Source organism: Haemorhous mexicanus, chromosome 2 (assembly GCF_027477595.1).
Source record: "Haemorhous mexicanus isolate bHaeMex1 chromosome 2, bHaeMex1.pri, whole genome shotgun sequence".
Classification (NCBI taxonomy): domain Eukaryota; kingdom Metazoa; phylum Chordata; class Aves; order Passeriformes; family Fringillidae; genus Haemorhous; species Haemorhous mexicanus.
In genome coordinates, this window is record NC_082342.1 from 30,010,165 (window position 1) to 30,117,191 (window position 107,027).

At 43.9% G+C, this 107,027-nt stretch overlaps 4 protein-coding genes across 5 annotated transcripts; 2 read left to right on the forward strand and 2 right to left on the reverse strand.

Annotated features, from left to right (window-relative positions):
- Positions 1-623: 623 nt before the first annotated feature.
- On the forward strand, positions 624-2,981 carry NDUFB4 (NADH:ubiquinone oxidoreductase subunit B4). Its single transcript, XM_059838092.1, has 3 exons — positions 624-864; positions 1,110-1,256; positions 2,820-2,981. Exons 1-3 carry the CDS (start codon positions 664-666, stop codon positions 2,883-2,885), a joined length of 414 nt encoding a protein of 137 aa, XP_059694075.1. The 5' UTR covers positions 624-663; the 3' UTR covers positions 2,886-2,981.
- Positions 2,982-6,334: 3,353 nt separating this feature from the next.
- Positions 6,335-30,186, reverse strand: HGD (homogentisate 1,2-dioxygenase). Its single transcript, XM_059838095.1, has 14 exons — positions 30,025-30,186; positions 24,714-24,785; positions 21,802-21,890; positions 20,000-20,105; positions 17,829-17,888; positions 17,264-17,355; positions 16,638-16,672; positions 15,440-15,519; positions 15,218-15,317; positions 12,782-12,906; positions 12,098-12,202; positions 10,828-10,954; positions 7,315-7,496; positions 6,335-6,720 (listed from the first exon to the last, which is right to left on the reverse strand). Exons 1-14 carry the CDS (start codon positions 30,037-30,039, stop codon positions 6,589-6,591), a joined length of 1,320 nt encoding a protein of 439 aa, XP_059694078.1. The 5' UTR covers positions 30,040-30,186; the 3' UTR covers positions 6,335-6,588.
- A 7,552-nt stretch (positions 30,187-37,738) lies between these two features.
- On the reverse strand, positions 37,739-49,022 carry RABL3 (RAB, member of RAS oncogene family like 3). The gene is made up of 8 exons (XM_059838096.1): positions 48,916-49,022; positions 48,643-48,734; positions 46,913-47,042; positions 43,967-44,081; positions 42,697-42,847; positions 41,993-42,064; positions 41,142-41,180; positions 37,739-38,551 (listed from the first exon to the last, which is right to left on the reverse strand). Exons 1-8 carry the CDS (start codon positions 48,959-48,961, stop codon positions 38,486-38,488), a joined length of 711 nt encoding a protein of 236 aa, XP_059694079.1. The 5' UTR covers positions 48,962-49,022; the 3' UTR covers positions 37,739-38,485.
- Positions 49,023-49,179: 157 nt separating this feature from the next.
- Positions 49,180-99,414, forward strand: GTF2E1 (general transcription factor IIE subunit 1). Of its 2 annotated transcripts, none has more exons than XM_059838093.1 (5): positions 49,180-49,310; positions 57,138-57,615; positions 89,598-89,799; positions 94,480-94,727; positions 97,662-99,414. In XM_059838093.1, exons 2-5 carry the CDS (start codon positions 57,168-57,170, stop codon positions 98,090-98,092), a joined length of 1,329 nt encoding a protein of 442 aa, XP_059694076.1. In that variant the 5' UTR covers positions 49,180-49,310; positions 57,138-57,167; the 3' UTR covers positions 98,093-99,414. The 2 variants fall into 2 exon arrangements, with proteins under 2 accessions (XP_059694076.1, XP_059694077.1); XM_059838094.1 differs by lacking the exon at positions 49,180-49,310 and adding an exon at positions 49,352-49,845.
- The last annotated feature ends 7,613 nt before the right edge of the window (positions 99,415-107,027 follow it).

Sequence of the window (107,027 nt, forward strand, 5' to 3'; positions counted from 1 at the left end):
TCCTGGGCTGCATCCAAAGGAGAAAGGAGAGAATTCTGCCTCTGTGTTTTGTGAGACCCCACCTGGAACACTGCATCCAGCTCTGGGACCCCAGCAAAGAAAGGACACGGACCTGTAGGAGCGAGTCCAGAGGAGGCCAACAAGATGATCACAGGGATGGAGCACCTCTCCCACGAGGAAAGGCTGAGAGAATTGGGTTTGTTCAGCCTGAGAAAGAAAAGGTTTTGAGGTGATCTAATTGTGGCCTTCCACTACGTGGAAGGGAACTCACAGTAAAGATGGGGAAAGATTATTTACAAGAGAATGCAGTGACAGGAGTAGGGGGAATGGGTTCGAATAGAAAGAGTAGGTTTAGGTTAGATATTACAGAAAAAATCCTCTACCCTGAGCGTGGTAAGGCACTGGCACAGGTTCCCCAGAGAAGCTGTGGATGCCCCATCCATTGGAGGATTCAAGGCCAGGCTGGATGGGGCTCTGATGAACCCGGTCTTGTGGACGTTGTCCCTGCCCACGGCAGCGGTGTCGGAAGCGGATGAACTCTGCCATCCCCGCAGCCCAAACCATGCCGCGGCCCCGGCTCTGTGAGGGGCGGTGGCTGCTCCCGCAGCGGAGGGCGGGGCAGGGCCGGCACCGCCCCCACGCCGGCAGGGCCGGCTCTCCAAGATGGCGTCGGCACCGCCTCCATCGGCGGCCCAGCTGTACAGGCCGAACCGCTACGTCTCGCTGCCCGCCGAGCTCGACCCCGCCACCTACGACACATCGCAGGAGAAGCTCCGCGCCGAGGCCGAGCGCCTGGCGATCCGCTCCCGGCTCAAGCGGCAGTACCTGCTGCAGCTCAACGACCCCAGCGCGCCCGCCGTCATCGTGAGTGGGGACGGAGCGGGCCGAGGGGCAGCGGGGGAAGCGCGGGGCTCGCCGGCCTCACCCGGCGGCGTCCCGGAGCGGGGCCCGCGCCTGCGGCCGTGCTGGGGCCAGGGCCGTGCCGGCGGGACGCTGCCGCCCTCCCCGTGACCTTGGTGCCCTTCCCGGTGTGCCTCGGCCTCAGTCCCCGGGTGGAGGGGCCGCTGCGGAGCTCCGCGGGCCTCATCGCTGTTGTCTTTGCCCCCCAGGAAAACCCCGCCTTGATCCGCTGGGCCTATGCGAGGACGCAGAACGTCTACCCTACTTTCCGCCCGACACCCAAGACGTCCTTTCTAGGAGCTGTTTATGGGTTAGGCCCCCTCCTCTTCTGGATCTTTGTCTTAAAAGCTGACAGGGTAAGTCGGCCGAGAACGCTGAACGTCAGCGAACACCACAAACACCAGCTTGTAAAATGTACATCTGCTTGGAGTCTCAGTCTGTGGGATCCTCATGCACCTAAGAATGATAGATACCATTGAAGTAGTGAGGGAAGGAAGGCTGTAGTGAGCCTCCTGCTGTCTCAAAGCCTGTTACTGGTTGCAGAGTCTTGTTTTTCTGAGAGCCCTTTATTGTGCCCTTGGGGCTATGGCCAGTCACAGTTTGCCTGATCCGGCTAATTTGCAGTCACAAAGCTCTCTGTAGCACTCAGTGAAAATTAATCCTAAGTTACTCTTATTTTCAGCAGTTGACATGCATTAACTATAGCTTTCGAACTCAGAATACACAGGAAGATGATGGATGACAGACTTAGCAATAGCTCTGTGTAGTTGCTTGACCATTTCTCTAGTTTAGTGAAGCAAATCGGGAGGAGTAATTATGCCAATTGCAGTGTCTGATCTCAGCTGGACACTCTAATAATTTGGAAGGTTTATCTTGCTTCCATTCTAACTCCTGAACTATGAGTGTCAGAATCTAAGGAATGGTAGATCATTATGAAAAAACTCAGCTATATACATACATAAAAAATGCTAAGAGGCAGACAGGGGCTGTTTTTAGTAGAGAATTTGTGGCTGGTGTAAACCACTTTTATTTCCCTCTTTTGCACAGAAGTAGCATTTTAGATCAAATCATAAACCACAAAGCACTAACATAAATTAACAGAATGTTTGTAGGGAGTGTTTGCCTGAGCGAATTGAAAATTCAGGTTTAGGAAACATGCTGAGCATCTTGATATAAATGTTCTTGAGACTTCAGTACTTCTGCAGTATTTTGCCTTGCTGAAGTCCAGGATAATTCACTTTCCTTTATTGTGGTTCCTTTAGTGATGTTTGGTGATTCTTCTTGTTTTCCTGGTAGTACGTAAGGCACAGTAGTCATAGTCTTTTCTCTGAGGAATGTTTGCTGTGTGTCTGGGAAGGCAAGAAATAAATTACCAGGTTTTAAGTAAATCTTCTGGTTTTATCCAGCAGAAGGAATCTGACCATTATCCTCAGTGCCTGTGTACTGTAATGGTACCTGTCAGAAAGGTACATGACTGCAGAGTGAGGTACAAACGGGTAGGAAGTGAGCACAAGTGCTTTTAGGCAAGTTACTAAGAAGTTTCTCCATAATTAGGTCTCTGAGCTGGGTTATTCAGCCAGAAGGAGGAGATAGAAACTAAGGTACGAATGCTGAGACACAACTAGTTTGGTGAAAAATGCTTTACAGGAATTAGTCTCTGCTGCTCCTGTGAGAGTACCTAGATGTGAGGTCAATCTGAGCAGGTCTTTAGTAGGTGGAGCTAAGTGCCTTGTTAACTTTTACTTTTAAACAGCTTGTGCTCAAAGAATTGTTTAGGGTGGAAAAGACCCTTAAAATCCTATATGGTGCTGCCTTCATGTAGTCCGTGCTGAAATACTAGAACTGGTGTTCTGTTATCCCAGGCTGATTGGAAGTCTTTCTGTGGTAGGATGGTGATAAATGTTCTCTCTCTTCCACAGGATCGTAAAGAGAAGCGTATCCAGGAAGGTAAACACAAGCCATCGCCGCTCAGTGTATTCCTCTAAGTCCCTGGAATTGCAGTGATGTTTTTGGGATAGAAATAAAATAAGCTGCATTATGTGATGACATTTCTCTGTCACAAGAATAAATCTTAATTGCTTTTTGGTTGTCTTGCATCTTTAAAAATCATGGGAAGTGCAAAAATGTAGGATCTTCATGTCTAAACCATATGGATACAGAGAGGGTGTCTGGAACTCAGCCACTGTGCTCCTATGATGTACATACAGAGGATCTTTTTAAACTATGGAAGTTGCTGTTGTCCAGGAAGGTTGAAGTTTGAAATTAGTAGCAGGCTAAAATGCTAAGCAAGACCAAAGCAGTTTCCTAAAGGAACTACTGCTTGCCTTCCAGATGTTTCTTTTTGGTGTCACTTTGGCTGTGTGGTTTGCCCTTACTGGATAATAGGCAAGTTGTATGATACATTTTTAAGAACTTAGGAGTCTGCCTGACTGCTCTCAATAAGTTGAGTTAATTTTTCTTTTCCCTAATGAACTGCAATCCTAAACCATGTCTTTGTTTATTGCAATAAACTTCTGGTTTTTATTAGTACCAGATATGGAAATAGTGAGCTCACTGTTGTCATGCTGTATGTAACCAGAATTTCCACTAATTCTGTGGCTCCTGTGAATGGGAGACAAGAGGTGTATGATAAGGATTTTTACTTTGACACTGACTATCTTGTAGTACGGGAGAATTCATCCCTGTAAGAGGGCTATGTTCCAAAAAAAAAAAATCCACCACCAAGTATAACTGAATCTTATGCCTGCAAAGACGCCTTTTCTGTTTATTCGTATAAGAACACAAGCTTTTCCTGCCCAGATCAACTGGTACAGAGGACTCTGGAATTGTTACTGCCCATGTACTGAGGTATGAGTGCAAAGAAAAGATTTTTTGATGCATACTTGAATTTTTACATGGCCTGTAGGTGCCATCATGTTCCAAACAACCCTCATTCTTCAGAGACTATGTCACTGGTTTCTTTGCAGGCACTGAAGTTCATGCCAGAAGCTCAGTCTGATACAAAAGTTGTAAACTTCCCTTTGCCTGCTGGGAAAGCAGCCAGTGTGAAGTCAGCAAAACCAGGTCTACTGCATCCTTTCTTTTCCTGCATGATGAAGATGTAAATGTGCCATTTGCAGTCACTCACCAGCAGAGTGAGTTGATGAGCTTTTCCACATAATCACTAAGTGGCTGAGGTTGGAAGGAACCTCTGGAGCTCATCTGGGTCCTACCCTCTGCTCCAGTAGGGCCATCTAAAGTGGGTTGTCCAGGACCACGTATGTACAGGTAGCTTTTGAGTATCTCTAGAGATGAAGACTCCGTAACTTCCCTGAGCAACCTGTGCTCATGCTCAGTCACCCTCACAATAAAATCACTGTCGCTGTGTGAGTTCTTTTTGATGGTGGGTTTGTTGCTTGGGTTTTTGTTTGTTTGTTTGTTTTTTGTTTGGTTTTTGTGGGTTTGTTTGTTTTTTGTTGTTGTTGTTGTTGTTGTTGTTGTTGTTTTTGAGGTTTTTTTTCCTTGTTTTTTTAAAGTGTTTCCTATTGCAGCTCTTCTTGTGTGGGCCATGAAGCATTCAGGCTGTGTGGAACTTGGCACTAATGCTGTGTACAGAAACTGGACTAGTCAGTGCTAGGTTTTGCAATCCCATATGTGCTCCCAGCACCCCTTTTGCACCAGTTTCTGCAGCTTGTTCTGCTAGTTTAACTAAAGTAAACCCATATTATTCTCTGCAGAATAGCTCCTAAAAGACTGTCACAAATGATGTTACAAGATAAGGCTGTGGACCAGTGCAGAGAGGCATCAGTGCATGGAGAGAGTGGTATTTAGGGAAAGAAATAATTGCTTGTCTGAGCATGCTAAATTAGCTATTCTTGCTGCCACAAACTAATTTGATCTCCCAGGACCCATTTCCTCAGCTAATTGGAACTTGAGTTGCCACACATGTAAATTCTCCCTTGCAGCTGTATTTGTTTCAGGCCAGCTGAGCAAATGCTTCAGGATGGGTTGTGGATGAGCACAGCGCCTCTGGTCTTTCAGGGCAACATTGGATTGATGCTCGTGGCACCTGCCACAGCGCTTTCCTTTCTAGCCCTGAGTCTCTGATGCTACATCCTTGCAGATTTGAGCGTGGTGCTTGGGGAAAGGCTGCCCTACTTTTATCTCTCATTATTTCCAGAACTCTCCAAGCTGTTTTCTTGCTAGGAATGAGATACCATGCTGCTGGAGGTGGGGTTGATGTTTGGGGCAGTGGTGCTGGGTGCAGTGAGGAAGGAAAGAGAAGTTTCCATTCAGATATCTAGGGTGGAGGTAGGAAAGTGAATGTGCCTTGTGGAATTTCACCCTTGCCTGATGTGTTACCACCCATACATGCTTTGGAGATGTGTCTGTACGAGAGAAATTCAAGCCTCTAGGTCACTGGATGATAATTAAGGTCCCAAACAGAAAACAAGCTCTTCCTCTCTGCCTGTGAAACATTTAGACCATATTTATTCCTGGATCAGTCTGATTAAATCAGCTTCTCTGGCAAATTGATTCTCCCAAATGTCCTTTCCTGAATTGGCTATTTTAGAGTAAATGTCTCCATGTAGATTTTATAATACTTTGCTCAAAGCTGATGCCTTTTTTTCCCCCAAGGACCTGGTGCAGATCCAAAGCTGATGATGGATGTAACTGACTGATAACTGTGTGTCTCAGGTCTACATTTCCTTCTCTTTGGGAAAATTGCTTCTCTGGGGAAGTAAGAAACATAAATCTGGTGGCACCAAGTTTAGAAACTTCCACGTGGGTATGTGCTAAAGTACAGGCCTGAAGTGTGGGGTGCCTGCCTGTCCTCATGGTTCCCACTCTACTTGGGGCTTTGCTTGCTCCCTCCACCCTGTGGAATTCACCAGCTGGGGGTGAGGCTTGCATACTCCAATCAGTGTTGAGGTCCCCCATGGTGTCTGCAGTTGAGCTTTTTTCCAGGTACCTTCCCAGGAACAAATGCTTGGGCTGGCCAGAAAAGCCCTTTCACATTTGCTATGCTGCAGATTAGCACAGAACTAGGGAGAGAATTTGTCAAGTGCTGACAAACAAGTTGATACTGCAGGATGGCCAGAGTGTGGAATAGAAGCTTTCCCTCACTTAACAGTGAAGTGCTTTGGGTTCTCCAACCTTTATCATTTGTGATCTACTTTTCAGACAGCCAAGTCTTTCCTTGGCAGCTCTCCATGGATGAGCAGGTTGAAGTAGCTTGCTCTGATCATGGGCTTAGGCCTGGTAGAGCCTTCAGCTGTTTATAAAGCTCTTCCCATACAGATAGCATACAATGCTTTGTCAGTCCCTAGCTTCTCCCTGGGAAAGACACACTGGGTTGTATTTTCAGGAGGCCCTGTGAATGGGAGCTAGCTGGCACCTCGTGTCCACACAAGGTGCAGCTTTCACACCAGCTCCATGTGGTGAGAGCCACACAACTATTTCAGTTTCAACATGTCACCAGGAAAGCTTTAATTGGATACTTGAAAGTTAGGAGTAATGATGGGTTTTACTGCATTTCCCATATTACTTAGGGATGATAATTTTTGTGGCTGGTGGAAGTGCTGTTCTGTGCTGGAGCATTCTGCACCGCCCAAGTTGACTGTGCCATCACATGTAGGTATGCTGGATTTCCATGAATGCCTTTCCATGAGTGCCTTCACTCATGTTGCATGCAGAAAGCACTTCCCTTTACTTGTATGTAGGGCTGAAATGGCTTTTCAGAGGTTCCCAGCACTTGTAGTAGTTTTTATCTAGGCGATTTGAGGTCTGGAGGCCCCATTTTGTGACAGCAAGGCTGAGGGAGGATTCAAACATGAAGGCCTGTTGGGAAGAGGAAAGGTAGGTTAGGGTAAAAGGAAAAATTTAAATCCAGGCAAGGTATCTGCTCTACCACAAACAGGATTTGTATACATGGTCCAGCATTTCCATGTTCTGCCTGCAGCCTGACCAACTTGGGGAGAATGCTCTTCAGATCTGGAAATACAATGCTGGAATTAGTCAGGTCTCAGGAGTGATTTTGGACTCCCTGCCTGCCTAGGAAAACCAGGTTGTTCCAAAAGCTCTAGTTCAAGGTCTGTTGATGTTTCTCATTAGATTTTAGGGGGTAGAGACAGGAGGACAGTCACGGTGTTTGCTTCTTTGTCCATAGGCTAAGACAAAAATGAAATTCTCAGCTTCCTGCTCAAGCAGCAGTACATGTGGGCAGATGATCAAAGCTGCCTGGCACTGGATTTCTCCAGGGGAGCTCCTGGGAGCTGAGCAGTGCTCACTGGTAAGGGGGCTGAATGCTGCAGCAGTTGGGTCCAAGTACTTTTCCAGCTTGCCCGCAAGAAGCGACAGTACTAGGCTTTAGTTTTAAAGTGGGCACTATGCCATGCTCTACTCCAGCTCTTAGGAGCTCCCTTGGCGCCTTACCATGGTCCCATCTGCGACCCGCTCTGGCTCCAGCTTGGCTTTGCTCGCCTTCTCGAAGCAGTCAGCATCTGGCCCATGAGGGGTCATCATGCTGTGCAAGCTGCCACCTCCCGGCTGGAAACCTTCCTCCTTTGCTTCATAGTGGCCTTTGATGAGCCCCATGAACTCACTCATACAGTTCCCTGCAGGAGGCAAAGAGAAGAGGCTGCAAAGAACGGTGGTTGGGAGGGATCACAGACTGTGAAACCCATGAGCTAAGCTGGGCCAAGCAGAGGTGGAGTGGAAGTTTCTAGACAGGGTATCATGCTAGGGGACATCAGGGATCCTACAGGCAATGCTTGTAAAGTTGTACTACCATGTACTACCTGGATTCAGAAACAGAGCTCCCTGATGAAAAAAGTTCATTAGAAATTACCTTAATGAAGGGGGTTCCACCAATCCCTAAATGACATTGTTAGACCTGTGCTTTTCCTGCCATCTCGAGCTGTGTTAGTAATACACCTGCATAAGGGCTGCATGGTGTAACCTGATTTTACAGACTTGGATTAGGGATTGTGAAGCATTGGAAAGGAAGTTCTGTATAATCATCCCTGTGTTACAGACACAATATACCTGATCAACAGTCTTATGAGAGAGTTTGCTCTGCTGTCCCAGGTTATAAGCAGGAAATTATTTTCATAATCCTCTTCTACCACCTCTAGTGCAGTCAGGCGCTTCACTACCTTATGCTTTTAATTCATGCATTATCTGCCTATTTCCCTACATCCACTGTATGCCCAAAGACAAGGAGCCAAATTCTGTCCTTTCCTGAGGAAGAATACTTCCAGTAGACCCCTCTGAAACCACTAGAGTAACATACCACTAACTTAGGCAAGGATGGTCATATCTAATTGTTCAGTACTTACTGAGTTATGTTCCCAGTAAGGAAAATACTTTAAAACCTGTCATCCAAGCTTTCAGCTTTCCCACACCTGATGTGACTAAACAATATGGCAACTTTCTGCTGAGCAATTAGTTTTTGCAAAATCAGGACATGCTTCCCTAGCTATTTTATATATAGCCCTTTTTAACCACTAGTTCAATCTTTGTTAAGTACAATCCAGGGTCTGAAATGTTTAACAGCAAAACTAATTTAGCTCAAAGCAGGGTTGGCCTATATATGTATGCAAACATTCATTAATTTTCATTCCAAGTTGTCAATGTCTCATGTAGGACTGGATAGTTACAAGATTTTCATTGAACCTGCTCATGTACTGCACTTGACTCATTTAAATTGCAGTACAGATCCTGAGAGCTGAATAGCCAATTTTGTCTGCAACAGAAATTTTAATATCTCTTAGGAAGACTGGACAGGTAAGTAGGAAACCAGCCTGGAACTTAGGAGATGAGCAGAGTTTGGTCTCTTTCGCTTGCAAATTTAATATGTAAACCCAAACAACTTAGATGTGTCTCCCTTCCCTGTTAGTTAAATAGCGTTGTCTACAAGCAGGATGTTGTGAAGTTAAAATCTCTTAGTGGCCAGTAGGTATTAAGGACCCAGCATCATGAGAATCATGTAAACACTCTCTCAGACAGAATTTACATATGCCCATGGTATAAAAAGTGTATCAGAGATTTTCAGTCTAAGTTCAGAAGTACTTAGGAGTAATTCACAGCCTCTAAGGATGTAAATGCAGCCAGGAGAAGTCAGTATTCACAAGCTGTACAACCCCCTTAGTATGTGAAATTGTTACGGTGTCTAAGAGGAATACTTTTGAAACACCATTGCTATACTTGGAGCAAAGTTAATGAAATATAACTCTTGAGTGCATCAAAATTCTCTGAACACAGCCTTTCCACTGCACCTGAGGAGAGGAGGCAACCAAGGATTTCTGGCAAGCAAAATAAGCCTCTGGTGAAATACTTGGAGAGAAGGGAGTTCAGCTGAACTGAACTTTTTGGAATCAATATGTTACTTCTACCCCAGAGTTGTTCAGTCCTGCTATACCTCTCTTAATGCAACAACATTCTCGTCACAGCACTAATTGGAGAGGGAATTAACACGTGCAGTGTCTTGATAGTTGACTATCACAATGTCTGCCTTACTCACTCAAGCTCTTCCTCTCCATGGCTGGGGTAGAGCAGACAACCAACCTACTCATCATGAATTTACTGCTCCAGCTTGTGGCTGAGGTGCTGTGATCAAGTGAGTAGCTCTGGCAGCCACGGCTGTCCTCATGGGTGCTCTTAGATCATCACAACATAGACAAGAGAAGGAGAGCTCCTTCTGTCTTTTAGCACAGATGAAGAAAGGTTGAACAACTTCATATTTGTTATGGCTCACAATGCATCCCTGTAAAATTAGCACAGCTCTGTAGATGAGCATCAACTTCATTGTAGTTAACCAGCAGTGTGGCTCACCTCCTAGGGTCTAGAAAAAGTGTCTTGGCTCTATCCCAGCCAGTCAGGAGATGTGTTTTCCTGTCACCCTCATTATTGCAAATGAAAGCAGAATGACAGGGCCAGACTTTGCCTGTGGGATTTACTCAGATGACTGCAGAGCTGCCTGCTATGTTTGTAAGTGCCACTAATTCTGCTGGCCTCCAAGGTTTTTGGAAATAATTTAAGTGGCAGAAGGAACTGGCTGTTAAACTGTGATTAGTAAGTGTGCAGAAATCCTCTCAGCACTTCAAAGTTACCACAGCAAGGTCACTTGATATCTTCTGGGATGGAGCCTGTTAGCTGTTGATGTAAGGGGTGCTGGATGGCCATGCTTTCCCCCTCAATCTCACAGAGCAGGGTGTCTCATCCTCTCCCTGGAAGGGCAGTCCCATGTCAGGAACTGGATTTCTAGCATCCATTCAATGCAACATGTTGCCATGCTCTGCCAAAACAAAGCCAAAAAATTGCCAAAAAGAAACCAGGTCTGTGGATGGCAACAAAATCAAAAAAATATCAATCAGCTCCCTGCCTGAGAAGCCAATTCCTCATCGCTGGCTTCTTAAATGTGAGTTAATACCTCCATCACTGTGCAGGTGGCAAAGAAGGGCTGTGGAGAGCCAATTCCTTCCTTTGCTGTAACTCTGATCTCACCATACAAGTGCCAGCTCTACAGCCCTCTGGGCTTCTCGCTGCCTGTAATATGATATTTCCCTTTCTCCTGTTCTTTATCTATGTACTCTAATGAGATATTAAGTGATTCATGGCTGGGTGGCAGGACAATATCTGACTCATTTGTACAATGCCAAGTTCAATATGCACCCAGGCTCTCTGGGAGCCCCTCGAGTACAGCTACATACACCTATGCAGAAACAATGGCCCATCACCTCTGAGATTTTGTGAGATGCTTTAAATAGGAACACCTTTGGATTTGTCCATTTTCCAGGGAGGACTGACTGACTCCAAGAAGCTGACTAACTAAGCCAAGGACAACAAACCAGACTGCTGCTTCCCTGTGCATGCTCTCAAACAAATGAGCCTTGTTTCTTTCCTGCAGCCCTGGGCTCAGGCACAGCCAAGGCAGTGCAGACGTACGGTGGTAGTACGGGGGACGGAAGGTGTTGTTAGCCACCCCCCAGCGCGGGGGGAATATGACAAAGTCAGCCAGTGCCACTCCAGCACGGGTCGTCTTGGCTGTCAGGACAGTGAAGATGGAAGGATCCTGGAAAAAAGCAAAGCAAAAAAGCATGAAATGGAGCAGAGCTCAGGGCTGTCTGCTCAGGTCACCCGAGTGGTAAAGATGACTGATACAGCCTCTCCCTGGCCTAAACACTTTTGTCACCCGCACCTGATAGTGTGGATGAGATGTGGGACCCTGGGGGACAGCGCTCAATTCCATGCTGTACAGGGGGGACAAGAAATAGGTCTGGATGGTTCTTCCTTTGAGCAGCTTTGACAATCCTTCACATCCTGGCCCTCATAGCTGGCAGCATAGATGAGGAGGGTGGACAACACTGCAAGATGAGGTACTGCAATTCCAGGAGCAGTCTCCAACGCTCCTACCACAAAACCACACCTTTTCCTTAGCCAGTTGCGGAGGACAGGAACATCCCACTAGAGGCATTTAGCCTCATGGCCCTGTTAGTTTACAAATGGAGAAGAAATTGCAGAGAAATTGTGGCTTCTTGAAATCTCTCGTCCAGTAAAATGGTTTTCTGGGCTTTGATTCCAAACCCATCCTTCTCCTGGCAGATTTTTCTGGAGTTTTAAACAATACTTTCTGTTGGTTTTCTCACTAGAAATGCTCCAGTCTCCCTTGCACACCCACTTGCATTGCTGTGGGCATCTCTCCCACTGGACTGGTTTCTTTTTTAGATGAGTTGCTTACATTAGTTTTGGCCTTAGTTATTTTCCATAAAATCTAGAAATTATTGCAATAAAAGCTGCCAGCTCTTCAAAATGAAATTCAGTGCTGGACTCAGAGGAACCAGAGGAAGGAGCCTGTCCAATAGCAAGAAATAAATCAAGGCAAGAATTTGAAGCAACAGTGTTTTTGCTGAGTTGCACAGTGTATGTTGGCATCAGTATTCATTCCTCCTCCAGGGCCCAGAAATTCTATGCTAAGCTGCACAGAGCTGTTTAAGAAGCTGGTCAACCTCCAGTGATGTCTTTGTACCACAAAAGAGGATGTCTTCTCCTATGAAATCTTGGCTTGGACCCAGGGAAAGTGGCACAAAAGATTTCACACTGCTTCTTAGAGCACAACATATTTTTTAAGAGGTGCAGACCCCTGGAGCTCAGGGTGGGTTTGGACGGTATGGTAGCCACAAAATTTAGCTTTGCCTTGCCCAGTTCCAGAACTTACCGCGTGGTCAAAAGCAACAGCATTAATGACCATGAACTTTTCCAGGTGATATTTGTACGGCGTGTAGTTCCCATGCCAAGCTACAACATTGTAGGGGGAGTGATCCTAGCAAAGCAAAGAGACAGAGGATTACCACATACAACCTTCCCACATGCTGCACATGTGCAGGATGCTGCTCTTTCCCAAGTGAAAAGTGGGTTTAGTACTGATTAGAGGTACACTGGCAGCTCCTTAAGCACAGCCCAGTGTTGTGAGGATGAGGTTTTCCTCAGCATTTTTTCTTGGTGAACCTCAGCCTTCCCTCTGGGGTTTGGTCTCTAAGAGCTGTTGAATGCTCAGGCAGTGTTTGGGCAAGGCCAGCTGCAACACCAGCTCTCTGGTAAGGAAACTCTGGATTTTCACAGTAGCACCAGCTCCTCATTTCTACGTTGTCACTGTAAACTTATAGAGGCAAAGACCACTGTTGAATTTTTGGACAACCAAGTGTTCACAAACATTTTTTCCCAGACTGAGGATCCTCAGCTGGAAAAATGAGTGACCCAAGAAGACAAGGGCTCAGTTCTGCTCCACATAAGTGAGCAGGACTTTGTGAGATGACATCCTTCCTACTGAGCTGCATATCCCAGGCCATGCACTGGCAGTCACTGCAGTTCAGTGTTACCTGTTCTCCCAGGGCATCCTCACCTGCTGGGCTGCAAACAGCTTGCCCTGATACTTGCTGATCACTGTGTAGCCCCCTGGCACTTGGCGGTCCTCGTACCACGCCACGGGCACCAAGAAGTCACGTGGGTTGGCCAGGCCATTGGCTCCTGGGAAAGAAGGAGAGGTGACAAAGATCTTTGGGCAATCTGCTAGGGAAGTGAGGGGCTGGTGCAATTTCCTGGCTTTGTGGGTGCCCTTCTGTGTTATGAGTGACCCAACTGCTTCTTGGCCCACCATGGAACCTGGAATAGTCATGTACTTCTCGTGCTTCTATGAGTAGGTGATTGTAATTCATCCTAGCATTCCAGTCCACGCTCCCTTTGTGACTCAGGGAGGTCCCACCAGTTGCCTTCTGAACGAGATTAGTACATCATCCTCAATAAAAGGCATGTAACAACCAGGAATTAAGTGAAAAATGGAGGATGAATTGCTCCCTGTTCCTGGATATCCTGCTGACAGGATGCTTAGCCATGCAGAAGTTACAAGGCATGTCACGAGGGGGCCAAATACGTTTCTGAATGCTAACAAAGAGAGCAATGAAATTGTGATACCTACAGACTCAGGGAATACCGAGGGGTTGCTTAATGTGAAGAGTGCATTTTCAAAGTGCAAAGCACCATATGGGGGCTGGAGCATTCTTCTCCTTGTTAGTATTATTGTTACAAAGTGGTTTTGAATTTCTTGGATAAAAATGCAGACATTACTACCCGCTGCTAAGGTTTAACAGTCACTGCTTTTCTCCAGCTGTCACTTTTTTCAAGTGAAAAGTGAAGTTAAAATAAAGTAAGACTGAAATACAAAGGATCTTGGTCTCTGAGGAGAAGGCGGATAGATGGTGAGAAGAGGAGCTCTTATAATTACCACCTCCTGAAAAGGTTTACAGGCAAGTGCAGTCTTTTTCTTTTCTCCAGAAAGTAAGCCTTATAATAGATTCCTGCCTTCTGGAGACAAAAAACAAACCCAAAAAAACCCAAAAAACCCAAACCAAAATCCCAAAGAAAGTCTAACTGTGTCTGAAAAACTAGCTAATGGGAAAACTTATTACAAACAGGCTGGGCAACCATATCAATAATCAAGTGGAGCAGGCACAGATAAGTGGGGGATGGCAGAAAGCTGCAGCTGACTAAAAGGCAAGCTGCTGAAAAAATGCTGTAGGCTCCATGTGGAAAATGGTGTGCCCAGGATGTCACACAGAAGAGATGCTCAAGTGGGGTTCCACTGAATGCTGCAGATTGGGTTGGTTCTCCACTGAAAGAAGGACCAGCTTCACTTTCACCATGGCCATGAGTTACAAATGCCCCTGAATGCAGATGTGGCACACCAAGATTGTTACTGATTGATAATACCAGTTAATTTGCTTGAAGCATGGCTAGTCCTCTAAGTCATGATGAGAGCTAAAAATATCTAGTGGGGAAAAAAACCCAATCCAACCTAAAACAGAACAACCAACTCCAAAACACCAGTCTGAAAGTGGAGAACTGTTGGCACTGGTTTTGTAGTTATTTTAGCTGTTACAAGGGGAGCTTCACTTCCCTTCCCTGGGACAATCGTAGTAAAAGCAACCAGGAAGTGTTTTTCTCAGCAAGATAGATTTGGAGGCAAGTACCCAAGGGATAAGGAAGGTGACATAACCTGAGCTGAGCACTGCCAGAAAGCTGGGCAGCAGGCCTTCAGATGCTGTGTCCCCTAGCAATGTCTTTGTCATGGCAGCAAGAGGCTGTGCCTTCATGATCTGTGACTCTTCAAAGAGCAGGAGGCATCAGGCACAGAGGATCTGTGAATTCTGAGAGCTAGACCTGAACTCAGTGAAAGCAGATCCTCTCCAGATCCACATGGAGATGTGAATGTCTCACTGGTCCAAGTCCTGTGCTGCTCATTTTATTGGTTTCTAATTCTCCAGAGGAAGCAGTTTCTGGCACTAAAGCACCCTAGAGCTCCAAGGTTCCTCTGTTAACAGAAGCAGGGGGGGAAAAAATCCACTTGATTAAATCTAAAATGGGCCTTCAGGAATATCTCATTTTCAGTTGCCCCTGAAATCTGTCCTTCCTTTTATCAGGAAAATTCTCTCCTATCACTCCAGTTTATGCCATTTCTGTAAGTATAAGGCATCAGTGGTGATGGCCTCTTGGGTTTCTTTTGGTAGGAACAGCTTCAGAGCCAGCAGATGCGGACACGCTGACCAGAACTGAAAAGAAAACAGTAGAAAAGAGGGTGGGGATAAATGGTCCCTTCAGTGCCAGGGGAATCTCTGGACAACAAGTGTGTCACATGTTTTTGGGCTCTTCTGGGAAATCACAGTGCTGGAATGAAAAGCATCATTGTGAAGGAGCATGTGCATGGGAGGATGTGATGGATTTGGGCTTGTAATTCATGCCTGTCCCTATGGAATTCACTGTAGGTGTAACAGGAGGTCATTACCAATGGGTCCCAGGTCAGGCAGCTCGAAGTGTGCCCCATACACCTCCAGGATGTAGCCTCTGCTCTCCCCAAACACCTCCACGCTGAAACGCATTCCTTGCTGGAAAATAAAGAAAGATACTAAGATCCTCCCAGGACTTTGCTGACAAACCATGAGCAGCTGAGCGCAGAATTGGCTTGCTCCAACCTCTGCGCCACAGGCAAGGTGCATTCAGCCCTTACCTGGATGACAGAGATTTCATTGGGCTCCACTAGCATCTTCCCAAACTCAGTTGTGATGAGCAGTTTTCCTTGCTGGGGCACTGTGGAAACAAAATGCAGGCAGAGGAGCCGAAGTAGTGTAGTGATTGCCACCTTCTCTCTCCCTGTCAGAACACCCAGGCTCCAAGGAAGAGCAATGGGTCCTTCTTGGCACAGCTACACAGGGACTCTGGGCTCGCACGCAGACTCTTGCAGCAGAGAGCCTTGCACTGGAGTGAAGCTTCCTGACCAGCTCCATCCTCCCCATGTCACAGAAGGTACTTGCGTGAGCCAAAACTTCATGGCCCTTGGTGTAAGGTTTGCACCACAGTCCAAATAAATGGGATTTGATACATTTGGGTCCATACCTCTCTGTCTCACAAGCTTCATGCGAAACAGTGCATGTACCCATCTTTGTCAGGACTGTGGCAGTGTGAGATGTCTGGGAATAACTGCTTCCTGAGGGTAGAAGCAATACTCTGCTAACATCTGCATTGTTTTCCTTGACTGCTCTGGCACAGGAGAGCTCACATTTTGACTTGAAAAACTAGCAGATTTACAAAACCTGCCCTGGCACTTTTACTTCAGAGTAGTGAGGGAGGTGAGTGAGAACAATTTAATAGCTATTTGATGGAACAAATGTTCCTGCTGGTGTCCCGAAGGCATTCCTGTTCCTTACTCAAGAAAGATACAAGCAAATATCTGCCTTCTGATACCACTCAGAATATTTTTCAGCATGTGTGGACTTTATGTGTCAACCTCCACCCTCACTGTGGTAGTCTGGTTGCCTGAGGCTGGCACAGCATGGGAGCTAAGCTGCTGTGCCGAATAATATTGGGCTAAAGCAACAAAGGCATCTAACTGTAAGCTGTTCTGAAATCCTGAGGTTTATGGTTTCCAGAAAACCTCTGCCTGTGGCGTGTCTAATACCAGTCTGGGGAGCACTGGGAAGTGATCCCTGAGCACCATGGTGAGGAAGCTGGGTCACTGCTCAAAAATTGAGGTCTGGCACAGGAGCAGAGCCGGTGCTAGAAAACCAAATCTGCATGGCATAGGGTGAAGCCAACCCTCTCCTCCAAATCTTGGCTGTAGAGCCTCAGGCTCTGGAAGAACAAAGAGGCAGGCAGGTGGTAGCCCAGGTAGAACCACCTGGAGGAAAAAAGCCAAAGCATCAACTCACCAATCAGGAAGTCGCCATCGGAATTATAAAGGCATCTAAAGACAAAGGGAAAGAGTAAGGTTAAGGTGCTATAAGCCCCATGCATTTGTGCACACCACAGCCACAGCAGGGGAGTTTTGCTCTGGGAGTCTGACATGGCAGAGTTTCACAAATTCACAGAATATTCTGACTTGGAAGGGACCCACAAGGATCATCAAGTCCAGCTCTTAAGTAAATGGCCCAGCCTGGAAGCAGGATGTTCTCTGACCTCTGCCAAGTCCCTGCCTTTGTACTCATGGGCACATCAGCTGTTGTAAGCTGGGGAGTGGGGCTCATTTCCCCCCTGAGCCGCTGCAGGGAGCAGCAGTGCCTGCTGCATCTGTGTTGAATTCTGAGGAGCAGCTAGAGGACCTAAATCCAAGACACCTCCTCTTGCTGCACCCCCATGTCCAGCTGCCTACTTCTCTTGGTGGTTCCTCAGGCACTTCTCACAGGTGTTTGACCACAGAGCACAACCTGCTGTGGACATGGAGAACATGTTTGCCTGTGCACACAGGAACACAGGACATAGAGGGACGCTGGGACTCCAGGTGGTGGCAGACAGACAGCCTGGAGCAGCCTGAGCCCCCAGCACAGCAGGCACTGACCTGTCAGTCATGGAAGTGTTGCAGACAAAAATATGGACGGCGATGCCATTGCGTCCTCGGGGCTCTCCGGCGCCACACAAGGTGTGCAGTCCCTACAGGCACACCCGAAGCACCAGGAGTGAGCAGAAGGCAGGGGAGCAGGGGCAGCCCTCTTTCCTCCCCTCACCCCACCCTCTTGCTGGGTCTCACCTCCTCTCTCACTTCCCACACTGCTACCAGCCTTTCTCTGCATGGCCCTTTGTCAAATGCGTTGGATTCTTTTTAATATAATAAGGGTTTCTTAAAATCCATGTAAGTTGGTGTTTTCCAGCCAAGGGTCTGGGAAAAACTGAGGGTTGGGCCTTTTTTCTTTCTTTAAGAGTTCCTTGAAAGTTGGAAAAGAAAATCAAGCTCACTGCCAGTTGCTTGAAATCTGCAATCCTCTCCCCTCCCATAGATGCTCTGCAAGCCCAGTGGTTTCGAAACTGCCAATATTACCCCAGTTCCGAGCATCTTGTGTGCCCTACCACCCGCTGAGGGGAAACAGAGATGGAGGATGCCCAGAAGCCCTGGTTCCCCAACTTACGCTCACAAAGTCCACCTTGTTCTGAGGGGCTTTGGGAATCTCAAAAGGTTTCCATCGCAGCTAGATTGCAGCAAACAAAAAACAAGAAGGAGGTGCCAGTGATCAGAACACAAATGGTGGTAATTCAAAAGAAAGTAGACCCCTGTCCTCCCCTCTGCTTCTCCTTGCTGAGGTAGCTCTCTCTTTCCTCCCCTTGTTGCCTTGCTCATCTGGTTTACAAGTGGTTTTGTTGTTGCTGTGGGTTATTTTTTTTAATTAAAAAAAATAATTTTGGGGGCTTTTAAAATTTTTAATCATCATTTCGTAAAGTAGTGCCAAGATCAAAAAAATCCTATTTAAAATCTGTCTATTAATAACAACACTTTAGAGAGCAAAGAAATTAGGATAAGCCAGCTTTCCATGGTCAAATTGTTATGGTCCTGTGCTCCATGCTAAATTATTCAGTCCTTCTGTGACCCAAACATGACATTTTTGTTTGCTCCACCTAATTTTCCCCACATCCAAAGCAGAAATAGCTCTGCCTGCATGAGCAGGAGCCATGAGCGGCACTAATTACTTCTTGCAAAGCCTATCGAGGTCCTCAGGCAGAAAGTACCAGAGGAGTCCAAAATATTTGTGGATTTGAATCCACCTGCATCCTCTCACAAGTTCCATAATTTATGTTTGTCAGGAGCTTTTTTGTTTGTTCTGTTGGTTTGGTTTGGTTTGTTTGTTTGTTTACTGTGACATTTGCTATTGGTATTTGTTTTTTCCTTGCCTCTCAATCATAGCTTCCCTTTGTAATCCCTGTTCCAGTCTGGAGAGCTTTCTTCTGTTTCAGCATTTCCTGCTCAGATGCCACCCCATATTTTTTCATCACGTTTGACTCCTTTTCAGTTTTGTCATCTTTTATAATTCTGCCATTGTCCTTGGGTAATTTTAAAGTGTCATTTTTCCCATTGACTTCAATAGGCTTTGCATAAGGCGTCTCCATATGGCCATCTTTTTAGATGGAGGAGGATTGCTGAAGCTCCTAAAGTACCTGGGTGAAACACAAAGCATTGCAGGGAAGAGTAGGCGTTGTCCAGCAAACTGAACCTTGTCTCTGGCTTTGCTTCAGAGAGGATAATAAGGAAAGCAGTAAGGTGGCTCCCACTTACTGCCAGGAAATAACTCTTCTGGGTTTGGTGAAAGTAGCAAGAGAGGGAGTGGGCAGGAGCTTGCTGCTGTTTCCTCAGTAAAAAAAAGTACTACACGTAAATGGCTTCAAATGCTTGAGAGCTGGGCATCTTGGAATTACTGTAATCATAAATACTCATAAAGGCAGATGTAGGGTGCAAAAGGACATCAAGGATGGATGAGGTGATAACAGAAGTCATTGGAGCTTTATCTGGGAAGGAGCACCAAAGGAATGTAAATATGAGCCTGTCACTGCTCCTTGGTCAATGGCTGGAAAACATATTCCAGCAGATACGGGAAATTATTTAGACAAATGGTGAGGCTGCCGGGAGGCTGGAAATTAGCTAATCATGATGCATCAAAGGGCAAAACCTGAGAGAAGTGAAAACCAATGACCATGAGACGATGTTGAGAGGAGAAGGGCAACAGATTAGCAAAACCAAATGTTCTGGGGCTGGCAGGGAAGAAATCATGATTAAAGACAATGGCAAGGCTGTAACAGAGGAAGACAAATGCCATCTCTCTGTGTGACTCTCCAGAATGAAGTGAGATTTCCCACGAGGGCTGCAGAGAAATGGGCTGGCAGCCAGCAGCCTCTCCAAAAGCACAGGGAAGGACAGGATGGATGGCAGAGACATGCAGCTGCTCTGCTGGCTGAGCTGGGGCATGAGAATTTCATGGGGGACACTGAAGGAGAAGAGAGAGCAGATTAAAAGGTGGCCAGCAGGAGCCACCAGGGGAGATGCCAGGTAGCACAGATCCAACCTGTGGCACTGTAGCCATGCTGGGAAGGATCTGTCAAGATGGGAAGCAGCAAGCATGGAGGGCTGTCCTTCCTTGGGTGACCATGGTGAGGAACAATGGACAGGTGGCAGACAATACCCTGCTTCTGAATTGGTCAGACCCCCAGGAACCTATGGCTCCCTTCAGATCTCTTGCAACTTTGCACTTCTGGTTAGTTTGACATTTGACTGTCCTCCTGGCAGGACCAGGGCTCCTTCCAGCATGGTTACCTGGTTGGGGTCAGGCTCAATTTCATCCCAGTCATGTGTCAAGTGGCCCTCCTCGAGAGGTTTGAAGGGTTTGTGGCAGACTGAAGGTAGGATTCGATACAGCCAGCTACAAACAAGGAAAACACCTGGATTAGCCTGGGGAAGAGGTTAGACCCTCGGGGTAGCTGCTGGCTGATTAAGCTCCTAGAATAACATTTACATGGGTGGCAACTGGAACAAGAGGTTTATTAAATATGAAATTAGTAATATTAAGATTACATAGCAAACAACAGCTCACAGCCAGAGGTTTCCAGAGAGATGGCTTTTATTATGGGCTCTAAATACAAACATGTCCAGCTTTTTATAGGTAAATGTCTATGTGTATTTATGTGTAATTTCTTATATCTACATTCCCACATATGCATATAAAAAAATAAAGATACAGCTTTTTCTGTAGCTGAAACACAGCAATCTCACAGTTGGAAAAAGATGCTTGTTTAAAACAGCTACAAAGCAGCTCAGACAAGACAGGGATGAGCAGTGTCCAATGGAAAGAACAGAGGAGCCCTCTGGAGACAGCCTGTATCTGAATTTGGATGGATTACAAAAAGTAGCATCCTTTGCTTGGTTGGCCATGCCCATGCAGCAAAGGCCAGAGTTTTATGTGATGTTTCCTGCTGCTCTAGGATGTCCCCTGTGCCTCTGTCACTGCCTGGAACCGTCACTCTCCTTCCGTGCTGCCTGCAGGGGCTGTGGGCCCTGCTAGCACTGCCACTCCAGCATCCACACACCCTGCCTGCTGCAGCCGAGCCCAAAGCTGGGCTTTCAGTCAGGTGAGAGAGCAGAGGTGATCAGAAAAGCCTGAGCTAGGCAGGGCAGCCAATGCTTTTGATGTGTCAACAGGGGTGGTTGCAGTTTGGGCAAGTGGGAGAGGGGAGGAGGGAGCTCTCCCTTGAGAGCTTGAAAAATTCCATCAAGGACAACTTCGTGCAGCAAACAATGATTCATCCCTTTCCCACGCACACTGAGAGCTGGCACCAGCCTGGAGAGCAGAGGCATCTCAGATGATGCATTTGCCTTTCCTTTGAACAAGCAGCAAAAGGGACAGAAGAGCCACAGTGGGAGAAGCAAAAAGAGAAACCCATCTTCTGCAATCTGCTTATGGCTGGAGCATGACAACCAGGACAGAGCTCTGGGAAGCTTGCTGCTGGCTGGAACAAGCTGTTCCCAGCACTGCTGAGGTGTTAAAGATCACGCTGGGTGCCTGGCACTTTTCTGAGGCCCTGGGCAGCCCCAAAATGGGAACAGACTGAGCTAGCAGCTCACTGGCCCCGACCAGTGTGCAGGAACATCCCTTAGGAGGAAAGAATCTTTCTCAGAGGCTTGGCTTTGACACTGTGCATCATCAATTGCTTACCAGTGCCAGTGCCAGGGGTCATCTTTCCATAGAAGCAGCATAAACCTGAATGGTTTATGTGTGCTCTGTGAAGCAACCCCGAGGTTGTTTCACAGAGCACACATAAACCATTCAGGACTCCGTGGTCCCTGTGAACATCCCCCTCCTTCCTAATCTTGCTCAGAAAACCACTTTGTTTCCCGCCCCAACCACTCCTTTCTCGCATTTTTTTAACCCACTTGCCCCACCAAAGCCTTTTCTCTCCTCACCCGTGGTCTTCTGTCCTTGTCCCTTTCCCAGCGCACAGCAGAGGTTTTTTACCTTTCTAGGCTTGCAGAAAGCAGTGCTGGCACTGAGGCAGCCTCTCCACCGCTCCCCAGAGCTCAGCCCAAGCGCCACATCCCCCCCAGGGCCGGGGTCACGGTACCTTCTCCTGTTGGTGGCGCGGGGGCAGGTGAAGGCAGAGCCCGAGAGCTGCTCGGCGTACAGACCGTACGGGCACACCTGGGGGTTGTTCTGCGGGGGGACAAGGAAAAACAAGGAGTGAGAGGCAGCGGCGTGGAACGTGGCTCTGAAGCCTCCAGCAGAGCACTGAGCTGGGCACCCAGCGCCCTGATGCTGTAGGGTGCCGTGCTCTCCTGTGGCTGTGCTTCGGCTCCAGTACTTGTGTGCTCTCGCTCCTCTGAGGCACCAGCCAGACCCCAAACACCATTCCCACACGCCACAAAAGTGCCCTAGGGAGTCAGCTGCAAGGGGCAGTGCTGCACAGGGTCAGACACAGGAGTATCCGGGAAAAGGAAATAATTCCCAGTGAATACAGACTGAAAAGCACACTGGTATTGAGCACAAACTTTTCTCAGACCAAGTGTTCAGAGGGGTTACCCCAGAACATCTTGTCTGGCTGCCTTTCCAAAAGGCTAATTAAGACACAGAAGCTGAATGCACTGAATTCTCCCTGCTCCTGCCCTCTGCCTATGGAATCAGTGCCCAGAGCCGGCGTTTTGGTGTCCTACTGCTTCCTCCTGACAGTGCTGCTTGCTGCCCAAAAGCATCAGTGACCTGTGTAGGAGCCTTTGCTTTCCTGCAGGGTTTCTGCACAGTGAGAGTCCTCCTTTGGAGTACAAAGGGGGCATTTCCCCCTTTGCAGAGCTGTGGGTACAACTGGCGCAGGTTTTACCGACCCTTATGAGTTCATAACTGGAGGACAGATTCCGCCTTTTCAGAGAACAGAAACTAAGCATTTTGATCTAAGTAGGCCACCATCTATTTGTTGATTTCAGCAAGAAGCAAAGACATCCAAGAACTGCAGGAAACACCCCAGTGGGACAGTCATACACCATTTGCTATCCCATCTCCCTCCTGCAAGGTCTACTATAGCATCCTGTATCCTGCTGCTGAGCAGAGCAGCCATCCATACAGTATCAAACCCTGCCCTGAGAGGTGGGCAGAGGGAGAGCTAAAGCTCTCTGAGTGCGTGTATCTTCCAGCCCTCCAGCTCCATCTTGTCAGTATGGGTATGCAGTGAAGTGGGGGGATCAATAACCCTTGGAATTTTTAACTTAGCCAGCACTACTGCAGATGCCAGTCTTATAAATACTGCATCGGAGAAAGGATCCACTCCTGGGACTGAAAATCTTTTTTGTCTAACTTGTTTTCAGATTTTTCTATTAACTCTTTGGATACAGAGTCCACACTCTGTCCAGATGAGAGCACCTCAGCCAGGAGCTGGAGGGGTCTGCTCTGCAAAGTGGTGCTGCCATGGAAATCCTCAAAGAGCACATCCACCACATTCCACTGCCTTTTTAGACCAGCAGCCACTATTATTGATCTTCCAGTTTTAAGTGCCTCTATCTTATCTTTTTTCTAGCCAGCCTCAGTAACAAGACATTGCACCAGCCAAACTACCAGCCTGAACCAGCACAGCAGTTTGTCTTTCTTGTGAGCACACCGTGGGCTGCCATGCAGACCTAGGGGACATTTGCGTTTAACATGTCCCTGTGTTGTGTGCTAGTGCCCTCGCTGCCACACAACATGCTAAATATCAGAACTGGGGAAATCCAGGAAACTCAGGAAAAGCAAAAGTTGAAAAAGTCTCCGTTTGACCTTAATTCTACTGGTATCTCTGCATAGATGGGGAAGGGGAGCACCCAGGGATGTAACTGGCTTAGCACCAAGTCGTAGAATCCTAGAATGGTTTGGATTGGAAGGGACCCTAAACCAACCTGCCGCGGACAGGGTCACTTCCCACTAGACCAGGTTGTTTAAAGCCCCATCCAACCTGATCTAGAACATTTCCAGGGATGGGCTATCCACAGCTTCTCTGGGCAACCTGTGCCAGTGTTGCACCATTCTCGTAGCAAAGAATTTCTTCCTAATATCTAATCTAAGCCTGCCTTCTTTTGGGTTAAAGCCATTCTCCCTTGTCCTCTCCACTACATGCCCTTGTGAAGAGTCCCCCTGCAGATCCCTTGTAGCCCCATTTAGGTACTGGAAGGTGCTATAAAATCTCCCAGGAGCCTTCTCTTCTCCAGGCTGAACAGCCCCAACCCTCTAAGCGTGTCTTCATCGCAGATGTGCTGCCATCCAAGGCCCAAGATTACAGGAGATCCAAGGGAAGCCACAGGCAGCCTCAGAGTGTGCGCTGGTGTAAAGGAGACCAGCACAAAAGGAGGTGATGGAGGCTTAATTCTTCAGGGTCTCATTTGTGCCTTTGGACGCCAAGAGGATAGCATCACATGGGTTGCAATTCCTTCCCTTTAAACAGAATGACCCCATATCATTTATTGTCATCAAACATGTTCAGAAGTTACTTTTAGAAATGAATCTGTCAGTTTATTACTGCAGGTATTCATGTCCTCTCCCTACAAAGAAGCTTCTCCCCTGCCAAAGACTTGTGTGTCAGCTTCATAGAACCCCATTCCTACAGAAGTTGTGAAATCTGCCTCTCCTGAGCAGAGCATATCTCTCTGCCTATCTTCAAACTTCCGCTCTGGTTTAATCTGGAGCTGGTGGCTTCCTTCTCAGTGTGGCTGAGCCACTCGTATTCTTTGCCTATAGGAAAAAAATCCCTGTTGCTGAGCAGAGGTAATTTAGGCAGGTCTTAACACCCAAGGTGAAACTTGGAAGCTCACAAATAACTTTAAAATAGAAAGTATTAATGGAAATCTTTATTTCTGACTTCTGCCAGCATCTTATTATTCCAGTCTTGTATAAAGAAGGCTCCTGGAGATTTTCATGGTGACAGAGAGAAAGGAAACATGTTAAGATGAAAAGAAGCCAAAGGATTAGATATTCACTCAAGAGTGCATTTTGATAAAGCACTTAAGGAACCCCCAGTACCTGTCCCTCCGGTAAAGCTCCTGGACAGCGTGGATCCTCAGAAACATGTTCATTTCCAAATCCTGACATGTACTGTAAAATAAACCACACAGCTCATCACTGTTTTGAAAACACAACCAAAACCTCTCCAAACAACCCACCCATTGCTTTCCCATGCCTTTTTCCAGGCTCTTAGTATGCATTAAGACTTTCTCAAGTGATCTGCTTGCAGGTTGCCACAGACCATTTTCACGGCTCCTGGATTGGCTTCACTGGCTAACCGTGTGCTGGGCTGGGAAGCACAGACAGGAATTGCTCTCCTAAGGCTGCATGTCTATTTTGACTGCATTCTGCTCCATCGAGGTACTTGAGAAATAACCCAAATATCACATATACTATCAGACTCAAGGACAACAGGGTGATGGATAGGAAGAACTGTGCACCAACATTATGGATGTGTGCTAGCACCATTCACATTCAATCTGGCTTTGCTTCAAGCATGTCTGTTCCACAATCTCCAGACTGCCTTGCAAATTTGTTCACTGGGTCCTCAGATTCTTAGGGAATGAAACTGGGAATCATTTGGTTGGCATGCCTTGTGATAAATCCCCATGCTCAAAGAAAAGGTCAGGATGTAGATGGGATGAGGGATGAAGGGAAACACAGCCAAGTTAATCTGTGTCACTGATCTGCCCTAAATAAGCGTTGCCCTGTTGGGCATAAACTGTCCACCATGGTAGTAGGCAAGAATTAACTCACTGGGTGATTGTCTGGGTCTCTAGAGCAGTGAATTCCCAAGAGACCCACAGATGGAACAGACCTACACATCCTCCCATACCTGCCTACAGCTGTCATGGTCTGAGCATGGCTAAAAGCCACAGGACAGAGTGCATGCAGATCCCAGCTTTGCATCACGGGGAAAAGCCCTGCAGCAAGCCTGAGACACATAAGGGAAGCAGGAATAACAGAGACCTTGGCTTTGCACTGTCAGAAAAGTAAATACAGCCCCTTCAGATGCTATAGGAAGCCACAAAGCAGCTCTGTTGAACTCTGTGTGAACGCAGAGGTGTTTCTTGGCAGCAACCGGCGGTTCAGCCCCGTGGCCTGGGAGGGAGTTAAATATTAATGCTGCCCTCTAACAACTGCAAGAGTAGTGGGGCTGCTCATCAGCCTCCAAACAGCAGTGCCAGGATGGCAAAGCCCAGGAGCCCTAAGGCTTGGCTGTCACACATCCTGGCTGTCACCAGCACTGAGCAGCCCTGGCAGGCACAGGGCCCATCCTCAGCATGTACAACCCCCTGGGAGGCACAGGTCTGAGATTAAAATGGACAGATGCCCTCATAACCTGGTTATAGAAGCCCCTATACCTGGTTTATTTTGTATATAGTATTACAGCACCTGGATTATTCCCCCAGGGGTGCTCAACCTTGGGCAATTTGCAGCCCCCTTATAATTTTCCCAGTGTAGCAGACACTCAGAGAGCAAGCCTGAAACCTCCTGAGAAATCATGTGTTTTCCTCAGGCTCCTTTCAGCGACCTGTAAGAGAAGACCATTCCCAGGGGGCACAGGCTGGCTGGAAGCCCTGCTCAGCCTGAACCTGAAAACATCCTGGTTTCCCTCGTTCAGGGAGGATGTTTCTCTCGTCTTGTAAATGAATATACATCGCTAGGAGCTGCTCTCCGCTGGCTTCTGCAAGAAGCATATTGATATGCAAAGCAGTAGGTCACCTAAGCAGCCTTGGCAAATGTATTGTATTGGAACATTCCCCCCCCCCCCCCCCCCCCCCCCCGCCCCGTTTTTCTTCCCCCCTCCCTTCTTTTAAACGGAAATGCAGCAATATCTGATGGGACTGCAGCAGTTCCAGAATTAACTGAGACTTCCACACTGCATCCTCCTTTACCGGTAACACAGAGCTTGTCCGAGCTTTTGCCTTCGGGGCAGCCCTGGTGAAAAGGGGAGAAAAGAGGGAAGAGGACGAAGAGGGAACAAGCTGATTTTCTGGAAGCATAGCCAGCAAGATTCGACAGGCTCTGCTGAATGCTGATGGAGGGCTGTGAGGGGACAGCCAGCGGCTCTTCGGAGGGTTCGTGTGCCTGGCAAGGGTCGTGTGCTCCCCGGCAGCCCCGTGCCACACTGCTGGGGTGAGGGGGAAAGGAGGCACTGAGATTTTGCTGTGACAAATCCATCCCGTGTCCTTCAGGCTAAAAAGCTGGAGACCTGCACATCTGAACTGCCCATCCACACACCAAAAAGTCCCTTTGCCTCTGCTTGCTGGGCCAGAGGAAAGAAAGAAAGAAAACCAACTGGGCAGGCAGCAAGCAGCTTGCGGCAGCAGCTGCTCTGTGCCCGCGCTGGTGCTGCACCGCACCTTGCCCGAGCCCAGCAGCAGTGCAGCCCGAGCCCAGCAGCAATGGAGCCCGAGCACAGCAGCAATGCAGGGGACACTTCCCCACCGGGCTGCATGCAGAGCTGCTGCCTTCCCCAGCTGCACCAGGGGCTGCAGGGGGTGGCACTGCTCCACTGCCTCTGGAGTGGCAGCAGAAGCTGCTGCATCATTGTTTGGTCAAATAAATTCTTTCTTGCCAAGGGAAAAAAAAAAAAAGAATTCTCAGGTAACTGCATCGAGGGCTGAAAAAAAGACATTGGCAGGACTGCAGCCACTGGGAGATGCCTTGCTGGTGATTTATCACCCTGAGTGTGGCTCCAAGACTTTTTTGCCTAGAGATTGGATGTGGCTTTTCTTATCCCCTATTTCATTTTCTCTTTCCCTGTGGCATACCTCAGAGAGTCTTCTCCCCTCTACATGCCCCTAAGGAGTTGGTGTCAAACATTTTCTGGGCTCCCAAAAAGCTGTGCCACATGTGCTCCCTGCATGCCTTGCAATCGTCATGCTCCAGGCCTCTAGGGCACCATGCAGGCACCCTGCTGATACAGGCTGGGTGGAAGTAGCAGTGAAAGGACCAGGCACATCATGGTCCTTCCCCCTTCCAACCCTCCAGACCCACCTCCCACCTCCCACTTCCCATTTTGTGCTGCACAAGTTGCCCCCAAGCCAAGGGAAATGACCTCTTTCTGCCAGCCCAGCAGCAGACCATCCTTCCTGGGATGAAGAATCTGGGAAAATGGAACCCAGCTCTTTTCCATGAAGTGGTACCATGATTTGAGTCCCAGAGCACTCTCCCCTAGGTCTCTGCCTGGCCTCTACAGTTCCTAGAGAAGTTATAGAAATCTCCAGGTTGGGTAGGTTGATGGGTACTATTGTAATTGAGCAGCTGGTTTCTCTGTTACACAAAATAGTCTCTGTGGCTCTTTGTTTTTAGTCCTGCTTTTAACTACTGTTGTTATTTTGTTCAAGATCCTGTAGATTTTTATGCCAACTGGACCTTAGGTATTCATCTGACTCCACTTTGGTTTTTGTTTTGTAGTTTTTCGATAAAATGAGAGAGATAAAAGCCCAGCACAGCATAAAAAATTCAGCATAGCTCATTGATTGGAATAACTGGGATGTAAAGCAGAGTGCTCGCAATGGGTGTCGTGCTCTGACCTATAAACCATAACCTTTTGTTCTCCAGATTAGACAGCAGGCATTGGAAAAATGCATTTGAAGTCTGAACACATAGTCTGCAAAATAATTAAGACCCTTCTTCAAACACTGCATAATATATTTCTCTATCAGCTCCTGCTGCAGGACACAGGGAAACAACATTCCTCTCTCGACAAGAAGCATGGCACTTTTTATCAGCTCAGTCCAGTCAGCCCTGGAATGTTTAACACAAATGCAGAAACATTGACATGAGTATTTGGGGCAACGAGCAGAGCAGGTCTCTCACCCTCCGTGTGGGGCTCCACAGCCTCCTGGCAGGCTGAAGCCAAAGCACACAAACCAGAGGGCCAGTATCCCCAGAAGAAGCTGCCACCTCCCCTGGGATTTCAACATCCCTGTGCTCCAAAAGTGCTGGAGATGGTCCAGGGCCAGACCTTTCCTGAAAGGACCTGCTCAGCTCTAGGCTGGGACATGCTGGGACTCAGCAGACAACAGAAGAGAGGGATGGATGCCAGGGGAGTGGGGAGGAAGGGTAAACCAACAGTTTTGGAGGAGAGGTGCCAAGAGAAGGTGAAGCAGGTGAGGTGATGATGGGGTAGGGACACATGTGATGTCCCAAAGAGGAGCTGCTGGCAGAGCAGCCTGTTCCCATGAGCAGCTCGGGGCAGACCCACGCTCAGCCTGCAGCCACAGCCACAATGGCCAACAAGGTGTTAGGGGCTGCTAGGCATGAGGCAAAGATGGACATGGAAGATGCAGTCACAGCCATGACATGAACCAGCTGGATCCTCATCTGGAATGGTCCAGGGACAAGGCTGTCCTGCTGCTGAAAGAGGATTGTGAGAGCTGGGAAGTGCCATGGACAGGCGGGGAAGAAGCATGGTGAAATCCTACTATTTGAGGAGACAGGACTCCTCAGAGGTGAATGAGCACTATAAGAGCACTGTGTAAAATAATGAGTATTACAGAAGGTGGGGAAGGAGCACACACATGTATCTCCAGAACTAGGAACAGGCTTAGGAACAGTAACATCCCAAAAGTCCAGAGAGAAATATGATGATCCTGCACAACCTCTTGAGACTCACCATCTCCTGGGGTGAGGTCTTGCCAATCCTGCATGCCTCAGCAGCTCATGCACCCCAGTGGCCCTGGGGCAGCTGGCCCCCCACGACAGTGGTGAGGTGCTGATGAGATTCAGGGTTGCAAGTCTAGTGTTCCTATGCTTGAGTCACAAACCTGCCTTTTCACACCCTTCTCCCAAAGCTTCCCCGTGCTCTGGCAAAGGGTGCAGGGAAAGCTCCTGCCAGCTGCCCTGCTGGGGCTTGGAGAGGAGGGTATGGCCACAGCCTTGCTGCTCCAGGGCGCCCTGCAAGGGGTACCGAGAAACAGCCCTCAATGGAGCTGCTCCCCCGGGCTGCTGGGGAAGATGGTGGCCAGGATTGCAACATCTGGGCAGATGTTGCCAGCCAGATTTCATAGGCTGAGGGGGAAACACCCCCTGGCAGCCAGGACGGGAGGAGGGGCGCATGCCGAGGGTGGGGAAAGGACAACTCCCACTATGAAGAGGTCCTGACCAAGAATGATTTCCAAAGGAGGTGAAGAGGGAGAGAAATGCTTATTTATAGATGAAACACAGCAAAATATCTCATCCCAAGAAAGCTTTAAAAACACACCTTGGCACACAAAAGTAGGGCACAATAAAATAAAACAGCTCCAAAAAATTAGTGTGAGCAGAAAAAGGGTTTCTACAGCCAGCACTGGTGGGTTCCAGGCACCCAACCTCTTACCTGCAGGCCTGTCATCCTCCTCCTGGCTATCCTCCTCCTGGAGCAGACACAAACCCCGAGCAAGTATCTGGCCAAAGCAGCCTGGCAAGCAAAGTCTGCTCACTGATCAACTGAGCTGGGCTGGAGGCAGACTGACAGTGCTGGGAGTGAGAAAGTCCAAGGGAATTTTCAACCTGTTTGCTCAGCCCAGTCTGTGTTTAACCAAATGCCCTTCTCTGCAGAACCAACCCCAGGATCGATCTGAATAAACAGGGGGTGAGGGGGACTGGGTTTCCTCATGGCCCCTGTTCCCCCTTGGATGTTAAAAAAGGGGTCATAGCTCCCACACATGGGGAGGGGGAAAGAACAAGGTGTTTAGAACCAAGAAAAGCCATTCTGCAACTGTTTTATAAGCTTCTTTCATAAATTGTACCTCTAGAAAATGTCAGACACAACCCTGTAACAAATATTTGTTCATTAATTCTTCTGAGCTGTTTTACATCGGGGATAGAAGAGATCACATCTCCATCATGGTGAAGGCAGTGATATTTGGGAAACACTGTGTGGCAACATTACACAGCATTTTGTGGCCAAAAGCAGGGGAGGATTTTGTATTCCTGTGATTAGAGCCAGTAAGGGGAACTTACAAATTCTGAAATATTAATATTCTTCAAAAAAGCTGTTGCTGGGGAAGAAGTGGCAGCAAGCATTTAGCTACAGAATACTAATGAAAGTAGCTCTGCACTCCAGAAGTTGCAGGGGAAAAAACACAATTGATTTTATTTGATTTTTTTTTTTTTTCACTTTGAATTCTCAACCCCCCTTAAAAAAAAGAAAAAGCCGCATTTTTTTCATTTCCATCACCTGCTCTGCTAATATGCCCTGCCAGGAGGAAATTTCTAGGAGGCACCCACTGAAATTTGAATGTGACCCTGAATTAATGTCCCTTCCTCTCCTAGAGCTGCCTGGAAGCCTTCCCTCCCCAAAGCAGTTACCAGCCCCTGTGACCCCCACAGCAGCCACTGAGAGCTTGGGCTGCAAGAGGGGCAGGTCCTAAATCTCCTTTGCTTCTCTGGAAACTGGTAGCTCCTCTCACCACTCCGAGTAACACATTCCAGCCACTGAGAGCTGCCACTTCCAGGAGCTGGCAAAATGGGCTGGCTGCCCTGAGGGAGAAGATGGGCTGTCTGAAGAGACAGTGGTTCTGGATGGGGGAGAGGGAGAGAGACTTTTCCTTAGCTCTAGAAGAATATAGACTGAGTAATCTCCAAGTTATAAGTCTTCTTCAGGTCTCTGTTTCTGCACACCAGGAAGTCTCTCTCCATACCCTGGTCTCTCCCAGCTTTGCCATAAAAAATCGCTCCAGCAGAGAGGAATTCTCCAGGACAGGGCAGAGATTGCGAATATGTTAGCTCACCTTGAGCAGCAATTCATCATTGCCAAAGAAATGAAGTACCTGGCACCTGTCACCTACCCTTGAGACTCCTTTTCTACCAGACAAGATTTAAGAGTAAAAAGTTCACCTCACTTATTTTCTGACAGTGAAAAATTACACATTTGACTACAGTTTAGCGAGCTGCAGTTGCAGAGTTCCAGGGGTTTCCAAGATCCTCTTTTACAGAGACACACAGCAGGAGAGAGAACATCACATTTTACCTTACATTTCCCTTTGGGAGCCTACAATTCACCTTGCTCACATCTCCTTACAGGCTCCATTCTCTTGTTTTCTTCTCATGGGACAGGTAAAAAATAAAGGTGTTGCTTTTTAATTATCTGTAGGCCTATTTCCTGGTTGGTTTTGTTTCCTAAAAACAGACAAGATGTTGTCACTTTACTCACTTGATGGCCATGTAATGTTTTAGAGCGGATTAGGCTGCCTAACCTTGCCATTCCATTTCATTCCACTCCATTCCATTCCATGAAAATTATTTAGTAAAATTCTGTTGAAACGTCACTTAATTTATTGATCCCCAAATTATATGAAATAAGGAAAAAAAAATCTTAACATATGTTGTGTTTCTATCCTAGCCCATACCATTCAAGAGGGAAATTATAAATCCATGCTGATCACACACCAAATCATCTTCATGCTCTTCATGTGTGTGAAAATGTTTTCCAGGATTAGTTGCCTTGAAGCATCCCTTCTGAGGGATGGAGGTCAGGCTGACTGGCCTGTAGCTCTGTGGACTTCCCTTCTTGCCCATAAATGTGAATATTAAGTGGTGGTCAAACACCGGAGTAGATTGCACACAGAGGTTGTGCATTTTCCACCAGTGAAGACATTCAAAACTTATCTGGATGTGGTCCTGGGCAACCTGCTCCAGCCAACCCTCTTTGAGCAGGGGATTGGACAAGATATTTCCAAAGGTCACGTCCAGGCTCAGTAATTCTGTGATTTAGCCTAAACAACTCCTTTAGTTAGTTGCAGTATAAATCTTGACTATAAATCTTATGTAACATGAAATATAGATGTACTTCATTAATATTTTAGCAACTGTATTCATTGTCATGTAACTATGAAACATGGAAACACCATGAATTGTTATTGCATAAAGGTCCTAGGGCGACTTCCTCGCAAACTTGCCCTAAACCAGGACAATAAAGATGAGGCATAACCACAATGCATTAAGCCAGGAAGAATGAGCATTAAAAGCATTCCTTGTTTTCTCAGCTACCTTTCTGGGTTCATGATGTTATCCAGTGCATGTCTTTACCTGGCCTTTACTCCAAGGAGATTCCAGGTGAAAGACATAACAAAACCCAAAAGAAATGTGTCAAAAAGCAAAAGACATCCGTACCACTGTATTTGCTACATGATGCATGTACATCTGGATGGTACGTGCATACCAGCAGCTTATTACTTGTGAACTGTTCTCAGAGGCATCTGAAGAGGTGTTCAAAGAGCTCTTCTACTTCAGAGAGGCAGCATGAAAATACCAAGGGACTTGCTTGAAAATTTAGCAGCTAGTGTTCAACATCCTGGTGATGAATGAAAGATGAGGAGGAGAATGGAAAATATTTCCTTTCAATGAGAAGTTGAAGCAGCTTGTATTTGATCCAACAGAAAAAGGGGACTAAAAAAATTTTGAATTCACAGCATATGCATTAAAAGGCATTTTGTTTCCTGCTGATTCAGGTAGTGGGGCCATGGTGTGAGCTATTATTGGATCACAGCTCACCACTGTGTCCTGCAGCAAGGCATTGTCCGGTCCCAAGGGTCAAGCTCTTCTCTCCTGAGAGCAAAAGACGTCACGGGTGACTGAGGCAGATCCTTTCTGATGTATTTATGCCCCTCCTGTTGCAACAGCCTGTGCTTTTCACAGCGATGCACCCTGCTTCTAAATTGACCAACTTCTCCTCCTATCTTCATCAGCTACAATGCATCTGTGATGTACCTATTAATAAATATCTCATTCACTTCTGTCTCTGTGATCCCAGCTTCCCAACTTGCATCTGTTCTTTGCTTGTTAACCCTTTACACACTGCTAAATTGGACAGGACTCTTTAGAACAGCTGTCTTTGTTTATCTGATAGTGTATTACTTAGTACCAGGAGAATTAACCTCTTTTTTGAACCTTTCATCACAATATAGCAAAATAAAGCAATAATGTTTATACTTTTTTTTTTAATCACTGCCTACAGCAATGTGTTAAAAAAGGCTCTTTTTAATAACATGTACTTTCCTGTAGAGTGGCTCTTATGAAATATGTCCTTGTCATTTTTCTGGGACTGTTCAGCAGGAGATGCCAGACAGGTTAATTATCATTTATTTGTGCAGGAAAGATCATAAAAGTTGTCTGCAGCAGAAAGCACACATTCCTTGTTGCCAAAAAGCAGATGCTGCATGAATAGAAGCTGGAGAAGCCACCTGCTCACGTTGCTGTGATGTTTCTGCCTGCAGGCTAGAACCACCACTCTTAGAAGTCAGCAGAAAATTTAGTCCCATTGCTTTGTTCTGTCCTTCCCCACTCTGGTGCTAATTTCGGACAACCACTGAATTTGCAATCTGACCTTTAATTCAGCAAGGGTAGGACAGTCCATCAAACCCATGTAAGCCACAGCAGAACAAGCCTCAGGAAAAGCAGATGGTATCAGACAGAAAGATAGAAGCTCTGACCATAGTCGTAGCCTTCACAGCTACTGGGCATCCTTGTCCTTTAAACAATTTTTAACCCAAAGCCAGCAGCACATTTCCACTGTGTAAACATTAACTTTCAGGTCAAAGGGAACATAGATATGCATGGGTTAATCACCCACTATTTCCCTTCATGCTCCTCTTATTCAAAAATATGATTGAATTTTAAGTTGGTTTGCTCATGCAGTCCAGACTTCATTTTGATCTAGTCAAGAAAGAGCATATGTTTTTATTTATGAGCTTGTCTTGTGTTCAATATATTTTTGAGAGAAGTCTGTGGTGGTATGCTGAGAATAAACCTCCTTGTGCAATTTCAGTAGGTATGGAACCAGCATTTTGGTGCACAGGTAAGGCCAAGGGGCACAAGAAGCTGTACCTGAGCAATACAATGCCAAAGTAGGAAAAAGAAACCACATTTCTGTATTTAATGGTATTTCCAGCAGGTGTTGGCTAAACAGCTGAACTGCCAAAGTTAGATTTCACAGTCTCTTTGCTGCCACAGAGAGCTCTGAACATGTAAACCACCTTCCTTACATGCATGCTGGGGACTTGTCCTCAAAGCTGTGCTAAAGCATGCCTTTCCCAAAGCAACTAATGCTACTCTGAGAAACTCTAAACATTGACAAATCCGCTTTTTTTCCCCAGTAACTGTTTCAGGCATCATCACTCTCACTGTTAGGGAGCTGCCTCTCTTTTCAAAATCCATTTAGAGTCAGGACCTGAGTATTGCTGTTCATTGCAGCTTTGCCTGCACAACTGGAAATCCCTTATGCTGCTCACATGGCCACTGTTAGTGACAGAGAAGCTTCCTAATTTCTCCTTCGTGTCCTCATGTACCATAAAGAAATATATTTTCCACACTTACTGATGAGGTGTCAGAATAAAAACAGTAGCACAAAGTGGATAATAAATACTAAGAATAATACTTTTGGCTACATGTCACAGGCCCTCACTAGATGGGAGAGCTTTGCCATTGCTACTTGAAATTAAAGATTGGAACTGCTTTTATCTTTCTTCCCCTCTTCCACCTGAAAACTATGGGATTTTTATTTCCCTGAAATCCCTGTGTGTCTGAGGATCTTAACACAGAGTGCTGCAGCAAAGCACACCCTAAGGAAAGCTTTACCTCTGCACACTTCCTGGTAACTTGCCAGCCAGTGACAGGTTCATCAATAATGATAATGGCTTTCTGTCGAAGCAAACTAGTGCACTAAGCCACACACTTGCTCAACCCTACAAAGGAATCAAAGTAACCAGCATCCTTGTAAGGATAGTGAGACAGAAACATGACTTCTAACAAGAGGAACTGACTAACAAAAGAAATAGAAGGATTAAGCTCCCTTTGCTGAAAAGCAAAAAGCAGGTTTTCAGTCAGTGAAAACTGTCACCCTGTTATCCACTGAGAAATGAGAACCCAAACCCTGACTTCACCGCAGCTGACTGATACTGACTGCAGGCTACGACACAGCAGTTCATCTCTCATTTGTGACAAATGGAGCATATTGCAGCTGCCTCTGCAAATATAATCAATAATGAAAATTTGTATTAAGGTTGCACCCAAAATCCCATTACTGGATAGGTTTCACATGCTTACAAAGCCAGTAGCATCCTTGCTAAATTTTCCCTGTTAAGGACATACTCATTCTGATGATCCCCCCAGTCATCAAAGTGGTCATAGATCTACCAGAAAGCTCTGCCAAGCCCCTTGGGAACAGGGAAGGCTCATGGTTTATTTGCTCTACATTTCACCTGTGTGTGCATGGGAGGTCCAACACATCTCACATGTACCTGCATGAGCCACCCTCACTGACACATCTGGAACACAGCACCTGGGCACATATTTCTGCCTGGGAACTAACACAGAGACATTGAGTAGCTTGAAGTTAAAGGGACTGGGTAACAATGTTTTGATGTGACATGTGTGTGCATGTAATACAAACCAGAGACAGACAGGACCAGAGATAAAGGAAAACAGAGAAACAGAATTTCAATGGTCCAGCAAGAGAGACAATGCATGGCACAGAGAAACAGAGAGGAAAATGGGAAAACAGGAGAAACCAGAGAGCCGAGCAGGAAGCACAAAGAGGAGTCTTTGTGACTTCTTGTGATACAGAGGGGTCAGACAAATGGGGCAAATGGGGAGAGAAAGAGGGATAGTATTTGTGGGAACAGGGAATGAGGTATAGGCAGACAGAGGCAAGACAGACAGAAGGGTCACAGGGCATGGAAGAGGTGTGTGTGTGCAGAGAAAAGGAAGGCAAAACACATAAAACAAGTGTAACATTGAAAAGTTGTCTGGTGTCACATCCCTAAGCTTGCAAGTGAACCATTTTTGGACAGCTGAAACAGGTAAGGTGGAAAAGCAATCTAACTAACTCCAGCTGCTCACATACTCCTGGTTCTGTCAAGAAGCTGGAACTCCCTACACAAATAAATGTAACATCATCCACATGCACAACTCCATTACACATCACCTTGTCCTAAGAAGGAAAAAATATACCTAATTGTGGTGACCTGCTGAGATCTAAACAAACAAGATACTTATTCTGGGCTAGAGGCCTATTTTAGAACACCTGCAGACAGGTGAGCTGCAGCCAGGGGTTTGGCTACTAAAGATGAAGGAGGGAACAGCACTACAGCTTGCTTGTTCTGCCCTGCAGCTCCTTAGCAACCTGAGGGAGCTCAGATCTGGTTACCCTAAGACTGCACCTGACCTTGACAAAACAATTCCAGCTTTCATTGTCAAAGGATCAGAGACAGACACTGGGGCTGTCACGAGCTGCACAGCTCAGACGTGTTCTATATATGAATATTTTGGTACCTTGTTTCTTCTGGTTGTAAACTAACTGTAAACTAACAACCTATTTCACACAAGCACCTAAAAACTTACTGCACTCATGTTTACAACTGCTCCCAGACCTTTCTGGAAATGGCCTAAGGGAAAGCAAAGCATCCATTTTTGTAACAAGTTTGACTGGGGCCCCCAGCTATCACTTTTGTGCCTGATTAGTGGCAGTAGGCAGGTTTCCATTTATTTCCAAGCAGCTGCCAGAAGAGCTGCAGGCAGAAGTAATCCAGAGACTGCAGAACTCTGCTTCCTGTCAATTTCACACCAGCATTTTACTTTCTTCTTTCCCCATTTATTATTAATCTCTATTTACATCTAACTCCAGCTCTTAGTTAGCCTTTCCCAGAGGCTTAACCATTAGAGGTGACTGTGAGGAAGGTGTGGAAAGAAGGAACTGCCTTAAATCAGGACTTTACCACTCCATGGAATTTTAGCAAGGTGAGAAACTGTGCAAAGCTTGGGCTACTTAGGAAAACATGACCCTGTACAGGAGATCAGACCAGATCAAGTCTCCTTTATCCTTAGTGCTAACTATGTAAAGGAAACATCTATTTCACAGAACTCTCCTCCCAATCATGCTCAGTTCCTACTTTTTACACAGCTTCATATCCCTTCTAAATTTCTATCCATTCTAATTCAGAGGATGTTCTTACATTCCATGTTTTCTGAATCCACTAAGTCCTCAGGCTCAGTAGGACCATGTCACATATGTTCCAAATAAGCACTGTATAAAAACATACTTTTCCCATCAGTTTTCAATGAATTGCCTTTTAATTTAATATAAAAAACAAGACCACAATCATTATGAAAAGATAAACAGGACAACCTGATTTACTTTGCCCTCTCCAAAGTAAACCATTTTAATTTAAGCAGCAGAACTAACACCAGTTGTTTTCTACTAATGATTTTCTTTTTAAGGCTTCAAATCTTTTTTTCATATCTTGCCTATTGCTTTTATCCCTTTTGAATAGGGATGAACAGTGTGCTCTGGGTGAAACAGCATTCCATTCATTTAATGAAGGCATTCCATTATTTTGCAGACCACCCCTTACCATCATTATGCTTTGCTCACTTGTTTTGGTCACTTCACTGTACATGAGAGGCCCACTCAATGTCATCTTTCCTTTAGAGGTAAAATGAATGCAAATCATTGCAAAGACTGTCCATAAGTTTTCCAAATGGAGACAAGGATGTCACATATATGTGCTGTGTATGATGAAGTTTCCCACAGCAGTGAGAGGCATTCAACTTATTGCACACTTTCCCCAGTTGTTCCCATAGATCCAGATGGTCTGCAATCCTAAGCAATACTCTAGGCTCCAGATTAGGTTTTTGGAAAACCTTTCCTAAGTCTTTTCCAACAATAGAAGCTTCAGCAGGCTAGCCAGCTGTAATATCATTTTACTCTGCTTGACAGAAGCATTATTGTCTTTGTGCATCCAGTGGGAACGGGAATGTCTTTAGGAACTCAGAGAAGTTGTCTTCCACTTCTTCAGTGCTCAGTCATAATGAAGGCTCTTCAGTGTTCCTCCTCCAAACCTCTTCCTTTCAGAGAAGCCAGGAATCTAGAGGCAGGGAAGACAAATTATCATGTCAGAATCAGCAGGAGCTCCCTCTAGCCCACACTGTTACCAAGCCAACTGCAGCATCTTCCACCTCTGCCATCTCCAGAATCAGGGCCACAGTGCTTCAGCTGACTGCTAGAGAAGCACCTCTAATTAAACACTGCACAACTCCACTATGGCTCATCTGTTCTGTGGGGCTCCTTAAGACTTTTTGGCAAGGGAAATTGAAAGCCTCAATCCTAACACAGTTAATGACAGATTTCAAAGACAGATTTCAAAGCAGATTCAAGTGCATACAAGAATTTCTCCTCCATTCATTTTTAAAACTATAAAACAATATAAACCAAGTCCTATCAGAGAGCTGTTGAGGCTTTATGCCTTCAAACCTGGGCATCAGCACTTCAGTGGACGTTGAAAGTACAGTTTCATCAATGGCTGAAAGCCTAAAGAAAAACATTGGGATAGAAATGGCTGCAACAATACAAAGGATTAGCACTCCTGCTTTTGCAGCCCATCTGCAGACACTGCTTACATCATGACAATGGATGTTTACAAAGAAAATCTACTTGAAACCATCACAAACTTCTCTGGCCTTAACAGCATTTCACACAGATTTTCAACCTAATGTATCTGTGAATCCTCAAAAGAAAGTGATGTGCTGCTTTCTAATACAGTATATCTGCCCTACTGGCATCAAAAAACTATTTGATTACAGGCCAGAGTAACTTTTACCTTACCCACTACAAACAAGCAGAAACAGCAGACCCTGTAGACACGCCCTCCTAAAACAATTCCACACATTCATAGGAAATACAGTCTATTAAAATGGAAGGAGTCAACCAAGTCCGACAAATCATGTCAGAAGAACATGGGCATGTATGGATGGTGTGGGATGAAAACATCATCTACAATTCACAGCAGATTGCTCAGGTTACACATTTCACTGGTAAGAAGAGACCTGAAGAGCTTTTCCAAAATAAAAGTCCACTAAAAACGCCACAGATTAAATGTACTTGGGGTTTTCAGGCCCAAAACTCAAATATGCAAGGTATTCACTAAGGTACTGGTTTATTCATCTCTGAAAAGCAATCATCTCTAAGGATAAAATCAGGCAGATTTTGTACAAAGGTTCACCTCATGAAAACTGCTTTGGGAATTTAAAGAGGAATAATGCAATTATTATAACTAAAAAGTACCTGAACAGCATAGGTAAAAACTAACCTGCTTTAGCATTTTTTACATCAAAGACACTAATTAAGAGTAACAATTATTTATCACATATCTGATTGAAGTCATAGCTGTGAACAATTTGAAACTTATCATTCTTTTCATCCTGAAGACGTTTATAAAAGAAATACCTCAAAACATGAATGATTGTGGTGACCTATTGGAGAAAACCCACAAACACATTGGTAAGAGTTACATTAAGTAGATAACTTCAAGTGGTAACATTAAGAGTATTAAAGTCTCCATTTCCAATTTGGAATTTGCCTCTTTAAACATGACTGTTTGCTGTTTAAGATTTGTTTTGAGCTTTTGAGCTCCTGTCAGGGAAGCAGACAGTCATTAGCAGGCTGCAGTCTTTGGCACACAGCCAAAAGGAATGTATAGTTAATCCCTGGCTAGCCACTAAATAGGATCAAATGATAAAAATAAAAATCTTACATCATGCATCAAAGACAACCGGCACACAAGCAGGTTTCTGCATTAAGATATTATTCCCATGAAAGGGAAACCTCCTTTCACTAGAATGTGGGGAGGAGAGGGGAATAAAAAAAGGTGTCATGCAGAACTGAAAGAGGCAAAAGCAAATTTATTTTCAAAAGGCACTAAAACAGCGCTCAAAGAAAGGAAGCATTTTCTAACCTGTGACTATTTCCCCCCCACACCCCAAGGGCTTTCAGCACAGCTACCTCTAACAATGTACAGGTGTGACTGTACTTCAGAGATGCTTTTCATGGTAATCTGCAACACCTTTACATGAGGTAAATGCAACTCCACTACTCCCTGCATGGCAGACTGCATGTGGGGAGGTGGGGGGCACAAAAGCTGAAATGGCCTGTCCAAACCATAAGTCATCTTGCTTCCCCAACTGGCTGAAAACAGTTAATTCAGTCCTTTTAGGAATGAATTACAAGCTGATATCATACTGCCATTTTCCTTGTGCCTCCACTGAGTCTCTGGAAACTACCTGTATCGAACATAAAATCTCATTCCAGCTGTACAAAAAATCCCTTTCATTGACCTTCAGGATAGCATCTATGGCCTTAATCTGCAACCAAGCAGCCTGAAGCTGACAGAGCTGAAAGAAATCATATTTGCCCATTTTACCTCACTCTTCCAAATTCTACTATGTTAGTATACTTAAATATTTCACTGCCAATGACTTTACAGACAAATACTTCAGCTGACAAAAGTCAGCCACTCTTCTGTCTAGCCTTAACAGCTGTGCTCCCACAGATACAAGAATTAAATTACCAGCACAGATTGTCATTTAGGTTGCAGGAAGCTTGTGTTTTAAAGAGGACTATGTCAGCAGTTCACATTACACAGGGAGAAATTAAACAAAAGAGGAGGAAAAGTGACAAACCTGATTGCCATCTCTTAAGACGTATCTCTTCTCTATGACCTGGGAACAACAGAGAAGATCTTAGCTTGTACAGCACATGCATAACCTCAGATTGCAACCAACACTTCACACATGAGCACTGAAACTCACAGCTAACTGGGACAAAGTCTGACCCCACATCTCTGCTCCAGGCCTACTGCTTTAGTGCAATGATCTAGCACAACAGCAGTTGCCACCTACAGCCATACTTAAGACAAGCTGCCCAAGCTGTCTAATCATCTTCAGCTTCAACACAGCTCTCCTGGATAATGGAGGTGATGGTTTGTGTGCCTCCTGCTTCAGAATCAGTTACTCCCATTCCCTCTGCAGGGATACTGGTTCCTACTACTGCACAGTAGCCCCACTATGCTATTTTGCCCAGAGGATGCTTAAAACAGGGCATTCCTTCTCTCATTTGCACAGTGGACCTTAATGGTCCCTTTTTCAGGAAGGGAGAATAATATTCCTGATTAATTTCTTAATTCCTAAAGGTTGCTTTAAGTAGGATCAACAGAGTCTTGCATCTCCCCACATTACTACCTCAGAATGCTGCAACCCCTCTGACCTGCCAGACAACTTCAAATGCATAAGCAGAGTGTCTTTGCACATTTGTGAGTTCTTTTTCACTGCTATATGCAGATCAGGAACTAAATCTTCAAGCAGATCAGCTATCTCCTGTCGGGTTCCAAAAGCAGATCAATCTTTGGCCCTCCCACAACTGGCTTGAACCAACTCAGAGAGTGGAATGTGAAAGGAGCAGCTTAAACTGTGGCTCATGCTCAAACCTCTGCATTTGATGCACAGGACAATAAAACATCATTTCATTGACTTACCTTATCAAAAAACCTGCTTAGTTTGACAGCATTGGATGAACCTGCAGCCAGATAACGAGGATTGGTGCAGTCCTAGAACACCCAAAAGACAACAACAAACCAAGCACAAGGAAATCAGTGCAAGGAAGCCAAACACAAGGAGATGGAACATACCCTTTCCCCTGACACACACCATTAGCAAGGAAAAACAGTAGATCTGCGGATTTCTGCTCCACAGTCACTTCAGAAGAAAGACCAACTGCTCTGTGAATCTACTGCAGAATTCTAAGCAAGCCCCCCATATTCCTTCCACCACCAGCTATACAGTCAGGCAGGGATTTGTACAGGCTACACCTGAGATTGGGAGGGGGTATACAATAATTCACACAGCACATGTGTATTTTTATACCCACAGATCTATATTAAGTCATCTTCATGTTTCATTCAAAGACAGTCTGTATCAGAGCTATGAACAAGAAAAAGAATATTTAACTCCCAGCCAAAATTCTAAGCTCAAGGGACCTTATCTAATACCCCTTAAATCTCCCTACAGTGAAACAAAGATATCTGTTTCATCAAGAAAGGGGCAGAGCCAACAGAAACATGAATGACTGGCACTACTGGAAAAATCTCCAAAAGCCCAAGTTTTGTTACATCTTTACTTACTGAAAATTGGACTCATTCCCACATAAAAGAAAAACAACAGTGATGACAAGGATACTAACCAAATTTATCTCTTCAGCATTGAAATCCTCAGCCAAAAATGCTGTTCTGGTCAAAACTTCATTCCTCTTAGTTTCTGGGATCTGATCCAGTTTAGTTCCTATTACCAGTAGTGGGATCTGGTTATCACCAAACTGTTCACGATCATAGTCACTGATGAAGGAAACAAAGACAATCCTGAATGATGCAATGTAAGTGGGCATAAGCACAACATCACCTCCCCTGTGCCTCTCAAAAACCAGTAATATAATTATTAACATTTATCTAAGTTAAAATGTGCAATATCTTTAAATTAAGGAAGGGCTTTTGCATCTAAGTCACTACATAGGAACCCAAGCTTCAATCACTCTTAGCTAAGATAATCACTTCTCTGCAATTTTCTACCTAAACCAAGCTTTCTAGCAAGTAATATTACAACCAACAACAACTTGAGCAAGGAACTGCTAGTGGCTGAACATCTGCCCTCAACAGAAGTTAAATTTCTGAAAATTAAAGCAGTTGTGAAGAACCTGTCTGTGGAGACACTGGAGAATTTTGCAGTTTATACAATGCAAATCCCCTTTCCCATTTCCTACATTTCTACAAAACTTTTCTGTGTACCAGAACAACTTTTCTGTGTACCAGATAAACAATTGATATTTTTCCCTCAAAAAGCTACTCCTCATCATTGCCTTCCTGCTCACGAGTGAGGTTTAGCAATGATTTTAAAACCTCCTTGACTAGATGGATAACAGGAGCAAAGAGATGCAGGAGGAAATCCTTGACAAGGTGTTGGAGAGCTAATTATGAACATGCTGTTTAAGTAGAGTTTTCTAAGCTCTTTTAGTCATGCTCCTAAAACCATTCCTCCATCACCCAAACCAAAAATGTTTGAAGTGAACCTCCTCAGTCTTGGTGCATGGAGGGAATGCCTCTTTGCCCAGACACATTATTCCATGACATCTCCTGTACAATGGCATCTCCCAGTACAGACAATCTTGCAACTGGGGACTGGACCCACTCTCACAGAGGCCTCAGAAAAAAAAAGCAAGGTCCCTGCCGCCCAGTTTGGGAATCTGCTGTCAGAATCACCTGATATTGACTGGCAGCATAAAAGAACAAGAACAATCAACAGACAACTTTCTTTGACAATCCCAATTTCTTTTTTTCTTTCTTCCAAGTCTAACCAATGTACTTTCCTGTGGAGACCAAGTACCCTTAGAGAGGAACAAAAACTTCTACAACTGCTTGAAATTACCATGTCTGAGCTCTGCATGTTTGTTTTTCACTCACCCATTTGTCACAAGAACTCCTGTTGGAGCAACATCTCTGTTGAGTGCTTCCAAAGACCAGCGATACAAATTCTGGGATGATTTCTTGTTGGTCAAGTCATGCACTAAAATTATCCCTAGAGTGAAAGACAAGACAGCAAGATGCCATTTAAAGATACATATTCTCCTCCTTATCTTACCAAAATGACACCCACAGGTTCCCAGATATATGAGAATGAAGGGATATATAACCAGTTCAGTTACAGTGAATAAGTAAGGCTGAAAAATATCAGGATGCAACAGGTTTTTAAAGCTGCTTATCAAGAATTGGCTAAGAGCTATGAGAAAAATCACATGAAAGCAGGAAACAAACAACCATCTCAGGCTTTAATCTGCAAAAGGCTTGCAGGCATTCACTGATTCTGTCTACTTCTCATGATACTGAAATTCTATATTACTGCAGCAGAAAATTTAGCCTTTCTCTGGTAAACAATTATTTTTTATCCCACTATCTATAAAGTCTGAAGGTTTTTTCTTTGTTTTAAAAGAGTTCAGAGAGAACTATTGCTATCCTGCATTTTCAAGAATTAATGCTATATATATGGGGAGGTATCCAAAGGGGAAACAGACACTGACAAAATTTCATAGTCCACTAAATGACTGGTAAAATCATGAATTAATAAGACTTACTTAGTCTTATTAGTTAAGTTTCTAGCATTTTTCATTACCATGAGCCTTCAAAACGTAAATTCTGAGACAGAGTCAAGCTTCCTAGCTGTGCTATTAACAGACACCCACTTCTGATAACCACAGTTCCTAACTCAATTACCAACACCTGCTAGCAAATTTCTTCTATTTATTCACACTTTCTGCAATATGTGGAATGTTCTCACTTCCTCCAGACTTCAAACTATCACCAATTCAAGGACAAAATGGAATGATAGCCCTTATCTGCATTAGGATTCATTCTCAAAACCCTTCACAGCCTACAGGTGGAAAAAACTCACTAATTTAGTCTTTCACCACAACTTCCAGAGGTGCCACCCCCTGCAATGAACAAGCCACATTTCCACAAACATTTTCCACTACACCACATGACTGTGCACAGACTCTCCCACGAGAGTTCCCAGCATATCACAGCTATAGACCTATTTCAAAGCATTTATCTCAGTAACAGTATAAAAAGGCAACTCTGCTGCGTGTCCACCCCCAGCATAGAGAGAAAATGCCTGATACAACATAACTTGGCCTACAGCAACAGATCCAGAGGCAATGCTGAGTGCCTGTGACAAACACTCTCCACCTCCCTCAGTAATGTCTTTAATTGGTCAGTTTCCTTATCTGCTTCACCTAAAACCTGCACATTTAGCTGCACCAGCAGGAAAAGGCTGCCAACATCCAAAAACAGCAGGCAGGACCAATGATGACTCAAAGAAATGCTCCTCCCACAACAAGGTCTGCAAGCCAAAGCCTTACTGCCCAGTCACTGTTCTCAGCTATCACTGTCCTCAGCTATCACAGTCAACCAAGAGGAAGATCTGTGGATAATCCAAAACCAAAGTCTACCAGCCTGGTCAACAACCCGGCAGCCTGCTCAGCTGCTGCCACAACCAAACACTGACTGGCTTTCAGAGCACTGCAAGCCCAGAAAGCACAGGCAGTCAGGCAGAAGGAATGCATTCATCTTCTCTTCTTAAATCAGGTCAAGCAGAGGCAATTTGGGAGACAAGCTCTAATGGAGAAATTAATCTAATGAAAGAAACAAGACCCAAGGTTAACTACCAAAGTCAACACTCTTCATATGCAAGCTGTCTAATTAGTATCTTTTGGGCAGTGGAGATAAATAACTCTATTTTAATGTCATCAATTATAACTCAGATGCACAAGTCCAAGACTTCATTTCCTAATGGGCTGTTCTAAGGTATTTCCAAGTCTGACCCACACTCCTTGGCACACTGTAGATTTGGTATCAAAAAGAAATCAATTTTTTTTCATATACCAAAGAGGCTTGCTTTGAGGGCACAACTCAACTCAATTCTCATACACAGAAATCTGGTTAACAGTATAAGCAAGAGGTACCTAACACAGTTTTCCCCCTGAGAAAGGAGGAAGAAATAACTAGTTAGTCACAGGCCAAAAATGTTTATTGGGTGGCTTAGCATGTTATTGAAAAGTCTTCAAATGAGTGGGAATAAGCAAAGAGAATCAAACAGAACACTTGAGCCATATTTTCAGCAGCAGTTCTTAGTCTGATACACATCTATTTTTAGAGAACTATCCTGGGATAATAAAAAGTAACAACTGAAATACTGCACTGTTATGTTTATAATCTCTGATTTACTCTTGTTAGAGACACAGATGAACTACTAGGCCTTTAAGACAATATCTCAACAGAAGGCACAAAATACTACTTCCTACATATGCAGCAAATTGCAAGATTCAACTCTTAAAAATAAGTTGGTAAGCTAAATGAGCAGAGGCAAGATGGTTATCAGCATATGGCAATTTTATGGGACACAGTTCAAATTTGCCAGGGTAGGATGTATCTATCAAAGTTAATAAAACTGAAATAATAATTTTCTGCTGTAAGTTTTACAGCCAAACAGACAAGAAAATATAAATAATAAAAAATTTCTCAAAAAAATAGAAATCATATTTCTGCAGTATATCAGACCCAGAAAGGTGAAGGCAACGACTGCACCTTCAAAGCCTCCCTGCTGTGCCAACTGCACAAGACTGAAGGGAAAGGCTGATAGAGCTCATCTGCACAGGTTTGCCTGAAATATCTGCTGTTCACAACTGAATCCATAAACTTTTGCCTACGAATGGTATCAGGTTTGCTCCTGCATAAATCAGAAAGGAGGACAATGTAGCCCTCAGACAGGCTGCCTGGAACTCTGCCTCAGGACCAAGGGATGGCTCCTCACAGAAACAGTATTAAAACCATATTTACACCAAGCAAACTTACCATTCAGCAAATTATAGAACACTGCTCGTGTGCTTTTCACACTGGTGGCACTGCCCACGGAACCTCCAACATCCCACAGCTCAATGTAATAGGTCTTCTCTTCTGGAGTTCCTTCCTTGTAGTCATGGATCTGATGAAAAATTCACATGATGCATAACCACAGCACCATGTCACAGGAGTTAATCCACATGGCACTTACACGTTCAGCTGCATTATTGCACTTGGATAGAAATTTGGAAATTCTCATGCTGACACTATTCCAAACCTCTCTAGTAGCAGAGAGATGGAGTGAGTCAAGCAGCAGCCATTGGACACCACAGAGATGGAGATCACCATCTCATGTGAGAGGGAGCCTGGTGAGTGCACAGGGAGCATCTCAGTGTTAACAATCCCAACATCTCATTATGTGCTCAGACACAGTGATTTGCTAAAGCAAATGGAAAAATTAAGGTCTTGACTTCTTACAGTTGAAAAAACCCACATGGCAGCAATGCAAGAATATTAACACAGGTGACAGACCTGGAATCCAACTGACCACATCTTTTTCCTACCAAACTCTGACATCTCAACTGAATTAATCAACAACTTCTGCCCCCAGATCTGCTGAGTAGTTTTGCCCACAATCAAACAGGACTGCCATGTTCCTCTCCTCAGGTTTCGGAAATACATTCCTAACCTAGACAATGCATTTCAAGGAGAATGCAGCAAAAAGTGATGAAGGAAAAAAGCATTTATCAATGTCCCATGAGGGCTGGAGGCTGGGCCAAAGAACTGCTGGATGGGCATTCCCATTCTTCCCACAGCAGGTCCTGCAGCAAGTAGTCAAGAGAAGCAGCAATCCCACGGTCACAACTGTCACCAAAAATCAGGAAATAAACTCTGTAACCCAGTTAGGTTAAAAAATCAACACTAATTTATTCAGCACTGAGGTACTGAATAAATGAGTAGCATTTCACCAATCACGTGCATTAGTCACCAAAACTTGTAACTGTTTAGACATTTTGGCAAACAAAGGAATTAGTGCTCACTGGCTTACAAGTGACACAGTTCCCTTCCTTAATTAGTATTCAATCATCTATTGGTTATTGACTTTTCAATTTTCATGCTATGTGGCTCACATTTTCAGCCTCTTTTATTATTCTTTTCCCAGGTAGGGAGAGTTTTATTAATTGTCTGCTAGTTTCTTCTTCAACCCTGCTTTCTGTAACATGTCTTTGTGATTTATAAATTCTGCATTCCTAGTGTCCAGGTCTCAACAATAAATATATCCTGCTAATTTCCTCACCCAGGTCTAAGAGCACTGAAGCATGCCAGACCCTAAATTTTAATTTGTTTTTCTAACACATGAGCATCTCCCAGAGCTTTCCTGTGCTCCCACAAGCTAAATGAGCGAACTGTTTTTCCCCACTGTGTTTGGCTGACAATTTGGCTGTTCCTTGCCCGTTTCTCAAGGAACTGACCACCCTGTAACATGCCAGTATCCACTGAGCAGGGAGCAGAGCTATGAGTGACAAATATCTTGTCTGGTTGTGACAACCTTGGAAGCTCAAAACTTGCTTACACAAGTGCTTGGCTCACATTTGACGCTACTTACATCAGAAGATTAAGCCCTCAGCAAAACACATGATCAAAGTACACCCCTTTCTGGGGCGGTAATTGAAATACAAAGTCAAGGCCCTTCCCTTACACATCAGGCTCAGGGCCACCAAGAGGCCGTGCACGTCACCTACTCGCACATCCACGGAGCAGCCCACTGTCCAGGACGGGTTTCCCAGCACCTGGTTGTGGCACAAGAGGTGAACGAGGGACGATTTCCCGACACCTGCAAAGTGCACAGAGAACAACTCCTGGGAGGCGGTGCCAGGGTTACAGGTGGCGAGGCCGGGAGTGGCACTGAGTGAACGCGGGCGGTCCCGGCCCCTCAGCGGGTAACGGGGAGGGAGGCGAGGAGCAGACGGCCAAGGAGCGGCCCCAGGACACACGGCCTGGGGACACGGACTCACCGGAGTCGCCCAGCACCAGCACCTTGACCCTGTCCAGAGCCGCCATCTTTACCCTGCTTAGCAACAACGCCCGGCCACCGGGGCGCCCGCCAATCGCGGCGCGTGTTCTTGCTGCTCCTCTCAACCTATTGGCTGCCTGCTCGAGCGGCCAGTGCGGTTCTCACTTCTGATTGGTTTAACCCCGGTGGGGGCGGGAAGGCACTGTCCCGTACCGGCAGGCGATTGGCTCGTTGCCGTGTCGCCCAGCCCGCGGGGCGGTGCGCGGGCAGGGAGGGGGGCGGTGCGGCGCGGCGCACGCGCGGGCGGTGACGGTAGAGGCGCGCGCGGCCGTGACGCGGGTGGCGGAGCCGCTGGAAGCGCCGCCCGGAGCCGGGAAGAGCTGGAAGCGGCGCCAGGTCAGTGCCGGCCCCGGGGAGCGGGGTGGTGCCTGCGGCCCGCGGAGGCCCCCGGCCCGGCGCTTGGGTGCCGCAGAGCGGCCCGCGGGGCCCGTGCTCCCCGCACGTTGTGCCCGTCTGGCGTCTGGGCCCCTTCCTCGCCTTGGCTCCTTCCCACCGATTGCTGCTCCTCCTGCGGTGTTTGTTGAGGCTTCTTTGTTTTATTTTATTTTTTTTTTCTTTTAAGAGGTTCTACTGACCTCCTCTTGCCCTACAGAATCCTACACAGTTCGATGTTTAAACCTCAACACATAAAATGGGTAGAGAATGGGAAGCCGTGCAGGCGGCACAGGGACTCTCCCCTCTGGCTGGCGTTAAAGCTCACTGTGCTGCTGTGGTCCGGGAGGTCTGTGCCCTTCGTGATTTCCAGGGAGATGCAGGGTTATGGCCATCTGAGGGGGAGCTGACTGGTAAAGCCAGCTCATTCCTGTTTGCCAGGTTTGAGCCAACCAGCCACAGCCAGCTGTGTAACCATTCAGTGTTCCAGGTCAGCCAGGTGAGGTTTGCTCGGGTTTTTTCCTTTTTCTTTTTTTTTTTTTTTTTTTTTTTTTTTTTTTTTTTTTTTTTGGTGTATTACATTTCCTCTGGCCTGAGGAGCGTGCTGGTTTCCCAAGAAGCAGGCAAACACCGCCTGGATCCAGCTATAGGCTTGTGCCATTCCAAACGGCTCACAATGAACAAGGAAGATCAGCATTCTGGAAAGAGTGTTCAGCCGTGCACGGCTAAGGTGCATTTTCTTGAAGTCTAGGTAGCTTAATATTTTTCATCCACAAAAGGTGGATGAGTTTTTTCTTTCATCATTTCCAGTGCAATGGCATCCTCTTCTACGTGCTGGTTCTGTTGCTCATCAGAGTTCACCACAAGCTTACTGAACTGTTGAAAATCTTAGCAAAAAGGGAAAAAAAAAAGTATTTTTCTACCTTTAAGCAATCAGTTTGGTGCACGGGATGGTGTTATGAGGGCAGAGCCGTGTGCCTGGGAAGGAGCACATGCTTTCAGGCAGGAGTGAGGCTTGATGGGAATTGCATTCCTGCCTTCCACTTCCTGTGACATACAGCTCACTTTCTCACAGGATGCTTTAGGCGATTCTTCTAAACAAGAAACTGTGTTAATTAAAGCTAATCTGGTGTCTTGCTACTTAGTTTCTTTGTTTCTTTATTGCTTATGTCTGCATTATATACCCACATACTTGCACTCTCATGCACTAAAACTGTACTGGACCCAATACTTCCATAATTTTTCATTGTCTTTCTGGAATTTCTAAAAGGCAATATTGCTCACATAATCTATCATGATGAAAAATGTCGTGTTCCAGGTCTTTTTGAATCCATAATGTGAAAAGCACTTATTGCTTTTTTTTCCTGTCAGAAACGTAGAAAGGAATGCTGGGGTTAAGTTCACTGTGCCTTGGTGTAATAATGACTTCCTAGGTTAATACGTGAGAGAAATGATCTTACTTTCTTCCCTTTAAAGAAACCCCCAAAACCTTACAACTACATTATGTGAAGGCTGCTTCTTACACGTCCCCAAAATAACACCTCTTGTCCTGGTAGGTTCAGATCAGAGTGTAAATTGTAAGAGGTTCTGGTATTCATAATTCAAGTTTTCTAATAGCATCACATTACAGTTAGGTTAATTTACTACCATGTGGGGAAAGCTCCCCACTCATCTACATCCTTAGCCATGGATTCTTTTCTCTCTTTTGTGTTGGCTCTAGTATGATAGCTTAAATGATTCGATTCTTGAACTTTTCCCCTTTGACCTCTGAAATGTCCCACTTTTTATTTTGGTATGTTAGTTTTCCACTTCTTATCTTTTTGATTCTTGTTGCTACATGAATAGTGAACTGCCAGAATTAAGACAGAAGGGTGTGGGGCTTGTGGCTAAAGGCAAGGAAGGAAAAGAAAGACTTCCTTAGGGGAGGGAGGTGTAATTTGACGTAAGCTGCAACAGGAAATTTCATCCATTTGTGTACATGCACACAGGTGGTCCTTTAATTTCCTGACACCTAGCTATTGTTTATGCTGGATTAAGATTACAAAAGTGATTGAGGATTACATCCTGAGCCTGAATTGTTCAGTTTCTACTTGGTGTGGTCAAACCTCGTGGCCTTATTACATCTGGCTCTGTGTGTTTTTACTTGTGAAATTAGGGGAAAGCACCCTCATTTCAACCAGGCCCCTCAGCCTTTCTGTGTGCAGCTGCAGCACAGCTGCTCATCCTGAGTGAAGAAAACCCTTTGATACCTGTGGCCTCCTGGTTTCAGTTTATGGAAAGCCAATAAGAAGATGGGATTTCAGTGAAAGCAGATTGTTCTTTTCTGCCCTTATACTTCAAGGCAGGTCTCGCAATGAAAATACACTTATTTCTCATCAAGATGTAGTGCAGGAGAAAAGCTGAGCAGCAGTGTTCATGAACTCTCCAGGGAATGAAACTCAGTAAGCTCTTGGTAAAATGTCAGAAGATTTTATTTTGGAACTGATGTGGGATAAAGGCAGTTCTGGGCTCGCTACAGAGAAATGCAAGTGAAAACAGGACTTGAAAGTGGAAGATTCTGTGCCCTTTTCTGGAAAGGATGAATAGTATCTCAGGTTGTATTGTACAGACATTGAAAATATTGATGACATGTTTTCCCACTGTAGTTCTGAAATTTATGCCTTCCCTTCCTGTTCTCAGGAAGATTCAGGATTGCTTTTCTTAGCTTAACCTCATCATCTTCTGAAAAGCAGAATTTTAAATCTGCTTAGAGTGAGAGACTACAAAACTGGGATCTGGTGTTTGCAAGTGACAGCTGGAGCAGGATATGGCATGCACTGGCTCCAGGAAGCCTGTTGTACCTGCCACATTTGTGGGAGAGGGAATTCTCTTATTATAACCTGATTTTGATTTTACCTGAAGAAACTGTGTCAGTGGTATAAGCAAGTAACATTTTTTTCCCCTTTCTTAAAAATCTTTTGTTAGAATGTTGCAGAAGCATTTTCTAAGTTGGTTTCAAAGATTTAGTGGGAAAGAGCACTAATTAAATAAATGTGGGGAAAAATAGGAAGCACCTTTGCAAGTGTTAATGGTGTAGCCTAGGTTCCTAGCCAAACCTGCAACTCCAGGTTTTCCTCCAAAAGAGATCTGGGGTGTTACAAAAGCTTTGTAGATCCTTGTGAGTCTGAAGCAGTCTGCTTCCTTTTTTAAGATCCTGCTTTTAAAGGTCCTCTGTCAAATATATTAATAGTGAGACCATTGAATTTTCTGGATAAAACCAATGAAAGTCTCAAAAGTTACTTGTTGAAACAGGAAGATCTACATTTGCAGTATTGGATAAAAATTCATATTAATTTGCTGGCTGATGTAGATTTTCATATTTTCTAGTACTACTTTCATCTACATTGTGGCTTCTAGATTACCACCCTTCTAGAACTCTTTGTCTCAGTTTGAGTCAGGAAAAGCAGGAAGAAAAACAGATTTAACTTCATTAGCACAATTGCTGTTAGAGTTCATTGGAATTGAAAACTCTTGAAATCGTTGTATGTGAAAAAGAAGAGTTCAGTTGTTTTGATGTTGCATCAGGAAGGACCTGAAAGAGGAGGTGTTTGCTCAGTTCAGTTTCTGGCTTCTGTGTGGTCTCTGATCCCATCATACCGAAGGGTTTGTTTGCAGTAACTTGTTCTCCCCCTGACATCCTTTCTGGCATCTCTGGTTATGCTGAAGGCCTCATACATTTTACTAAGCCTTAGGTACAATCTTGTAGAAGGTACCCTTATTTTCTTCACCCAGCAGATCTGATTGTGTTGTGTAACTGTCTCTTTTTCCAGTGTTGCCTTTTATAGACACATCAATATTAATTCTTTCAATTACAGCAATTTTAAAAACCCAACAGATGTGTATTTAGGTGTGCTGTCCTACTGTGTTAACACAGACAGGTCTGCTTTCTTCCTGTACCCATAATACTGAATTGTATTAATGTGATTACACAGAACAATTCCCCACCAACTGTCTCTTTTAATAAAGTCCATGTTTAAATCTGGAAATTCTTCATTTGGCTATTTCTGAATATGATGGTGTACAATGTGCCTTATTATTGATGCTGTAGGTGCTTACTGGCATAGCTGAGTATCCTGGCCATTGTATTTTTTTTCCCTGAAAATGTTCCTTGATGTTCATAAATTATTAAGGTCAGTTCAGACATTATCATGAAACAGATGCACACCCATTAAAACCTTGTTAAAGGTGTTACCTTATTTCTTTGCACATGTAATTAATTCAGGTTTGACTTACTGCTTCAGGGGAAGGTTAAATCGTTGCTAAAGGATGCAGTGGTAAAGTCCCCTGGGTTTGAATTTTGTGAGCTGAATCAGTGTCCTTTTTGCCTGGTGAAAGATGGTAAGAATTTGCAGTTTAGGGATTAAAAATCTTGGATTCTTCATGGACCAGACATCAGCTTGGCCTGGTGAGATCTGGCAGTGGTATGCACTGCTTTTGGGATTTTTTTCCACTCAAAGATGGCACTAGTCAGTTGTTTGTTTCACCCAAAGACTGTCTTCTGCAGGATTTAGAACTTACAGTGTGTTAATCCACTTTTTGAAGTGGAGGATGACAGGAAAGAATAGTTTCTGGTGTTTTCAGAATGCCTGTATTTCCATATATCCCCACGTGGAAGAAAACAGTATCACAGTCAAGATGCCCTCTGTTACCTGAGGACACAGAAGATTTGAACATCACTCAAAATCTCCAGCAGAGTAGAAGAAACTGGGTGAAAACTCCTCCTCCCACTAGATGAAAAAGAATATTTTCTAGTGATTGACACTAAGAAATATTATTAAATCTCTGAATGTTGCTGAAAACTCTTAGAGTTGGTTTTATTTATTGGTCTCTTGTAGGTCTCTGTTTAAGCTGTTTGAGTGCATTATTCAGGAAATTGTACTTTAAACCTGTTTTGGAAGTATCTGTGGAAATCTGCAGCTGTCTTATCAATGCAGAGAAAGTGCTTTCCATCAGTTCTCAGATGAGGTGTCCAGAGTGAGATGTGCTTATTTAAAAGCATTTTTTTCCTTTTTTTAATTTCTACTGATATCTGAAGGTCACTGTGCCCCTGCAAGTTGCATCACTAAGTTTTTTGCAAGGAAGTTTTAGGGAAAGTGGATTGTTGAGGAGAGAAAGTTGTCTACACTTCAGATCAGCACTTAATAAGCTTTTGACTTAAAAATTTGACTTTTTTAACTCTCTTGGGGTGCCAGGTTTTATTTAAAATTGATCTTTACATTTATTCTTTACTGTGCTTTAACTCTGAGTAAGATTTAACCAATTAGAATAAATCAAGGCTTCCCTCCAGCTTCTTCGCTGGCATTGTTTTATAGTGTCAGTATGTTGCTGACAGATACAGTCAAAACCAAGATTTGTCTTTAGGTGACTGAAAGACTTGAAAAAATACCAACATAATGATGCTGATCTTCAGAGACAATCTCCTCTAACAGTATTTAGATTTGGTCTGACTTAGAGATTCCAAAATACTGCATGGCTAACTCTTGGTGGGGCATCATTTATTGCTAACACTTTTATCTTCAGTGCAAAGCTCTATAAAGCTCTCCTTTGTGTGAGATGAATCACTGTGTCTCTGGCATGCAAGACAAACCTGGCTGACTCTAGAAGTCCTTGTTTCATGGTTAATTCGTGGTGTGATAGATGTGTTTTAATTCAATTTCCTTAAAGGGAAGCTGTAGCTGGACATCCAGGCATTGTTTGCTGGGAGCTATTCTCAGCCTGCACACCAGCAGTCAACAAATGTCATTCAGTTAATTTCAATCTGAGCACTGCAAATACCATTTGGCTCTAAGTTAGAGGGAAAGAAAAGCTCAAGCAGGGAAGTGTTCTAAAAGCAAACCACGAAGGTGGTGTTTTTCTTATCCAAGAGGCAGAAAAGACAGGATGATCTCAATTTAGTTACTGTGAAGCTTCACATTCCACAGCCTAACTGCTTTGCAGTGGTACTGGCCATAGCCCTTGAGAGGAATATCCCTCCTCAGTGGCAGCAAAGGGTAGGGGTGGAAGAGGAGTAAAGCTTCAGTGGGTAATGCTACACTTTAAGAGGACACTGTTTATCATAAGAAAAAAAAAATCCAAGAAGACTACTGTGATAAATGATCACAGATTTTTGAGAAGTCCTAGGTGATGGAAGTGAGTCAGCAGCTGCTTGCTTATCTACAGAGTTGGTGATCTCAGAGGGATGTCTTAGTGTGGGGAGTGGACAAAAGTTGTGTATGAAAAGGCCTATCAGTAGTTTTATGACAGTGATGAAAAAAATAGGATACTCATCCAGATCCTTTCTTCTGCTGTCACTTTGCTTTATTTGATAGGCTTGAATACTGGGGAGATACATATACAGTGTGTGAAACATCTAATGGAAGTGAAAATTAGAATTGGCAGAGTTTTTCAATTTAATATATTAGTTCACAGATAAAAATTGCATAGCAATGATGAAAAAAACAGAGGTTAAGGTGAGGGGGGTTTTCTTCAGTGGAAGGAACCTTTTGTGTAAGAAATGGTTGCTCATGTCCTAAACTAGCATAGAAAACTCCTACTGAACAAGATAATTGAGAGTCTTATTTGATGTTAGCTGGAAGTGCAACCTTCTGAATGGCTATTTCAAAAGCACTTCTAATGCTTTGTTCTTCCCTCGAATTACTGGTGTTGTCTGTGAGCTAAATGTGGCAGGGGTGACAATGTGAGGACTTCCTTTATATATGTTGCCATGTATGTCATAGTCATGGCCATTTCTGCCATTTGATGTTATGATGAAGAAAAGTGAAGTGAAAATAGAGTACTTGGAAATTATTGTCTTGTCACAGGCAGCCTGGTAAGTGGTGGTAAGTAACTCAAAGAATACTTCATGGAATACTTTCTTCTTATTTAAACACATCATCACTTCATATCTTGACTTTTGCTTCATTTATTATGCTATGTTATTAATGGGCTTTTAAGGCCTGAATATGGGACTTTAAATGAAGTTTCAGTCCTTTGTAAGGACATCTTTGCTCATATAAGAACAAGCCTGAAGCAGTTTGTGGTGTAGGAGTTGGTAGCACTAATGGTTTTCATGCTGCAGATAGTTGACTGAGGTCTGTTTATAAGCAAGGATCTGTTCTCATTGTGCAGCTGGGAGCTTTTGCTTGAATGCATACCAGCCTGTACAGCAAGCTGTCCTCATAGTGCATCTCTGCCCAGGGATGGCTGAGGTGTTAGACCAGACAGGGCTGCTTACAGTGGGATAAAGTGATGTCAGCTGAGGCCCTCAGACTCTACTCTTCGGCTGTCTTATGACCTTTCTTGCTATAGCCATTTTCTGCTTTTCCCAATTCACAGGTCTCAGCTATCCCAAAACTGTCTTCTGGAGGACAGCTTTCTTACTCAAGCTGTGTTGGCTCTGACTCAATACAAATGAAAGCTGCTGTATATTTTTCTGCTGTACTAATTTCTTGTGTGCTTTTAAAAAATAATAAATAAATATTAATAAATAATATTTAATAATATGATAAATAAAAATAATTTATAATAAATAATATTAATAAATCTGCTGTACTAATTTCTTGTGTGCTTTTAAAAAAGTTTTACATCATTTTGCTTTGAATGACACTTATCATTTCCTATTTCTGCAATTGCAGTAGCATTATTGATGCCTAAGGAGACAATACAAGTACAGTGGAAAACACCCCATCCTTTTCTTACCTCTAAGTAAGACAAATAAGAACTCTGGAATTTAGAAGACTAGCTAAGAATCAATTTACCTTTTTTTCCTTGCAGTATACATGAAGCTCACGATCTGGACCTGCTATGACTGACCCAGACGTCCTCACTGAGGTCCCAGCAGCTCTCAAGCGCCTTGCCAAATATGTGGTGCGTGGCTTTTATGGCATCGAGCATGCTTTGGCTCTGGACATCCTCATCAGGAACCCCTGTGTGAAGGAGGAGGACATGCTGGAGCTCCTCAAGTTTGACAGGAAGCAGCTGAGGGCTGTCCTCAACACCCTCAAGGGTGACAAGTTCATCAAATGCAGGATGAGGGTCGAGACAGCTCCCGACGGCAAGACCACGCGCCATAACTATTACTTCATCAACTACCGCCTGCTTGTCAACGTGGTCAAGTACAAGCTGGACCACATGCGCCGCAGGATTGAGACCGACGAGAGAGACTCCACCAACCGCGCCTCTTTTAAATGCCCCATCTGCTTCAGCACTTTCACAGATCTGGAGGCCAACCAGCTGTTTGACCCCAGGACAGGTAAGGGTATGGCTAACAGAGTGCTCTTGCTGTGGTTCTAAGTGCTGGACTTTAAGGAGACAGAGCCTTAGGAAAATTCTCTGTGAGTTTGGCCAGAGCTAGAGGGCACTCTGTTTCTGCAGGTGGTAAATGTTTGAGCAAAATACAAAAGGAGTGTATGCAGATTTACAGAGACAAAGAGGAATCTTGGTGAAATGCTTTTAAGTGACAAGCAGTAGAGAAATGGAGGTCTTATTGAAGTCACACTCAAGGGTGAATAAGGCAATCTGTCCTTGTTGGAAGCTGATGGCTTTTCAGTATAACCTGGTCTCACCAGTAAACTGTAAGACTTCCAGATAGTTTGCAGAGAGGGCATGTGTAGAGTTGCTTTTAGTTGGTCATGCAAGAAGTGAGTTGTTACTGTTTAATATTCTCTAGCCTAGTGCATTGTACTGCACAACCTTGTTTCCTAGTGCAAGGCAGTCTCACAAAAGTTAAAAGAAATTAATTACAGTCTTGTCTGTGGTTGGGAGTAAACAAGATTCTTATTCCTGTATAAGTCTCAGTGGAAGTGTGTATCTGTCTCATGCATGTTAAATGAGAGTCTTTCTTGGGTGTCATTGTCTACTTTCTGCTTCTGTGCCAGGGAATAAAAGGAAGAACACCTGCACCTGATGAGACTCCATTTTGCTAGTCTAATCTGGGATTATTCTGGGGGGAAGGCAGAGAGGTTAGGTGTTAATTTCTTTCTTAATTTTTTTCTTTGTAATTCTGTGTCCTGATTTTACTTTTTCAGAAAAGTAAGAGGACAAAAGTTAGGAGAGCTCTCAGATACCTTGAAGTATTATGTTTTGTGTCATTTAACATAATGAGAAACTGTTAATTTGACTGTTTAGCAGCACTGAAGCTTTTAATCTAGGATTTTTGATGTTTAATCTGCCAAGTGCAAACACCCAAGAAATGTTCAACCTCTCATTTTCTCTTTTCCCTGCCTCCAAAGTTAAAAAGCTGTGAAACTCCTTTAACTTGAGCAACCATGAAGATGTTACTTAGTACTAGAGAAGCAGAATCCACAAGTACCAGTTGCTGATGAAATCCAGCACAGCTCACTGGGTAGAAATTGCTTCCTTGTGGAGCACCAAACCAGCAGTGCCAGCACAAGTTCTGTGCTCACCACTGAGTGTAGTGTTGAAACTCTATGTGCCCTCCACATTTAATGATCATCTGTGGTGGCTACAGTTGTGTGTGTTGGCTGAAGGGAAATTGTGCTTTTGCAGTTTACATTGGTTAAGAGAGAGTAGAGAACCTGTGCAGAGAGCACATGCAGTGGGGAGTGTGAGACACTGATCCCAAGGGGACCTGTAGAACTTGGCAAAGGCCTGTGGCCATTGCCCCCCAGCCTGTGTGGGCAGTGAGTTCTGAGAGCTAAGAACTGCCTGTCAAGGTGGTGGTGAAAATAATAATGCTCTGATTGGCTTTGATACCAAGGCCTGTGCTCCAGGAACTGATAAGGTCAGCCAAGGGTCTGCCTGCAGTACATGCACTGGCTGTGTCCACGATGTGAAATCATTCACTAGCACATGGAGTGTTTTATGTTCTGATGGAGGAAAAGGCTGAGTGCTGTTTTCTAAGCAATTCCCAGGAGTTCTGTCAGTATTTGTGCAAATAACAAGATTGTCAGTTTAACTCCACTTACTTTCAGTAAGAACATACCTGCCTAGAATTTATGTATATTCTGTTTCTCTTTATATTATTTTTAAGTCACTGATAGCTTCATCTAGATCTTGCACAATAATATTGTTGGATGTTTGCTTTATATTGCAGTGGAATGTGTTGTCTCCATGTTTCCTGTTGCTCTGAATTCTCTATTAGAAAAGACCTGAGAGACCCCTAGGTCTTTCACAGAGGAAGCTCATGAAGTCAAGGCATGCAGAGAAACAAGGTTTATTAGATAGTGAAGAGCCATGCTTTTCCAATGTCTTTAGCTCCTGTCAGTGCTAAAGATAAACCTCTCCCACTCATGGAAACTTGTGGCAGTACAACTGCTGAAAGGTAGCTAAAAGCCACATAGCTTCAGTCACAGTTGACCTGAGCTGCTTTTAGACTGCAGCTATGTTGATAAAACTTTGTGACTTAAAAGGCCTGCAGGGCCAAAATCTGTGAATCCATGGAGCAGGTAGGACATGGAAGGCATTCTCTGCACCAATCTGGATCGAGCTGGACTTAAATTGAGAGCTTTTTGTTAAAAGATACCCTCTTTCACTGCCTGCCTTTTGTCCTTGTCATTCAGAGAGGGGTGTGATTTAGATGTCCTGTGTTTTCTTCTGCTTTGCTTTCCTCTTTCCTATCTACAACTCAAATGCAAACTCTGAGCAATTGTTGTAGAATTGGAAGAGTTGCTCTTACACTTCCTTATTAGCGTGGATGAAGAGGTTTCCAGAACCACTCCATTACTGTGGTCATTATTCTGGAATTTGTGAATTAAGAGTGCTTATGAAGAGCCTGTTCATAATTTGGATCTGTAGAGCTCTTTAATTTTTACCACAGCATCTGTGTCTACCTCTTGGGTTTAGCAGACCTTTGTTTCTTACGGGTCAAGTAGCTCTCTTTTGGCTCTGTTGTTTACTCCATCTCTGAATAATGTTGAAATAAACTGAAGTGTTTATTTTTTCATCAGAAAATGTGATTATTGATGGTTTTGGAGGGTAGACACAAGTCTGCTGAGAAAAAATAATTGATAATGAGAAGGGTGTGTTTTCAGGACATGTAGGTACAGATGTGCTTTGACTGCTGTTCATTTAACTTGGAAAAATATTTTGAACAGAGTAGCGTGTTTACCACTACAGTAATTTTAAATGTAGACTTTAAATAGTAGAAGTGTTACTTTGAGAATGTGTTCCCTCTGTTTTTAAAAGCATTATAAAATTTTTTTCTCCATCCCTTCTTCCATTAAATGTCTCAACCCAAAAAAAGCTCCAAAGACTTTCTAGGTTGTCAAAGGTTGAACAACTCTTATCTGGTACTTGAAGGAAGTTCAAGGACAGGATGTGAGACAGTAAAAGTCAAGATGATGCCAAAAACTGGAGTTTTTCTGCTGCTTCAACTCACAAGGAGATCTTTCCAGAAAGTGAAAAGAATTGCATGCTGTGTTGAAGGGTTTGCTTGGTTGGATGACCAGTGAGTGAGTGCCTGTTAACTCAGTGCATGGCATGCCCAGGTCAAGAGTTTTAGCCCCATCTGTTCTACATGAGGAGCTTGAACAGATCCTCTAGCTGTCACACTTTCTCCTCAGTGGTGTTTTTTACTGTTGCCTCCAAAGAAACTATATCAGTAACCCCTGGTTTTAGAGGCAACCAGCGTGAACATAGCGTGATTTTATTGTGCAAAAGTTTGCAGTGGAAACTTGTAGCAAACCTTAGAAGAGCTTTCTGATTTGAAGAGTTTGCCTACCTATGGGAATTGGTGCAGACCAGACTGGGTTGTTACAGGCTAAGCAGCCACTTCTGTGAGTGTTTTGTGATGTACAGGTGGGAAAACAATAATGCTGATGAATGAAAAGTGTTACTTCTAGCTTTGTTTTTCAGATAGGGTGACTGAGAAACAAAAAGATTGTTTTCCTGGAATATCCTAGTATGAGCACTTGATCCTTGCCTTTCCCTTGTGCCATCCTCTGCTGTCTGACTGTACTCTGGTATTTCATCATTCTTCATTCTGCACATGAGCAATAGTTTGCAGCTGCTGATGTGATGAACTTTTATGGAGGTGGAAAGTTTCAGCTATTCCCCTGAACAAGGTAAGGGCTGTCTCTTGAGGCAGGGGCTGTACAAGGAAAGAGTTTAGTTGAGGAGCAGTAAGAAAAGCCATCTGTGAGATGTGTGATGTGAATAACACTGCTGAGCTTGGTCTACTGCCAGACCTGGGCTGACAGTGGGCACTGGTGTAAGGGAATACTCGGTTTTCCTGTTTCACCTAGAGATAGGATGTTAGATTAGTCTCTTAAGCCTATGGGAAGAATGTTCTTCTCTGTGCTTTTAATGTAGAAACTGCAGAAATTTGGGTTTTGCAGGCCAATTCCTTGAATCGCAGATCAACCTAAACAGCTTGATATCATTTTGTGGACTGGATGTTTGGAGAATTGAATCCGCCCACGTGCGTTCAGTGGAGTGTGGGGAAGGACGGCAGGAGCTGCATTTCTCACCCGGTAGAGGGCTCCGTCTTTGCTCTGTACAGATGGGCTTGGCTTGCTTAATCTATGCAATGTCACAACACTGGAAATTATGTTCATGGATGTGTGTTTCTGTAGCATGATTAATTGGATCTGGCTGGAGAAGGTCTCTAATGTATCCTATTCTCATACCTTAATCATATTTGTAAATCTAGTGTAGTGTTGGAGTTCTGTCAAATTCAAGGTCAGTTTGAAAGAAAGTATGTGACTAGAAACTGCAAAAGGGAGGGAGAGTAAGGTGGAACTGAAGGAGTGGCAGAAATGAGATTCTGCAGTGCATCACACTGGTATTCAGCCCTGGATTTTCTTAGGTATTCTAAATATCAAACTGTGTTAGGGTACTCACCAGTGCAATAAGTGAATTTGATGTTGAAAAGTGTAAGGCTAGATGAAGTAATTTTTCCACTACTCTCTTCCACCTTTGCAATATAATTTTTACCCAGTTTTTGTGTTTCTTCCACTTCTGTTACTGTGAAAAAAAATCTTGATGTTACCAGTATGTTGTAATGACAGTTGATCTCTCATGTCCATCTATACATTGTGTCCTCACCATAATATTCAGTTAAATAAGGTGTGAATAGTAGAGGAAAGGAAAGGATGCAAGACAAGTGGGTAATGGGAATCAGAAAGGTGATGCTGGTTGGGATGTTCTCAATCACAGTTGTAATCGCTGAAGTATTTTGTTGCTTTTTGAAATCACAGCAGTTAATTACTTGTCTGCTCTTCCTCCTCCCACAGTTTGCTCTTGGTTTGGTGAATGATTTTGTGAGGATGTCTAGCTGTTCCTATAAATGTGCTGTAATGGTAACATACTGTGTATCTGTATGCCTTTCTTATTCTGTGTACTGATAAGAAATTTAATTTGGGAAGAACAAATTGAAGGTGACAATATCAGTTTTATAGAAGGAAAGACAACATCTTGAATATCATTTTAACCTACTTGTTTTACTGTCAGCCTCTCACAGGTCCTTTGTGTACTTCCTGACAGAATTGCACATAACACATTCAGAGACTGGTTTTGTGTACCTGTCACGAGGCACTTAATATCACATTCAGGCAGCCTGTGTGCAGCTGAGCACTTGAATGGTTTAGGCCGCGTTTCTGAGATTAGAAATTTGACTAGACTTTCATTTTTTTGCTTTGGTCTTGTGTACTGACTTCTGGAGCTGAGCCTTTTCTCCTGAGTGTTCAGCTCCTCACTTCATCCCCAGTGAGCTGCTCTGAGCACATCTGTCTTCTGATCTTCTTTTGAATTCCCACTTCCTCAGGCAAGTTCTACGTTAGCTTCAAAACTTCCTTATCTGATTCAAATTACTTTTGAGCCTGTCCTATCTATTTTGTTAATTTTTTCATTATGCTTCCCCTTTTCCCTGCTTTTTTTTGCATTACCCTTTCTTGAGGAGCTCTTGTGTCCATTTCTAGTACATCTATTTTTCTTATTCTGTCCCTTCCAGCCACTAGGAAAAAAAACCCCAAACAAATCACATGGAGCTATTTATTCTATATATTCACACAATGTAGCCAGTCTTGTTTGATTTTTATGCTGTTGTTTCTTGTCCTTTTGAGTTCAGTGATTTTCAGACATTCTGGCTAGCTTTGTCTGCCATGTAGTGCCATGTATGTGCTAGGTGATGCTGCTACTACAACAATTTACAGCTTTTAACCAGCCAGAATGAGGACTTGGCAAGTCTTAATGTAAACAGGCATACTGAAACTTCCCTTGAAAAAGAAAGGATTCAGAGCAGCTCTGCTTTGAACAGTTTCAAGTTCTGTGAAGTTGTGTGGTTTTATTATCATTGTTAGCTTTCCAAATGTATAAAAACCCATCAGTGTGATTTTCCTTGACTCTACAAGCACATTTTGTTTGTCTGTGCTGCCACTGGGAGCTTTTGGCAAACACCAGGCAGAAGGAAAGTGTCCATGCTCTGCTTAGTTTTTCTATTTCTATTCCAATCCCTGGCAAAATCTCCAAGAGTATTCCTGTCAGCTTCACTCTGCTTCAGCTTGATAAGGCTTGGAGCCACAGGGAAAGGAAAACTGAGAAAAACATATCAGAATTAATGCATGTTTTCCTCAAAGTAAGAATACTCTGTAGAGTGACTTAAAGGTTGCATCTGTAACTTGAACCCATTCCCTGTGGGTTGGGCACCCTGTCTGGAAAATAACCAGCTGGTCTAACCATAGATCTCTCAGCTTGATGGGGAAATAGGTGAAGGTAGGGTTGGTACCTGTGCTATGCAGAACAGCACCCAAGAGAATAAGCTGCTGCCTGCAGAAGGCTAGCTGATCACTCCCCTGTATTCCACACTGACCTCTGGCTGGAATGCTTGTGGCTCTTAGATTAAAAAACCTATCTGATAAATGCATGCCCTGACTTACAATATTGATGCTTTTTTTTTTGTTGTTTTTGTTTTTGTTTTATCTGTGAAGGGCATTTTATTATTTGAAGTACAAGAAGTAATTGCCCTTCAAGTAAAGGTTATCACTTTAACTTCTCTTAGCTTTGCAAATTGAAATAGATTGCAGCAAGAAGATCTCTGTGAAATCTGTGAATATTGCTAAGCCATTTATAGTGATGAAAGCTGAACTGCAGCATTCCTTTCTTTTATTCTAGTGACTTGTTCTTTTGAAACTGCGTCCTTGGTGGTATTGTCTGTGAAGGGTGTTACTCTTTTAGGCATGGGCACCTGTAAGTCAGACCAAGAGCTCATGGAGAATCCTGTAAGTTATATTGCAATCTCTCTGCTACTGGATGCAATTCAAGGGTATAGTATGTTGGCTTAGTTGGTATTTTGCTGTAGTCTTCTTGACTGAAAGAAAAACCACCTATCTGTGGTTCCCACTGGGCTTCCTTTGGGTAATCCCTCTGTCCAGTTGTGTTTTCTTGGCTTAGTGTCTGGCTTAATTTATCCACAGTAGGACCAAAGGAAGAACTCTGTCAGCTCAGAGCTGCTGAGGTTGTGCATATGAGCTGCAGCAGAATTAGCTTCCAGAGAGGAGGAAAGGATTCCTCTCTTCCAGGTTATAGTAAATACATATTAAATCATCTGATGCTTCTGAATTACAATATTCTGAATTAACAATAATGATGTGTGTCTCATGCAGTCCAATTTTTGAATGTTTAATTTACCTTTTCAAGAGAAATGTCTTTGCTTAAAAATTGTGTTAAAGTAATTATCATTTAGTTGAGCTAAAAATGATCTGCGCCCTGAGATGAATGAGCAATGTGGTGTTCCTCTAGATAATATAAAGTTGTTCTTAGGGTGCTGCTTTTTTTTTTTTAACATTAAAGGTTAAATTGTTCCCCTTCTGTAATTGCAAATCCAGCTCATCAGGAAGGGGAAACTGTAGCATGAAGTATAGGTTAATGTCGTTGTGAAATGCTGAAGGAAATTTGGTTGATATCTTAAATATTCTCGAGTTTACTGCCTAAATTATGGTCAAGAAATAAATACATATAGGGGCAGTTCCACATACACATTGCAATCTGTGATCAAGTTGGTATTTCACAGCTGAGTTACTGCACTGCTTTGCCCTTAGAACACCTTGCATGCCTCATTCTCCACTGATAACCTGCTGTGGCCTCCTGGCAGAGCTTATTAACTTGTATCCTTTACAGTGCTCTAGAGAAATGTATTTTAAACTGCTGACTGGGCCCCTGGACTGTCTTTGTATAGCTGTACTTGGTTCCTAGCCAGAAAAAAGCTGGTGTCTTTTTGGCTTTCAGTTTAAGATCAGAGTGATACAGCTGGGTGTGTTTTCTCCCAAAGTGCTGTCAGGGTACAAGCTGGAGGCTCAAATGTGTCCATCCTGTACTGATATGTGTTTTCCAGAGCACATTGCAGGTCGGGCATGGAGCTTGAAGAAAGAAAATCTGTCAACCCATGTCCAGCTAAGTGATTCTGCCTCTTGAGGAATGAGCTTTTTTTTTGCTTGAACAGTGTAAGATTTGGGAATGCAGAAAGAGGAGAGTGGAAGCACAGACAGAGATCATGGGATCTCATGTGCAAGGCAAGATGCGCTTTAGAAGATAAGTAAACAGTCCAGTGTTCAGTGTTCCACCTCAACTGTGCTCTCCAGAGTGAGGCAACAATAACAAGAGGCATGAAGCCTACTTGGTGAAGATTTGCACTTCAAAAGGATTGGCAAGGCTTTTAATTCTCTCTACCAGGGATGGCCAGGAAGGGCATTTCATCAGAACACAGCATCCTGTCTTCATTGATTAAAGGAAATCTGGGTGTCAGAAGGGAACAGGCAGCTGCTTTGATGGAAAAGGAGAAAGCTCAATAATACAAATCTGTTCTAAAAATGCCAGTCTAAAATTGCATCATGGAAGCATTTTTTCTCTTCACAGTCAAAAATTTTCATTTTCTTGGGCTGTTTAATAGTTTTATTCTTACTTTCTTGTTTCTTCTTGGGAACTTAACTTGAATTAACACAACTGGCTAATAATCAGGTTCTTTGGTTGTGCTTACAGGTGGAGCTAAGACAGGCTGTCTTTTCTGGATTCCTTTTGCTGTTAGTCTGAAACAGTGTGATCCAGTTTGCTGACTTCAGACTGGGGAAAAGAGTTAAACTGCTCTGCTTCTGAAAACAATCCTGTTGACAAGTAGATAAATGCCTTTAGTAGTTTTACTGCATGACTGGAGTATATAAACTCTTAGCGTCCATGTTTATGGGAATACTTGAATACTGCAGTTTTAAGTTGCTAAGAGATTAGCAACTTCTGAATGTAATTCAGTGGAGCTGAAAGAAGAGATACCTTTTTAATTTCCATAATAATTGCACTGAGCTGCTGAAACGGATTAAAAGGGGGTTTGTTTATCTACCCTGAAGCCTAAAAAGTGGTGAAGACAAGGATGTAACTTGACCATAAAAGACAAAAGATTAGGTGATTTGTGAATCTTCACTCAAGCTGAAATGGAGAGATGGCAGTCTCTGTGGTTCTTCCTGCTCTGTGAACAAGATCACATGAATATATGATTGTTGTTGGAAACAGGGCACATCAATTTTAAAAACAAACAAAACCCAACAAAACCTTTCTGAGCACTCTCTTTATATGAGAAGACAATAAGAGCTGTAATTAAATTGGCTGATCTGTGTGTCTGTGTAAAAATATTGGTGTAAAAATGTTAAAAATGTCAGAGAAGCAGATGAAGGAAGAGGCAATAATTGTTGCCTGCTGTATGTGATGCTTTATCAGCTAAAACCTTGGGTGGTTCTGTGCTTGACTTGAGCTTTTTTTGTATTTTAAAGAATTTAACTCAAGGAAATCTGTGTGTTCTCATGACACAGTTGAGCTGCTTAGTATCACCCAAATATTTTTATGTGGTAACTGAACATCGCCTGTCTAGGCTGGAATGTTTTTGTTGAGGATTGAGTTCCTCAGTCCTGCCTGTGGTCTTCACTCTTGGCCAAGGGTCTTGCCACTGGTAAATGTTTTGGTGATTCATCTTAATCTGCCTGGAGCTGGAAGTTAATGACCCACAAAAGCAGTAACTTATAAACCTGACAGGAACTTGCTGTTTTCAGGCAACCAAGGCTGCTGTGCTTCTCAGCAGTTTAGTTTTTGCTTGCAAAACATGATCCGAATCTGTAGTACTCATTCAGGAATTGGAGTGTTAAGGATCAGCTGCCTTGTGTGTTCTCAGGACTGCAGTGGTTACAGTCTAGTGAAGGAAAAACAGCTACTGTTGTGGGACCAGAGAAGATGTTGCTGAGCCTGAGTTTGACCTGTGCCCATCAGCATGCAGCTTTTAGCTCCTCCTAAATGCTCCTTGGGTGATTGTGTTGTTTAGATATCACAGTTTAAACTGGGCATGAGCTCCAGAGATCCCCCTTCTATCACATCCTTATGTGTCTTTATCACTTATTACTTAGGTTCTCTGTCTTCCAAATGGGAAATGTATAACACTTTTTCCTCACACTTGCTCGATTTGCCTGGTTAGATTGACAGTTCTTGAAGCAGAACTTTTTCTACCAAATATTTTTTTCAGGATGCCAGTTCTGTGCAGTTCAGAGCTTCTGTATCCCATGTGAGTAGGACCAATGCCTCATGAATACCAATGAGTCTTTGCTGGTCTTCAGCACTGTTCTGAAATTTTATGTTTATATTTAACTAGATGACAAAATTATAAACAAATGTTTACAAATTTCTGAGGTTCTTCTGTCTATTGCTTCTCTCTTGGATTGTAAGAGACTTTGTTACCTTGTTAAATGAATCATTTATACCCTGCTTCTCCTTCTTTAGAGTACAGGTAATGAGTTTTAGCTCAGATTCAAGATCATTGGAGCACTGTTGCTCTTGCACCTGTGAAAGAAAGGAATAAGAGCATGCTTCTCTTAACCCCTTTTAATTTGAATTTTAGTTTATTAGCTCACTTCTATCATCTCTAGTACATTTCTAATAGCAAGATGACAATTTGCCTTGGAGTTGTGCCAGTTCTGCTTGCTCTGATGGAAGCATTTGTGGCACCAAGCTTGAGTGCGTGCTTAAGGAGAGGGAAAGCAAATACAAGTAAACAGCACAGCAGGCCTGCTCTTTGAAACTCCCCGTGAGGGCTCAAAGATTTGCAATTAATGTCCGTATGGTTGTTTATAATCAGTTTTGGAAGAGCATTAAGACCCTGTAAGCTACTAAATGCTGAAAGACAGGAAATCGGGTTTGGAAATCTGAGAATTAATTTATATAGTTGTTGTTTGTTTTCTTCTCAGATCGCTGCCTGCATCAGATTTTGTGCAATAAAAGATTTTTAATATGTATTCACTGATTTTTTTATTAAGGCTATATAAAGTCACTTTCTTTAATGTAATGGCACTGTTTGCTTCCAGGTATGCTGTACAATTTCATGGTGTCAAAACATTTATTCCTCAACTTGTGATGACTCTTCATTTAAGATCTGCTGTCAGCTGTGATGCAAAATCCTTTAATATAGTTTGTGATACACCTTTTAGGCTACAGCAGTTAAAACTTGGAATTGATCTCTTAGAAGTTGCGTTGTTTGAGAATATCCTGTGTGATATAGTTGCAGGCATAGACACTCACTTGGATTGTCTGCATCAATCTTTGTAGGTGCAGAGTCTGAAAGGTGATAGAGGATATTGTTTTGATACCTATTCTGCCAATCCAGAACTGCCTTTTTAAGGCTCACAGCCATCATCTGTAAGCAGTATAGTAAGTAAAGTGCAGGTATGGAAAAAATAATGGAAAAATAAATGGATTGACTTCACTATACAGCATCTTGTTGACTAATGACAGTTTATGTAATTCATAAAGACAGTTTTTCATTCCAGTTGTGTCTTCTACTGAGGATTTGCCACCTTTTCCAATTTTGTCTTGTTACTACATAGCATATACACCCTAAGAGTCTGCATTCAAAATCTTTAGGAGAAAGTATGAAATTGAAGTGAACCAGGATAGACTCTTGAAATGCCCTCTAAGGCTAACAGTAAGCAATGATTTTTTTTTTCTAAAAGTGGTGTTCTCCACCAGGTGTGCAATCATTTTGTGATTAATTTATCTGGATGATGTTTTTTTCAGTTTGCTGATAAGTATCTAGAACAGTTGAAGATCGTCTCTTCTCCCAACCAAAACAGATTGCTTCCTGTTTTTCTCATTATCCTTTATCTTAACTCATTATCTTTCTCTAAAACTTAAAATTTGGCTCACTTTTTTTTTTCCTCTTACAGTTCATACTCCTGATCAGTTCCCTCCTTATGGGTAAATTCTCTTCCATGCTTTAGCCTCCACCAATATCCAGTTTTCCTGAATGTGTTATGGAGTATAGCCCCTAACAAAATGGGCTGAGTCTCAGCTGTCCTCCAGCGTTCCCCAGTCCTGAATTCCAGTCACTGGATCTCTGCCATCATAGTTGTTATTTTTCTCTGCAATAACTCAAGGTAAATGCTATTCCTCACTGAGCTGCGAGAGATTAGATAATGTCTTTGGAAGTAGGAAGGAGGAGAAAAGGCCATCTGCAGGAGTCTCCAAAGTGGGATGCATGCAAAACAATCCATCAAGGTGGGAGGAATACTAAGAAAATATTTTTTGTAACATCAATAAAAATATTCTAAAACAGTTTATTGTCTTTATCTTGGTCCTAATTCTATTTTTGTGTATGCTTTATAATATATAGCATATTATTACAGTACTACCTGTATAATTTATAAGTAAATGTTCTTATAGTTTGCTCAAAAGTTTGTTTTACTGATGGGTTGTGCAATCAAAAATGTGATCTGGAGCTTCAGATTTCCTCTTTTCTCTTCCAAAGACAACTTCCAGGCCCTTGCCCATGTCAGGATCTTATTATGGAAGTTTTTTTAACCAGAGCATTATGATTTTGTTATTTGAGGGTTAAATCAGACTCTTCGTTTGTTTATAAATTTGAAAAGCAGTGTTTTGTGCTCTTGAGAAGACTTGCATGGATTTTAATAAAGCACCTTGATCTCTTGCTGACTGCTTTTGTCAAAAATCTGAATGTTTCTTCTTCCACTGGAATCTTTGTCTGGCTTTCCTTGACCCTGAAATAAACTCCTTATACTCACTGAATATGCTGTTGTGAAATTGAGATTTCTCAGGCATCTTTTAACCTATCTCACGTGTTTCTGTACATCCCTTGGGATGTGCATCAGATAAAAAGGATTGCTGTGACTCTTACATGATGAAGAAGCTGAAAGGTAGTCCTTGGAGCACACAGAAGAGGATGCCACTGACTTTGTAGTGCTGTTCTACATCTTCTGCCCAAGGAGAATTGACACTATTCCAGTTTGGGATTGCAGTGATACAAGTGTTTGCTTTTGTGCCTGCTTCCCATTAAAAGCTCTTCTCTTCTTAACACTGCAGGTTGCAGCTGAGCAAGGTTATGTGGTTTGAGGTTTTGCTTTTGTTTTTGTCCTCTGTTAACTTACTTGGTCATAGCTCTAAGGAAAAACATCCTTGTGTGTTCAAATGGAACCAGAACAAATTGCTTCATTCCTCAGGTTGTTGTGAGTGAGGCAAAATTATTTTGGTAACATTTAGGAAAGTTGGAGCTTTTTGATAAAAGAAAAGCCAGCAAAAGTGATAGGATCTTGGATTGTGTAAGTAAGGAAATATGTTTATCTGTGTGGGTAGATAATACTTGATGGAAACCTCCGCAAAAAAGTGTGTTTAATAAAGGAATCGAGAAGTACTCAGAATACTGTTTCTTACATTTTTCAAAAATGTATACATGCAAAAATTTATTCAGGATGCAAGGCAGAGTAAAAAGCCTATTGACATTGGACTCTAGAAGTTACTGCAGTGATGAACATGAAATATCTAAACAGAGTTTTCTGGCTTGGGTTCAAGAGGAGTGAAAAACTGATATTAAAAACAATCAGGAAATTAGCATTGTTAAGGTAGATTTTCAAATTTATTTCTTCTGTACATAAGCATTTGACACAATCTGCATATGCCCTTTCTTCTCAGAAGAAATGCAAGATATTGTTTTTCTGCAAATGAGTTTTCTGCCTTGTATGGTATATCAGATAGTATATGCTTGCACTAAGCTGCTTTTTCATGTTAATGTCAAAATATGCTGGCATTCTTAGCAGCTAAATTAATTAAAAAGAACTAATAATTGTGTCAGTAATGTTCTTCTCTGATGGCAGTAATTGACAGTATTACAGTGAGATCTTGTGAAAGTATATATAAATGTAAATAAATTGCATGGATAGGTGTATGATGTGTACCTAATTGGAAATAACTTGGTGACAAACCTGGAAAGAGACTCTGAGTTCAGACTTCTAAATTGTCATCCTCAGAGAAAACTTGAAAGGCTGGGATATTGTTATTTTCTTTCTGATGCCACTGTCTGAAATTGTAGAACCTTTCATCTGCCTGTGCTTCAAAATACGATATTTAGAGTGGCACTATTCATTAGTTAATTCTACTAAAGTAAAAGGAAAATTCAGCTCAGGAAACTGATGCAGATAACTCTTGTATTCTTTTGAAGACTTTGGAAGGAAGCCAAAATTAGCGTCAACAATGCTTTTGTTTAAAAAAAAATTAGTTGCAGAATATTAGAAATTGTTCCAGTAATACAATTCAGTAAATGGGAGAGGGAAAGAGATAGTCTTCCTAAGCATGGGTACTGACACTGGACAAGGTATTAATCTTCCTAATTTTAGGCATTTACAGAGCAGACATGGACACTTGAGACAGAAGAAGACTGCAAACAGAGCATCCATCTTTCTGTTTGCTGCCAGTGAAGGGAGCCCTGCAGACCAGTAGCCCCTATGTTCTTGTTTTAAGTATCCTAAGTTCAGTGAAATTTCCTTCTGCCTGTCATGTGCGCCATAGGAATGCCAGTTTCATTCTGTGACTCTGGAACACCTTTTAAACTGGCACGAGCTAAAGCTAAGCTCACATATGGTCTGGTGTGTATTAAACTTCTGTATAGAACAACCCAATTCAGAAGAGATATTGAGCTGTGCTACAAAAATAACAGGGTTTAGTTTCCTTCAAGAAACCTATTCATCAATAAAGCTTGTTTGTAAAATCAAATTCTATCCCTTGGGATAGTTTTTGTGCTAGTCATTATTATTTGGCTGTGCTTTATATTTTGATTTGCTAAAAGCACGAACAGATCACAAATATCATGGCTCAGATTCTGTACAGTGTTTCAAGTATGAAGGTAAAATTCCTTGTGTGTACGTTGTTGTCTTGACCCCTGAAACTTTTAAAGTGTAAAGGTTCATGTCACTTGTTTGGGTTTTTTAGTGGTCATTGCTTAAATGAATTCAAGTTGGATTAAGCTCCCTTCCAGCTTTGAAATTGGCAGGTTCACTCTATCCAGTCTCCCAAAGGGAGAGTGTGTGCCTCACAGCATACTTTGCAAGGGAGTGTACTAGGAGCAAGAGAAAAGAAATGTGAGGATTGAGAATTTGTCATAGGAATCAACCTGCAATTTTTTACTCTTCTTTCAGCCTACATGTGTTGTAGACTGGGAGAACAGGACAAGAGCATCAAGAGATGTTCAGTGCCAAGTCAGACATAAAATAACCTGTTAAAGTAAAACGCACAGCTGGGACTTTCACTTGAACAGGTTAGCAGATGGTCTGTCAGTCCATGTGTAAGGCATTGGTGCAAGTGTTTGCTACAGTCCCAGCAAGAAAGGCATTCAGGCTCTGTGGGGTATTGATTAAAATATCAGTTATTGGAACTAAAAAGAAGGCAAGAGAGAATGGATAATCATACAGGCTTCCAGAGGGGTGTGCTTTCTGGTGCCTTTCAGTTACTGTGACCCCGGCTTACTGGCTTCCAGCATAGTGGAAAAACATAGTCTAAAACTGGCAATATGTTGATTAAAATGTACAGGAGAAAGCCTGAAACAAGAGACACAGCATTTGTGAACCAGAATGTTGATGCAGAATCAGTTTTTCCAAGGAAGGATGTTAACTATTCTATTTATTAAACAGCTCTCACTGGTGGGAGGGAAGTTCTGTTTCAATTTTTCATACTTGGTTGTTAATTTTATGATTGTGGCTTTAAAAACATGTGTGTTTCTGCTTTGAAAAGTAGATACAAAATTGGGAATGAGTATACAGTAAAATTATCTGCATTTCAGAATATGCTGAAGGTTATTTTCAGATACAGTGCAGGGCTAGAAGAGATAGCCATGTCATCATCCTTCTCTGAAGCAGGGTAAATTTAACCTTCATGGCTGGCATATTCCAGGCTTCTTATCCTCAGTTTTTCATAATACCCTAACCTAAAGGGGTTTTTTACCCCAAATTAAAGCTGTGAGTAATCTTTTTATGTATGTTTGAAATGAAAGAACAGTTTGTCACTGTTTTCACTACTGTAATACCCAAAATTTGCTGTTCTCTACCACCACCTTCTTAAAACTAGTCAAGTCTGTCTTTCCAATTTTTCCCTAATGAAACATGTATTAAGCTGTGTCATTTTGTTCATTTGAAATTTTTACAGTCGGTCCCTAACTACAAGTATGGAATCTGGAGCTGCACCTGGTTTATCAGGAGCAAATATTCATAGGGAAGAATAAAGCAGGTGTCATGGTCTGAGCCCTGCGAAATGCCAGTGCTTCCATGAGAAAACCTCTTTTCCTGGTATCTACTGTGAGATGTGATCAGAGACAGAGCAGAGCAGGCTCCAACCTACGATTGAAAGAAAAAAACTTTATTAACTTAAAGCTACAGGGAAAAACACACAGAACACAGGATGAAAACTTTCTAAATTTCTTCCTCCTCCCCCCACCAAATTTCCTAATTCTGTTTCTGCCCTTTGGATAATCAATTCTCAATTCTTCGAGAAGAGAGGAGTTTCTCTTGCACTACAGACTTCACCCAGGAAACAGTCGAAACTTCTTGTGTTTCCGTGTCACGTGTGGCACCGCCCAGAGAACATTTTGCCATGGTGACCTTCCTTCCATGTCCAGTGCTCTCACCACTGCACATGGACCAGAGCTGCTTCTAGGGTTTTTCCCTTTAAGGATGCTTTGTCCAGTTCCAAAAAAAGAGCACAGTCCCTCTCCTTTTGGGACACCTGTCCCCGCCATGTTTCACCCCCTGGGGCTGAGGGGTCTCTTGAACAGAGATCATCTTCCTCTTCTTCTTCGAAGACGGAGGGCACCACCACCACCCTCCTCACCCGTCGTCTCTGTTCACACACTCTCACATCACCGCACTCTCCTGGCTCTGAGCCATTGCCTCCCCCTAGGATGCAGTCTCTGTGTCACAGGAACTCAAGGGTTCTGTCCATGGCTGTCCAAGAAAAGTCCAGCCAAAGGCCACTCCATCATCTCCTCCCACCTAGAACACCTCTCAACTTCTCTCAATCTCACCAACTCCAGGAGAAATCAGCATTTGCAAGGTCTCCATCGTCCCAAGAAAGGTTAAAAGTCCCAGGCTCTGCTGGTTTGGTTCATGAACTCCCACGGCTGGCTGCCCTGCTGGGCACCCCCCTCCTTCTCCTTCACTCCAGCCGCGCTATCACAAGCACAGACTGCTCTCTCTCTCTCCCTCCGGGGGGGAATGGGGGATGGCTGCCCGAAGCCCTGGCAGTGCAATGCTCCTCCACCCTTCGGCCCAGGCCTGGCCTACCTCCCTCCGGCCGCATGGCTCCCCTCCCCCCCCGCCACCCGCCCAGCTCGGAGCCGGGCAGCGGAACCCTGCTCTTGTCCCAGACTGGAACTCAAAAGGGACTTCCAGTGGGAGTTCACAGCTTTTAACCCCCTGTGTTCTCAGAAGCGTATCCATGCCCTCAGTGGACAAACCAAGTGCCAATATTAAAATCTAGACACCAATTAGCGTGACCACACCATCCCAAAAAAAACTCATTTCCCCTCAAACCACGAGAGCAGGTAACATACTGTGGAGAGTAACAGTCATAGTCATGCATGACATAGGTATTAATACAGCAGCCAGATTTTCGCTTACTTTCCTTGCAGCACAAGTTTGGTTCCTGGCTTTGTCCTCTGTTATAAACCTGAGGTTCTTTGCAGTGTGCTGCCAAAACAATTACCCCCCTCCTGATCACCCCCCCCCCTTTCCTTTTTTTTCTTTTTTCTCCCTTTTTTTTTTTTTTTTTTTTTTTTTTTTGCTAACCCAAATGCTATATTTTCTACTAATCTCTACTGAATTTCTTTATACTTATTCCAAGCATTTCTCCATATGGAATGGCAGACCTGTCTCCTAAAGCATTCATAAGCCCTACTCTTTAAATTGTGAGCTAAATTCACAAAATTTAGTTACCTGACACTCACTAGAAAATACTGTGATCAGGGCCTCCCTTTGTTCCCACCTGATACCAAATTACTGATGCCTACTCACTGAGAATATTGAGAATATTTTTCAACTGTGCATCCTTCTTATTGTGATTTCAGCTGTAGCCTTTCTCCCTGGTGAGGATGTTTTTCAGGACAGTCCAGCATCAGTTTGTATTACACCTAATACCTGTTCTTCAGCGTTTGTAAATATGAGATCTCCAGGAAGACAAGGCCAGGATATTCAGAGTGGTGTCAGGTTGGAGGACAAGAGGGTCTAAACTAATATCTGACCTTTTCACTTTGAGCAAGACTTCCCAGAGATGTTGTGCGGTCTCCACCCTTGGGAGGTTTCGAAGCATCAGTAGATAAAGTTGTGAGCAGTCAGGTCTGACTGCCCTCATTTGTGCAAGAGGCTGGACTGGAGACATGCTAAAGGTCCATCTGTGTTTCCATTCTTCCTCAGATCTGATCTGATCTTTTTACTCTTTATATTTGTCCTTCTGAGATTTTGATAGTTCTTCATATCCCAGAGCCTGCTTTCAAAAATTCCCTGTTTTCCCTGGGGGAATCATCGTCAGATCTTGCTGATGGTGTATCACAGATGTGTAACTTGTTGTACCAGCTGTACAAAGCTTTAGGTTCCACCTGATTTCCTTCTTTTCTCTATTACATTGTATCAGTTCCTGCATACAATGTTGTCTACAGGCAGTTTGCTGGTGACAGCAGCACTTGTGAGCAGTGTCACAGCCACAGGGACCCTGTAATTGCCACCTTCTGGACTGTGCTTCTGTACCTGAAGGTGGCAAGCAGGGCCATGCAGTTACAAAATGAATCTCCTCACTGCCCTGTGCCTTCATCAAGCCTGTCTTTCTCCCACCCCCCCAGCTTCCTTCCCCATGTGATGTAACATCTTGGTGCTCCTTCTCAAAGGAAGTTATTGAATCTAGTTTGTGCTGCACCAGGGATGCCATACACTAACTGGCACAGCAGCACAGTTCACTTGGGCCAGTGTCTGTCTGTGAACACTGCATAGTTTTAACTTTCAGAGGTGAACTGAAGTGATCAAAAAAGCTCTTATGTTGGAGTTTTGGGTGGACCTCAGAAAAAGAAGGCATGCATATTCCCATCAGTAACTGGTCCACATCCATCATTTGCCCCTAGTTCTCCTGCCACCTTGGCCTGTTCATTTAACCTTATCTAGTTTGCCCATGGAACTGAAAAACCAGCAGGTGTTCCCTATCTGCTGGAGGAGAACAGGCAGTTGCCAGCCCCTCTGGTGCAGAAGCCTTTTTTGCTTCTTGGGATGCTGCATTTATCCATCTGTTTCCCATCCACGGTGGTGCCCAGGGGTGTGTGACTGGACTTGGCCCCTGACAGCACCTCCCAGCACAGCACTTCCAAGGGAAGGCTGCCCTTCCTGCCACGCTCTCTGCACTGGAGGGAGCAGGGGCTGGTTAAAAATAAATTTGGGAGCAGATGGTGAGGCAGATTATTGTTCATCCTAGGGTGATGATGATGATGTGCCAGCTAACTGCTGGTTGTCTATCAGAATTAATCAGAAGCTGTTGTGGCACATGATCAGTGAAGCCACTGCTCCCCCTGAAAAAGGGAAGAAAGAGCAGAGAAACAGCTCTGTAAAATAAATTGTTGGAAAAACACTTGTTTTGAAGATACAAAAAGTTTCTGATGGAGAAAAGACTCTAATAAGCAAAACAGGAATGTTTTTAGGATTTGAGTCTTTTTTTTAATGTACTAACATTTTTATATATATGTAGGTATGCTTTGCTTCTGAAAAGCAGCTGGGAAAATTTTCTTCTTGCATTTGTAGATAATCTGAAATAAAAAGATTTAAGAGGTTTCTAGGACCCTTACAAGCACTAGCTCTATTGCTAGTATGAAATGTTATCCATGAATGCACCTGTTTTGGATTTGTGATCAGTGTCAGAGGAAAGGACTTGACACTTGCTGTGCTCAAAAAACTTCCCAAATATTAAATCTCTACACTCACAAAACAGACAAGGCAAGAGCTGACTCAACCCACTGAGCTGAAAGGCAGTATCAGTTCTGATGCTTTAGCAATCTGAAAGGTAGTTTATCCCTGTTACCTTCTTTCTCACTAAAGAGGTTAATGAAATAGTTTAAGAATTAGCAGTGATGGATCACATTAAGAAATAAAGCAGGAAGTGCATTCTTGATTATTGTTAATAAAAAATAATGGTACTTTTTAATCACTTAGTCCACTTAGATAACCTGTCAGTCTGTTTTGTTAAGCTACTAACATGTGTTAAACCAAATTTCTTTTTTTGTGTATTCAGCTTCTGTTGTCCAGGCTATGTCATGGCATCTCCTTTGAGTCCACCCAAGCTGATGTCCAAAGATATGTTTTGCTGGGGTGTAATCTGGGGAAAATTTATGCTTTGTTTTGGAAGGTGATATGCTAAGTATTAATTATCTGTCAGGTCTGTACAGTCTTATCTGAAATAGCTCATTCTCCACAAATATACAGTAAAAAATACAAAAATTTGGATGAAGTTTGCTATTTCTTCATGTTTTTAATCTCTTCTTCTTTTATGCTTTCTATTAAGGAGGTAATGCTGTTTTAGGTTATACCATAATCTGAGGGCTCTGTCTGTATGTAACAGGGAGTGTAAGTCAAGGCAACACTGAATTCAATGCTTCAGCTTTTATTTTTTTGGCGGTCTAATTTGATATGTTAAAAATAAGATAGAATGGCTAAAGAGAGGTGGTGCCTCTGTGTTAAAAATTTGCAGGTGTCAGACTTTCTGTTGCTTTGTCTGGTATTACTGTGAGCTTCATCAGCCTCTGTCTTTAACAGTTCCATCAGTGAGATGGCAGCTCACTGGTGGGTTATCTGCAACAGCAGCAATCTGTAGATCAGGAACCCTGTTAAAATATTCCTGATACTAACAAGTCACTTTCTTTTGCTTGGTGTAGAAAATGATGAGAATTCAAATAAATAATTTTTTTTACTGGGGTATTTCTTGTTGTGCATAAGTCAGACTGTACTGGCAAACTAGTCTCACTGGCTTTGTTTCTCCTGTGTGCTGCTGCAGGAAGGTCAGGCTCTTACTATTTGTCATCTATAGCATCTGAAATGTCTTTTTTTTTCTTCTTCTTTTTTTTTTTTTCTTTTTTTTTTTTTTTTTGTTACTAAGTGAAATAATCTCAGGAACCTGTTTATTTCATTGCCCTTGCCCTTCCAAACTGCTGCTTTTGGTATGCATATTGCTGGAGTGAGAGGATGGTTTAAAGGAAGTTGTGTGCACGTGGGGTGGCTTGCTCTTTAAATCTTTTTAAGTGCTTGGATGCTGGTAAGGTGAGGTTTGTACAAACCCTGCAGTGCGGAGGCGCCTGGCTCCATGGGTGAGCATTACTCAGTTTTACCATGAAACCCGTGATGAGAGACTGCAGTACAGAAGGCAAAAATCGCCCTTAGCTGTAGAGATATTTCGCCTCTAAGAAGAACAGTAATTGAAAAAAAAGCACCTTCTTTCCAAGCAGGTAGTAGAAGTGAGAGTGCTGGGAATTTGGTCTTTGAAGTGTTGTTAGCAGAAATTCTGTTTATTAACACAAGCCTGTGGCACCTGTGACTGTTTCACCAGATCATGCGGTTGTTTTAGTCCTTCTCACCTGTGTAGGCCCATGTGGTTCCCACTGCATGAGTCAAAAGAAAAGGACAGAGAAGGTAAAAAATACACATTCTCTCTTCTTTCTTTCCCTGAGGCACTGTAGGAGAGAGGTACCCAGACATCACTCCAGGCTTCACAAGAGATCCTGCCCAGTATAACAGACAGCACTTGAGGAGCCTCAGCAATTTCTCCTGCATGTTTCACCTGGTGCCCTGTTATTCCTTCCTAATTTCTTTTTTCAACATTTTTCTAGTACTAGTCTGTGTTAGTTTCCCTTTATGCTCCAGGTTCCCTCCTGGCATCTGTGCAGTTCTTTTGCTTAGAAACTGCCAACTTATTTCTGTCCATGGCAATTCTGGCACCATCCTGCGGTTTGGAGCTCAGCTCAGTCCCAAGGAGCCTCTCTTTGCATTTATTCTCCCTTACATTTAATGAGAAAATGGGGTCCTCCCTGGCAGCCTCTGGGAAGCACTGCCTAAGCTTTTAGGGCTGGTCCCATTACTCTAATGGCTCTGCATGGACACAGGGAGGAAGGGTGGTTAAGCACTAAGTGCTGTCTTTAGGGGAAGCTTTTCCATCACCCTTCTTGGGACTTCTCTTCACTCTCTTCTGCCAGCTCTGGCCTGAGGCCCAGGTTATGTGCAGAAGGTCCTACAGGTGAGAGCTGGCTTGGCTGTAATCCTTCCCCAGCCAGGAGAGGTGGCCCTTCATGGAGCACTGCTGGGACTGGTTTCATGTGGCATGTGGTTTTCACAGGGAGCAGGGGAAAGGTATTTCCTTTGGGAGTAAAGAACAAAGAACTTCTGCACAAAGGAGTTTCTAAAAGGCATAACATTAAGGAGAAAAGAGATCAGTGGGTGGCTTGACTATCCAGAAGAAAGTCTGAAGGAACAAAAAAGAATTCATGGATATTTCTGTTTCCTTGATGGCAGGTAAGAAGTGAGGCTTCATGTGCTAAAATTTGAGGAATACAGAATGGATCAATAGGTTGACAAAAATACCATGTAAGGCAGCAGGTAAAAGGTGGCACTTCCAGGCAAAGGGTGTGTGCAGAAGTTTCTTAAGGAGATCTCTTACCTTATGTATGGCTGAGAATCCAAGTTAGTTGAATAGAAAATGCTGTCTTGCATCATCCTTCACATTACCAGCAGAAAGTCAGCTGAAAAGCAGCATTCATTCTTCTCACATACTGATGTATATTTTTGCAGTGCTGGGTCACCTTCAAAAGCTGCAGGCTAGGAGCATGATCTCTTCCACCAGTAAATTGTTGGTCAGTGTTGTCCATAAATTATTTCAGACCTGGAGGAAGGAGGGTAGTGTGATGTCTGTTCTGGTAATAGTCTGTCTTTATTCTTAAGTAACCAACATTGGAAAAAACTGCCTTGTTTGTTGTGAAGGGCCTCCAAAACCTCTTGGAAAACAAAAACAGAAAAGTGGACTTAAGAGCAGCTTGTCCTCTTGGCATTGGCCCATTCCACTATGTGATGCTGCTGAAACTAAGTCTGGAAACAACATGCAGGCTTGGAGTCTTGCTTTAATTCCTCTCTCTTGCTATTTCCAGCTGCTGCCATCCCAAGCACTGGTATGGAAACACACGCTTCTGATATTGGCCCTTTCAAATACTGCCTTGGGACCATGGTTTAAGGATTTTGTTCTTGCTCTTTGTTCTTAAATAGATTTCTGGTGTGTACATGATTTGTATGAAATGCAAAGTCTCAGCATCCACTATGTGTTCCCTTGGGTGCCATTCTTTTTAACTGGAGTTTATTATAATAAGGCAAAAAATGGCATTTTACATTTTTCCTATTAATCTGTATCATTATCTGTTGGTGGCTTTGGGTGCTGATGGGGGAGATTTTTCTTGCTATGCATGAACTCGGATTCTGAATTCTCTGAGGAGAATTTGAAAGTAAAGGATTTAAGTTGTTGCCATTTCTGAGCAGTGGAATTTGAAGCCCTTTTGGACTATAAGTAGCATAGTAGGTGTGCCAGAGTTCTGGATTTCTCTGCTCAGGGAATGTCTTGTATGATACTAAAGGGATTTGATAGTGGCAGTGAACATGGAAGAAAAGACCTCTCAGAAAATGAGAAGTGCTTGTGTAGTTTAACAAGTGGATCTCAGGCATGGGGAAAGTATTTAACATTTGCCATTGCCTGGAACAGGGCAATGTAGAAGAAACCTCTGAAACCTTCTGTTTTCCTGTCCCCAAACACTTGAGATATTCAAGGAAGAAAAATGCTGGCCTTAGGTATTTGAAGGTGTTGCCAAGGGTGTCTTATCTTGGCAATTCCTCCTTCTATTGTTAACAGCAGGGTTCATTTTGTGCTGAGAGGGTCCAGAATGAGTGCTGGACACTATTCTTAGCCATCTGTAATAACATTTTAGCACCACCATTCTTCCAAATTATGCCTAGGATAATGTAACTGCCGGAGTAAAATCTGCTCTGCAGCTTAACAGAGGGACCTTCTGTTTCCAGGACTGCCAGTCCCTCAATTTTATACATTTACACACTGCTCTCTGGAAGAATAAATAATACATGAACATATGCATTGGCTAAGTGAAATTTCCTTCTGATTATAGTGAGGCACTGTTTAATGGCAATTATAAAATATGTTTCTTTCATCTTTTGCTATTCCTGCTGTGTGTTGAAGAGTATGCCTTTATCTCTTTTGTTGTTGTTGTTTTAAGTTGCCCTCTTGCTTTTATTTTTTAAACAAATTGATAATTTTTCATATGTTAGTGAGTTGCAGTTTTTGAAATCTTCTGAACACGTTTCTGGCAGAATTACCTCATCTAAATCAGAAATAGTGCCTACTGCATGAGTGCCCTTGAATGAGGTGGCTGCTACATCTATATTACAAGAATAGAATTTTTGAAAGGAAACTGATTGACATTTATCCCAAATGAAATGTTTACTCTCTGTTTAATACCTGGTGGGCAATTCAATACTCTGAATCTATATTAAACACGTTTAATATTAAAATGTTTAAGAAGCATTATTACAGCTCAAAATAGGTACTCAAAAGTCAGAGCTGTATCTTGGTGTGCATGCATTATGAAATAGTGTTGAATTGTATGGTGAAACACTGGGTTTTCCACTTACTAAATTCATAGAATAAGCCCTTTTCAATCACCCATTTTCAAAGGCTGATTTAGAGGGTAGGAGTATATATGACTCCTTCCCAAACCTGTAGGCTGGAGAGTTGAATGCTATTTCAGGAACCTGGATTTAACTCTCCTGTCTCCACTACAGTCCCGTTTCATTTCATACTGAGCAGCAGGTCAGTGAAGACAAGCTGTTGGGAGGTGAACAGTCATTGCTCATTCTCTAATTCACAGAAACCTATCTTAAAACCTTATGGTCTGATACTGAGAAGGATCAGTCTCATAGCTGTTGACTCAGTAGGATTTATGCTAGAATATGTACAGACTTGAGAAAAACTGGATCAAGATTTGGAGCACATAAAGTTAAAAGGAGGGGATTTTTTTACTTCGTTGTGGAGTCTTGATCCCATTTGTAAACAGTAGATTACACAACTTTCTTAATAATTCAGATATTGTGGATAAATTAATAAAGACATTTAAATCTTTCTTCAGATAATAGTATTAGTTACATTATTTGTTCCTAGCCCCATTTTTAGCTGAAGTACCACGCTTGACATTTTCTAATGTGCACTCCACATGCTTCCTCACTCCTTCTGAGGCAGAACTGTGATAGAAAAGATGTTTTAGCAAATTTCTGTCTAGGATCTGACTATAGGATATGTCCAGCAGTGAATAGTATTGGTTGTTGCTGTGCCTCCTGCCCATAATGGTAATTGTATGTACCTGGTATTAGGTCTTCAGAAAAAGAATCGGGGCATAGAGAAGATGCTGTAGTTCATGAGGCTGTTATTAGGAGAGCTGTCAGTTTTGGAGGCAGGGTCTGTATTTAGCAGTCTGCATCTGCTTGAGTGCAGTGCTGTTCAAGGGCTGCTGTGTGCTTGGCTCCAAACTGCAGCCACCGCACTGAGCTTCTCTTGGCAGCACTGCCCATGAACCTCTCAGTTCTCTGCTGTCAGGCATCACCCGTGTGCTCTGGATTTGCCCTGACACCATCTCTGACCACAGCTACTCATCTCGGCTGCAATATCCCATATCTTCTTTATAGTTAGAAATTATAAAGCAAATTGGGTGAAGCCTGATGCATTTTGGATTTCAATGGCAAAAGTGGGTGTTTTATTACAGAAGTGGGTCAGCGAATCTTCCCCAAATGCTGAAATTTTCTACACACGGCCCAGTGTTCATTTTCATGCCATGAGTTCTGACAACAGGGTCTGTTCTGGGCTATCCCAAACAGGACTAATATAAGAAGTTAAACTTTCTGAGTCACATTTCAAGAGAGTACTGCTATCAGCCCTGGGCTGTGGAGTGGCCCCAGGAGCTTAAGATCCAGTGGACCATGAAACTGTCTTAGAAAGATGAGATGTGGCATTACATTTTATGTAACACACTGTGCTCGTAACTGGCTCTTTTATTGCATGTGTAGAATCACTGAATTGCTTGCAAGAGAGAATGGTGTATTGCTTTGGTGTTCAGGAGACAGCTTTTTTTGGTGGATTTCTCTTGTTTTTTCCTAAAGCAGCTGCATTTTTGGAACTCGCATATGAATAGGAATGTGCTAGGGACTATGGGTTTCCAGTACAGTGAGAAAAGAGGGATGGGGTCAGAGAAGGCTGCCTGATGAAATTAACAGCAGACTCATCTTTCTGTGTGGCAGGAGTACATTTCCCACTCAGACACAGTGGATTGCTTTCTCGTTGGGAAGGTGAGAACAGTTTGATGAGGGCTGAGAAGTCTGAGTTTGGGAGTCACTAAAGGACAACAGCTGCCACAGTCTAATCTGCATTATGATTAATCCATTTAACAATCAACTGTTTTAACAATTAGCTCTGTTACCAGATCAGTCCATTAAGGTCATTAAAACTCTCTTTGCTTTCATTTAACCCCTCAGATTGCCACTTCTAGTAGGTTGAGTGGCCTTATAGCCTAATGTAGATTATATTATGGTAACTGATGATCCAGGTCTGTTGTAGCCACTTGGCCTACTATTTGTGTCTTTAATGATTTAGCAGAGATATGCCTTTAGGTGCTGCTGTAAACAGTCCTCTAAATCTTAAAAAGCAATGAAAAATGAAAGAAACTCAATTATAATTTGTACTGACAGCACTGTCTATTACTTAGGTTGCTAAGTATTTTCATTATGTGAGATTGGCTCGTTGGTGGAGGGCAGGCATAGGAATTGTTCTGTGATTTTTGTTCTCTTCAAAACTTTGTCAAACACTTATTGTACGCTGAGTTTTTCCCATTCTATGCATCTGACTATGCTTAAATTGCTTAGGAAAATTTCATTACAAACAGTTTGGCTGTATTGAAGAATGGGCTGATGAGAAAATGGAAAGGGAGACCAGAAAAATGTGTATTCTTTTGCCTGTGTAAGATTGTTCTAAGTGACAATATTCTTTTCAATGCTGTGAAAAGATCTTCCATCTCTCTGGCTTGAAACAGGAAATTTGTTTTATGACCACGGCTCAAATCAAGAGTCAGAATTAGCTGATCTAAGAGTGTGGGGTAGAGAGGTACAGTAATGAGAAGAGGCTAAAATTGGAAAAAGAAGTCCAGGAAAAGAAGAATGAATGGAGAAGTTTGAGAAGTGAGTGAAGCCCCAGCTGAAAAAGCAGGACAGCAAGGAGAATAGGACCATCAGTGAAGGAAAAGCCCAGAATTGGGATGGGAAGCACATAGGAAGAGCTGGATAGGAAAGTTTAGGTGTGGGGCTAGCAAGTAGAATAGCAGATTCCCACAAAACACCTCTCTTTCAAGAAGCTAGAGCAGCACCCAAGGTGTTTCCTTCTCATCCTGCCTTTGTTAGAGAAAGCAGGCTGGCACAGCATCCTGCTCCCCTGCAGCACTAGCAGGTTGTCGTCTTGCCTTTGGCGAGTCAAGTGGCTGAGGCCTGTGCGGAACTCAGGGCTCCAGGTCTGCAGATGAACCATATGGCTGCTGGCACAGCGTCCCACGGTGGGAGGGATTTGTCTGCCTGCCTGGTGGTGGGACCTAGGAAACTCCTGTCCTTTCCTCAGGGTCTTTATACTCTCATTTTAACGCCAGGTGAAGCACTCAGGATTGAGTAGTGCTGAACTAAAGCTGCCTGTGCATCCTGTAACTTTTTTTCTGTGACGTAATTCCCCTCTCTGCCAAAACATGCTTTGCTCAATGAGAGAGTAGAGTTCTGCTTATAGAATGTACTTTTTGTCTGGCTTACTGCAGAAAAAGAAAAATGCAGTGTAAGAGTCAGGGAATTACTTGAGGAAAGTGGCTGTAGAAGCTACAGCAACATGATCTGATCTTCCAGGCTGAGTTTGTGTGATGTTGAACTAGTCATTTTAAGCTTTTCAGAGGCTGTCGTTAGCCACTGTATGTAACTCATTGGATATGCCCAATCCTAGAGCCTGAAAGAAGAGTGGTAAGTATACTGCACGTTCTGTTCTGAAAAAGAAGTCTCAGAAAAGCATCTCAAATCAAGTACTGCTCAAATCAGCAGATACTTCTGAATTTATGCCATCTGTGCCTCAGCTCACTCACCATGTAATTGTAATAATGCTACTTCTAAAAGAAGATTGTGGGAGATTTTGAAAATAAATTAGCTTAATGTTTTGTGATGCAGTCAAGAAAAAAGAATTGGATGAGGGTGAAGGCTGGAGGAATATAAAGGAGCTGAAAGATTATACTATGAACTAGTGTCATGCACCTACCATGTAATGCAAATGTCTGCTATAAACATGGAGTTCATCAACTGAAAACTACAAAGGAGAAGGAAAGATACAAAGGAAAAGAAAGATCTGGGGATGTTGCTTTGTCTTGTGAAAATTATTAAAATAATGGTCTCTTACAATGTGATCTTAAAAGGTCTCGGTAGCTATCAGAGAAGCACTAATGCCTTTAAGCTTTTGTGAGAACTCATCTGGACACTTGTCTATACTTCCATTTTCACAGCAGAAAGATGAGAGCAAACTGGAGAATTGGCCAGTGAGGCTGTTAGCTAGGTCAAAAGAATGGGTGGCCAGTTTTAAAAGGTAAAGGAGAATATATGGCCTTGCAAAATGAAGACTGAGGGATGAATAAGACAGCAGTTTGTAAATACACTTGAAGGATTAACAGCAAGATGGAAGCCTGATGAGATGAGGTACAGTTTTTGGCAAAACAACCATTAAGTTTGAGATAAATGGGAATTAAGCTGAGGTTGAAAATCAAATAGTTTTCTAAGAGAGTAGTGAGAGACTTGGGCAGCATCCCAAAGGACAGAGTGGAAGACCCCTTGTTGGGCTGGAGGTGAGGCTTGAGCCCTTTGACAAGGGTGTAAGCAGGGCCTGGGCTTAGTCTCGGGACTCCATAGCCAGTTAAATGTGTTAACTGTAGCAGATGCTGCTCGCACACTTGGACATCCTGCCTTCAGTGTGTGTGGGTGGTTGACCTTTTCCTTCTCTCAAGTGAAATCAAGTCATTGGGAATTATCTCTAAATATTCTGGCCCCATACTTCAGAGCTTCAGCTGCTTTAATCTTAGGAAGCCTTGGGGAGCCAGATTACCAGCATATCTGCCCCCAGAGTCCAGGAGCATGTGAGGAGATCTCTTTCAGATGGCTGGTTTTTAACACGCAGCCAGAGAGGTCTGTTGAGTGCCTGAGCACGTGTTCAAAGAAGGAGATGTATGTGCTCTCTGTTAGCATTTCCAAGATGCAGAAAAGCCTCATGTCTGTTTGCTCCAGGATATCTGTTAGTCCTGGTTTATGCAGCATTTTGGAATTGAAAAACTCTACTGTGTAAGGGCTGAAGGAAAAAATACATCGTTGGAGTGGAAACATTGCCGTTTTCAGCCTTTGGATGGCCTCCACTTCATGTTTGTCACATGCAATTCATATCTGAAAGGAACGTGTGTCACTGCTGATGTGATGTGCCATGTCATAAAAGCTTTGGTGACATTTTCTGACCTCTTACAAACTAACGAAAGAGATTTGCAACTTGTAAATCTATCTGCCATGGCAAAGCAGCTTCCCAGTTCCCTAATCACATATGCCTTTTGTGAAATGCTGCATCGCCTTATAAAAAACCAGCATATTAATGGAGGAAGCTTGTCGTTTCACTCATTCTCAAATTCTTTACATAATTCATCTATTAAATTTTTTTGCTTATTATGAACCCTGAGGGGTGGAAGTTGCAGCAAATCCATGATAGCTTTAGGAGTTCTGTTTCATTAGAGCTGTATTTACTTTGTGATTTTTGGTACTCTGAATTGGAACCATTCTCCCTATGATCTTAATCTTTTGCAGATACTCATGGGGTTCACAGATGGAAGTGTGAAAAGTCTGAGCTGTCTCAGGAACATGTAACAGGACTTGGGGGGTGTGTAAAAACAGGGGAGTGTTCTTCATTAACCTGTGCTTGTTCCCATGGTCCATTATGGGAACTGAGATGTGCTAATTATTTTTAATTGATCCAACTCATGTCACACCGATAGCCTCAGATGTGGGATAAGGAGACCAAATATTGGGTTCAGTTTTTGCTGGGCTGACAGCTTGTATGATGAACAGTTTGGAATCGGTAGGGACAGTTTTTACAGCCTGGAAAAAAATTAGCAAAGTGTTTCTTGCTTGTATAGGAGAGAAGAGCACTTTATCCACTTGTATTTTACTTTGCACAATGCTGTTGTTGGCTGCTCTGGCTTTTGCATGTCAATAAGCCAAACTTTCTAAAGAGAGGATTTGTTGCAGGAAATGTGTCCATATTGCAGGCCACATACACAGCATGCATTAATTTCTGAGTAACAATGAGCAAAAGCTGCTTCAGATGGTGCCAGGGTACAAAACTGCATCTCTACAGACTGGTGAGAGGCAACAGATCTCCCTTCTGTCATAAACAGTGCTTTTTTGTGTTTGCTGAGACGAGTGCGAGCATTGTCTAGCCCTCACCACCAGTGCTGAAGAAGTTAGGTCTGTTTTTATCGCTGTATTACAGGCAGGGAAGGAGTTCTGCTGAAAAATGAAGTGACAACACTAGCAAATCTGTGAAAGCAGCAAACCAAGATACCAGAAGCCCTGGCTTGCCAGCCTGTGTCATTACATCATGCCCCTGTGCCCTGGGCAAACCTTGTTCTTTTGACTATGTTTGTCTGTAGCATTGGTGACATAGCAGACTTCAATACTGATTCTAATTCTGATTTTTATACATAAGATTATTATTTCTGTGGCAGGACCTATCCTCACGCTTCTTACTGGTAAAAAGATTTTGTAATTTCTTCATTGGGGTATTGAGGGGTGAGGCTAGATGTGCGTGGGTGTCACAGAATGGATAAATAAAAAATATCACCCAGGGGCAAGAGAAATCAAGAAGCCCGTGAGCATCACTCTGGATGTCATGTTCTGAGGTGGCAGGGGTGTGTTCTCAGTCCAGCACTTGCAAGACAAAGCCATTACAGTGTTCTGCTCCCTCCTAGCAGAGCAGATGGAAAGGTCCCACTGTGCACATACCACCCCAAGGGTCCTGCTCACAGATGGAGTGATGAAACCCAAAAGCTGCTGTGCGGGAGTTCATGGGTTTTTTGTAGCTGCTTTGCCATGTAGCCATTTCAGTCTGACCTGTTTTTATAGATCCTGACGAGGTCTGCAAAACAAACTTATTTTTAACTGCTATTCACATGAATCTTATCTTACCATTTGTAATTTTAAGAAGCTAATATGGGAGTTGGGTGGGATAGGTTTTTGCATTGGCTGCTCTGCAGTCATGACTTTTTAGCCTGGTTTGGCCCTGAAACAGAAGGAGAAGCCATCTCTTTTTTGCAGTAGCTACAAAGTGACAATGGTTAGATTAGCAGTTACTGCAGGCTGGTTGGTGCAGTGTAAAACTGCACCGTTTTATTGTGAAATCAGCCTATTGGTGTGGCCTGGAGATAGCACCGCAGGCACCTGAAACAGAAGATATTGGTACTCCTTAGAGGATGCTGTGTAGCTTTTTATCACAACCCAGTCATAGCTGACATTTAAAATGTGCAGCAAGGAGGGAGGGAGATTAGGAGATGTCTCAGTAGAGGTATTGCAGCCCATCTGGGCTTTTCAGAGCGAGAAACTGTACCCAGCTGGGTATCCCTGGCTGGTATCAAAATACTTCCTTTGTTGTCTGCTTGAATAATAACCAGGTACACCATGTGTGGGAAGGGATTTTCAGGGCAGAAAAACTCCTTAGCATCCAGCTAAGGGAACAGCACGGCACTGCTCTTGGGAAGGATGCGTGAGGAGCTGGGCCTGCTGCTTTCCTTCCAACACTGAGCAGCTTCTCTCGTTTTAGGAACTTTCCGCTGTACCTTCTGTGAGACTGAAGTGGAAGAAGATGAGTCGGCCATGCCCAAAAAGGATGCAAGGACACTGGTTGCGAGATTCAACGAGCAGATTGAGCCCATCTACGCACTGCTTCGTGAGACGGAAGACGTTAACTTAGCCTATGAAATCCTGGAGCCAGAACCCACAGAGATTCCTGCCCTGAAGCAGAGGTGGGAGCATGCCTGGTCTTTCCTCACTGCACTGCTTCCTTGTAGAGAGTTCCTCTGCTCTGCTCTGCGGGGCTTTCCCAAACCTTGTGCAGGACTTACTTGTACAGCACCAACTATGCAAACTGACAGATTGCCCCAGGGATGTGTGGTTTACAAGGAGGCAGAGGGCTGTAACCATTTTTTACTAAACAAGGCAAATAACTGTTCTTCTGGTCAGCCCTCTGCATGTATGTTTCTATGAGGCAGGATGCTTGAATTGCCTGCTGCTTGCCATGCTGCAGCTGGTATGCGCACCAAGCCCTTGGCCCAATAGTTAAAAGATGCAACTGCTTGATAAAGCTCTGAAGGTGCCACCTATGCTGTCTTCTATCTCTCAAATACTTATCTGTCATCTGTTCCTTTTGCTTCTACCCAGCTTTTGAAATGAAGCTATCTGCAATCCACACCTTGTATTTCAAATGCTCATATTACAGCATTCTAGTTTGAAGATACTACTTGTAATAAGCAGGTTTTTTCTTCTGATTTTGTCCAACTTCTTACACACCTCTTCTTTTCAGGAGAAGACCATGTTGGTATCAAAAACTCTTTAAAATGTTCTTACCCATGGGAAATGACACTTTCTTTCAGAACATTCCTAGCTTTACAAAAACAGATGATGTTTAAATAATGCAAAAAGATGTGGGGAGCTGTCAGTTTTGTCAGCTGTGGTGAAATGTGATGCACTTCTCTGTATTTGAAAAAAAATTAATTATACACTCAGGGGAAAAGAGCTCTACCATGAGGGGAAGCATTCCCACAGTGCCTTGGGGTGCTTGGCTTTAGTTAATAGGAGAGCAAGCAAGATACTCTTTTTTTTCTCTCAGGCTAACCTTGAGAAAGAATGTTCCTCATATATTCATGCTAGACAGCTTCTAATTAATATAATAAAAATTCTTTGTCTGTTCATAGTCTTTTTCTAGCCAAGAAGGTAGCTATTTTTCCTCATCATTCTGATAGAAAAACAGAAGCAATATAAAGAGCAGAAAAGATTTTTTCAAGGTCACTCAACGTGTCTTTGGTGATATGGGGAATTCTTTGAAGCCTTTATACCCAAGTTGAATCACTAGACTTTGCTTTAAAATCCCTTTTCAGTAGTTTAAGTAGTAGAACTGGGATAACCCTACCAAAAAGAGAGTAATTTTTTAGTCTTCCCTTTTTCTGTACAGGAAATTATCACAGCAGAGGCCTGGTGCAGTCCCATGATTAAATAGCAGCGCCCACTTACTTGACTCTTAAATACTTAAAACACATTGTAAATGATTAATTACTTTTTGCAAGGAATGACAAAATAAATAGGCAGCTTTTTAAATGCTTACTTGAACACAACTTGCTTCAGCACATACAGTGATTTAATTATTTATTAACTCTTATTAATTCAAAGCAGTTAATTCCATGAAAGCACTGCTGTGAGATTTTTTTTAAAGTGCCAAACCCTGGGTTGTTTATCCTCTCTGTTTTTATGGAGTCTTGAGTGTCTGAAATCATTGACAAGACTGACATGTGGTGATTCTGAAACAAACCAAAAGGTCACAAAATGCCTGCATCTTCTCTTTGCAGTAACTTGGGCAACTCCATGTGTTCTCAGGGGAGTTACAGCTCTAAGTGGCCCCACTGGCACTGCCTAACTGTCATTCACCTGCCTGGGGAAACTGGGTCGATCTTCATTTATGTTTTCCTAAGAGGCTGTTAATTTTCTTAATAGTGGGAGAGCATGAATTAGCCCCACAGGTTTCAAAATAAACCTGTTTAACTTAAGCCCTTCTCTGTAGTTTTTGAAAAATTATGGATTTTAATAACCCTTCTATTTCCTTGTGTCAAAATAGCATGATTTCAATTAACAAAAAATCTTCACAGAATTAATTTTCTGTGGTCATGCTGTCAAGAACCATGGGTTGTCTGTTGTGAAGTTGAAGCTCTTAAGAGCAGCACAATGAAAATGTGTTTTGTTTTATCTCAAATGTGGCAAAAAAAGAGAGTTATCCCTGTTATCCAAGACCTTTCTTAATAGTCTGGGAAGGATTGAGATGAAAATTTCAAGTTGTTTTCCCACTGCACAGTGTGGTTTCTGTGGGCCATACCTCAGCTGTGTCAAGGGCTATTTATGTTGCCTTCAAAGGCAGCTAAAACACTCATTAAGGGATTTCCATCGAGGTGAATAAAACAGACTAAATGTAGCCACATCTGGGCCACTGAGCTGCCACAGTTCCTGCCTGCAGGGTGGCCATGTGAAGTCTAGAGCAAGCTGGGGAAAAAGTAGTTTGTGGATCTAAGAGAGAAAGAGAGATTCAAGAGACCCCTTCATCTGCTCTGTGCTGCCTGTAAGGCAGCTCCCACACCTGGCCTTTTGTTGGTGCCTGGTCCATGGTGTCTAATGCTGTACTTTAGAACAGGTAGCTCAAGAGTAAGTTCTCTTCTTGCAGAATAAAGTGTTCCCCTGCTCAGGTAGTCTTGGGGTGGTGCTCTCACCTACAAGCAGTGTCACTGAAGATAGAGAGACATCAGTTGAGGCACACTTGCAAAGCTCACTGGGGTCCAAAATCAGACAGAAAGTGTCTAGCTCGGTGTAGGACATTGCAGTAGATCACACGAAGTAATTAGTACTGTAGGTGTCTCTTAGAAGTGTTACTTTCATTTTTTAAATGCTTCTGACGTCATGGAACAAGTGTTTTGCTGCTAAATGGTTCTGTGTAGGAAAAAAGTCAATTTCAGGCACACTCACAGAGGCTTCTATGCAAAAGTATTATTAGGTAGTTCCTGGCACTACTGAGGGTTTAGTGTCACACTGTAGTCATGGGGAGGGAGAGCTTGGAGGAGAGCTGCATTGTGCATCCTGTGAGGAAAGTGGATTACATAAAATCGTCAGGGAAACGCTAGTTAGAGATTTCTATTGTGTGGGAAGCAGAGTGGTGCTTTTCACAGAACACACGCCTGTCTTGGAGAGCTGAAAGGTACCAACACTTGAAATAACACGCTGGGGAGAAGGTCTCTGTGTGGTTCCTTAGGTTACATAAGCAGTACATGCACATGAGCCTTCTGCCCCAAAATTCAAGGCTGCTGTGAAGCTCTCCCAGCAGAGCTGGCTCTGCAGGATTGCTAAGGACACGAGACATGCTAACACAGGTGCTGTGAAGTATTTTGTTAACAGATCCCAGCCATTCCACTACTGAGAGCCTGTGAGTAGCTCTTGATCAACACTGTGGCTGAACACACCAATATTTTTTATTAGGGGAAGAGCAATGTTCTCCTACCTGTGTAATTTCCCCTCACTGTTTGCCCCTAAAAATCCAGCAGAATTAGATCATCAAACAGAGGTAATGTCCTTACTGAACTAAAAAAGCCCTTATATTAGTCAGGTCTTCTCCAAGTGCAACTTTATTTTAAGCTTCTTGCTTAGAGAAAAGGTCATTGCAGTAGACAGCAGCAACTGAACCATGCTTACTGATGACAACTGTCAGCTCAGCTGGCATCCTGGAGTATCCCTGCTGGATTTAATCTGGACAAGAGAAGGAGTCAAGGCAGGGCTGCTCCTCATGAAAAGCTGTAATTACCCCTGGTAATCGGATGACTGAAATTATATGGCTGGGGGTGGGTATGATCTGCAGAGGATTTGTTGCTCTGAAAAGATGAAATCTCATTCTGAAGTAGAGGAACAGTCACGTCACCCCACTCTGCATCGGTAGCAGCACAGGCCAGGGTGTATTTTAGGCTTGTTGCCATCATCAGTGTGCAGAAAATATTTCACCTGATATCCTGTTTAGATCAGATCCAAGCAGGAATGTTTTTTTTCCCATCAGTCTCCTGAGCTAGAAGGGAAATGCGCAGAGAGCAAAGGAGGGCTGTGCTTTGACTGCCGTATCCTTCACATGGGTCAGCATCTTCATTTCGCCCCTTTTTCCACAGTGAAGACAGTTCTTCTGTCTCCTCCTGTACTCCATGGGCACACAAAGCCTTTTGTCCAGCCCTAGTCCTCTGGTCTGAAGGTGCTTTCTCTTCTTTCTTCTCTGCCTGGGCTCCCCAGTCCTCCCAAGGCTCCATCTTTGGATAGTACAGATCTCCTGTGTAACACAGCAGAGGTGACTTCTCAAGTGCATTGTCACTCACAATTCAAGCAAAGGTTTGAATTGTGTTTTTCATGGTAAGTTAACTCCTTCAGGAGTCCTGTGGTTAATAACAGTTCACACAGCTCTGAGTATGCTGAGTCCCTGGGCCTACTATCTACCTCGGTTAAACTTCACTGCTTTTTTCATGCAGTATTTGGCTGCTGTGTGAAGGCCAAAAAGAGGCTTTTCCGAATACCAGACTACTGTTTGACTGTGTTTTGCTGCTGTGGCTTTTGTTTCAGGGAATTCTGGGATATTATGCTTGTTTTAACCTAAGTGTATTTGCATCTCTAGTGCTGCCTCTTCTTTTCAGGTCCTGTGGTGGATGTTGCCATGGCCCTATGTAGGGTTTCCCACTAGAGATCCACAAGTTTCCCAAACCAGCAAGCTGCCGCAGAAATTCCTGGCAGCACATGTTAGAGCTGAGAATGAAAGTTCTCAGTGCAGATCATGAGAGATAACTAATCATCACTGAAGTATTTTTGTCTAAGGAGGGGCTTGTTCTGAGAGCTCTGTTTTTCTCTCTTTAACTTTTGTGTAGCAAGGAGCGTGCGGCTGGTGCTGGTTCAGGGGCAGCAGCCGGCCTTGCAGGGGGACACCATCGGGAAGCATGGACTACCAAGGGACCATCATACGAGGACTTGTATACCCAGAATGTCGTCATCAGCATGGAGGACCAGGAGGATCTGAACCGGTCTGCAAGCGAAGGAAAGCCAGCCAGAGAGAGACCCATTTGGCTGCGGGAGAGCACGGTGCAGGGGGCTTATGACCCTGATGAAATCAAAGATGGTAAGAAATTCACAGAGCAGAAGTACTGCTGGGCTTATACAAGGCCTTTACAGTGCTGTCAAAACCATCTTCGGGTGTTTGTGTACAGCTGCTGCTGCCAACACTGGAGTGTCTGCTCCCCTCTGCTGTGCAAAGCACCTGTGTGTAGGCAGATGTAAAAATTCCTTAGATCCAGGATTGAAATCTAGGTCAGTAAAGCTGAGCTGTCCATGAAATTTTGTGGGGGCTTCTAAAATGTTAATTAACTGTTATGTCTTCCACCTTGAGAGCTTATTGCTTCTAGATGAAGGTCTTTCAGTTTCATCTAGAAAACTGTCTCCCTAATAGGTCACTGCTAAAAAATAACATTTATTAATGTTCAGTGACCCTGAAGCGTACTAAATCTACCAGCACTGTTTATATGCTCCCAGCCTTCTTGATAATTGTTTCTCAAAACTTGTTATGTATGAAGAATACTCAGAAATACAGCTTCTGGAAGTACAGTAGGAAGGTCTGTCACCATGACAGGTGAGTCTTTATTCCCTTCTGTTTGTTTCTCATTATCTCTGCTTTTATTTTCATTCATCTTGGGGTCAGGTTATCCACAGACAAATGGTCAAAATCTTATAAACATTAGTGGAAACATTCTGCTTTGGTATGTGTGCTGTTCAAGATTCCATGCCAAAATTAGGAATGGAGACCTTTTATGATTTTTACAAGAGTGATGCAATAGAGTAATTTTAGGATTATGGACTGATACTGTTGATGCCCTAGGAAGAAAATAAGGCAAAAGGGAGTCATATGGGTGAGTATGTGACCCTGGAACTCGTGCCATGTTCAGGAGAGGAGTGGAGTACAGAAGTGAAGAAAATAGATGTGATGTAATGGTCACGAGATACCTAAAGAACTTGTTCACATGTAATGCCTTTCAAGTGTATTATGGATCCCAAAACATTTTTCAAATAGATTAAACAAAGTGAGATGATTGAACAACCCGCGCCTGCAGTCTGTAGCAGATGTTGTTACTCACCAGCCATGGTGAGTTCTCACCCCATTTTTCTGCTAGACATTGAATTCACCTGTAGTTTTAAATCAACTCCTTGAGACAGCTTTTGATGTACACAGCATAAATGTTTCTCAACAAGTCACTGAGGGACATGGAGATGGATTATCTCCTTACAGGATGGTGGCATCACTGCTTAACCTCCTCAGCTACTGGAGATCAAAGAGGGAGCTTGTGAAAATAGCCTGAAGTTGCTTCTGCAACACATAAACAGGAAGGACAGAAACTTGGGACCATTGACAGAAAAGATTCACTGCTTGGATCTGGCAGAAACAGTTCTTGCAAGCAGAGACAGCCCCTCTGAGCCACAAAGTCAGCCTTTGTGGAGCTAGCTCTGGCTGTTGTCGTTTCACAGCTCTCAGTGTGATGAACTGTGATGTTATTTCACAGAGATGCTCTCCTACAGCCTCTTCTGCTCCACAGTCACAAGCAGTGAGCTGAGCACACGACTGCCAACATGATGCCTTTATTCTTTCTTTCTTTCAGGAATTTGGCAGTGCTCTAGTATTAGTAGTTGTAGCCATCACCCATTACTACAACTTTATTTACAATAAAAACAGAATTCTGGTGAAATTAGGTATAGTTCTTTGGGCCTTTGTTTTACCACAGGAAAGGAGTGACCACAAACTGCCCTGGAACTTATTTCCTTCACATTATTTTTTAATCTCTAGTTGGAAAATGTAACCAGCACTGGAGAGGGAAAAGACTTGGGAGCTGCCTGCCTGAACGTGGTGCTGAAACCATGAGGGTCTGTGTCTTGGAGGAGTGGGCAAGTGGCTGCCTGAATGAAGGCAGAATGCCAGCACCTCAGCTCCAGCAGTTGTTCATAGGCAGCATCTTTTGGTTTAAGACAGAAAGTTTGCCACAGGGAGCCTGTCCTACTTTTTAGGCCTTATTTTTTTTTCTCTATATTTAATTTTTTGTTCTGTTTTTTGTTTTGTGGTGTTTTTTAGATTTAGTTTGTTTCTTTTTTTCCAATACTCCCTGTAGTTCTTTTGGTGCTAGGTGGACTCACAGCCCTCTCACCAAAGGTAGGATTAAGAGAGGTTTTCTGTGGGATGCTACTTTTTGAGCAGAATTTTGCCTTTAGAATCCATGAACTGCAGACATTCTGCCTACCAGAGCCATATTGAGCCCTCCCAGCTGTTGTTCAGCCAAGTTTTCTGAAAGAGGAGCACAGGCAGGTGTGTCAGCTGGGACACTGCAGTCCTCTTCAAATTAGAGGTGCAGGTAGGGACTGTCTGGGCTGTGTTTCACTTGGAGAGCAGGCACTGGTTAGTGCTGTGCTGCACAGCTGGGCTGCAGGCTGTCAGCTGCATCTGCTCCGTGCCATCACCAGCTTCCTGTAAGGAGCTTTTCCCCTTTCTGCCTGGTATAGGTGCACTCTGAGCTCACCAGGCATGGCTGCTCTAAATGTTGTTTCATAACTCATGATTTCCACATATTCTTTGTCTGCCTGCCTGGATCAGTTTCTTCTCTGTGTTAATCCTTACAGGCAGGGAGCTCAGCCAGATAGGGCCTGGGCTTGGGGTCTGTATTTTAAGGACTGCTTTGCTTTCTGCTCCACTGTAGAGCCTGAGTTTGACACCTCCCTAGGGAAGTCTTTTCCAGGTGCCTGCCTATCGTGCATTTGTTGTTTTCACTTGCAATGTGCTCCTAGTCAAGGCTTCCAGCTGGGAGCCACAGTGACTCCTAGGAAATGTCAGTATTTGCTCTGCCATTATGAGACATAACTGTCTCTGTCTTTGAAGGGAGAGGAGGAGTTGGCACAGGGAAAGGGTGTGACTGTCAACTGAGCTCAGTGGCAGTAATTAATGAAGGTTAAGAAAGCTTTCAGGGCCATCACACCGATGTCTGTGAGGAAATGCTCATTCCCTCGTGTCCCTTTGCAGGAGGCCGGGATCTGGATGCGTTCCAGGAGCGTGAGGAGAGCCGGGCAGCCCTGGATGACAATGAGGAGGTGATGCGTGCCCTGCTCATCCACGAGAAGAAGACACCTTCCGCTTCCACCGTCACCGTCAGCGGTGCCGCTCCTCTCTCCGGCGGCAACGCGAGTGACTCCGAGAGCGAGACGAGCGAGTCGGAGGAGGAGTCCCCTCCCCGCCCTGCCGCCACGGCCACCGCAACATACGGGCTGGAGGAGGAGGAGGAGGACGAAGAGTTTGAGGTGGTGGCAGAAGACCCCACTGTCACAGTGGCTGGGCGCCCGCATTCTTACAGCCAAGTGAGCCAGCGTCCCGAGCTGGTGGCCCAGATGACGCCGGAGGAAAAAGAGGTTTACATAGCCATGGGGCAGCGCATGTTCGAGGACATGTTCGATTAACTGTCCCTGCCGGGGCATTTTTTAAAAGGTGACTTTTTAAGGCAGAAACTCTTTAGCAGAACAGAAGACTGGAGCGCATCTTCCCTCCCCTGTGCACAGGCAGGGTCACTGCAGCTCAGCACTGCTAATCTCAGGCATCCTGCTCGCCAGAGCGGGGGAGCAGCAGAGCTGCATGTGCCAAAACACATAGGGGAGGACGAGTCTCAGAAGTGAGGATGCTTGCACGGTAAAAATCTGCTTCAGGGTGCCCTGCACAGGCACTGCTTTAACCTTCTCCAAGGCCCTAGCAGCTCTTTCTCCCGATGGCTTTAAGTTGATTTTTGTTGCAGATCCCAGTGAAGTCCTCATCCCTGCTCTCAGGGGACATAAAAACTCCATAGTCTGAGCAGGGCACTCTGCAGAGGAGGGCATATGTAACATACAGCTGCCTGTGCTCAGCGAGAGGAGAGAGGGAAGTGTTTGTCTGCTGATGGCAGGCTTGGACAGGGCTTGTAGCTGACTCTCTGCCAGCAGCCACTGGCTACCAGAGTGGCTCTTTCTAAGCAGGCCTGTAGGCAGCAACCTTTTCTTGCTCCCATTCGCTACCTACTGGGACTCAGCATCTCAAGGTCAGGTGTAACTTGAAACAGGCAGAGCGAAAGCCTTGGCAAGCACATGCAGTCAGTCACTTCTTGCCAGTGTAACAAATGCCCTCCACGGATCTGAGCTGCCAGTGCTCTGACTTGCCAGGAGAAACCTTCATTTTCCAATATTGCTGCCTGTTGTTTCTGCCTAGCCCTGTCCATGAAGACATGCAGACAGTTCACAGTGGGCAGAGCTGCTGTCAGGCAGTGCCAGAGAAGTAGCATAACTAAGTTTTATTTGCAGTCTCACCAGGGATATATGATTTTAAAAGGAATTATACAATTTTGAATTCTGCTTGGCACACTCTTTTACCACAGAAAGACATTTATCAGTGCCTATAGAGCAATATAATGTTTTTAATGTTTTTCTCTTTCAATTGAAAATGTTGCTTTTTTAAAATTGTTGTGTTTTCCTACACAGTACTACAATAAAACAAAATTATAAAAGATTTCTGTGTTCCAGAGAGTAGGGGCAGCATTATGTGCTGTTCCACTTATATGGGCGGTACAAATTTGCTGCTCACTGAGACTGTAAATCTGTTTTATACTAACTATGGTTTCTATGTTCTGCTAACCTTGTAATGCCTCCTTTGTGGTTTGATTTTCAGCTTCTCAATACTCTGAATCCCCTCTTTTTTAAATAGTGTTTTGAATTTTCTTTTAAGTCATTTTAAAGAGGAATAAATAAACAGAAACTTCTCCCCTTTGTCATGTTTCAGTTTATCTTCTGCCTAGTTGGGAATATTGTTTGCTTATCATTTTGATTTACTGGATTCAAGGAAAAAAAAACCAATTTGAGGTCTCCTTTGAGAGGACCATTTGAAATCCCACTGCACATTGTTTCTCCTTAGCAGAGGTTCATTGAATGCCTCCTGGAACCTCCTGCACTTCCAGGATGGATGTTTCATTACATCAGTGCTATGTAAAAAACAGAAGCTGCTTTTGATCAGCACTTCCATTTCTTTCCTCCTTCTTCAGGGGAAGTGTAGGCTGATGGTAGAGGGCTTGCAGATATCGTGCTGCTGGTTAAAATGGTGTTCTTGTGTAGACAGGCTTCCAAGATCTTGTATCAAGCTTCTAGATATCAAGTCAAGCTGATCAGTCAGATTCAGTGATCAACTAGCAGAAAAAAACGTGCTGTACCCTTTCTGTCTAGATTTAATCTGGCTGAATTCAGTATTATCACTGGAGAAAAGCAGGTAGATTTACAAGGAGCCAAAAGCAGAAACTCAGAACTAATCCTGAATACAGAAAACTGCTCATGCTCTGAACTCACCAGGGCCATATACTGAGTTTTCAGTTTGCAAAATCAAGCTATAGGTTTAGTAAAGATGAAGTGAAGAAATACCCAGCATAAAAATCTATAAAGTAGTGGTTTTCTTAATAAACACATTTAATTGTGGTTTGTGCAGCGGTTGAAGTTTTTGTCATTCAGCAAGGCACGTCCTGTACATGGGGAAATCGGAGTGGTGGTTGTGGGGTTTGTCTTCCATCTCTCATCCACCACGTGCAGCCCTCGGGAGGACTGGAAAGGTCAAAGGTGCATGAGCAGATGCCATCATTGTTTCCTGCCCTCTCCAACAGTTCCTGGCATTAGAAAGGATGGCTGCTCTGCTCTGTTCCACCAGATCAGGCTCCTGAAGAACAACCGTACACTGCTGTTTCCCTGTGATGCCAAGCCTGGCTTGAATGAACAGAGCACACAGTTGATAGTGCCCTCTTTCTCTTCCTGCAGTGGAACAGAGCTCTGCAGGCATGGCAGGAGGGAAAAACCGCCTCTGCCAGCAAAGCCAGGCACTGCCAGCACGTTGGTGCTAATGCAAGAGATAAAGCCATCAATTCTGAGGGAGGCCCAACCATTTCCCCTGCCTGCTGGACCACATGTGCTGCATTAATGCTAACCCAATAACACTGTCAAGCCTTCCTGGGTGGATGTTCTGTCTAACTCCATTCAAACCAGTTTCTGCATCTGCTTCTGGCCTAAAGTGCATTTTATCTGATGAGTGATACCTGAGAGTTCAAGAAGCATTTGGACAACACTGCCAGGCATATGGTGTGAGTCTTGGGGGTGTGTGTCCTGTGCAGGGCCAGGAGCCGGACTTGGTTGATGCTTCTGGGTCCCTTCCAACTCCGAGTATTCTATGGTTCTGTGGACGTACATGAGGGCAGGGCACTGGAGCTCTCTCCAGAAAGAGAACTGCGTTTCTCAGGCTGCTCGTGCTCCTCTTCCCAATGGTCAGAGGTGCCTCTCCCAGCTGGATGAGAGCTGCTTCTGTTCCTGCTACCACTGCAGGTCAAGAAAACTGCAGTGGAGTTATGTGCTCCCTGGCACAGTGCAGAGCAGGCCAGAGCAGATGAGCTAAGTTGTTGAAGGAGGGAATGTGCACTGTAAACCCTGAAGACCAGAAGCATTACAGTCTTTTCTGCTAAGCTTCCAAAAATTGGCTTCCTCCATCCAACTCTTCCTGAGCTGCTGCCTCCTTCAGACTTGGATTAAACAGACTCGCTCTGTGAGAGTCAAGGGATTTGAAGATCCCCTGGAGGAATCCTAGAGGGCAGAAAAATAACATCACCTCCTTCCTGAGACATCTGAGGAGCTGTGCCTCAGTGATGCCTGCAGCGCCAGGACATGCTGTGAAGTTTAAGAGGGCCTGGCACGGGAAGCAGCCTGCTGTGCTTGGGTCTCTGTCTCCCACTGAGCCTCCCTGGGAGGAGAGAGAAAATTGTCTCAGGAATCAAATGCAAGACAAAGCCTTCATGGAAACGGAAAGGTTATGATGAGGTGGAAGGACATGTCAGCAGCAGGGCGAGCCAGCGGGCTGTCCAGGGGTGGGCTGTGGGGGCAAAGCAGCAGCAGCCCTGTTCCTCTGGTGTGTGTCAGAATAAACAAGGGAGGCTTTGGGACCTGTCCTTTGGAGCAGGGACATGTCACACAGTGCTCCAGGTTATTGCTCTGGACTGTCCAGACCTGGTACTGCTTTATCCCACTGGAAGCCTAGGGCTAGGTTACCATGCCCCAGGCTTGTTCACAGGAGGCTTGGGAATATTGATCTAAGTGTGGACAGCCAAGGATCCCTAAGCATCACAATATGCTCCAGTTTCAAGTGTATTGACTGTGAGACAAGTCTCCTCCAGCAGCAGAGGAGCTGGGGCTGAAGAGTAGCTTTTCTCTGCTGAGCTGCTTCCAGAATAATGATCAATATTTACAAAGTCCAGGGAGATCATCACTCGTACAGCCTTGATAGGAGGTGTAGCCAGATGCTTGAATCTGGTTAAGATGTGAATCCACAGAGTCATGGAGAGGCCACTGCTAAAAGGAGTGGCAGCCCAAAGCGTGGGGAGCAATGTCTGAATGCTGATGCTCCTGGAAAGCTGCCTGCCTGCCTGCCTGCCTGCCTGCCTGCCTGCTAGCAAGCAGAGAGCAGAGCACCAGCAGCACCAGACTGTTTGGGACTATAGTCCTGTCCCTGTGGCAGAGCTCTTTTATCTCTCTTTCATAGATATCTAGGGAAGTCTGGGCTTTTTCCTGTTTGGGATACCTAAATGAGCTGCCAGAAAGCAGTTTCTTGTTTACCAGCATTTAGATTGAGAGAGAGAGAGAGAGAGAGAGAGAGAGAGAATTAATCTAATTTATATTCAAACAAAAATCAGACTTTGGAAGCACCTGGTATCTCATTAAAAAACATTAAGGACAGTGAGTATTAGTGCAACCATCCTGAAGCAGCAGTCAGTCTCTGAAGAAGATGCTTTCAATAGAATAGGTATTTTTGTTTAAAATATGTTTGTGACCTAAATATAATTTAATTTCCATGCCTTTGAACGGCGTGATGCTAATGAAGCAGGCAGAGATGGCAGAGAGGAGGCTGAGGCAGCCGCATGGGCAGCGGCTCCACTGCAGTGCGTTAGAGCCCCTGCGTGCGCTCGGCCCCGGCTGTCACAGCCACCCTGCTGGCCAGGCAGCAGGAGGAAACCTTGGGCTGCTCAGCCAGAGAAACGGGCAGGGATCCAGCCAGGAAATGAAGGCTGATCAAGTGCTGTTCCACGAGCATTAATGTCTGTGTACAAAAAAAGGTGCATCTGGCAAGGAGGAAAAATCACATTTCATATAGATGTGATTAAAGCCCTGACATACTGCTTGTGCCTATTTTTCACCTGGAATCTGTATTGCCAGCCTCTGCCATCCCATTTCTTGCTGGGAGAAGGAGGGTGAGCAGTGGTAATTTTGCAGTGAGCTAAAATCGTGCACAGACCTGAGAAGCCTGGCTCAGTTCCTCCTGGTAAAGAGATCCTCCTAGTCTTAAGCATTTATTTTCTGCACTTCTGACAATGGAAGTCTGCCTGAGCCAATGCCAAGTTTGCCATGCTCTGGTAGCACAGCCCATGCTTTTGCTATTTTCTCATGACATGCATTGGGGGACAAGTCTGTCAGGCACCACTAATGTTTGTGACCGGCTGACCTGGGTGTGCTTTAGGTTGCAGTGTCTGCACCAGCCCTGGCCCACGTGAGGCAATGATTGCTTGGGTCATTTTGGTTGGATTATCAATACCTGCTCTTTGCAAAGCTGCGGGTTGTTGTTCTCCCATCAGTCAGTGCTGATGGGCTGTCCTAAATCCAATCTGTCTGCAACCACACAGGTATCAATTGAAAGTTAAGCTTCAAGCCCTTTACAACCATCACCACCAAGCAGCTCCAGCTTGTGCCATGTCCACTCCTGGGACATGTGGCTCTCATTCCAGGTGCACCATGCAGGTCCTGGCCATGACTGCCTCAGCCTGTGCCACATCCCAGCAGAGAGGTTAATGAATGGTAGGTTTGTGTTTTCTCCAGATGTGAGCTCTGACTGGGCTCAGGCCCCTGAAATTCCTGCAGTGTGTAGGAAAAAGGCATCAGCCCCAGGCTGGTCATGCATTCTTTGCTGCTTGAACTAGATGTGATTTGGTAGGAGTGAGTTTGATTTTTTTTAACCCTTTTTCTTTTTGTTCCTTGGGAATATTTTGAGTTTCTGAATTTCTCATGTTTCCCTACTGCTTCTAACAAGAAAAAAATCTTTTTTTAAAAAAAATGTAAATGAGGCTGTAAAATCTTGGTAGAGAGACATATCTGCTCTCCCTGCCCTGTCACCGCAATTATTCTTCCATTGCCACACAGTGCTTTCTTCCCAGAATATGTATGCTTTCAACATCTCTCAGCCCTTCTAGTGATGTCAGGAGATGAAAACTATTCCCAGTACAACACAGAAGAGTAGAGGGAAATGGAGTTAGAGGGAAATTGGGCCTTAAGAAAATGGTGCATCATGAGAGAAATTTCACTCTGGCATACTCTCCCAGGCCACATGGGTGCTGTATCCAAGCAAAGAAAAATACAATGTGATGAAGAAGGACTTGGCTTATGGTGCATTTACCCTGGTGTATTCCCCTGCCTCTGAGCCCATTAGGAAGGGTAATATTCTCCAAGTGTGCCAACCTCTTGTAAGTTATATAAAGGCATCAGGAAGGTCCCAAGTTAGCAACCAACTTCAGCAGGAGCTTGCAGGTCTGTTTGAATGATCTGACTCCTCCTTTTGCCATGCTGAAAGGTTTGGTGCAAAAATATCTCACAGCAATTAGTTGTGAAACTGAGCTCAATTGTGACATTAGAAAGAATCTTTGTCCTCAAACATTTCACCAGCATTTGAGCTCTTATGTCTGTGTATGAGAAACAAACATTAAGGCCTGCAGGGGGCTGCCCAGCCCTCCTCAGACATGTCCCCCTTTGGGAATGCTAACAGATAAGGACTTCTGGATGGTTTAGGTAGAAGCTACTGCCAAGAGCACAAATGACAACTGGAGTTTTTGTTAACTAGACAGTCACATCATTGCAGCTGTCTGAAGTGTGGAATAAAAGTGCTGATGTCCACAGACAGCAGACATGGGTTCTTACAGCTGAACATATGTCAAAATGCCAGATTTTCAGCTCTTGCAGTGTTGGGTTTGTTTTCCTTTAATTCTTTGCAGTTTCTCCTTCTCATGCAGCAGGCTCAAGCACCTGTTTGGTGCATGCAGGTGCTGCCACAAACTAAAGACCTCCTTGAGGCATTGCTAATTCACATGCTAATGGTATCTGCCCCAGGAAAGGTGTGAGTCGAGCCATTAGAAACATAGAAGACAAGCCAGATGAATATTGTGGGCAGCAGTGCATTTGTTCAGGTGGTCAAAGCCAGTGAACAGGAGATGAACAGCTCCCTGTTTGCAGAAAGTGTGTGGGGCACTCCAAGTCTGCAGTGAACATAAAAACTGCTTTATGCCTGTGTCAGTAATAAAAAGAGCATCAAGTCTGTGTTGGGAGGGAAATAAACTGTGCATTACTGAGGAATTATTTATGTTTGTTGAGTAGAAATGGGCAGTAAACCAGAACCTTTCTCTGTCCCATATGCAAGACCCTTTGGCACCTGGGGATGTAGCAGTGAAGCAGAAATGGGAACCATTCTGACCTCACAGCTGCCAATGGATTGATCTGCACAGGAAATTCAGCACCTTTTAGCACTAGAAGAAGCCAGGTGCTCAGTGAGAGCAGTGCAGCCTGTGCTGCAGCAGTGACAGCTGCAGAAGCACAGAGAGAGCTGTTGTGATTCAATACTCATGCTTGTCCTCTCTGGTTTCTACAGGAGTCATGGCCACGCTGCAGGATTCATGGAGCATAATACCAGAAAGAACTCCATGTAGAACGTGGTCTACTGGACATGGTTACTTTCCTTCCTTCCTGGCCTGGCCACTTCCTGCTGCCTTCCTCTTGTATTTTGAAAAGGAAAAACATTAAAAATAATGAATTTTCCCTTTAAACTGAGATAACAAAACAAACGATACTCAAGCCTGCAGCTTAATGGCAAGGAATCAAGGAGAAAAAGTGGTTGCAGATGACTCTCAGTCCATTTTGCTGATAACTTCTGCTCACACCAAGGGCTGTAACTCCATAATATCACAGAATCTCAGAGGGCCTCACAGGAGAGCAGGAGCTGTAATGCTGGAGTGTGGGTGGACTCTCCAACCCATCCCAAGGGCACAAAGCAGGGGGCTCCTATGCACATTTCCAAGGCACTGCATGACTGGAGGATGAAAACTGTGAAAGTGTAGAGGAAAGTGAAGAAGTATCAAGAGAGCAATAAACAAGGGCACTTATCTCCTCCTTAATCACAGCCCAGCCTTCAGGAGGTCTGCAGGGAGAACTAATGGATTAAATACAGGTATTAAATGAAATCTTGGAAACATTTCCCTCACCTGGCAGGACTGAGAAGCTGATGGTTATGAGGGAGTGCTCCCAGTGCATTGGAGCTCTGAGAGGCGACCAAAGGAGCTGGGGCCATGGCTGACACTGTACAGCCACAGGATTGAATAACCTGGGCTTTTGCTGTTGCCAGGGTCAATTTCCTGAATATATCCTTCAGCAATTTCCAGGTGGACTAAATGAGGTGCTCCTTCTCAAATTGCTTTCTGCCTGAGGAGGTCAGTCTGTGTTTATTTCACTTGCTGCAGTGCTTGACCATCTCCAGATTATGGGGCACGCAAGCAAAGCGCCGCAGCTCTCCTGCAGCCAAAGACTACAGCAGCATCCTGAGAGGTGCCTCGATCACTTACTGATACAACCTGCACAAAACCTTGCATGGGTGTCCTCCAAATGCTTGTTTGGGTCTCCAGGTGCCCTTCTCTCAGCAGGAAGGCTCCAGACTGTGTGGCTGAAGATGAGGGGTGATTTCTGTCCCGGAGCATGGAAGGCTGAGTGCAGACGGGAGCTGACCAGGAAGGTTTCAGTGAGTACAAGCACCGTTCACGACTGGGAAGCGGAGGTGGAACAACGGATTGTTAATTATATACCTTGGTGCAGTGGGGTTTAATGCTGGCTGCATTCCCAGGCCATAAGATCTCACCTTGCTTTCAAAAAGGATTCAGTCATCTTTCCTCCTTCCTCTCCTAGGAACTCCTTTGCCTTAATAATATTAGAAAAAGCAGTGCTTTTCATAACTCCAGGGGTTGATCTGGAATGTGTGAAATGGAGCAGTGCGAACTGTCCCTCAGGTGACTGTAGCTCAGCAGGGTATGAGGGGTTATCTGCTGTAACCTTTACTAAGTGGATGGGATGACTGGAGTCCCTGCATGACCAGGTGGTTTGTGAGCAAGTGCTCACAGGGAGGGCAGCTCTGCCCACAGCTGGAGCCAGCACTGTGAACTCCACTCTAAAAATTAAGCTTCTAGTTGGCCGGGCAAAGCTAACACATCTGTTGGGAGAAAGCAAATCAACTTTAATAAACAGTATCATAATTCAAAGTAATTTTTAATAT

Bases quoted from the DNA above. Each gene is read 5' to 3' on its own strand.
- NDUFB4 (XM_059838092.1), top strand. From the start codon at position 664: ATGGCGTCGGCACCGCCTCCATCGGCGGCCCAGCTGTACAGGCCGAAC. The intron at 865-1,109 runs GTGAGTGGGGAC...TTTGCCCCCCAG, and splicing joins CCAGCGCGCCCGCCGTCATC to GAAAACCCCGCCTTGATCCG. The intron at 1,257-2,819 runs GTAAGTCGGCCG...TCTCTTCCACAG, and splicing joins TTGTCTTAAAAGCTGACAGG to GATCGTAAAGAGAAGCGTAT.
- HGD (XM_059838095.1), bottom strand. The intron at 15,318-15,439 runs GTAAGGGCTGAA...TTTATTTTCCAG, and splicing joins ATGAAATCTCTGTCATCCAG to CAAGGAATGCGTTTCAGCGT. The intron at 6,721-7,314 runs GTAAGGCGCCAA...TCTTCCCAACAG, and splicing joins GGGTCGCAGATGGGACCATG to GCCTTCATGTTTGAATCCTC.
- RABL3 (XM_059838096.1), bottom strand. From the start codon at position 48,961: ATGGCGGCTCTGGACAGGGTCAAGGTGCTGGTGCTGGGCGACTCCG. The intron at 42,065-42,696 runs GTTAGTATCCTT...TGGGTGTTCTAG, and splicing joins ATGCTGAAGAGATAAATTTG to GACTGCACCAATCCTCGTTA. The intron at 41,181-41,992 runs GTAAGTCAATGA...TGTTGTTCCCAG, and splicing joins TAAGCAGGTTTTTTGATAAG to GTCATAGAGAAGAGATACGT.
- GTF2E1 (XM_059838093.1), top strand. From the start codon at position 57,168: ATGACTGACCCAGACGTCCTCACTGAGGTCCCAGCAGCTCTCAAGCGC. The intron at 57,616-89,597 runs GTAAGGGTATGG...CTCTCGTTTTAG, and splicing joins GCTGTTTGACCCCAGGACAG to GAACTTTCCGCTGTACCTTC. The intron at 94,728-97,661 runs GTAAGAAATTCA...GTCCCTTTGCAG, and splicing joins CCCTGATGAAATCAAAGATG to GAGGCCGGGATCTGGATGCG.